At 38.1% G+C, this 144,179-nt stretch overlaps 6 protein-coding genes, 1 long non-coding RNA gene and 1 other non-coding gene across 20 annotated transcripts; 2 read left to right on the top strand and 6 right to left on the bottom strand.

Moving 5' to 3' along the window:
• Positions 1-7,241: 7,241 nt before the first annotated feature.
• LOC131328392 (classical arabinogalactan protein 5-like) lies at positions 7,242-7,631 on the bottom strand. Its single transcript, XM_058361338.1, has one exon. It carries the CDS (start codon positions 7,629-7,631, stop codon positions 7,242-7,244), a length of 390 nt encoding a protein of 129 aa, XP_058217321.1.
• A 5,492-nt stretch (positions 7,632-13,123) lies between these two features.
• On the bottom strand, positions 13,124-61,701 carry LOC131331421 (isoamylase 3, chloroplastic). Of its 6 annotated transcripts, XM_058365348.1 has the most exons (25): positions 61,435-61,499; positions 60,401-60,458; positions 60,215-60,284; positions 59,987-60,086; positions 59,077-59,234; positions 57,892-57,985; positions 55,144-55,380; positions 53,976-54,080; positions 52,452-52,556; positions 43,870-44,004; positions 43,674-43,760; positions 42,066-42,123; positions 37,170-37,233; positions 36,683-36,782; positions 31,020-31,120; positions 30,763-30,814; positions 27,428-27,490; positions 27,069-27,158; positions 26,908-26,980; positions 25,510-25,589; positions 23,350-23,454; positions 23,175-23,273; positions 21,985-22,046; positions 14,500-14,608; positions 13,124-13,690 (listed from the first exon to the last, which is right to left on the bottom strand). In XM_058365348.1, the coding sequence occupies exons 5-25, from the start codon at positions 59,217-59,219 to the stop codon at positions 13,577-13,579; spliced, it is 2,076 nt and encodes a 691-aa protein (XP_058221331.1). In that variant the 5' UTR covers positions 59,220-59,234; positions 59,987-60,086; positions 60,215-60,284; positions 60,401-60,458; positions 61,435-61,499; the 3' UTR covers positions 13,124-13,576. The 6 variants fall into 6 exon arrangements, 4 of the variants coding, with proteins under 4 accessions (XP_058221331.1, XP_058221328.1, XP_058221330.1 ...); XM_058365345.1 differs by lacking the exon at positions 59,987-60,086 and having other exon boundaries at positions 60,215-60,289; positions 61,435-61,701; XM_058365347.1 differs by lacking the exon at positions 59,987-60,086 and having other exon boundaries at positions 61,435-61,498.
• On the bottom strand, positions 54,392-54,499 carry LOC131331609 (small nucleolar RNA snoR100). Its single transcript, XR_009201421.1, has one exon. It is a non-coding gene; the product is annotated as a small nucleolar RNA snoR100 (small nucleolar RNA).
• Positions 61,702-64,059: 2,358 nt separating the features above from the next.
• On the bottom strand, positions 64,060-84,602 carry LOC131329158 (uncharacterized). Of its 5 annotated transcripts, none has more exons than XM_058362236.1 (12): positions 84,436-84,602; positions 83,998-84,174; positions 80,992-81,109; positions 80,420-80,516; positions 79,551-79,657; positions 77,489-77,611; positions 77,139-77,292; positions 75,549-75,609; positions 75,067-75,449; positions 67,994-69,584; positions 65,927-66,305; positions 64,060-64,492 (listed from the first exon to the last, which is right to left on the bottom strand). In XM_058362236.1, the coding sequence occupies exons 2-11, from the start codon at positions 84,123-84,125 to the stop codon at positions 66,065-66,067; spliced, it is 3,003 nt and encodes a 1,000-aa protein (XP_058218219.1). In that variant the 5' UTR covers positions 84,126-84,174; positions 84,436-84,602; the 3' UTR covers positions 64,060-64,492; positions 65,927-66,064. The 5 variants fall into 5 exon arrangements, with proteins under 5 accessions (XP_058218219.1, XP_058218220.1, XP_058218218.1 ...); XM_058362237.1 differs by having other exon boundaries at positions 65,934-66,305; positions 83,998-84,188; XM_058362235.1 differs by having other exon boundaries at positions 83,998-84,188.
• Positions 84,603-91,608: 7,006 nt separating this feature from the next.
• On the bottom strand, positions 91,609-93,158 carry LOC131328393 (protein FAR1-RELATED SEQUENCE 5-like). The gene is made up of 3 exons (XM_058361339.1): positions 92,176-93,158; positions 91,815-91,891; positions 91,609-91,649 (listed from the first exon to the last, which is right to left on the bottom strand). The coding sequence occupies exons 1-3, from the start codon at positions 93,156-93,158 to the stop codon at positions 91,609-91,611; spliced, it is 1,101 nt and encodes a 366-aa protein (XP_058217322.1).
• A 14,787-nt stretch (positions 93,159-107,945) lies between these two features.
• On the bottom strand, positions 107,946-108,924 carry LOC131328394 (uncharacterized). The gene is made up of 3 exons (XM_058361341.1): positions 108,551-108,924; positions 108,325-108,505; positions 107,946-108,263 (listed from the first exon to the last, which is right to left on the bottom strand). The coding sequence occupies exons 1-3, from the start codon at positions 108,922-108,924 to the stop codon at positions 107,946-107,948; spliced, it is 873 nt and encodes a 290-aa protein (XP_058217324.1).
• Positions 108,925-111,770: 2,846 nt separating this feature from the next.
• Positions 111,771-114,032, top strand: LOC131329289 (uncharacterized). Its single transcript, XR_009200703.1, has 3 exons — positions 111,771-111,919; positions 113,241-113,305; positions 113,811-114,032. It is a non-coding gene; the product is annotated as an uncharacterized LOC131329289 (long non-coding RNA).
• Positions 114,033-129,596: 15,564 nt separating this feature from the next.
• On the top strand, positions 129,597-141,048 carry LOC131329570 (uncharacterized). 4 transcript variants are annotated; one of them, XM_058362773.1, is made up of 16 exons: positions 129,597-129,726; positions 130,021-130,078; positions 131,287-131,380; positions 133,854-134,032; positions 134,660-134,710; positions 135,704-135,760; positions 136,927-137,047; positions 137,585-137,651; positions 137,753-137,794; positions 138,496-138,601; positions 138,718-138,828; positions 139,792-139,863; positions 139,942-140,043; positions 140,124-140,170; positions 140,343-140,370; positions 140,745-141,048. In XM_058362773.1, exons 2-16 carry the CDS (start codon positions 130,061-130,063, stop codon positions 140,844-140,846), a joined length of 1,197 nt encoding a protein of 398 aa, XP_058218756.1. In that variant the 5' UTR covers positions 129,597-129,726; positions 130,021-130,060; the 3' UTR covers positions 140,847-141,048. The 4 variants fall into 4 exon arrangements, with proteins under 4 accessions (XP_058218756.1, XP_058218757.1, XP_058218758.1 ...); XM_058362774.1 differs by having other exon boundaries at positions 129,623-129,726; positions 130,033-130,078; XM_058362775.1 differs by lacking the exons at positions 129,597-129,726; positions 130,021-130,078 and adding an exon at positions 130,500-131,091.
• The last annotated feature ends 3,131 nt before the right edge of the window (positions 141,049-144,179 follow it).

Raw genomic sequence — 144,179 nt, forward strand, 5'->3', positions numbered from 1 at the left:
TTTTTCGATCGAATTTCGATGATCCGAGCCGCTGAATGTGTTTAGAACGTGATTTTAAGGTTACATGTGAGAAATCGGCAAAAAAAATGACCGGAAAGGGTTTCATCCGAACAGTTCCGAACAATTTTTTATCGAACGATTCAAATAAAACTGCTCAAATCAAACCCTTAAAATCACGTTCTGATCATATTGAGAGACTCGGATCATCGAAATTCGATTGGGAAAGAAAAGAAATGGGGAGGTCCGCATTTTAACTAAAATGAGGGCGCCCTCACGGGAGACGGACTGTATATCGATCTCTATAATAAGGGAGAACAATTTTTAAATCTTATCTCTCTATAAATCTTAACCATTGGTTTGCTCCTTAAATCCTATAGCTCTCCCTTTCTCTCTCTCAAACAATATTAATTGCATAATTACCACTAATTAGATCTTATATTGTGATGTGCCTTCAGGTATGAGCAAACCCTAATATAGTAATGTTGCGGGGCGGAGGGAATATTATGTAAGGAATTCTTATAATGTTGCATGACTAGGCTCTATCATAACCTACTTTTTTCATGGGAAAAAAGAATGATCAATTATTTAATACTATCTCATGACCGAAAGTTGTTAAACATCTTAAAGAGCTAAATTAATTAACACATGCTCAAGAACAACGTACAAGCGTCCTATTCATGTTATACTATGCACGAGAACAAAAAAAAATCCTGTTCTGTTTATGTTATTTTTATTTGCGGGTATTTTTTTTTTTTTTTTACCTCTCATTATTCATTTATGATGTAAAGTTAAATGTTGACGCAGCGGAATTCACGAGAGACTAGTTAGCGTACTAGTCCAAACGAGATAAACAACTCGTCGCAACGAGCAATTCTTGCGCACAAGAAAGAAAGAAAAAATCTCTGAATATTATTGATAAAAGTTTAAAAGTTTTAAAAATTGAATAACTTACACCCCTATTTATACTAGTAGGAATCCTAATAATAAGGTAATTACTTAAAATGAAGACCAAGTAAAACAATACTTGGAAACAAAGACTAACAAAATTAAAAGACTAATAGGAATATGCCTAAACAAATGGCATTAAAAGGGGAATTCCTAAAACGAATAATTCCTAGAATAAAGTTTCCATAAAATTGAAATTTTCTGAATTTTTGTCCTACATCAGTCTCCTTTTCTTCAAAAGAACTCAACCTCGAGTTCTCGTTGGGAATCTGCCATTTTCCATGCCAAAGAAACAGATACTTAGAATACTTCAACTCCTTTCTCAACTTGAAATAAAACTTCAAGAAAAAATGTATTTGCAAAGATTGTTTCTCAGCATGCCTTAACTTGTTGACAAAATTCACTAGATGAATGTTGGGAACCCAATCAAATTGTTGCACTCCAAGAAAATCGACAACTAGAACCTTATGCTGAAGTTGCTGGTTCTCTAGACTTTGATTTATTATAGAGTTGGTTGGCACTCCTTTGTCAGAAAATCGGATTTCAGCAATAACCATATTTTCTTGTAGTGTTGTAGTCAACTCTATTATGGGTGATTCATCAAGCCCAAACGCACAATCCTCCAATGCAATATTCTTTTGTTCCTCCGCAACCGCATCAGAAACAATTTCAGTATCATTTTGCACACAAGCATCGATGTTAATTTCGTCTTGACCTTCAACTTCAATTTTGACTTCTCCCACGGCTTCTACAATAATTTGTTCTGCATGATACTGTTTTGGCCTATATTTTTCTTCCAATAATTGCTCATAATTCCTTGGTAAAAATCTCTCCATCATACATTTTTTAATTCTGTACCATGCATAAATTCGACGCTTGCCCAATCGATCTCTTAGAAATTGCATATCTAGCCACCATCGTAGCGCTGGTCCAGTAAGCTTCACTAACAAATACCTCCACATTTGTTCTGTTGGAATTTTTGCATACTCGAAGGAATCTTCGATGTTTAGAATCCAATCCAAACGATCTTCAAAAAATTCAAGACCACTAAATTTTGGCAAATTATCGTAATACCTGAAATTTGGTTGTTGCTTTATCGACTGATAAGCATCATGGTTCTCGAATAGCTCGCCTTCAAATTTATTCCTACTATCGTAATGATAATAAGAATATCCTCTAGAGATATTATGGTGAATAGGTTGGTTGCGGGCAAATCCCTCAACGCGGTTTCTATTCTGGTTAGGAGGTTGGCGATGGGCAAATCCCAACGCGCGATCCTTCTCAACCCTTTCTGGCCTTTGGCGATTTTGTAGAGTCAACCCCTGCAGCATCTCACGGATCTCAGCAAACTGAGTGTGGGTATCCTGACGGATTTCGGTCAACTGTGCTTGTTGATCTTCCACCATCCTCCTTAGGTCAGTAAGCCCACAACCAACGTCAATGGGTGTGTCTTCTTCTGTGTTAAGTGCCATCGAACCAGGTAAAGCCTTGCTCTGATACCACTTGACGCAGCGGAATTCACGAAAGACTAGTTAGCGTACTAGTCCAAACGAGATAAACGACTCGTCGCAACGAGCAATTCTTGCGCACAAGAAAGAAAGAAAAAATCTCTGAATATTATTGATAAAAGTTTTAAAGTTTTAAAAATTGAATAACTTGCACCCCTATTTATACTAGTAGGAATCCTAACAATAAGGTAATTACTTAAAATGAAGACCAAGTAAAACAATACTTGGAAACAAAGACTAACAAAATTAAAAGACTAATAGGAATATGCCTAAACAAGTGGCATTAAAAGGGGAATTCCTAAAACGAATAATTCCTAGAATAAAGTTTCCATAAAATTGAAATTTCCTGAATTTTTGTCCTACATCAAATGTAAAAGTTTTAATGAGAGAATATTTGAGCATGAAAAGAAAGTTTGGAAGTTTTATTATTTTTTTTTTCTAAATAGTTACTCCCTCCGTCCCTTTTTAAGTGTCCTGCTTCGTAACTCCAACTTATTAAAAAGACATCATCATTACACCTTTCACATCAACTTTTTCCTCCACTTTCCTTACTTACCCATCATCATTACACTTTTACTCACTAACTTTTCAAAATAAAATCTACTTTTAGGGACAAAATAGACAATACACCAACTTTTACCCCCCTAACTTTACAAAATGGACACTTATTAAGGGACAGCCCAAAATGGAATACTGGACACAAAAAAAGGGACGGAGGGAGTAATATATATACGTCTCGGAAAAATTCAAGTTGATTCACTAATGCAAACTAATTATGGTACAAAAAGACGTAGATTGTGTTTTTCCATATGTAAATATGTTGCATAACAATGATGTGATTTTTCTTGCATCCCCAGCTATATCCTCATAAAGCGATATATATATGAGTTTTATTTAAGAGTCATTTTTCATGATCCGATCCAATTGTTAATGGGAAACCCAAATTACGTACCTTGCCACCCCTTGTACCATAAAAACGCAAATATTAGATCAAATTTTGATTGAATAATCCCTTTCTATTAACATACTATATCCCGTATTAGTGTCCCGATCAAGCGGAAAAAAATATATAACTAAATTAGATGGATCTTGCAAGTGGAGTGGAGTGCAGTTTGTGTCTTCCTTATACTTTCATGCACAAAGGCAGGGTTCGATTCATGTAAGCACTCATCTCCAAGTCCCCTAAGATAGAGTAGATTAGGTTTATACGTACGAATGACCAAAAAAATAGATGTATCTTCTTTTGTCTTTCTACTTCCATATGGTCTTTGAATTAAATGGATATTATCGTTGTAAGATGCAATGGAATTTTGGAGTAATTATTCAGTAGTCTTGGGGAACCACCACACAATGCCCCAATATATATCACATATTATTGTGAAGTCCATACACTTAGTATTGAGCTCCACATAAATGTATGGTAGATTAGGGTATTGGAGCACTATGTTGCCATGCCTCAAGACTAGCAGATACTACTAATTATTCCAGCATTTTGACGTTTTCAAGATGATCCAACAGAATATAGATTAAATTATTTACACTGTCAGTGTAAATATTTGGTTCTTCCAAATCAATTATATTGCGCCACGTAGTCAAAACAGTGGTCCCAATAATTTGAACATGGTGACGTGACGCAGTGGAATTGATTTGGAGGAAACAAATATTTACACCGACGGTATAAAGAATTTAATCTCAAAGGGATACGGTGGAGCATGTCAAAGGGGAAAAGTGTAGGCATGGGTTTGTTGGAAAGCAAAAGTGAGTTGTTAACCATCTTTTTCTCAATAATTTACGTGATCTCAATTTCGTTGCCAAAGCCTTTTTAACTTCCTCAATTATGATTATCTATATAACGTATTAACGTGTACGCAATTTTTCGTTTCTTTAAATTGTTTTATGTGATAGGGCGTAGATGATTTCGAACACCAAACGAAAATGGGTCCTTTAGTTGCCAAGTTTGTGAATTGTCAAGCGATCTGTGGCCGCGTTTGCATTTCTTTTTTACTGGGAAAAAGTAAATTTTCACTCTGCTTGTGACCTTTTTATTAGTCTTTATTGATGTCGATTTATGATACGGCCACTTCGTTTGATTAATTATTCACACTAAAAAATTATTTTAATTATTTAATATGAAAAATGACCAACAAAAAAAATGTGCATGTGGTAGAACGGAAAGTTTGAAAATAGTTTCCCGCAGAAAAATAGAAAGGAAACAAAAAAGAAAGAACAATGCTGCTATAGAAAAAAATATGGGTTTGGCAAAGAGTGTTTTGCCAACTTTGAAAAAAAACACAAAATTAAGATGTGTTCCATTAACTAAAATAAGTTTCAAATAAGTAAATCTTTAAATTAAAGGTAATATATAATGTGAGAGAATGACATGTTTCGTAAAACGAAAAATAAGTACTTAAAAAATAAGAATCTTAGCGGAACGGGGCCTAGACAACACACATATTTGTGGATGGGTCCAAGAGTTGAAGTCGTTCACTAATGTAAGGGCATTGCATTTATGTAAATACGTTGTCAAAAAGTGGGGAAAATGACGGCCAATGACGAGTTTTGATAATTAATACCCGCCAATGACATTTTCAGCATTAAGAAATGTTCTTAGCTTGTTCTTGACGGGTATTAATTATCAAAACACGTCCTGGACCGTCATTTTCCCCAAAAACTGTTTTTGAAGTGAACAATATTTAGCTCCAAAGAAAGCCACTTGAAAATGGTCAATTTAACATGAATCTCACTTGGAATATTTTAACAAATCCAAATGGGTATATAAAGCTCAATTTGGCATTTGGTTTTGGGCCCAAGGGGTTTAATAAGACGGAGGACCTGTGTATGTGGGTTTTGGCCCATGTGACCGACTGACCCGAACCGGACTCGGGTTGGATAGGATATTGTTTCGTCATACAATAGAATAAAAAAATTGCTTAGAGTGCATTTCAATTTCTAGTAGCTAATTGTAGTCAAGTTATTTTCACAAAACTAAAAGTTTTAGGAAAAATTTCAAAATGACACCTGAACTTTGCACCAAATGTCACAGAGACCTGAACTTAAGTTTATTTCAATTAAACACCTGTACCAACAAAATTCTCAAATTTAGACACCTAAACTTAAGTTTATTTCAATTAAACACCTATACTAACAAAATTTCCAAATTTAGACCCCCACAGTTATACTACGTTCCAAAAATTGCTGACATGGCATCTCCAACCCGTTTAAGTTGCCTCATTGCACATGTTTTTTTGCCCAAACCCAGTTCTTCTTTCTGCTCGGCATACTTCTAATGATGGGTTTCGCTTGGGTGCATTGTCCCCTATTGGAAACATGTGCAATGGAGCAACTTAAACGGGTTGGAGATGCCATATCAGCAATTTTTGGGACGAAGTATAATGACGGAGGTCTAAATTTGGGAATTTTGTTAGTACAGGTGTTTAATTGAAATAAACTTAAGTTCAGGTGTCTAAATTTGGGAATTTTGTTAGTATAAGTGTTTAATTGAAATAAACTTAAGTCCAGGTGTTTCTGTGACATTTGATACAAAGTTCAGGTGCCATTTTGAAATTTTTTCAAAGTTCTAGTCTAAGGTAGTGCTTCATAGCTGTTCTAGTTCTCTAAACTACTTGGATGCTTTAATTTGATGAACACAACCTTAATTTTAAAAGTTTTAGTGAAAACTAGGCCTAACTCATTGATAAGATTGACAGTTATGTTCCAGATAACCCACCTACTGTGTCAAAAGCCCAACCGCATCACCCAAAGCCCAAACACAAAACTGAACAGCTTTTACTTAGACGATACTGCCCCTGCCGATGCAATGGCACATGGGGTGCAACGTGCAAAGCAAACAAAAGGAGTTCAAACAACAGCTGTGAAGCACGTGACACCTGTTAAATCAGTCAGTCGTTTCCTATCTTAGCTTTATTTTTCCAAAGCCCCTACAACACTTTCCGGCGCTTTCACGCGCAACCTGACAAAACCCACCACATGCCATGAAACAGAAAAGTCGAAAAACTCTGCACACAGTTACGTTTGGACACTCAATTACCTTTGGAACTGTTCGGTGCACAATTATGTTTGAAGTTGTTCCATGTATATTATTGTCGATGCACAATTATGTTTGAAGATGTTCGATACAATTATGTTGTGCGGTGCACAATTATGTTTGAAGTTGTTCGATGTATATTATTGACTCACACATACAACTCTTGATACAGTCGCGCCCAGTGTTTGTTATTGTGTATCGGTGTTTATTTTAAAATTATATTCCTAATATTGTCAGAGATTTTTTCTCTCTCCAAGTCGTATTCTTCTTGGGTACTTGATAAGAGTCACACTCACATGTGATCTCTGCGATCCCCAAAATCATAGTACTTCCGTCACAATCGTAACGGATCACATAGCAAAGTAGTAGATAACACAACTAATAATTAGTACTATAATACTGTCCTCCAGGACAGGCAACAACATCATCCGTTCCAAATTCAAAGACAGTTGAACAAAAAAGAAGACAAAATCACCATTAATGCAAGGAGAAACCACAGAGATCATCATCATCATCATCATATAATAAAACAGACGAAAGAATCTGTAATAATAGACCAAACTGAAATCACCAACTACAAAAAAAAAAAAACACAATAATGTGATAGTAATAATCAAATCACCCACCCAGTCTCCACAAAGTAAAAAAGAAAAAAAAGAAAATATACGCAAAACAACTAACAAATAAACCCTAACAAATCGTCGACTCCATCAAAACGAGGAAAACTCGAAATAAAATCAGATCTAGAGCAACAAACTCGCCGCGACGAACACGACAGCGGCGGATCCGGCGAAGGCGACTCTGTTGAGGGCGGGGGCGGCACTCTTGGAAGTGGACGACGGAGACTCGCTCGGCGCGGAGATCGACGACGGCGTAATGGCGGGCGTGTGGGCGGGAGCGTGAGTGGGAGCGTGCGCGGGGGCGGTGGGAGGAGCAGGCGGCGAGGCGACTGGAGAAGACTTCGGGGTTAGCGTAACGGGGGCGGGGGCGGGAGCCTTCACGGAGGGGGACGGCGCGGCCGCCTTGGGAGACGCGGCGGGGGATTTGGATGGGGAGGAGCCCGGGGCCTGGGCGAGGGCAGATCCGGCCAGCAAAGCGAGGAAAGAGACCAACACTAGGGTAGAGTAAGCCATTGTTGTGGTTTTCTCTCTCTCGCTCTTTCTCTCTCTATAACAGAATGCAGGTTGTGCAGATGGTTTTTAGAGAGAGAGAGAGAGAGAAAGGGGGAGGTGGGGATGGGAAGGGATGGGGAGAGGAGAGTATATATAGGTGGGGCGGTGGGGACAAAGTTTGAGGGTTTTGGAGTGGGGTTTGAGGAGAGGAGGAATGAATGTGTGGGGGATTAGTTTAGTTTAATGTGACTAATCATGCATTGACAACTCAGCAACAGAGGATTATTACTCACTATATCAGGTCCATTAATTTGATCATACTTCTCCGTACACCAAATTGCCCTCCCTAACGAAAAGTCGTGTAGTGTAATTTCCAGTTTGAAAAATGAGTACTAAAATTATTTCAAAAACTCTTTAATACTCCATAATGCCGAGAAATTAAAAGATGAATTTTTTATTTTTCAACATTAAAATTACACGTCTTTTCATAAAAATTCAGTAATTTAGAAATAGTACGTTGTGTTTGGTATCTGATGTTGGCTTTATTAAAGACTTGTTGGACTTCTCTTTCCGCGTTATGCAATCTCGGACGTCTCTACATGGGAGAACGATGTAATCTCGGCCGTTCGATCTTTTTTCTATTCACTGACTATTTTCCAATATGCCTTTTGACGGTCAATCGAACGGGCAGGTTAACTCGATGATAGAGAGAGAAAAATGAACGGCCAATGCTAACTCCTGGATAGTACCCTCGCACGCAGGTCATGTTCGTGTCGTGTCAGTCAGATTCGTGTCACAAATCACCCAATTCGAATCCGATCCATTTAATATTCGTGTTTCTCGAGTCATGTCATTTTCGTGTTTCGTGTCAGAAATGCTCAACTCTAACCCGTTAATTTCGTGTTCGGTTCGTGTCGTGTTATCTTTCTATTGCCCAACTCTATATAGAATTACAGATATACCATACATACATATATATATATATATATTCGTGTTAAAAGGCGACACAGATTAGTAACCGTATTGGTCGTGTCAATTTCGTGTCTCGCGTGTTCAACCCCAATCCGACCCATTTAGAATTTGTGTTCTCGAATCGTGTCATTTTCGTATTTCGTGTTAGAAATGTTCAATCCTAACCTGTTAACTTTGTGTCCGATTCGTATTATGTTATCATGTTTCGTGTCCATTGCCCAGCTCTTCTCGCACCCCACCGGCCCACCCACAACCACGAGCGTGCCTTCGCCCCGGCAAATGAATGTGCTAATTTGCCAACAGTCACTTCTTCCTCACAGGTTCGGCTCCCTCCAGTCTTCCACTGTTCAGAATGGGCCAGTGTGTTGCTGGGATGCATTATGCCAAATCCAAGGCTCCACGTTATTTCTGCTCTCAAATGGACAAAAAGCTTGATAATGGAGTAAATGGAAAACATAAACGGTCCGATAAAAAATATGATTAAAAAATTAAGTGTTCAAATTTTTAATCCGTTTGAACCGGTGCGAAAATTTTATTTGATTTTATCATTTTATCCTAAATAGTCATAATAAATTTTTGGCTCTAAGACTTTCAATAAGCACCCTAACAGAGTCTTAAAACAAAATAAGAAACGTGTACTCTCATAAGAAAGCCCTAGAGACAAAAATTCAGTATGACCATTTAGAATAAAATTATCAAAAAAATAAGATTTTCATACTGGTTCAAACGGATTGAAAATTGAAGAACTTAATTTTTTACACCGTTTATATATTTAAAAATATGATTAAAAAATTAAGTACTCTAATATTTAATCCGTTTGAACCAGTGCGAAAGTCTTATTTTTTTAATATTTTATCTTAAATTATCATAATAAATTTTTGTTCTGGGGCTTTCTTATAGGGTGCTCATTGAAAGTTTTAGAGCCAAAAATTCATTATGACCATTTAGGATAAAATAATTCAAAAATAAAATTTTTGCACCGATTCAAATGAATTGAAAATTGGAAAGCTTAAATTTTTTAATCATATTTTTTACCGCAAGAGAAATGACCATTTCTGTTTTCCGTTTTGTTTCTGTTAACACAATTATAAGTTTGTCCATTTGAGAGCAGAAATAACGTAGAGCCTTGGATTTGGCATACAGCTATGCTACTTGCACAGATAATTTTACACATATCTTGCACATATATTTTTATGGGGCCTATATCGGGATCCTACAAAATGATCTAAATCGCTCATCTTTTTTAAAATATTTTTTGGAGGGGTTTCTGTAAAAAATCAACTTCAACAGATATCGGTAAGGCTTTCTCAGAATTCCTAGGGCAAAACAGAATGATTCGCCCTACGATTTCTGAGAAAGACCTTACCGATATTCGTATGAGCTAATTTTTTACAAGAATCCTTCAAAAAATATTTTAAAAAAGATGAGTGATTCGGATTATTTTATGGGACTCCAATATGGGCCCCACAAAAATGTATGTGCAAAATATGTACAAAATTCTCTGTGAGAATCATTTCTATTTGGCATAATACATCCCAGTCACACACTGGCCCATACTGGACCAGAAATGCTACACTTACAACATTTTTCTACAACATGTTTACAACATAGTGATGTGGCCAACATGGTTTTGTTTTTTGGCTGGGTAAAGTGAGTGGGTCTCCTGGCCACGTCACCATGTTGTAGAAAAATGTTGTAAATGTAGCGACAGTGGAAGACTGGAGGGGAGCTAAGCATGAATGTCTGATATGATGATTAATTTTTTTTTTTTGGGCTTGACCCACTAATATTCCGCTCAGCGATATTCCTTCTCCATCTCCTTACGAGTAGGCCAGACAGACACTATCAAGTAACTAAAGAATTTGAGGTATCACGTGACAGTATCCACGCGCATCGAATAATCACTCTTCAAATAGCATTGAACTCCAATCTGCATAGATTATTGTCCATGGGACCATAGTTTTCGAAACCATACTTGTATAGCTAAAATTTAGGAAGAGAAAAATGCATAATTGACAAGTCATTTGTTTGTGTTACTCCTATGGTTATTGACAGGGCATAATTGACATGTTTTTTGAAATGTTTTTTCTCTAATGAAATTTTTATAATTTTTTGTCATAATTTTTTAACTTTTCAAAATTTTCATGTCAAGATCAATCAATAATTCATTAATAATTTATAGTGGGTAAAAGTTTGTGCATTTTTCATTTTGTCCCTAAAAGTATATTTCATTTTGAACAGTTAGTTAGTAAAAGTGTAATGATGATGTCTCCATATAGGGTAAGTGGACAAGTGAAAATCAAAGTTGATGTGAAATATGTAATGATGTCTCCTTAATAAGTTGGAGTTACGAAGCAGGACACTTAAAAAATGATGGAAGGAGTACAACACAATTAGCTAACCCATACATCCAAAGCAAGTTAAGGTGAGGTGCATAAACTAGACTGAACACTTGAGCTATCAAAGATAAAAATAAAAAATCATTTCATGCTCCCATGAAAGAACATGTACATCTAACTTTGTTTTCCTTTATTTAACAGCCCTAAAATCCAAAAATAAAAATAAAAAATGCACAAACCAAGAAATATTGGCCTACTCAAAAAAAGAAGCTTATTTTTAATAATCGTACTTTGGAAACAGCAAGAAAGTTGAGAAAGTTACAGGATAAACAATATATATATGAAAAGATTGTGATTTTGGCACTCTAAAAATTGATAGAGGGGCTCCATAACTGAACTGTGTTGATACACAAAACGACATCGTTTTGAAGCCCTTTCATCAATTTTTGGAGTGCTAAAATCAATTTCCTGAAATGAAATAAAGCTACACAATAAATAGAAAGTTTTCTTTCAACAATATCAATTGAGAAATTTTAAAACTGATTTGCGTTTGTGATAAAAAATACCTAGTTTTAGTCAATAGTAAAACCCCAAATTACATTCTCATTCTCTTCAAAATTCACGTCACAGACTAACATCGTGACTAATTTTTCATTTAAAATATGAACCAATGATTGTTGAGATGAACAAACCATATGACTACAGAAGCTTCTTTGCAGACCGATTGCAGAGAAGCCGAATCCCAAAAAAAAAAAAGACGACACGCAAAGCGACAGCTGCATAAAATGAACGAATTCTCAGCATCTGTTCTAGATTTGGGCAAAACCCAACAGATGAACCTCTTTTTCATTTTCATAAACTATCCTTTTGGACACAAGATTTGGTATAAATTCCAAGCGGCATAGGGCAGGGCATGTGCAGTTGTGGCACTCATCCACCAAAAGGGGGAAAAGGTGAACATGTGACAGCTATCTGCCTTTTTGTGCTAATACTTACTGGTTTCTAATTCCAACTTTGCATGTCAAAAGCAAAACTAAGAAAAATGAGAAAGAAGCTACAACAGAACATGAGACTGGGGCTCACTGGCTGTTACTCCATTTAAAAGCATATTTCGATGAGTCACGCACACCTATACATTGCATTATATATGACTTCTTTTTGCGACCTCGGGATGCTGTAGGGCACCCCGCCCTACAGAATGTGGTACGGCCGATCCGGCCATTGATTTCGACAATGGACACTCAGATTTTAATCCAAACAATGAATGATACAGATTTTAATCCAAATAATGAATGATACAGATCTTTTGCGCTCGGATTAAATCTGAGCTAGATCGAATCGACCGCACTACACGCTGTAGGGCCCAAATCCCATGTTATGTACTCCCCTCTGTTCCATTTTATTTGTTCATTTTTTAAGATCATGTCAATTTTAAATCGTTTATATCTTTAATATAGATCTTCAAAAATATGCAATATGATTTTTGCTTGATAGTTCTCAATTAGTTCTATTATATGATGTTTTCAAAAATCATAAAAGACATAATAGATTGAAAGATATAAGCATTTGAAAAACACCACAAATAATGGACAAATAAATTGGGATAGAGAAAGTATCATATGTGTCTCAACCATTTTACGCGCACCACGACTAATCTTGGTAGACTAATCCCACTGTCCACTCACATTACATATGCCTAGCCTTTCACATTGCATATGCCTAGCCCTAGCCTTTCACATTGCATATGCCTAGCCTTTCGTATCGACGAAAAGAAGTATCACCCACCCTGATTGGGGCATTCGGGGTGTATTTGAGGGCTAAGCGTATGAAGCCAATCAGGAAAGGCGCCCTTACATTCCCACTTCCAAATACTTCGGATTTCTAGTTCAAACCATTGTGAATAGAGTTTTTTTTTTTTTTAAAAAAAAAAAGAAGTAAATAGAGGGTGTTTGTTCTAACTACCGGAAGGTGACATCAAAAAGCCAATTCCAGAGGCATCGAAGATTCTCAAAAATCAGCTTCTACCAACTGCTAAAATTGTATTTGCCCATAAGCCGAGAGGATAAATTCCAAATCGATTGACATAACTTCAAAAGAGAGAACACAAATCGTAAACTGCATCACATAAGGTGCAGCAAGCACATCATAATTTGCAGAGAGCATGTCAACATGTCCAGAATCATGAACATTGCCATTGGAGTCTACTGAAATTTTATCTAATTTGAAGAGAAGTTTGAATTTGACATTACCCAATATGGTCGAATTTAAAACTCAAATTTCCAATTTCTGGTACCATTTTCATCAGTCCACTCTTCAACGAAGTAAAGAAGGAGATTTCTTGCTGATGTTTCCAAATCGAATTTTCCTTTGGAACATTCACCATTGCTGTGTTAGCCTAACGATGGTGCAGAGTTTTCAAAAGTTATTTTCCTAGTATAGACAAATTTAGTACTCCTATTACATGTGACTTTGACTATAACAAGTTTGAAAAATTCAAACTTTATTCTGCGATTTGCAGCTTAATTCGATACTACAGATCCTTCGTGTTATGGGAAAGGTGAATCCTATATCCATGTGAACGATTATTTGAAGAACCTTCAATCCCAGTAATGTTCTGAACAGATGGAAACTGACTCTAACCAGGTACCTGATATCTCATGTCTTCGCCTCAAGAAGAATTGTAGAGAAAGGAGCGACATTGTATGTTGTTCCAATGTCAGGGACACCTTGAGGTACAAAATCATCAGGAGACTTGAGATATGTGTCTACCTGCACATTTAATATTCATAGCAATCACTCAAAACAAAGAAAGAAATGAAATAGTACTAGCGAAAAACTCGAGAATCCTAACATCTGATGCAGAGTAGAATGTTATGCAACATTGGAAATGTTCAACCACTAAATGATCATGGAAAAGATTGAACCCTCTAAACCAGTAGAAGAAACAAAAAGAATGGAAGTTCATGAAGAATTACTAGTGCGATCCCAATGGAAGATCAGTGGCTGAACTATTTAACAGTCATTAATTAGAGAGGGGTGTACTTGATAATTTTGATAAAGAGGCAATTATCACATGATTTTCAAAATATGAGAACTCGTCAAGAACAATTATAGAAGTCCATGTGCATTTCTTTCTTCCGCAAATAGTCTGTGAATGTACTCATGTTTTAGTTCATTCCTGGCAAGATAAATTTTTAGGTAAACAATTGGTAGACTTGAGCTTTTTCCGTTGAGAATTTCTAGAGCTGCCATTGGCTGACTTAATTTCTTCTGTCACGTGAGAACATGACATTTATTCTAGACACAAGTACCAAGTCCCCCTAACAAGTGGCCCAGAACGCCTTTAATCAATCATATTCAACGACCAAGGTTTAGACTTCAGTGCTTTACAGCAAAATACCCAAGGAGGCACCATCTGGTATTCTCTTATAAAAGCATCAATGGAAGTGTCTCCAATTAGAAGCAAAAACAAAAAAAACTAATCGAACATATATCCTAGAGATAGATGTTACAAGGGGATTATGAGGTTAAGAAGCAGCTCTGTTGGAACCTGTACTCAATGAGGGAGGAGAACTTACCACTCGGAACCAGCGTCTATTTTGTGGTGGTGACGGCATTGCAGTTTTAACATTATAGTCATGTGCGTTGAATGCCAAATAGATATCTCCTCCATCTTTATCGTGAAGTCTACAAACAAATGTTTCAGTAGAAGTTCGTGAGAGTCTTTTAAGAAAAGATTAAATACAGACAATGTCCAATGATTCTGACAGAATGAACTATATTTGGTAGCATTACTGACCTTCTCGTTACTGCATGGCTATACGCAGAATAATTTAGACATACCATATTTAGATGCAACAAGCAAGCAATGGCTTAATTACAAAGAGAGAACATAGAAAATGGGGTGTAGCCAGTGCACGAAGCTCCCACATATGCAGAGTCCGGAGGAGGGTTGATGTACAAAATGAAAAATAGTGCATTACAAAGTAAGCTATAAGAAGTACGAATTCACTAAACCAAAATGCTACTAGCTAGGGGCGGACTAAGCCAAGGGCACAAGAGGGTCACGTGACCCTCCTGAAACTATTGGATTTTTTTTGTGTGCGCCATGGGGTCACGTGACCCTCCTGTGCCTTGGCAACAAAAGATGCAAGTAATATATATTGAATTACCCAAAACATAGCAAGTATAGTGTCTTGTACCAGCAGAAAGTGCTTGGGCCTCAAGGCAAGTTGCGCAGGTTCGAGCCCTTCTAGCGTCGTCCGACTTTCTTTTTTATTTGATGATGCTTAAATGGTAAACAAAAAATCCTTCAAAACTTTCAGCTAATGAGAGTTGACCCCCGCCCAACAAGGAAGTATGTAGTAGTAGTACCACAAAGCCACAAGTACCTTTGCACCTGTTAAAGCATCCAACTCAAAACCAATTGGTAATGAGGGGAGAAGCAGTCCAGGCTCGTATACTAGTTTTTGAGGTGATAAATAACTCATGTGGTACAAATTCTAACACTCCCTCGCACGTGCGACCCCCCGACTCGCACTTGGAGAGGTTAACAAAGGATCTAGAACGAATAGATCACAACGAAACAAAGTACAACGATGGCACAAACAAAGGGAAAAAACCTCCGAAAACCTAGCTCTAATTCCATGTAAAAGCATGCAACTCAAAACCAATTGGCAGGGGAGAGGCAACCCAGGCTCATATACGAGTTTTCGAGCCGATAAATAACTCATGTGGGACAAATTCCAACAGCACCTATTACACATCTAAATCTAATATATAATAAAGTACAAATACAGAAACACAAATATTTCATTAAATTTTTTCCTAATGCTATCCACTATCCTTCGTTTAAGTATTTTTTTAAGGTTATGCTTGAGAGGTGACCCCTCTATATGAGATTTCTGGATCCGCCGCTGCTAGTAGCTAGGAATGACCATCCTAAAAGGAGTTCAGTGAATGCATTTAGACATCTGTCCATATATCCAAAGACCGAAAGAGAAAAAGAGAAGATAATATCTTGGTCCTTGCGTATTTGTACGCAACAAGACCAACACGTAACGTAAATATACAGATATAGAAGAACAAACAAAGGAACCAAAATATTTACTCAAAAGCTGCATTCTGATTCCTACGGTTTTCGAAGTCATAATCAACCAATTATTGCTTCAAAAACCAATCAAAGCGAATTGAGGATGCTGAAGCCAATGCAGACTACCAAGATGTCATGCCCAAGTACAAAATTTGCATGTTGATTTGTTAGATTATGGGTTTATTTGTAATTAGTTTATTAGTTGTTCTATTGTGTAACTAGTTCATTCTCTAGGACAATAGTGTATTTAGTTTAGTGTATTGTATACATAATTCACGTTGTACGCTGTGCTCTGATAATTCAATGAGAAAAAACCCTATTCACGTAAAACTCTCTCTCTCTCTCTCTCTCTCGTTACTTCTTAACATGGTATCAAAGCTGTACTTTACCTGGATGATAAAGCTCTTGATTCAAGCCCTGGCTTGCTGATTCAAGGGCTGATTGAAGATCAAACAAACTCTTTCAAGGGCTGTTCGACCAGATCTGCATCTGGTTTCTCTAGTTTCTCTAGTTGTAGCAATACTACAACATATTGATACCACTGATTCGCACTGCTGCTGGTGTTTCTGACCTCCGACAGCCTTGCCTGATCCTCACCAGACCTCCGACAGTATCGCCTGACCTTCGTCGGATCTCCGGCAACTTTACCCAGCCTCGCCGGACCCTCATCGGACCTCTCTTACCTTTGTTGGGTCTTGGTTGGTCAGTTTTTGGTGAGTTTAAGGACGGTGTCAGCCTTCTTTTTTTTCCGGCAGCAATCGTTAGTTCTGGTAGAGTGTATTCAAGTTTTTTTTGGCCCAATATGTGCTAGTGTATTGTTTGATATTTTATACAACTCCGTTGAACAATTTATTCTACATCAGTTGTGTTCAGAGTTGGCTAAGTTTGGGTTTACAATCACTAGTTTGACTGTGTTGACCGGTTATCACTTTATTGAGGTTGTTATTTGTCTGTTGCAATGTCGGAGGATAAACAAAAAACTTCCTCTAGTGGAAAGGATGAGTTAAGTCGTGTAGGGACTATGGATAACTATTCTCTAGATATTTGCCACATTAAGTTGGATGGTACCAACTATTTGATTTGGTCTCGTACCTTTACTTTGGCAATTGAGGCCAAAGGGATGTCTGAGTTTATTGAGAGCCCTGTTACTCCACCTGTTGAGGCGGATGAACTCAAGAAATTTAAATCTCAGAAATCGTTAGTCATGACTTGGTTGTTTAACTCTATGAGAGCTGATATTCGCCATACTTTTCTGCTTCTTGATACTCCACATCAGATACTACTGCAGCCCAAACCTATTCTCAGCAGTGTAATGATGCACAGTGTTTTGAGTTGAGGAAGAGACTTCGTACATTGGAACAAAATCATCAATCCGTCGCTGTGTACTTTGCTAACTTGAATGGAGCATGGCAGGAATTTGATTATTATCAGGGGTTTCAGGCTGTTTGTGCTGTTGATGCTACTAATTGGTTGAAGAGGATAGAGAAAAAGCGTGTTTATGACTTTCTTGCTGGTCTTGATGTGGAATATGATCAAATTAGAGTGCAGGTGTTAGGTCGTGTTCCGTTTCCATCTTCAGGAGAGGCCTATGCCATTGTTCAGCAGGAGGAGAGTAGGAGGGGTGCTATGGTACATACTCCCGCTTCTGATCGTTCTGCCTTGGTTGCCATTCCTCAGGGTCATTTTGGTTCTAGTGGCGAGCTTGTTCCACAAAGTGGTAAGTCACAGTCTAGTGTTACTAGTGGGCTTATTGATCGTGAGTCACTCCGGTGTGATCATTGCCCCAATACCGGCCATACCAGGGATTTCTGTTGGAAGTTACATGGCCGTCCCTCTCGTGGGCGAGGGAGTGGACGCGGTGGTCGTGGTCGTGGTCGTGGTCTTATGCGTTCTCAGGCCCAGGCTCATGTTTCGGAGTCTACAATTGCTACATTGCCTGATTCTAGGTTCAGTACTGGGGTTCAGGCGTCTTCTGATCATGTTAGTGGATTTTCTCAGGGAGAGATGCAAGCTCTCAGGTGCCTAATGGCTCGGGCTGATTCTCCATCTACTGTAGCTCCTACTTCCACAGCAGGTCCCACTTCATCATATTTTGCTCACACAGGTATTCCGGCTAATGCATTTACTGCCTCTTCTGCTATTCCTTGGATTATAGATTCTAGTGCTTCAGATCATATGACAGGTTGTTCCTCTGTATTTGATTCTTACTCTACTTGTTCTGGTAAGGATAAGGTCAGAATAGCAGATGGATCATTCTCTGCTATTTCCGGGAAAGGTTCCGTTCGCTATTCTCCCTCTATTTTCCTCTCTTCAGTTCTACATATTCCAAAATTTGCCACTAACCTTCTGTCCGTTAGTGGTCTTACTCGTTCTGCAAATTGTTCAGTGACCTTTTTCCCTACTCATTGTGTTTTTCAAGAACTGGACACGGGCAAAGTGATTGGCAATGGTAAAGCACATGATGGTCTCTATTTTTTGGAGTCTGCACCTCGTTCACCTATGTCATGTGGTCTTGCTCTACAAGCAGATACGAGTTCAGCTCTTTCTATGTTACATTAGTGGCATCGTAGATTGGGTCATCCCTCTTTTGGGATTTTAGAGAAACTTTTCCCTACTTTAATTAAGCATTGTTCTAGGAATCAGTTTTTTTGTGAAGCTTGTGAGCTTGGAAAACATACACGTTCATTTTATGCACCAATTAATAAACGGAGTGCCTCTCCTTTTATGGTTATTCATTCTGATGTTTGGGGTCCTTCCCCTGTTACCTCTCTTAAAGGTTTTCGGTGGTTTGTCACTTTTATTGACTGTTATTCTCGTGTTACTTGGGTGTACTTACTTAAGTCAAAAAGTGAAGTCTTTTCTTGTTTTAAATCTTTTCATGCGATGGTGCGTACTCAATTTGACACAAATATCAAAATTCTCCGCAGTGACAATGGTACTGAGTATATTGATATGAATTTTAGGGCTTTTTTGGATGAAAATGGTATTCTTTTTCAGACAACTTGTGTTGACACTCCACAGCAAAATGGAGTTGCTGAACGCAAAAATCGTCATCTTGCTGAGGTTGCTCGCTCTCTTTTGTTCACTATGAATGTTCCCAAATATTTATGGGGAGAAGCAATTTTGACTGCAATTTATCTTATCAACTGTATGCCATCCAGTGTTCTTCACTTTAAAACTCCTATTGAGTGTCTCCCTAACAGTTCTAGTGTTTTGACTCTTCCCCCTAGAGTTTTTGGTTGTGTGTGTTTTGTTCATACTCATCATCCTTCGGGTGGCAAGTTAGGTCCTAAAGCCCATAAATGTGTGTTTGTTGGGTATTCTCCTACCCAGAAGGGCTATAAATGTTATGATCCTCACTCTAAGAAGTTTTTTGTCTCTATGGATGTCACTTTTTGGGAGACCACGTCCTTTTACTCAACCTCCCCTTCATCTCTTCAGGGGGAGCAGCATGTCAGTCAGAAAGAGATGAGGGAGGAAGAAGTGTTTCAAAATCAAGGATCATGGTCTTTATCACTTCCTTTTCATAGTGAGGGGGAGAAGGAGAAGTCTGGAGTGGAACCAGTGTCTGTTGGTAATGCAAAACAAGACATTGGTAGAGCGGATGGAAACAGGCGTAGACCTAGTGAATGGCCTGCTACCTTGGCAACATATCAAAAGAAAGGAAAAGGCAAATCTTCATGTGTACTGCCACCTTGCCAATCACCATCCCGTGCTTCAGTTCCGGACTCCTCAGCTGACTCATCTGGTAATGAATCTTCTCCCATTGAACCTCCTGTTATTAATTCTGATAATCTTCCTATTGCTCTTCGGAAAGGTGTTAGGTCATGTACTCAACATCCCATTTCCCAGTATGTCTCTTATGATCGTTTATCTCCTTCGTACCATGCCTTTGTTTCGTTTCTTTCTTCTATATCTATCCCACAGAATTGGCAGGATGCATTCATGATATCTGAGTGGAAAGAAGCTATGGTAGAAGAGATGACGGCTTTGAAAAAGAATGGCACTTGGGAGCTGGAATCACTCTCGGGGGGAAAGAAATCAGTGGGATGCAAGTGGGTTTTCACTGTCAAGCAAAATGCTGATGGCACCGTTGAGAGATACTCCCTCCGTCCCGGTTTGTTTGTCCTCTTTTTGACTTTTTAAGAGCGTTTGACCTCTCAAAAAATTGTCTATAATTTTCAATTCGTAATGTTTTTAATATGCAATATGGATCTTGTTTGATAGATCTCAATTAGTTTTATTATACAAAATCTTCAAAATCATAAAAAATATTATAAAATGTAAGATATAAGTATATTTTTGAAAGACACGAATTTCGACAATTGGACAAACAAATTGGGACGGAGAGAGTACAAGGCAAGACTTGTTGCCAAGGGTTTTACTCAAACCTATGGTATTGACTACGAGGAGACGTTTGCTCCAGTAGCAAAGATGAACAGTGTGCGAGCTCTACTTTCTTGTGCTGCCAATTTGAATTGGCCTCTTCACCAGTTTGATGTGAAAAATGCATTCCTTCATGGAGAGTTAGAGGAGGAGGTGTATATGGATGTACCACCGGGTTTTTCTTCCTCTGAGACTGTGGGAAAGGTGTGCAGATTGAAGAAGGCTCTCTATGGGTTGAAGCAATCACCTAGAGCTTGGTTTGACAGATTTTCTAAGGCTATGTTGAGGTTTGGTTACAAGCAGAGCCATGCAGATCATACTATGTTCATCAAAGGAGGTGCTGGTAAGATTGCTGTCCTTATTGTTTATGTTGATGATATAATAATGACAGGTAATGATGTGGGTGAGATTCTCAGTCTTAAGTCTAGTCTGGCTCTAGAATTTGAGATAAAGGATTTGGGACCTCTGAGATACTTTCTTGGAATGGAAGTGGCAAGGTCTGATAAAGGTATTTTTATCTCCCAACGGAAGTATATACTTGATCTTTTGGAAGAAACAGGTATGTTGGGTTGTAGACCTGCAAATTCTCCTATTGAGGCGAATCATCATCTTAGTGGAGATGTGGGGGAGCGCACTGATAAGGAGAGGTATCAGCGACTTGTAGGTTGACTGATATACTTAGCTCACACCCGACCTGATGTTACTTATGCAGTGGGTGTTGTTAGTCAGTTTATGCATGACCCTTGTGCTTCACATCTGGATGCAGTTTATCGTATCTTGAGGTATCTCAAATTAGCTCCAGGGAAAGGATTTTGTTCTCCAATCATGGCCAGTTGCGATTGGAGGCATTTACTGATGCCGACTGGGCTGGTTCTGTGGATGATAGACGCTCTACTTCTGGCTACTGTACTTTCTTTGGAGGAAATTTGGTTACTTGGCGAAGTAAGAAGCAATCCGTGGTTGACAGGTCTAGTGCAGAAGCTGAGTATAGAGCTATGGCGCATGGTGTTTGTGAGCTCTTATGGCTCCAAACCTTGTTACATGATTTGGGAATTTCTGATAATGGTCCTATGAAACTCTACTGTGACAATAAAGCTGCCATAAACATTGCTCATAATCCTGTTCAACATGATAGAACGAAGTACATAGAGATTGACAGGCATTTCATTAAGGAGAAGCTGAGCGAGGGTTTGATATGTATACCTTTTGTGAGAACTGAAAATCAATTAGCTGACATATTCACAAAAGGACTTGGTAGCAAGAGTTTCCACCCCATTGTGTTCAAGTTGGGCTCGATTGATATCTTCGCACCAACTTGAGGGGGAGTGTTAGATTATGGGTTTATTTGTAATTAGTTTATTAGTTGTTCTATTGTGTAACTAGTTCATTCTCTAGGACAATAGTGTATTTAGTTTAGTGTATTGTATACATAATTCACGTTGTACGCTGTGCTCTGATAATTCAATGAGAAAAAACCCTATTCACGTAAAACTCTCTCTCTCTCTCTCTCTCTCGTTACTTCTTAACATGATTTTTGCAACATAATATAGCAAGATAATTCTAATAGAACAGTGTTTTTCCTTACGTAAATGCAAGAAATTTGCTCTCAGGATTGTCCCATTGGTCTTCATGCCATGTCACGTCACTCTGAGGAAATGAAAAGGTTTCATGAGGAATACAAGAAGCAAAAGCAACCATGCAGATAGGAAAAATAAATGGGCTACATGGACGAAATTTTAATATAAGAAAGAACCAAAACAGGTACCATATCTGGCTAAAAGGCACGGGCGTAACAAGCATTTTATTGCGAGTTTAGATAACAAGTATGATACCAGTCACACAGGCTTTCTTATTTCTTAACAGAAGTGTTGTAATTTACAAGCACAGCAAGTCAAGTTCATCGAAGTAGAGGTATTCCAAGTTACAAAGTTAACACCTAAAGTAGCTGGCAGCAGGCTATCTGGAGCGGAAATGAAAGTGCACATATCTTACAAGAACAACAAAATTTCTGAAGTATCCAGGGAAGACTTTTGTGGGGAACCTTTTGGGTGTGGGATGCTAGAAGCCATAAGTAGGTACGATGCATCAATCTCAAGTGTCCTGTGGATGACATTCTGTGCTGTCCGATAGTACTCTTCTCCGCAAAAGTGGTCAGGATACTTTCTCCTGTCTTCCGACTTCTATTTCTAACTAATAGAAGGAAAAGAGAAGTAGAGGAGATTCTGAGCAAGCGCCTGCACATTATGGACCTTTTTTTCCTCGATAGATATCATATGGATGAGGTCGAAGACTCTTTCTATGGGTTGAATTGGATTCCGCCGGGAATCATCCTGATCAACCACTTTGAATGGGGTGTGAGCGAGATAGATTCAAATTCCTTTCATTCAAGGTGCATCATCAACTACTCTATCCCACATCTAGATGAGGCCAGACTGATAGCCTCCATGGGCCATTGTATAAATTGGCAATACGGATATGATAGGTACACGATAGGCTAGTTGTCAAAGGAAAGGGCTGCCATATACTTAATTCACAATTTTTTCCTTCAACCTCAGAGAAAATTTCTTGGGTTTCTTTTTTGTTCCATAGATATTTGAATGCAAGGTGGTTGCAACGTCATGAGAATTTGAGTTGATAGCTTAAGAAGGATAACACAAATGGAACAAATGCAGTACTTCAATGAACGCCCTAATTTGTAGCCCTCCAGAAGAGGGCCCTTAAGTGACTGGTAGTCAAAAAAACAATCTTCACAGACAGATAAGCTCGAAGATTTACCATGCCGATAAAATTTTCACGTCCAAATGCACGGCGAGATCTGCGGAACTTTATCATCTCTGAGAAAAACCTAAAGTGACCACTCTTCCATGCCTCCAACTGTCTTATTACAAACATATCTTCAGTGATAATACTTGGATAAAAGCAATCAGGAAAAATGGAAGATTTCACGAACCTGCCCCCACTGGAAATTGTTTAAAGAAGTATCATGTCCATAACTGTTGTTATTTCCATAGCGAGTATGCCCGTACTCATCTCCCATTAGCATCATTGGTGTTCCCTATTACATTCAACCACACAAATTCTTCCAAGTCAAGAGGGTTCTATGAACTTCATTAGTTCTCCTTTGTAAACAGGATAGCCGGACAATGTTAAGTTGCCAACGCAAATGCAGACAAAAACAAAAAGAAAATCTGATGAATACATTAGCAGCATAGTGCCTGAAATTTTAGTGAAGACAGATTGTTGTTGGCCACATCAAGCACCAAACTTTATCTTTTTGGAGAACTCTAAAGATGATATAGGAAGACATATTACATAGGCAAATCAAAAAACATGGAAATGCACAAAATCAAACCGCAGACCGTGTTCATAGTAGGCCTGTCAATGGAACGGATTCGATCCGAATCCGATAACATCGATCCGAATCCGGTAATCCAAATACAAATCGGATTAAATCCGTTATCAATCCAATACTTTATTTTAAAAAATCCTATTTTCTCCAAATCCAAAAGCATTACATACTAACCTCTCTCTCAAGCCTAGAAACCTTCTCCGCCATTGTGGCCAAATCCCTCCTCTCCATTTCCCCTTCATCCAAAAACCCCACCTCCCTAAACCTCTTCCAATCCTCCTACCCCCACCTTGTCCTCCTTCGCCACTACCATCATCCTGCTCTCATTCAACAAACCCAACAGCGGCGGTGGCGGAAGAAGCGGACCATCCACAAACACCACCGCCTTTCCTTTCCCTGAGTTCTTGTTGTGGGCCCCACGCTCGCTCTACGGCGTGATCTTCAGCACCAACCTCCTCTGCGGTGTAAACATCGTGCTGAATGGTGGGTTTCATACACCAAACCCTAGTATGTGAAAAGTGTCATACACCAAACCCTAGTATGTGAAAAGTGTTCGAACTGTTCAAAAAAACTCTAGTTTTGGACAGGTGAGGAATCGATGGTGTGACAAAAAATTGGACGGGTTGTTAGAGAGTATGCAAATTCCAGTGGGATTGGGTTAGGCTTAGCATTGGATGTCTCGGTGGTAAGCCTAACCCAATCCCACCGGAATTCGCATACTCTCTAACAACCCGTCCAATTTTTCGTCACACCGTCGATTCCTCACTGGTCCAAAACTAGAGATTTTGTGAACGGTTCGAACACTTAGGGTTTGGTGTATGAAACCCACCATTCAGCGCGATGTTTACGCCATAGAGGAGGTCGGCGCTGAAGATCACGCCGCAAAGCGAGCATGGGACCCACAACAAGAACTCAGGGAAAGGAAAGGCGGTGTTTGTGGACGGTCCGCTTCTTCCGCCGCCGCCGCTGCCGTTGGGTTTGTTGAATGAGAGCGGGATGATGGCGGTGGTGAAGGAGGACGAGGTGGGGGTAGGAGGATTGGAAGAGGTTTAGGGAGGCGGGGTTTTTGGATGAAGGGGAAATGGAGAGGAGGGATTTGGCCGCAGTGGCGGAGAAGGTTTCCAGGCTTGAGAGAGGTTAGTATGTAATGCTTTTGGATTTGGAGAAAATAGGATTTTTTTAAAATAAAGTAATCGGATTGATAACGGATTTAATCCGTAGAATCCAATTCGTATTTGGATTACCGGATTCGGATTATCGGATCAACGTTATCAGATTCGGATCGGATTTTTTTGGATCGGATTCAGATCAAATCTGGTCCATTGACAGGCCTAGCCATCATCATCTTCATTAGTAAACAAAACAATGTGAAAAGTCCTACACTGTTTTGATCAGTTTGAAGTAGAGAAGAATGACAACTTGGACTGCACATAACTTCAAAACAGTTCCACTCTACAACATCAGCAATGTTTACTACGTTTCAAGTAGTCCAATTCTTCTTCCAATAAGAAAAAACTAAAGCAATCAGAACCAAGCCCAACGGATGACCAATGAATGGAACATGCTTCGTAACTAGCCTCATTAAAATTTAGGGAGCATTTCCATTCAAATTGAAAAGAGACAAGGGACTCTGACTCGAAAAGATCATCCGTATCATCAGGGCACATATGAACATACATTCCTGACAACAAAAAAGAGGGACAACAAATAATAATGTTGTTAGATGGGTGACACGTCAAATTGGCTTGCAAGTATATATACCTGGGATATCATTAGCGCCATATGGAAGTTCTTCATTTGCCGGAAGCGTAGAGCTTTAACATCGGCATCAGAAGTTTCACCTGTTCACCAGATACAGAAGGAATGACCCACATAGGAATGTTGGAAAGATAAACAAAATATGGGTTCAGTAACTATACAAGCACAATAAGCACACAATTGAACATTGTTTGAGGTTCTTCACACCTCTTTACATGAAGGGCACACGTACTCTATAGCAAGTATATGCTATGCAAATCACAAAACAGGAAAACATAAAGAGACAAAAAAACCTTGTCAAGAAAATTATATAGGTTCGAACCATACAGAATTTGCCAAATGGTAAGAAATAGAAATTATTTCAATACTAAATCGAGACAAGGGAAATGGGTTCCCAATAGTGAAAGGTCCTTCCCAAGAACATTGACAAAATATTAGTCTGTAGAAAACATATGAAAGGTTCATTAAAGGTCAATGTATATTAAAAACTCTAAACCAAATGTCCAAATGGTCAATTGGGGAAGGGAACTCAACCCTAAAAGCTAGCTTTTGAAGTGAGGGTGCACTCATCTTATATACTTTATATTACTTTGGTACCCCAGCGATGTGGGACTTCGCTTCACAAAGGTAATAAGAAACAGTAGTAGTAGATATGGAGACAGAGAAACCAGTAGGGACAAAGCCATGGAACGTAAAATAATAAAGGAAAAGAACAAGTGACTTAACTATTTTCTCTTTTCCTTCTACTTCTTGGATTTTCCTACTCTCAAATCATTTTTCTCTTGCAAAAAATGAAATTGGAATACCTCTTGTAGTTCTTTCATAGCGTGTGTTTCGAGTTGTAATTGAGATGAGTTGAAACCGTATACCCTATGTTGAAACAATTCATTTTCTTCAAACGGTGAGGTAATGTCTCAGTGGGAACTGAAATATCAATTCCCATTGATGCTTTTGTCAAAACAAAGAAACTGAACTGTCTTTGCCGAATGCAATTTTATTCCTTGCTAGCAGGTGATAAGATAATGCAGCAACACATGACTGCTGTTGAAAGCAACATCAGGAAAGACTGCATTCTGTAACATAAAAACTAAGGCGAAAATGGAATATAGATGATGCAGAACTGCGCATAAATAAAGGTATAGCTAATAACAGAAGATTTGCAAGGTCAGATCAGCTAATAACAGAAATTTGTGGTCTCCTTATGTGGCCATCACACTACTTGCAAGGTGGGATCAGCTAATAACAGAAACTCTTGGTGTCCTTATGTGAACATCTCACTCAGGACTAGACGAATAGTCTTATACATTAGGATTCCAGTGCCTAGAAACAATACACAATAAACAACTTTTTATAGTTACACAGCATATTGTCACAAAAGGTTATGAAGATTCCTGATTCTACCTTCGGAACCACAATTCCAGCTAAAATTATCATTGCTTCCATCATTGCCACCTTCTCCGTTGGCACCATTATGCTACGACACCAAGAAATGAGATCATGAAAATGCTGTTCAGAGTTTAAAAATCTATCTAGAGGGCTTTTGTCTGAATTTGCTACTACACCTTAGAATTGTATGAAACAAGGTCATACAAAGTAAACCCATCGTGTGCGATAACAAAGTTGATACTGTGGTATGGCTTCCGGTTATTCACCTGCGCAGAGTAATAGGTTGACATCAAAGTGACAAAGTCAATAACAAGATATGAGTGCGTTTTCAGAAAATAAACCAATGAATATAGCAAAAAGAGAAAAATGCAATACTGCACAGTGGGGTAGTATATTATGATGGACAACCTATAAATGTTAAACAGGGAACAGTATGTTTAATTTATGCGACATGCAGTACCCAGCCATGATATGAATAATATTTCTTCCTTATTATCAAAAAAGGGTAGAAGAAGATTCAAAATGCTGAACTCACTCTATATAAATCAGCAGAACCAGCGACCCGAGTAGCGAAAGTCCCCTTCATACCAGCATCACCCTATTTTTGGAAAAACGATGTTAGTTACAGTCTATGAAGCACGGGTACTTCGGAAATGTCGCCGTACGCGTACCGGGTACGGGTACGGGGACGGCGTGGGTACGGCAAAAATCAACCGGGTACGGCAAAATTGTATCGGGTACTTTTGGTAATTTTGGGTACGGCATGGGTACGTTTTAGCCCAAAATGAATTTTTTTTCAAAATTTCTGGGATTTTTTGTAAATAATTATAAAATGTGGGCTTATTTTGTAATTTATTTGTCATTTATAAACACAATATTACACGGCAGAGATCTTGGAGATCAATCTAGGGCTCCAAATCGGAAAAAAAAAATGTAGGTTTTTTTTTTTGGTAACTAAAAAATGTAAGTTCTCTCTCTCTCTCTCTCTCTCTCTCTCTCTCTCTCTCTCTCTCTCTCTCTCCCTCTCTCTCTCTCTCTCTCTCTCTCTCTCTCTCTCTATCACTATATATATATATATATATATATATATATTTTTTATCGATTGAAATAATCTCTCTTTGTATATATGTACGAATATATGCATGTGTAATGTATATGTATATATGTATCTGAAATTTTGAATACTAATAGATATGCAGTAGATATGTATATTTGTACTGATTTTGCTTTTTGTTGGTAAAATAAGTTTCTATTTCATTTTATGCAATAAAAAATAGAAAATAATTATACACACACACACACACACACACACACATATATATATATATATGCCGTACCCCCGCCGTACCCGTACCCTACTTTTTTGGAATTTTTCCGTTTCCCGTACCATACCCGTACCACGTACCGGTACCCGTGCTCCATAGCTTACAGTATTGCCATGCAATCCATTGGAAATTATGTATTTTTCCCTTGGAAGGACCTTTGCTAGGTCCAATACGATAATTTAACAAAGGAACAATAGGGTAGTGCACCAATGAAGAGAAGCCCAGATAAAATTGAAATGCAGTAATGAGGTCTGAGACCGTGCTCATAGCTCTAGTGTCCCCAGGTTTGTTTTTGGTAAATAAATTTCCCCAGTTCTTGTAGATTTGGATAGTGATGTGCTCCCTCCTTAAACTACTAACACCTATGTATTACAGACGGGGGGGTGCGCATGGACACAGATACGGGAGACAGCAATTCTAAAAGAAAGGAGACATGGACATGATAGGGCCTGGAAATTTTTTTAAGATGAATCTTTCAGTTATGCAAATCCACTTCGTAACTACTAAACATTTAGGTCAGGACTCCTATCCAATTGCAGTATCAACCAATTGTGTATGTCTATGACACCAATACTTTTGAAATTACAAACATTTTACCCTGAAAAAGCTTTTACTATTTATAAAAACCACCCAATCGTGGCCCCGGCTTGTCCCCAACATGAAAAATAGTATAGTTTAATTGATACGAGAAGTGTCCCATACGTGCCTCCTCATGTCCCCGCCATCTCAAGTGTCCCCGGAGTGTCCGACATGGATATAACGATCTATAGGAGTGACAGTGCCTCATAGAATGATAGCTATAAACATGGTGTCCCAATTCTTAAAACCATAAATATGTTTTCAAAGCATGATCAGATTAATATGGATGAAAATAATCCAGAACAACAGATCCACCACATTCTTTGTAGCAAATCAACCATTTCTCTTTATAAAGAAGCTCAAATATCCTTCTTCTTCTTTTTAATAAAGGAGCTCACCATACCCATTTTTCTGCCAACCAACTACAGACTACCTGTCCTAGGCATTGTTGTAAGTTGGAGCCTTGTGCGCTGCAACACTGGGAACCCCCTTTTTACATATCGAATGTACTTGTGTTCAAGTTGTTTCTCACTAATTGTGGATTCAGCTAGTTCTCCCAAACTCAAATTGTTCTCTCCAATATTCTTTTCTAAAAATACTCCTTTAGATGTTTTGAGATGTTATATTTGGCCCAAAATTCATATAACCAAAAATAATTGTAGAACACCCAAAAGCTTAAGCTACTAGGTGGAGAGGTCCCAACATCATATGAAGTGATCACCCATTTCATACCCAAGCATCGTTGGATTTTTTTATTTCCTTGACAGCCCTCTATTCGAGGTATGTCACGTGTAGCCTCTTTTTATGTCTATCGTCGTGCAACATCTCGTTGGGTCTACCATTGTGGGGTGTGGATTGGAATTTTTTCTTAAATGTGGGGTGGAAAGGGCCCTGCTCTCATACCATTTCGAAACTTTATATCCAACCCAAAAGCTTAAGCTATTAGGCGGAGATGCCCCAATATTATCTTAAGTGATCACCCATTCCATACCCAAGCAATGTGGGCTCGTATTCCTTAGCAATAATCATAAGAATTTTCCATTTTTCTGCACAATGCATTCATCTTTAATGAAACCTCGAGAAGTTTTGAGAATCAGGGTCCATATAACTTTTCGATGCATTCCACCTAATGTAGGAATACAGAATCAAGAGACAATAGCATATCAGTAATAAAGTTGTACCATTATGATTTACTTAACAAGATTTCCCAGACTCGCAGAAAGGGAGAGTTTCTCATGTATGACCATATAACTGCCAAATTGTGTTTTCTACTGCATCTATGTGCATGTGCTATATCATTTAAATACCTTCATCACAAACAAGTACCCATCGTACGTAGTAATTAAAATCTGATCTTCTGAATTAATCTTCATTTTAGTTTACAATTTCCCTAACCAAGTTCGTGTACATATGGTGCAAATAAGGCCACACGTACAGAAGACTTCTTCCTGACTGCCGACCTTGATGAATAATGCAAGAACTAGGGAACATTATGCAATACCTGTTTAGATAAACTACAGAAGGCATAACCATAATGAGTATAGCCTCTTTAATCTACCAGCAAACAAACAAATTTAGAAGGCAAATTGAATGAGTAGATCACTTTAAACCAGATTTCAACAAAACATCCTTCGAGGAATAAGTATCATTGAGATCGTCTTAAGGAAATTAAGTGCAATCAAAACCGCCCAGTAAAAGGAGAAAGATGTACGGATTGGCAAAACACAGAAAGACTAAAGAGAAGTCCAGTACAGAATCAGGACTTGGGCATCAAGAAGCGCTAACAAACTTTTAAGGGATATCGTTGTGAAACTCCTGTCATGTGAATAATTGTCAACTCGTTTCTTAAAATCTCATTGTTGGTATTCCTGGCTAATTGGCTACTATAGTCCATGACTCCATCTCAACTCCCAACAATGAAGTAACGTGAATGATCTTCCAAGTGCTAATTTAAGAGGATTTTCACCTTTATAAACTTTCTTATATCATCACGATACTTGCCATTCCATTCAGCCCACCTGCAAAAGAAATAGTTAAAATAAGGTGTCCATATCTGACAATAGCTAATACGCACTTCCAATGAACAAGAATTACTCCCTTCTTTTCTTCACTTTTCTTTTTGGTGAATAGGGTGTGTTTATGAGTTTGAGAAAGGAGCAGACTCCATATAATTCAAACAATCAAAAGTACTCTAGAAAGAAAATACAGCTACGCATAAGTTACCGATCCCAGTTTGGAAATTTCCCAACAAGATAAAGGCCTCCGCAGTCCCAAGGTTCCGCAATAATTTTACACCTTGACAATACAGTATCCTTGGCAATTGCCTGCTCCACAAAACATAATGGCTCGCATGTTAGAGATGCTACAAGCTTACAACAATATTCTGTTCTCTAACTAACTCCAAAAGCTAGCATAGAGAATCCCCACATAAGCCTGTTAGAATGTGTCATTCATTAGACCAACATAGGGTTATTTCATAAATAGGAGTGTGTGTGTGTGTGTTGGGGGGGGGGGGGGTGGGCGGGCGCGGTGGTGGTGGGGGAGGGGAATTAGAAGTATTTGCATGTTTTCTACAAGTCACATAAAACATACTCTTCAGATACCCTTACTTTCCTGTTAGAATGTGTCATTCATTAGACCTACATAGGGTTATTTCATAACTAGGAGAGAGTGAGGGGGGGAAATTAGAAGTATTTGCATGTTTTCTACAAGTCACATAAAACATACTCTTCAGATACCCTTACTTTCAAAAGAATACTGTTGTTTAGAGAATGAGAAAGAAGTGTTTAGGGTGTTAATTAACCCTAACACAAGAGAGAGCTTTTATTTATATTACTTAGTGACTTGTTACATAACTCCAACTATCCGATGTGGGACAAAGACTAACTATTCTAACACTCCCCCTCAAGCTGGAGAATAAATATCACAGAATCCCAGCTTGTTACATAATAACTCTAAACGTGGTTTAAATAACGGTTTGGTGAAGATATCTGCCAATTGAGCTCCTGTAGACACAAAAGGGGTAGCCAACACGCCACTATCTATCTTCTCCCGAACAATATGACAATCTACTTCAATATGTTTGGTTCTCTCATGAAATACCGGATTCGAAGCGATATGTATTGCTGCCTGATTATCACAATACATAGGAATAGGTAACTGTACACTAAACCCCAACTCCTCGAGCAAAGCTCTCAACCATACAACCTTGCATGTAGTATGAGCCATGGCACGATATTCTGCTTCAGCACTGGACCGAGCAACAACAGTTTGTTTCTTGCTCTTCCAGGTAACTAGATTTCCACCAACAAAAGTGCAGTATCCAGTTGTTGACTGTCTATCAGATGGTGATCCTGCCCAATCAGCATCGGTAAAGGCCTCGACACGCAAATGACCATTTGAACGATAGAATAGACCACGTCCAGGATTAGCCTTGAGATATTTCACAACACGAAGACAAGCTTCCCAATGGGGAAGACGAGGGGCTGACATGAACTGACTTATCATACTGACAGCAAATGAGATATCAGGTCGTGTATTGTATTGGTGAGATAATTCAATTTGCCTACCAAGCGACGATAACGGTCTGGATGAGGAAATATCTCCCCCTGATCGACACTCAGTTTGACGTTTGGATCCATAGGAGTCTCCACGGGTTTTGCTCCCAATAAACCAGTCTCCTCTAGAATATCCAGCGTATACTTTCTTTGGGATAGACTAATCCCCTCCTTGGATCTTGCTACCTCAATACCCAAGAAATATCGCAGCTTACCCAAATCTTTGGTGTGAAACTGACGTTGTAGAAAGTGTTTTAGCTCATCAATACCTTTCTGATCATCCCCAGTAATAATGATATCATCCACATACACAATCAACACTACTTTTCCTCGATCGGACTGAATAGAAAAGACAGAATGATCAGAATGAGAGCGACGCATACCAAACTGCAACACAGCATCACTAAACCTGCCAAACCAAGCTCGAGGTGACTGCTTAAGACCATAAAGAGCTTTGCGAAGGCGACACACTTGAGAACGCTCCCCTTGAGCAACGAATCCAGGAGGTTGCTCCATATATACCTCCTCGAGCAGATCACCATGGAGAAACGCATTCTTGACATCTAACTGAAATAAGGGCCAACCAAGATTAGCGGCCATAGAAATAAGAACCCGAATAGAGGAAATTTTGGCCACCGGAGAAAAAGTCTCCGCGTAATCAACGCCATACGTTTGGGTATAGCCTTTGGCCACAAGACGGGCCTTGTACCGTTCGACTATGCCATCCGGATTATACTTGACTGTAAAGACCCATCGACATCCAACGGGAGACTTTCCTGGCGAAAGAGGAACCAGGTCCCAAATACCATTGTCATGAAGAGCAGACATCTCAGCCTCCATTGCTGTCCGCCACTCAGAAACAGATAAGGCCTCTGGAACAGTGTGAGGAACAGAAATGGACGAAACAGAAGTAGTAAAAGCACGAAGGGATGGAGACAGATGATCATAGGAAACAAACCGAGTAATAGGATGAGAAGTGCAAGACCGAATACCTTTGCGAAGAGCGATAAGAGGTGATGGTGGTGGTGGTGGTGGTGGTGAAGGAACCGGATCTTGGGACGGAGGAGGCGCAGTGGTAGGCACCGGTGGGGCTGTTAACACATGTCGCTGACGAACATATACCTGCATAGGTGGCACAGGAATAGAAGGAACATCGACAGGAATAACATACTCAGACTCAGAAAGTACATACTCAGACTCAGGCGTACCCGAGAAAAAGGGTAATGACTCATTAAAGGTGACATCAGCACACACAAAGTGACGACGAAGAGAAGGTGAGTAACACTTATACCCTTTTTGAGTGCGCGAATAACCAAGAAAGACACACCGGATCGACCGGGGGTCAAGTTTGTCCCGGTCAGGATCAAGTGCATGAACATAACATGTGCACCCAAATACCCGAGGGGGTAATGAGTGGAGAGGACTACCAGGAAATAAAACTTTGTGGGGTATCTGACCACCAAGAACAGTGGAGGGCATACAGTTAATCAAGTAACAGGCTGTAAGAACAGCATCACTCCAATAAGATTTAGGGACTTGCATCTGTATTAATATGGCACGCATAATCTCAGATATGTGTCTGATCTTACGTTCAGCAACCCCATTTTGTTGTGGAGTCCGAGCGCAAGAAGACTGGTGAAGTATCCCATGATCATCAAAAAGCGAGAAAGAGCAGTATGAAAATATTCGCGTGCATTATCTAAATGAAGTATACGGATGCAAGTATCAAACTGAGTCTTTATTTCGGTATAAAACGACTTAAAAACAGAAGACAATTCTGATCTCGTTTTCATAAGATAAAGAAATGTAACACGAGAAAAATCGTCTACAAAAATAACATAATACTGAAAACCAATGATAGTGGGAACATGAATAGGGCCCCAAATATCCGAATGTACTAACTGAAAAGAACGTGACACACGACGCTCAATCCTAGGATAAAAAGACACTCGACGGTGTTTACTAAACTCACAGACCTCACATTGCAAATCTTTAATATTGCTACATGATGGAACTAGACGCTTCAAATTGGAAAGAGAAGGATGACCTAGACGACAATGTTGTTGATATGGTGATACTGATGACCGAAGGGCAGCAGACGCAGGATAAATGTCATTGGCAAAGTAATATAATATAGGCCTCCACGTTCAATACCCCCACCAATCTTCCTCCCCGTCTTGAGATCCTGAAACACGCAACCATGAGGAAGAAATGTGATGGAGCAGTTTAAGGACTTTGTAACTTGACTAACAGACATAAGATTAAAAGGAAAACTAGGAACATGTAACACAGAGTCCAAAATAAGAGATGAAGTGACAGGAACAGAACCCAAACCAGTAAGTTCTGTGGTAGAACCATCTGCTAAGGTAACATGAGATGGTTTACCAACAGACTGACGGTGAGAAAACAGAGTAGAAGTACCAGTCATATGATTAGAAGCACCAGAATCGATAACCCAAGGAGTAGGAGTGGAGGAAGATGCAACACAAGCAGCGGATGGACCTTTCTGAGCAAGCGTAGCAGTGGAGGAAGAATCCGCAGCTGGAGACTGAAATGATATAAGGCGCTGGTACTCCTCCGCAGAGATAGTCACCACATTGTCGGCAGAAGAATGAGTAAGTTGTCCAGCATCATGAGAGATAGCAACCTGATGAGCCTGAGGGAAACCGTGAAGCTCATAACAGAACTCCACCGTATGATTGGTTCCCCGACAATGAGTACAAAACCTAGAATCACGGCCGCGACCACGGCTACCTCCCCCGGATATGCGACCCCCACGAGTACCAAAACCAGAGTCACGACCACCAGAACCACGACCACTATCCCCATTGAACCTAGAATCACGACCACGACCACTAAATCCAGAATCACGGCCGCGACCACGGCCACGGCTGAAGGAAAAGCCAGAACCACCAAATACAGCGGAAGCTAATGCTGAACGATCAGGAGGTGGCACAGGCACAGATACAGAAGACTGACGAAGTCGACTAAAAACCTCGCTGAGAGAAGGTAAATCTCGAGACCCCAAAAGCTGATTACAAACAGGACCATAAGTAGTCGATGACACACCAGATATAAATCGAGTCACCTGCATACGCTCACGCTGGCGCTTCATAACCTGAACATCAGCAGAAATAGGCTCACAGATATTGAGCTCCTCCCAGATACCGCGGAACTTGGAATAATAAGACTCTAAAGATAAATCACCCTGTGCGATAGAAAAGAAGGACCGATGAAGATCATATTCGCGACGGAGATTGTTAACACCAGAATACATCTCCTGAGCCTGTGTCCATACTTGTTTGGCTGTAGGTAAGAAGACCAATGTGCTAGAAATATGGTCTTCCATACTATTCCATAACTCAGATCGAATCCGGGCATCCTCAGACACCCATGCCCCATATGTGGCAGCAGTGGCTGCGGGAGGATCATCAGTCAAAATATGATATAGTGTCTCACCCAAATAATAAACTTCAACTGCCTTGGCCCAAACAGCATAATTTTTGCCATTCAAAAGTGTAAAGGTAATAGACAACCTCTCCCGAAATCGAGAAGAATGAGCCACACCATTAGTAGAACTAGAAACAGAATCAGACTTTTGCTCAGACATTTTACCAAACAATGAAGAGGCAACAACCAATAAGAATCAACAAAAAATAACTAATCAAGAACCCGTACTCAACCAATAGCATCAGCAACCAAGTACCAAATACGACAGATCCGTAACATCACCAACATATACGAAGTGATTACTACAACGGGTCCAAAACAACAACTCATAAACCAAAGGCTTACCGAAGTTAGAAAACCATTACCAGAGTTGCAAATCAGCGATGAACAGCGTTGATGAATAGTAACAGCAGTGAACAGGATCCGTAATGAACAGTAACCCGCGATGAACAGTAACCCGATATGAACAGTAACCGTAATGAACAGTACCCGCGATGAACAGTATCCGGAGGATGGTGATTGGTGAGCGAGAGTTAGGGTTAAGGCAAAGGTTTTTTTTTTTTTTTTTATCTGAGGCAGAGGCTATGATTTGGATTGTGATTTTATGGATTATGTACAGAGGCTAGGGTTTAGGCTAGGGTTATGGTGGATTAAGGTTAAAATCCCGCTCTGATACCATGGTGTTTAGAGAAAGAGAAAGAAGTGTTTAGGGTGTTAATTAACCCTAACACAAGAGAGAGCTTTTATTTATATTACTTAGTGACTTATTACATAACTCCAACTATCCGATGTGGGACAAAGACTAACTATTCTAACAAATACAAATGCATTACTACATGTAGGTAAATATACAGCTAAACCCGCACAAAGATGACCAACCCGAATAAGAGGAGGAGCATTAAGTGGAGAGCCATCTGTGCCTCGACAAAGAACACTGGCAAGGTCAAAGCGGAAACCATCCACATGATAGTCAACAACCCTTCAATAAGTTCAAAGAAAAGAGTTAAAATCTAGGTAAAAACCATAGGTAAAATGGAAGCAAAAGACCAAGATAAAGACACAATATTTGCAACGCTTGCATAAAGAAATGGATACGTTTACAAGATCGCTAAATTGGTAGGCTGTCATAATGGAGAATATCAATTGCATAAGTGTTTTCTATTAATGGAAACATGTCTTCGCTCAAACAGCTCCACCAGAGTATACAAATATTAAAGCAAAACTTGTTAATGACAATTATCTAGACACATATGGCATGCTCTCGTCATTTATGAGACCTTAAATAAGTGTCAAGGTTAATGTTTGAATCACACAACAAAAACACAATCAAAAGTTGTTCAATGAATTCGATGACTTCTTTGCATACCAGTGTCTTAAGCTGTCAAGTATAAGTTCCATGACCACAGGGTGGTTGCAGTTCAATGTATTTCCTGCATATCAACAGAAAACTGTACCTGAGCTTTTTCTTATCTCAAAAGAATAATAAATGTTGTTCACTGCATTCAAAAGGTAGGCTAATGTTATTGCGTTACCTTTAGCACAAATTAAAAGATTCTATTGTAAGTCATAACGATATTACTTAATCAAGAATATTGATGACTAAATCAGTTGTCCAAATTAATGATGGAAGTACTAAATCAGTTTTGTTCCACATCCTGAGGTGGAGGATTCAGTTTATTGATTGCCTCACCCGAGTGGTATTTTCTTTTTCTTTTGTTTTTGATAACCGAGGAACAGCCCTACAGCCGAGCCACAATTGGACCCGACTGCGCAACCCAAACCTCAGGGGAACTAGCGCGTCCACACCAGCGGCCCCCCATTTACTATAAGGGTACTCACCCGATAGAGAATCGAACCCCTGACCAAGGGGAATACTCCCAAAGTCAATCATTCGCCCTTACCACTGGGGCAACCCCTGGGTGTGTTCACCCAAGTGGTATTTTCACTACTAAATCTGCTTAGGAAGCTATTCGGGAGAAATATCCTATTCAGCCTAGGTTCAAGATTATATGGGAAAGTCATAATGTCCTTAGCATGGACATAGATACAGACTTGGACACAGATACGGACACAGGGTTTCTTAAAAAATAGGGACACGGACACGGCAGGGGATACGGAAAAAATAAAAAATATTTATTGTATACCAGTGAAAAAATAGTTAGGTGTAATATTTATTACAAAATATTTGAAGCAATTACACATTTACCCCCCAAAGTTTTAAAAAAATTGCATATTTAACTTCCCTCATGTGTCCCTGTCGTGTCCCCTTAAAAAAATTAATAAAATTTATTGGACACGCCATGTGCCGTGTCCAATACGTAGTTTGCCGTGTCCCCCATGTGTTCTCGTGTCGGACACGGGGACACGCCGGCCTCTGGGAGTGTCAGTGCAACATAGCCTAGATGGTCATTTATTCTATGGTTGGCAGCTCTTCACAGACTGAGTACTAAGGACAGATTGAGAAACTAGGGTATGGCTGTGGATGCACTTTGTTGCCTCTGTCAGAATGAAGAGGAATCACACCATCATTTGTACTTTGATGGTTCATATTCCACAAGTGTTTTGGTAGCACCTGGTCTCAAAAAACAGAGTGGTTGAAATTCCTAACAATTTAGGAGATGTCCTTGAATGGTTCCATGGCAATGTATCTGGGGAAAGTTTTTATTAGCTTGAAGTGTGCATTGGCAGCTATAGTTTATGGTCTTTGGCAAGAAAGGAATTGTTGTATTTTCCAGGGGTTAGCAAAGGGACATTATCTCGCAAGGATTGCAGCCGGAATTAGAGATTTTCTCAGCTCATGGAGAAATGTAAAGGCATCTCTCAATAATAAAGCGTTTACAATGGGGCTTATCCGAGAGAATTTTTTCAAATTGTACAGCAGAATACATTCTGGTTGTTAGATAGGTGTAGCATTTCTTTTGATGTTGTTAGTTGTTTGTTGTAAGGGATTATATCCTTAACGTTGTTTCTGTGGTTGCGCTTAATAATACTTGCACTTATCAAAAAAAAAAAATTGCTTTTTAAAAATCAAAAAGCAGAAAGATAAACAAGATCATTAGCTAAAGCAATGATTCATGTAGTAATTGAACCCTGTAAATCATTCATGAACAAGCAACAAGTTAATTTCACAATTTTAGTAGTCTTACTTTAGTGAGTGTTGTTTGGGATGGAGAAAATGTGTTTAAGAGTGTTAATTAACCCTAACACACATAATCTTTATTTATATTAAATGATAACTTCTTACAAGGCTTAGCTAACCAATGTGGGACAATGACGACTAAGACTAACAATATTCTAACAGTGAGGAATAACTGGTTCTCTTTCTCGGAACGTGGAAAACTTTGTTTATTCAGTAGACCTAACACTGTAACCACACTTTAGGATTTTAACAAAGAGGTACATCCTCAAGTCTATGCCAATGTACCAAACAATTCAAACTTTGCAAGCAGCTTCCCAAATTTATTGATAGATTATACTATGAGAATTTTGCATTCCCTTCAATTGGCGCAGCAATACACGGATAGTTCCTCCTTTCTGGAGTTTTACCCAGCTTTTAAACGCCACTAAAATAGTAGTGCAACTTTTGTGATATTTCCACAATTAGGAACACCGGCATAAACACAATCGCATGTTGAAGAAAGAGAACTTTTTGCCCTGTGTATTTACTACTACTGTAATCGAATAGGCCTTGCATGCTTTGATAGTGGAAGTTTTCTATATATCGAATGGATCCATGCGGAGAGTTTTAATATTGTTTGGTGTACTTGAAGGACAACATGTTTGAATAACCATTAGGGAAGTTCAGTGTCCAATTGTAAGTTGAATTTGGTTTGCTTTTAAATCTCTCCCATTCAGAATAAATGCTTTCAAATCACGGGTTAAGCTGAATCTGCATTTTTGGTCTTCGATGTTTGATGATTTTGACCTAGTTCTCTATCTTATTATTTTCTTGTAATTTCTATGAGGTACCCATATGTGTCTATTAGTTTGTGTCCAAAAATTGGAGTAAAATTCCACGAGAATAATTTTAAACAATTAGATTACTAATCTGCGTTATGTTACTCAAGATGTTGAATTCTGCATACTTGGTCTGTGTTCTTCTAAATTGTAAGCATAGTTCTTGACCTCATAAATTCATGAATAATTTTGATAACATTTGTATATGAGTCATCTTTACGTGATAAAATTCTCAAGACCTAAAACGTTATGGTTTGTTGACATAAATTCATAAAGTGAGTGTTGGTTAAATGGGTCATTTAAGGAATCATTCATCTACATCATTCTCATGAGTTTTATGCGTAAATGATGTATGTGCAATATAATATGTAGGATTTGGTGACCAAGAGAATTATATAAAGGACACAAGTTAAGTTAACTTGAAGAGCAAAGGAATGTGAGTAAAATTTTGTGAACTCTCTTTTCTATGAAATGTAATTTGGCTTTTCTATGTTAGGAAGTGATATATGTCTACGTGTTTTGCGTGATATGTAGTGGAAGTTTCTTTTAATGTTTGTGAAGTATGTATGCCATGCTCTTGCTTTAATGTATGTGCCCGCTGGTGGGTTCCACAATAGCCATCATTATGTGCCTTCCTGGAGGGTTCCATAATATCCAAGTATGTGCCTTTGCCAATGGGTACCAATTATCGGCCGGGATCCCGATGAATGTCATGTATGTATGTGGTAAGCATGGTGATATTGGCAATGTAAATATGTCCAAGTACTTTATGTTTTCATGTGAAATGTCTTATGAATTCTATTTAATTGTTCACAATCAACGTGTTATATGAAGAGTTTATCCAAAACCCAAATTAGAGTATGAGCTTTACTCACTGAACTTTCAGTTGACAGATTATTTACCATTTTCAGGCAATGAAATGTGGTAGCTATGAATGTTTTAAAGTGCAATGTTTTGTGCAAGTTCGGACTTCATGAAGTGTATTGCATATAGAATGAGTAAAAAGAAGACTTATATTTTGGGCATGTTTTGTAATAGTTCCCTTATGGCTAATGATGTATATACTTTGACAAAGTGAACAAGTTGGGGACATGTTAAGGATGCTCATGCCAATGTAATTATGGTTTCATGTAGTTTATCGATGTATGGATGCTCTGGACCAAATGGGTTGTGCTTATTTGAGTTATTTCACTTATTTATTTATGTTTATATTCACTTTTACTATGAGACCCCATTTTTTTTTTTTTTTATACACACTCCCGCAAATGTTAGGTACTTTTTTTTATTTATTTAGAGCACTTGCCCATTTGGTTATGTACGAAGGCCTTGTTGGCCAGTCACGGGCCGTAATTCCCTTTTAAGGGGACTAGGGATAGCAGGACGTAACATCAAGCCCTCGCAAGCAGTTGAGCACTAGAGTCACCACGGTAATTCACAGGTCTTTTTCCTGATGACCAAAGTCACCACTATATTACAGGGGTCTTTTCTCTAATGGCCATACAAAACCCTGATCCCATATGAACAAGTACACGGACAAACAGAAGCTCTATACCATTTGTAATGCCCCATGTATACCACTGGACCAGTAACTTGTTGGAGCCTAATAACATAGCGTGAAATGCTTACACATAAGTTACTAGTAGTAGCTCACATGATTTACTATATTACCAAGATCCCACATATAGATTTCCGATGTGGGACGAGACGTTACAAACACCCCACTTTTAAAACCTCACGTCCCTACAAGTTTTAGCACTAGAGTAACCATGGCGTTACCCATAGACCGCAGTCTTTTTCCTAGCGGCCAGAGTCACCTCAGCCCAACCTGAGTCTTTCTTTTGGGCTTCACCTCAGGTTCGCTGCAGCGTTGGGCTACTAAACTTCCTCGAACCCATACAAATGTGTATATGGGTTTCTCTAATACCATCAGTAATGCACTATGTAGACCACTAGCCCAGTAACTTGTTAGTGCCTAACAACACAACCAAAAATAATTAAGCTCAAGTTACTAGTGGTAAGCCCACATTATATATCATACTACACAATATCACCCATGTAAACTTCCGATGGTGGGACGGAGAGTTACATAAGTAGGGAAACGAATCCTTCTATTAAAGTATAATATATGCGTCTTAGAGTCATTCTTCTATCAACCACTCAAGCAGAGTCATCCTAGCAATTACAATGACGAGATCTTGATCCTCCTTGAATCTCTCTTTTGCTTGCAGGTCTCATTAAATATCTCTCAAGGAAGATATAAAGCAATGATAGTTGACATAAGTAGAGAAAGAAGCGTCGAAATTACCGCATCCAGAGAAATTAAGCAAACGGCCATTGTTGTTTGGATCCACCATGTAATAAACCTAAAGACCAGATTAGAAGCATTATAATTTGAGAAAAAGCAAAAAAGAGTAGTCAAAATCATTAAAGAATCCAGGTAAACAAAGCATGCGTACACCAACGCCCTATAGGGCAGTGGGCTTCCTACATGTAATAAAAGACTAGCCATTGATAGGTAGTGTTGTGACATATGGACTAAAGAAGAAGGTCCAAACTTAGTTACTTGAATTGAAACCAGGTTAAGCATTGGAAGTTTGCCACTACCATAAGAGAAACAAAGATAAGTTCAACCAAGAGTTTTAAATTACAAGAAATGTTTGCAAGAGTTTTCACTTAGGACATAAGAAACTTGGCAGAGTCAGATACTCATAATGTCCCGGAAAAGCCACAAAAAATAAAAGAGAGAGAGAGAGAGTTCCTCCATAGGTTTATCTAGGAAACTTACATTTATGCCTGAAATCATATTGGGCATGGTAGGTTATACGCATGGAAAATTATGTCCTCAAATACAGCAAAATAAATGAAAGAAAGTTTCTAATTTGTCCCAAAATACTGTTCTTCAATTGTAGCGCATGCCATCATGCAAACAAGGAATATGATGAACATTTTTTACTCCCATAAACAAATGTTAGAAAAGCTCAGCCCATAAAGTCTCCTTAAAACCCAGGTATTAAGGAGAGGGAAGCTAGGGCCTTATAACCAGCATAGAAGGGGCTTGTCCAGGCAATGTGGGACACAATCCAACACACCCCCTGGCCCACAAAGCGTGGCAACCAGACAAAGGTTTACCAACGAAAGGCCCAACCAAAGCTCTGATACCATGTTAGAAAAGCACAGCCCATAAAGTCTCCTAAGTCTCCTTAAAACCCAGGTATTAAGGAGAAGGAGGCTAAGGCCTTAAAACCAGCATAGAGGGGGCTTGTCCAGGCGATGTGGGACACAATCCAACAAAAAAAAATTAAAGCTCTGTTATGGTTCTTTTTACAAGATATGTTACAAACAAAACTGGAGAAGAACATGGAACAAACTACCTTTTTAAATGGTAAAAGCAATCAAGCCGAATTTATGCACTATAAATTTTTGTTTCAGGCTGGGTAAAATAGGTAAACCATGCAGCAAATAAATGAGTCCATATCCAAGCAAATGGTTGTGAATGCAACACATGGCCAAGGCTTGTAAGATCAAAGACCCTCCTGTTAAATGCCAATCGTATAGCTTAACAAGGTGAAGGTGGGCAAGAAAATCCTTACCAATTATTTCAAAAATTACCTACGATGACATCATCCATAAGATACTACCTTTGAAACTTAATCAATATTTGATCTTCAGCAAATTTCCAAATTATTCCGAAAAGGCATCTCTAAAGAATTATTCAATTTTAGCAATTCTTAACCGTCATATTTGGGTGACAGCAGTTTGTCAACTAACAAGAAACTTAATACAATTAACTTATACCAATAATCACATCTCATCAAATGATAAAGATCATCCAACAAACTCCACAGAGTTTTCTGGTACTCTGGACTACCATAAACTGCCTTGCATTTAACTTGAAAAAATTGAACGAAATTACCTTGTTATCTATGCCACGAAATGAAATTGTGCAAGGGTTGTCATCATCAGCCTCATTAGTATGGTTATAGACCACATCCAAAATGACCTGTTAAACAAAGTGGCATCACAATAGTGAAATATCAACCGCTTCTACCTTGTGGCATACCAAGCAACAAAATAAAAATCATATCATGTGCATGAAGTACAGAGCATACCTCTATTCCAGCACCATGCAATGCTTTGACCATCTCTTTAAACTCCCTGGAAGCATTAGCTGGTCCTCCGCCAGCACTTGCATAGCGACTCATAGGAGCAAAGAAATTAATTGTTGAATAGCCCCATGTGTTCATCTTGGTGGATTAGATATCCAAAACAATATATGGCACGTGTTAGTTTCCAATAAGAACCATGTCAAGAATTAAAGCATGAAAGACTGCTAAACTTCTAATGGCAAATTATGTTCCAACAGGGTAAAAGGGATTGCAAACAACACACGATATGGGTTTTTGTAAAATAATGATGTAATAGCACAGGAGTGATGGGTGTCGCACTGTACTCCTTAATAGAATCAACCAATCAGATTGTCTAGTATGTTCTTGTTCACAGTTAGCATGAAGACACTTCATCAGCTGGATTTTCATGAGTAAAAGGTGCGCAGGAAATGAGGCATTCCAACCTTAGTGACTGCTCATAATTATCTTCCATAAAGGCAGAGTCATAACAAGTCACGTGAACTAGAACGAGAGAAAGTTTCACTAATAGGAGGGAGGATGCAGTGAAATGAGTCCTTCCAAAATGTGGATTTGCATACAGAATCAGGTATGACCACCAGTTGATCAAAATGACGTAGGATCTTGTCAACGCCCATAAACGATTAATCAAGGGTGGAGAAATTGGGTCCAATCATTTAGCTTTGTATTCCCTTAATTAACTAGTTAAAGCCTGAGATACCAGTCCATCCCCAAGTAATAAGAAATTCCTTCATCACAACTCCAAGACTAGTAGAAAACATTTTCCACTACCTTCAATATTACATTTATCTACATTTTCTACTTAAAGAGGTTCAGGGTGTTACAACATAAAACAGTACCGATCAGCAACAAAAATGCTAAATCTACTGGAGTTCTTCGAAAACAACTTATCGTTAAACAAGCTCAGGGTCAGCCCTGGGGTGAGCCCAGCAAGCCCTCGGTCTTGGGCAACCCCTTGGGCTAGGGCAACCCAAAAAAAAAAAAAAAACTTTAAGTTAGGTATAAATATAAAATAGTCACCCATACTAACGCAAACCATCTGCTGGCTGTTGTGGTCACCACAAGCTGGCAAAGTTTCAGGGCTGTTGAGTTCGATTCCCGTTATCCCCACCTTGCCTCTTTTTCTTTATTTCTCCTTTTTTTTTTCTTTTGATCTTCTTTACTTCTCCATTTTTGTTCCACCTTTTTTTGTTTTCCTCCCAATCCATTTCTCTATTTTTGTTCTACCTTTTTTTGTTTTTCTCCAACTAATTCACAATATTACGAAATTCAAATTACTTTGTTGAAAATTTGTGATTTAACAAATACAACAGTAATGTATATGTGATATGTTCTTACATTTAATTTAAAAAAGTCATAGTTAAAATAAATCGAGCGAGCTAACATGGTTTTTATTTTTACCTTCGAACTACCATTTTGCAAGAGAGATTAAAGAGATTGCCTATGATCTCAATTGGAAATGAGGCTCCGTTCCACTAAGAGCATTTTGGGGCATTTGGGTATTTTTTTAACTTTTTACGCTTTTCGAGACAGACTATTCTCCTCACATATATCAACTAAAAATCCCAAAAAATCAAAAGTTCGCGGAACGGGCCCCGAATTCTTGGATAAATAAAGTACGATGACTCAATTGAAAATTTTGCTTCAAAAAATGCAAGAAGTTGTTTTCTTCGAATTGGATCATGCTAATAATATGCACTATAACCAAGGTTTACATTTTGATGTTCAAGCTAACAGAAAAATGTAATTTTGATTTTTTTTTGGTACTTGTATGTTTTTTTATGTTGTATAATTTATTAGCAAGTGGGCAGCAAAGCATGAGGTTGGGCTAGGGCAACTCAAATGTCGGGGCCGGCACTGAACAAGCTTACGCATCCTAGTTTGGCATTTTGGACAACAATGCCTTAAGGACACATTGTGGCTAAATGAGGAGCTTCCACATGAACATTACTTAGATCACGTTATCCTCCTTGAAGCAGGATGTATAGGTTAGTAGGGACCTTGTATCTTCACTCGATTATTTATTTTGGTTCTTGTAGTTTCTTGTGAGTTACCAAGCAGATAATATCCCATGTTTACCCTTATCCGATACTTCGAACACGATTTAACCCAATGCTCGACTCTGGGGTAGATTACAGGTTAAAATCATTTTCTTGTTCTGTGTTCAGATATCTGTTACGGAGTAATGATTAATTGAATTTGACCCTTTAACAGAGTCTATGTAGAGAACACCATATATGTCAGTGTAACATCATATTGGCTTAATACTGTATTTCGCTAATAGCAAATGTTGTATTTGCCCTAGTTCTAGTATTCTTCAGATGAAATGTACAATTATCAGAGTTATAAAAATAAGACAGAACTCCCTAAGCGGTGTTAAGATGATGAACTTCTGAGTAGCACCAAATTCGTCCCATAACCAACAAAAGTATAGATTGCTTAATCTTAACACCAGGAGTTTCTCATTCAGCAACTAACTGATTTGAATCTCATTGGTGCATCCATGCATCTGCAGGGGAAAAAGGCCCTACAGAATTCATGTCTGGTGGGACCCTCCAGGAATCTGGAATGCACATAGATTACTTTTGATACTAGCTTACTAAAGGGTTCTTGGGCACGAGTGATGGTTAGGTCAATGGGTGTCCATGAGGATTCAAATCTGTTAAGCCTATACTTTCTCATCAATATGTTTAGCTTAAAGCTCTCACCTCATCCAAAACAGTGTTTAGTCTGACCAAAGTCCAGACTTTGGTATACTCAAGGAAGACAAGCCTTCAAGATAATTGCACCTCAAAGCTACAAAAAAAAAAAAAACCATATACAGTTAGTTAACCCTTTGTAACAAACTTCACCCATCAGATACAGAAAAACTCCCTCTCAAACTTCAAAACCTGGAGTTTTAAATCCAATTCATCCTTTTCACTCATTCTTTCAATTTGAAACTGTGTGTTAATAGACCCTTCTCACATCATGGCAGGGAGCATAATCCTTCAAGGATTTAAACTTCGTCATAAAAATCTACCTGCAAGAAAATAGACTTGAAGTACGAGGAAATTGGTACCACTGGGAGGATTGCAACTGACTATGTACTCTGGCCACTATCCTTACGTTGCCATTCAGAGTGAAACTGTCAGATCTATCGTTTCCAACGGAGATCTACTTGCATTCCATTTGCATGAGCTATTTACCCAAAAACACATGAACTTGTGGTTAAGGGAAGTGCAACAGCACACGATAGTTGATAACTAGTTACCATCCTGTTGGGTCAATCATTAGCTTACCCTCTTAAAGTTAGTTTTTCCTCTACTTTCATGAACCTTCCTCGTTTTGTCATACGTTATTATTCTCAAAGTCATAAAGCTTCATGCCAAATCAACAAACCGAACACATGCAAGAGAGGTGGGAAAAGAGGGAAGCTTTCAAGTAATGTGTTAGATGATAGATCTATTTGTATCTAGTGCAATTATGTGTCTTATCATGTAATTAGTTTAAGTATCTAGGACCGTAGTGTAATTATTATACAGCTTGTACATATATATTTTACGTTGAATGAAATTAACCCTAATGGGTTTTCTCCCTATTACAATTACCCTAAAATTGAACATGGTATCAGAGCGATAGAACCTGGGCGACCTACGACGTTCTTCTTGTTGCGCGTGAACAGTCGCGTGAACAGTGCTCGCGAACAGTACTCGTGTGAATAGTGCGCTTCAATCAGATCTGCTGCTGTCGCCGTCTTTTTTTCTCGCCGATCGGATCTATTTTTTCTTCTCTCACAAAGTTTCAACATTGTTTCAGTCAGATTCGAAGATGTCAGAAGAGAAAAAACAGGCTTCCGCTAGTGGCAAGGATGAGTTGAGTCGTGTAGGGACTCTGGATAACTCTTCATTGGATATTTGTCCCATCAAACTGGATGGCACAAATTATTTACTTTGGTCTCGTACTTTTACATTAGCTATTGAAGCTAAAGGGATGTCTGAGTTCATTGAAGGCCCTGTTACTGAGCCTACTACTGATGTTGAACTCAAGACGTTTAAGTCTCGTCGATCTTTAGCCATGACCTGGTTGTTTAATTCTATGAAGGCTGATATTCGTAGTCCTTTCTTGCTTCTTAACACTCCATATCAGATTTGGACTATTGCCAAACAGACTTATTCTCAGCAGGGCAATGATGCTCAGTGTTTTGAGTTGCGAAAGCGACTTCGTACTATGGATCAACACAATCGATCTGTTGCTGTTTACTTTGCTGATCTCAGTGGGGCTTGGCAAGAATTTGATTATTATCAGGGGTTTCAGGCAGTCTGTTCCGTTGATGCTGGCGCTTGGTTAAAAAGAATAGAGAAAGAACGTGTGTATGACTTTCTTGCTGGTCTTGATGTGGAGTATGATCCAATTAGAGTGCAGGTGTTGGGTTGTGTTCCGTTTCCATCTTTAGGAGAGGCCTATGCCATTGTTCAACAGGAGGAGAGCAGAAGGGATGCTATGTTACAAGCTCCCTCTTCTGATCGTTCTGCATTGGTTGCTATTCCGCAGGGACAGTTTGGGTCTGGCAGTGGAAAGTCTCAGTATGGTACTACTAGTGGGACCATAGACCGTATGTCACTCCAGTGTGATTATCGCCACAACACTGGACATACCAAGGATTTCTGTTGGAAGTTACATGGTCGTCCTTCTCGTGGGCGAGGCAGTGGACGTGGAGGTCGAGGTCGAGGTCGTGGTCCCGGGCGTTCTCAGGCTCAGGCACATGTTTCAGAGTTTACTACCTTGTCTGATTTTGGGTTCAGTACAGGAGTTCAGTCACCTTCTGAATCTGTTAGCGGTTTCTCTCAGGGGGAGATGCAAGCTCTCAGGCGTCTTATGACTCGGGCTGATTCTTCCTCTACTATAGCTCCTACTTCCACAGCAGCTCCTACTGCATCCTATTTTGCTCATTCAGGTATTCCAGCTAGTGCATTTACTACCTCCTCCGGTATTCCTTGGATTATCGATTCTGGTGCTTCAGATCATATGACAGGTTGTTCCTCTGTTTTTGATTCCTATTCTACTTGTTCTGGTAAGGATAAGATTCGAATTGCCGATGGGTCGTTCTCTGCTATTTCAGGGAAAGGTTCCGTTCGCTATGTCATATTCCAAACTTTGCCACTAACCTTCTTTCAGTTAGTAGTTTTACCTATTCTGCAAACTGTTCCGTGACATTTTTTCCTACTCACTATATCTTTCAGGAACTAGAAATGGGGAAGGTGATTGGCAATGGTAAAGCACATGGTGGTATCTATTATCTAGAGCATGGACCTCATCCATCTCAGCCGTCTTTATCATGTGGACAAGCTCTACGGGCAGATATGAGTTCCACTATTTCTTTGTTACATCGGTGGCACCGTAGATTAGGTCATCCCTCGTTTGGGATATTAGAGAAACTCTTTCCTATTTTAGTTAAACATTGTCCTCGGGATCAGTTTTTTTGTGAAGCCTGTGAGTTTGGGAAACATAAACGCTCTTTTTATGCACCTATTAATAAACGAAGTGATTCTCCATTTATGGTTATCCACTCTGATGTTTGGGGTCCTTCTCCTGTTACTTCTTTAAAGTGCCATCGATGGTTTGTTACTTTTATTGATTGTTATTCTCGTGCCACATGGGTGTACTTACTCCATTCAAAAAATGAAGTATTTTCCTGTTTCAAATCTTTTCATAAGATGGTGTGCACTCAGTTTGATACAAATATTAAAATTCTTCGGAGTGATAATGGGACTGAGTGTATTGATAAGATTTTTCGGACATATCTAGATGATAATGGTATTATTTTTCAGACGACTTGCGTTGGCACTCCACAACAAAATGCAGTCGCTGAGCGTAAAAATCGTCATCTTGCTGAGGTGGCTCGATCCCTTTTGTTCACTATGAATGTTCCCAAATACTTATGGGGAGAAGCTATTTTAACTGCCACATATCTTATCAACCGTATGCCATCCAGTGTCCTTAATTTTAAAACACCCATTGAGTGCCTGCCAAGCAGTTGTCGAGTCACGACTCTTCCACCTAGGGTGTTTGGTTGTGTGTGTTTTGTTCATGCCCCCAAAACCTTCTGGGGGCAAGCTAGGACATAAAGCCCATAAGTGTATTTTTGTTGGGTACTCTCCTACCCAAAAAGGCTATAAGTGTTACGATCCTTATTCGAGAAAGATGTTTGTCTCTATGGATGTTACTTTTTGGGAAACAGAGGTTTTTTATTCTCCCTCCAAACCATCTCTTCAGGGGGAGCATCAGCAGGAGGAAGAGATGTTTACCTTTTATAATCATAGTGAGGGGGAGAAATTTTTCTATGATCATAGTGAGGGGGAAAAGGAAAACACTGGAGAGGAACTAGTATCTGTTGAAAGGGAAACACATGATATTGGTGGTGACATTGAGGAACAATTACCTGCACGACGACGACTGCAGGGAGCTGGCTTATAGAGGTATGCTAGACGGAAAAATGGAAAGTCTTCATGTACGTTACCACCTTGTCAATCACAATCACCCACTCCAGTTCCAGATTCCTCAGCTGACTCTTCTGGTAATGATTCTTCTCTTATTGAACCTCCTCCTATGGATCCTGAGAATGTTCCTATTGCTATTCGAAAAGGTGTTAGATCTTGTACTCAACATCCTATCTCACAGTTTGTTTCTTATGACCGTTTGTCTCCTTCGTACCATGCCTTTGTCTCTTCTCTTTCCTCTATATCTATTCCACAGAATTGGCAAGATGCATTCAAGATACCTAAGTGGAAAGAAGCTATCGTAGAAGAGATGACAGCCTTGAAAAAGAATGGCACCTGGGATCTAGTGTCACTTCCAGGAGGGAAGAAACCAGTGGGCTGCAAGTGGGTGTTCACTATTAAACAAAAGGCTGATGGTACAGTTGAGAGATACAAGGCAAGGCTGGTTGCCAGAGGTTTTACTCAAACTTATGGTATTGACTATGAGGAGACGTTTGCTCCGGTAGCGAAGATGAATTCTGTGCGAGCTCTCCTCTCGTGTGCTGCCCACTTGAATTGGCCTCTTCAACAGTTTGATGTGAAAAATGCATTCCTCCATGGTGATTTAGAGGAGGAAGTTTATATGGATATTCCACCAGGTTTCTCTTCTCCTGCAAGTGAAGGAAAGGTGTGTAGATTGAATAAGGCACTTTATGGGCTGAAACAGTCACCTAGAGCTTGGTTTGGCAGGTTTTCTAGGGCTATGTTAAGTTTTGGTTACAAGCAAAGCCATGCAGATCATACGATGTTCATCCGGCGAAGTAATGGTAAGATTGCTGTCCTTATTGTTTATGTTGATGACATAATAATGACAGGCAATGATGTGAATGAGATTCATAACCTTAAGTCTCGTCTAGCTCAAGAGTTCGAGATTAAGGACTTGGGATCATTGAGATACTTGCTTGGAATGGAAGTAGCGAGGTCTGATAGAGGTATTTTTATTTCCCAAAGCAAGTATATACTTGATTTTTTGGAAGAAACAGGTATGTTGGGCTGTAGACCTGCAGATTCTCCTACTGAGGCGAATCATCATCTTAGTGGAGATGTGGGGGAGCGTACTGATAAGGAAAGGTATCAGCGACTTGTGGGTCGACTAATATATTTGGCCCACACTCGACCAGATATTACTTACGCAGTAGGTGTTGTTAGTCAGTTTATGCATGATCCTCGTACATCACATCTAGATGCAGTTTATCGTATTTTGAGGTATCTGAAATCAGCTCCAAGAAAAGGAATTCTATTCTCTAATCATGGCCATTTGCGATTGGAGGCATTCACTGATGCTGACTGGGCTAGTTCTGTGGATGATAGGCGCTCTACTTCTGGCTATTGCACTTTCCTTGGGGGTAATCTGATTACCTGGCGAAGTAAGAAGCAATCGGTAGTCGCTAGGTCTAGCGCAGAAGCTGAATATAGAGCTATGGCTCATGGTGTTTGCGAGCTCTTGTGGCTCCAAACTTTATTACTTGATTTGGGATTTGCTTACAGTGTTCCAATGAAACTCTACTGCGACAATAAAGCTGCCATTAACATTGCTCATAATCCCGTTCAACATGACAGAACAAAGCACATAGAGATTGATCGACACTTTATCAAGGAAAAGTTGAATGAGGGTTTGATATGTATGCCGTTTGTGAGATCTGGAGATCAGTTAGCTGATATATTCACAAAAGGGCTGGGTAGCAAGAGTTTTCATCCTATTGTGTTCAAGTTGGGGTTGATTGATATCTTCGCACCAACTTGAGGGGGAGTGTTAGATGATAGATCTATTTGTATCTAGTGCAATTATGTGTCTTATCATGTAATTAGTTTAAGTATCTAGGACCGTAGTGTAATTATTATACAGCTTGTACATATATATTTTACGTTGAATGAAATTAACCCTAATGGGTTTTCTCCCTGTTACGATTACCCTAAAATTGAACATAATGCAAACTGGGTACCAAAAAATATCACAAGTATAACATAAGTAGAAACACATAATGATACTTAAATTTACCAAGTCACACTATTAGTAGAAACAATTACCATGTGATCTCTAGGGTTTGGACGCCTCTGGAATTCAAACTCATCAAACTCAAAGACAGGAAGCAACTCCACCGCATTGATACCAAGCTCAAGAAGATGTGGTATCTTCAAATAGTCAAAAAATAAATGTCAAGAAAAGACCTTGATAATCAGAAAGAATTTAAGTCACCATGGCCCCATCCCATGTGATTGCTATTCGATAGCACGCACAAATATAATCAGAAAAGCCTGATAGAAAAGGGACATTAATTCAAACAGGAAAGCAATATACAATTTATTAAACAAAAAAGTTCCTTGCTAGCATGATTCTTGTTTCCCGAGGACAATCGCACAATAAAGAGAGAAAGTGTTCAATTACAGAAACAATCAATCACTGAATAAACCAGACATTGTTGGGGGATAAAAGATTTGAATGGAAGATCAAGAGGTAATGCACCAGATTAGTTTCATTACTGAATCTACCCATTGACCCAAAAGAAAAATGAAACAAAGCCGTTCCTTGATTACCCTGCTAATTGCCACGTGACAGGTAAATATTGCACACCTTTAGACAATTTTCAGCTTATCCGCATGCAAGGTTCAAAAAAATTATCTTCGCAGGACTTTTTATGCCCGTAGGACAAAAACTCAAGTGGAAAATCAAGATTCCAGAAGTCTGCAATCAAGTTTGTTCCATCAGTTAATTGAAGAGAAACAATCAATACCAAAAGAATAAGTGGCAAAGCACATCAGGCATCCAGACAATTGACCTGATATCCTCGGCACTGAAACAGGATGGGTATCCTGATCAGATGTTACATAACGTAAAGTGGTTGATGTTTTCTGGAACCAAGTAGTGTATGAGCCAGTTTAAGTAAATAAAAATAAAAAATTAGAAACTTAAATCAAATGTCTACAATCAGATCTATACAACCTAGGCAACAGCTCTATTTGTTAAATCTACAAAGAAACATAACAAGAATTAACCAAAAGAAATCAAGGTGTCCCAATGCAACTATTATTAAGCTTGATCATCATTACTATCCGTTTCCAATCTCCAATCACATTTGTGCTTCTACATATACAGTGATTCAGTATTGTGGTCAACAAAAAACATGGCTGAACTTTGAAAAAAACAAGCATAAACATGTCCAAGAAATCCTATGGCGATCCAACATAAATACATTTTAGCACTCGTTCGCCAAACTCAAAATGAATAGATCTGAATGTTTTCCCGGCCACTCACCAAGAATTGGACAAATCTAGATACGTGAGATTTGAGTTTCAAGAACAGATAACTTGTTTACACAAACAAATCATCTCACAAAAGTAAGCCCTAGTGATTAAAGCATCAACTTGCCATTGAATAATCAGTTACCACTTGTCCAGAAACAGTGGAGAGAGACCCCTCATCCGAAAAAATAAGCAGTCTGCTGAAAGAAGGGCAAGGAACAGTAGAACCATTCTGAAGGTAATATCTTGTGTATGTGGAGATTACTTGTTTAGCAATATTAGAATGTTTTGATATCATAAACAAGAGTTAACCTTCTCAATAATGCCAAGGTAGCTGCCACGTATACTTGGATCCATCCCACTGGATTCATCAGCAGTAAAAGCACGAACATTCATTTCATATATGAGAAGATCTTTCTGCAAATAAAAAAGGGAAATAAGTAGCAAGCCAAAGATTACAAAGAGGCACCTAGGCAGTAGGTAAAAGTAACTGGGACACCTGACATTGAAATGCTTAATCAGGCAAGCGTTACCAACAACAAAACAACAACAACAACAACAACAACAACATAACATAACCCATCTAGTCCCCAATCATTGGGGGTATGGCTGGGGGATGATTGGAGACAGACCTAACCTTTGGCAATATATGCACAAAGTGGCTGCTCTCAGAATACCACTAAAACAGTGGCCCCCCTAAACCTCCAAGAACCGAGGAGCTACAAGGGCGTTTTGTTGTAAAACCATGCCCCCAAATCAAAGCCAAATGGCATCAGAGAGGGTAGGCCAAGAGACCCAAATCAATTTATGTGCACATTACCATGCTTCCTTCATTGATAGTCCAGAGCATTGGTATGCACAATAGCAACAACAAAAGAGAAAATAACAAAATACCAACAACAAAATAAATGAGAGCATATGGAGAAGCGGCCAACCAATTGTAAGATGAGACAACCGCTCAAAAAACTAATCTCTCACTTTTATAAGTTAAGATCTATGATAATTGGAACGCGAACTGTTCCAGTACAAGGTATGGCAAGGGAAAGGTGTTGTGTGACCTGCCCTAAAATGTGGTATGATAGAGGTAGTGTATTGTAACTACGAGAGGCAAAGGAACGAGTGATGTGATATGTTCATAATTGTGATATGATAAGATGTGAGTTATGCAATTACAAATATCTGAATGTGATTCTTTCAAGGCATAAACATCGTATAAAAAAAAGTATAATTTTATACAATTTGTGAAACCCCATTTCTAGGAGTTTGATGACCTATTTTTACTCAGTCTTGTCAAAGGTCCACTCCTCCTTTTTTCAGAGTTTTTTAATCTATGAAAATTGATAACTAAATAAATAGCAAAACTTTGGCGATCACCAAATTTGCCATTTCGGAATAAAGATGTATCATGATTCAGAGCGTGCTCCAAAAACTTAAATTGCTATGGTTTTAGCATTCTGGTAACCCAGGTCACAAGATTTACCTCTGGGATATTGGGAAGCTTGTAATTGTCTCCCCAATTGAACGGCAAACTACTGAAATCATAAGTTCCAAAGAATTTAGCCATCTTATTGCTTGAATCACCAAAAACTCGACGGCCTTCAATTAATTTGGCATAAGGATCTATAAGAATAATGCTTCTGTCAAATCGATGCCCTTGATGCCATCCTCGAGGACCATCTACCCGGTAACCATACAAGACATCATCCCGAGGCAGATCCTGGATTTTTCAGTTGCATGAAACAGTTAAACAATCAACACATAATTACAGATATTGATATTCCATGAAATGGAAAAGAAGTAGCATTTTTTGCAGCAGGAAAGTTAGAAGATAAACAACAACAAAAAGTAATGCAAGAAAGAAGATAGGACTCCTTGAATGTTGCAGGGGAAGAAACCCAGAATTTATAATACCATATGCTAACTGTAAGGAAGACCAAAAAAATATGGCAATTGGTTAAAATGAAAAGGGAATTTATGTATGTTCACTGGTGATGACAGCACCCTTCCAGAAGTATGTTACTATGTTTATATAAATAATTTGTATGGAATGTATGTAACGATCCGCACCAACTGACCTGCTAACCCTTAGCCTAACCACATGACTCAAAAGGTTAACCTCAGGCTATACAGTAGCTCAACGCATTCCCTTATATACGAGATTAAAGTTTACTCACCCACCGATGTGGGATCTTGGAGCCTCACAGTCTCACCACCTTATGATGCAACGTCCACGTTACATTGGCCCAACAACCTTTCCCCTGGTGGTCATGGTGTGGCACTTAGCTGTGTACAACAAATCATCATGCTCATACCACACACACTAGAGGGAGCCCCCACCATGTAGACCGAGGTTGTGCTCTGATACCAACTGTAACGACCTGCGCCACCTACTAACCCTTAGCCTAACCACATGACTCAAAAGGTTAACCTAAGGCTATACAGTAGTTCGAAGTGTTTCCTTATACAAGATTAAAGTTTCCTCACCCACCGATGTGGGATCTTGGAGCCTCACAATGTTCCTCATCCTTCAAGAGGAAATATAAAATCAAGACTAGCGGATTTCTTGGCTCCAACTCCTCAATGGGAAGAAATTATAGACTAAAGTACCTGACGGCAAGGGCAGACCGTGTAAGGACATGTCCCAAATCCACATAAAAAAATTCTACTAGCATTCCAAATGTTTTCAATAATCACGTTAGTTCCCACTAAATTGCAACATCCCACCCTCATATATAACTCGAAAATAGAGCAATATTGATCAATCTATGACACAACTCTCTCCCTAATTTTGGTTGAGTTGTACTTTTTGGTTTAGGATTGTTAGTCTAGTTAGGGAATTCTGATATTATTTTTTTACTATTCATTGGGAAATAGTTTAAAAGAAAGTCATAGATCTGACCATCTTATTCTGAATACCCTTCCAAGTCAATTGCAGAAATATACTTTTAGAAACTTTATGATGAAAGTCTAAGATTTTGGGCTTACTCAAAGACACCTTTGGAAAAAGCACCCATTATACACTTTTGAGGTTAGTAATGAAAATTTAAGTTAAATATTATCTCATGGGGTTGATTATGCAAACTAGTTTTCATGACTAACATTAACAGAGTTCCCCCACTACATTAAAAAACTGGGTCTGCGACAGCCCGTGGGAGTGCAGCGTGCAAAGGCAATAAAACCTATGAATGAGGAAGAGGAGACAGTAGACCATCAAATCTTCACCTTTACACTTGAAGTCTCTTGTTTAGACTTCAGAGTAAATGCGCTTCACCTCAGTCACTAAAACCTAGTTCTACTCGTGATACTACAGGCAAAATGGTTATTCAAAAATGATTAATCAGACATTGCTTGACCATGAACTAACCAAGGAGTTGCTGCACAATTTAAGGTATTAACTTCTAGCACATTTGAAGGCACATGAATTACTTTCAATCGTCTAGATCCGGTGGGATGACATCGAGCATCTTTGGCGATTCAAGAATTTTATCTGCTGATGCTTAGAATCATTACGACGATGATATCTTGCTTTGTCTGTTTGCAGAGATGCTTTAGGTTCTACTGCTTTTACTTTCTTTTCTTTTTTTTCCCTATCCACAGTGCTTCAGTTATTAGGGCAAGCTTTTGCAGGTTATATCACTCAATCAATCCCAACTTCTGTGTATGTTCAAGGTTTTCCAATCCATGGTCGACTAGGCAGGCTAAGGCTGCTGATCACTATTTGGTGTGTGGCCAATCGTCTTTGGTCTAGAGGAGATAGAAAAATGCTCCTACCACTTGGAAAACGAAGTCAAGGTTTGATGGCTTTCAAGCCCGAATGTTCCAGTAAATGTCTACATGTTTCTAGTAGAGGGAACAAGCTTGCTCATAGTGCAGCACAGGCAACTCTTCTTTCTCTGGAAATTATTAGAGCTTAGTCTTACGCTCTCAGGTTTGACCAACTTTCAACTGGAGCATGGCTTGTCTATTGTAGTCCTTCTCCCATACCACAATTACCTCAGTATATATATTACAGAAATCAAAACCATTCATTAGAAAAAATCAACTCATGGTAATGCTATGCATATGGAAACTCTATTAGCAAAGATTTTAACAATGATAATAAAGATGCAACAGTAGGTTGAAAATTGATAACGTGAACGAAGCCGGTATCCTACTAATATACAATCTACTTTTGAGCAAATTTATCACAAACTAGGTGGCTTTGACAGAATCTAAAATCGAAGACTACCTCAATACATATGTGCCATATATCCCCAGTTTTATTCACACGAGGATCCAATGTCAGCTCTACCATTCCACCATCTAGCTTGTCATGCTCTTCCCTAGAGAATGGACCATTTATGTCATACACAAATAGTAGACTGGGAAAAGGTGAAAAATATTTGCAGGGCAAAAAATGATTGATAAGTCCAAAACTAAAAAAATGTGATGCACACGATTTTTAATTTTGTAGCTACTCGTATGGGATACTTATTAAAACAACAATAGCTTTACCGCAGAAACCTAAAAATTACTGTTATGGCAACTGGAGCAAACGTTTCACAGTGACACTATCATACAAGTAGGCAGTTGTGGGTTTTTGTTCATCTTGGGTCTCTCTTAACTTCAATCTATTAATTAAGGGCGATCACTGTTGGGATTTTAGGTCCAAATCTGGCAATTACTCTTAAGCTACCAATTATCCAAAAAGCTTAAGTAGTTAGGAAATAGGCCCAACAATGTATTTTTCAAGCTATTTAACCCCTTCCCTCACGTGCAACCCCCTCTTACACATGGAGATGCAAATATAGATAAATACACAAGGGAGAAGCAGAATGTAAACGGGGACCAAGTGCAAGTAAAGAGACTAGAACCCAAGACCTTTCCTAGTCTGAGCTCTGATACTATGTTAAGTTACCAATTATCCTTGTTGTAACGAAACGGACCCACCAATTTTATCAAGCTATTCAACATTTTTAAATCCAGGGTCATGATTGGACCCTTCATCTCTACCAATTTTATCAAGCTATTCAACATTTTTAAATCCAGGGTCATGATTGGACCCTTCATCTCTAGCACTTGGAACAACAATTAGATTGATAAACAAATGGGTGAGATTGACAACAACGAGGCTTAATTCACCTTCCTTCTCTGCTATGTCTTTGCATTAGTTTCTGCATAGCTAAATACATTTATGCTGCTTTGGGGCACCCTTTATTCATCACTATTCTTAACTTCTTGATTCACAAATACAAAATAAGGATTGATGAGAAAATTCATGCAAGAAGAAGTTGTAATATCCAAATCTTTGAAAGGAAATTACAATATATAATTGCTTAACAAATGGAACACAAGCTTCTCTAACATATAGGACATAATACATATGTCATGACTACACATTAACTTAATTGCATATAAGGAAGTTTTTTCTAACCTCTCTGGAAGTGACAAGCAAAGCGTAACGCCAGTTGCATGCTGTGAGAAAATAGCAAAATTGACTCCATTTTCAAGTTCTGAAACTCCCAGTGGATATGCCTGACCAGGAAAGGTTCTGAATGACGGCCGGCTCTCTACCATTTGAGGAACCTCTTCCTAAGTCAATTGACACTAAGCATAAAAATAGGAAATACCAACTCCTTTGAAATGGAAGCTAAAACTCAGCTGATAATGACATATCACACTACGAGCAATATACAAAGCTATAAAGAATCGGATTCATCATATAGACAAATAGCAATAGGCCATGGGTACTCCAAAAAACATTGCAAATAAAGCAGAACCAACTTCTTTTGATATCAATCAAAATCTTGAATCAATGGTATTACATTCCCTACTTTGTTTTGGGTACTATTGCTTTTTATTTGCTCGGCTTTTGGCCTTTTAGGTACTATTGTTGGTACCACTTTTTGTCAACAGCGATGCCGACTTAGATATAAATCTGCATTAGTAAGCCATGTAGTACATGGACGGATGTAGGAAGAGACTAGGGTTAATTCAAGTGAAAGTCAAACGAACTACTTCCTCTCAACAAGTAATGTAATAAAAAGTACACACTTAAAAAGGGACAGCACTCAATTTCAAAAACTCAAAATATACCTATTTCAAGAGAGTACCAAAAAAAAAAAAAACACACTTTCCCGAACAAAAATGTTACTTGCCAGATACTTTGCATACTGTTTGGGTCACTTTAAGTAGTTTTAACCTTTGTAAAAATACACAAAACTTGGCTTTTCTTATACCAACAAAGTAACAAACCATGGCTATTAAAGAACGGAAGCCAAACGACTATATCAACGAATAACCAAGAGGGTAAGATGGCATATACTTATCGGGCCCCTCCTCACCTACAACTACAAGACCTTAAGCAGCCATTAGAAAAGATTTGACGCCATGTTGCCGGTCAGCAAACGCCCGCTCAGCGCTAGTTGGCAATGAGTTATTCAACTGGATGGCAGTTACCAAAATATAATTCAATCCAACACACCCCATTTGTAAATTTCCATCTGTTAATAGTACGAGCCAGGAAAACAAAAAACAAATGGCAGGTAAACATAAAGGAAATTAATTAGTACCTCAAGCACACGTTCTTCTGCACGGCGACCATATGCACTCACACTCTTAAATCTGCCGCGACCTCTTTGTCTACCCTAAGCAACGTAAGTGTAAAGTTAACTATTGAAGATGCAAAGTGGCGAAAAAATAAGTGCTAGACAAGTTGATTCTCAAAACATTTTTAGTGTTCCAGAAATATAGCTCACCTTGTAAATAACTCTTGGGTCTATGTTGTCACTTGACCCTTCCTTACTCCACTTCAGCCTAATGGAACAATAACATTTCAGTCATCAAATTGGCCAAACCCTTCCTTCAGTGAAGTCTCAGTCACTAAAACAAGAAACCTCACTCAAATATTAATAAAACAGTTTGAAATTTTTGATTTTCCTTCTTTAGATGTAATAAAATAACCACTATCTCTGTCCCAAAGATCATCTAGTCCACAAAACGAGAACTTAAAAATAATGTGTTTTCGTCAACAAAAATTTTAAATTATCATTCGCAAGTTAGGACTAGATATCAATGAGTTCTTTCAATTTATGTAACAAAGTTAGCATTATCTTTTACAATTGTACATTATTGTTAAGTTTTCACCCTACGGACCGGACAAACTCTTTGGGCGGAGGGAGTATGTCACAGCTCACCAAATATATCAACTTCTGGATCAGATCCTCTCCAGACCAAATTTTGGACTTGGACTAGAGGAAACAGTCCAAATCTGGAACATGCATTTATGGTTCACGCAAAGAGTGTCAGAGCAAATCCGAACTATTGATCACAGCAATGGACGGTTCAAAATTGGATTGTCTCCTCCAGTCCAAAACGTGGACGGGAGAGGATCCAATTGCATCAACGCCTAATAGTATAATACCCTAAGGACTCAAATTGTCTAGTTTTTTCAATTTGCAGATAGTTTCGTCATTCTTATCGACTGGCTTAATCTTGAAATTCCCAGTAAATTCCGTATAATTTGCCTCTATAAATTCCTTGTTACTCATTTCGAGCTACTTTTCCGGGATATTGAGAAAGATTACTAATCCGCAAAGGTTTCAGAAAGAGGAAGAAGTTATTTCCAAATTGCTAATGCACAAATTTAGACTAGCAAAACGGAAGTGTGATACAGCACTGCGTGATTGCATCTAATCCGAGTGATATAAATTCACAGTGGGAGATATTGAAATACTTTTTTTTTCTTTTCCAGAGGAACGAACCATTAAAGGCGGAGGTGTGGAATTGTTACCCAGTGATGGAGGGACGATGTGCTGCAATGAAAGAACGATTCGCAGTGGAAGCAGTAGAAAGAGCAAAAGCGAAGGAAGTAGACTTTGTTATTGTAGAAGAATCGAGGAGGGGTGAGGCGAGCATGTTTATTCCCTGCTGATGTGATGAAACCAGAGCATCTGTGGGCATGTAGTAAATTTTTGTGTGTGTGTGAGAGAGAGAGAGAGAGAGAGTGTGTGTGTGTGTGTGTGTGTGTGTGGAGGGGAGAGTGAACGGAAAAGGCGCCTTTTTGGTGAGACTTGTGAATAAACTTTTTGGCTATGTGATGATTCAGACTCTTTTTCCTTCTTTTTTTTTTTATTTGACGGTTACAAGTTGACTCATGCGTGGATCAATAAATTTTTAATTATTCTAAGAACACATCTAAATACACACCAATACACACAAGTATGTGAACAGATATGTATTTGAGTGTGTATTTTGGATGTGGAGGCAGAATTACTCGTAAATTTTTACGAGAATCAGGTTAAAGGCAAAGCAATTATATATCGAGACTAAAGAATTTATAAAAAATAATAATTTTCTTATGACTTGAGCCTAAAAATTCAATCATCATCAATTGTGATGGAAGCAAATTCAACGGACCAATAACAATTAGGGCTATAATTCGACTCTTCCCCACGGGTCTCCAGAGGTGTGTATCGAAGCAGGTGGATTTCTTTCGTTTTCGTTTTGTGTGTGCCACGTGAACGGGGTAGGCGAGACGAGCCTCCATGTCTGGACACCTGTTGTTTCATTATTGGGTAAACTATAGTTAACCCCCTCTAACTAAGCCTCACGTGCACTTTGCCCCCTATAACTTTTTTTTTGGCACTCAACACCCTCTAACTAACTGAAAATCAAACGGTCATAACTTCAAATGGTCATAACTTCTTCGTCCGAAATCGAAAACATGCAAATTATATATCGATTTTGAGGTCTTGAAGTCAGCTTTTCAATGACACTAAAATCACATCACGATTCAAAGTACACAGAAAGTTATGATCAAAATGGTCTTTTTGTCTACCAGCCCTTACTCTTTTGATCATAACTTTCTGTGTGCTTTGAATCGTGATGTGATTTTGGGGTTATTAGAAAGCTGACTTCAAGACCTCAAAATCGATATATAATTTGCATGTTTTCGATTTCGGACGAAGAAGTTATGACCGTTTAAAGTTATGACCGTTTGATTTTCAGTTAGTTAGAGGGGGTTGAGTGCCAAAAAAAAAAGTTAGAGGGGGCAAAGTGCACGAGAGGCTTAGTTAGAGGGGGTTAACTATAGTTTACCCTTCATTATTTTGGAGCGTTTTGGATCCATTCCCCTGGGATTATTAACAGAAATATCAGTGCACTGCAGAATCTTATGTGATCCAGCAAATTTTAGCGATGGATCTAAGAACACAATTTCCAAACAACTCCGGACACAATTATGATATGTAGGTGGGACCATGTGCATAGCAATTTTGTCCGGAGTCGGTGGCGTCTCCAAGAATTTTAACAAGGTGTTCAAGAATTACATTAAATTTTACCTCGCAGTAAAATATACACAAAAATTTATATGGAATCACCTCTATGAACGAGTGTAATAGATACAAAATTTTATATAGTAGTACGAATATTGTGATTAGAAAACAAAATTTGGATTTTTTTCCAAAAGAATAAATTTATATTAATAAAAAATACGATAAAAATAATAAATATATATATCGAAAAAATTCACAAAATTTTAAACATGCTACACATTAATTATGTAAGTATATTAGGTTGATAAATGAGGCAAGTATAATACACAATGTATGAATTAAAATTTAATAACATGTAAAAATAAAAATTAAAAAAGATAAATAAAAAAACTCACATTGTGGAATCCCACAATGTGAGTAAAATCGTCAGAATACTTCATTGTGTAAAATTGTCAGAATACTAGATTATTTAGGCCATAAGTGGTACTAACCCTTGGTTCGAACCTTCCGTTTAATACTTGGAATCCGTAGTTTAAGCTTGAGTTAGGAAATCATAGATGATAATCACCAAAATCAAACCACCAAATGGTTTGCTACCTATAGCTAAAATCCCTTATAGCCCGATAAAGCAATACATACGTGAGTTAGGATTTTCTGTTAGCATGATATAATAACTTCGGTATCGGAGAACCATTGCCGACAAGAGGCAAAGGTGCTTCTAACTTGGGTTTGTGCTACTGGTCTAGGGTTCCGGCGAGGTGACATAGCAATTCTCAAAGGGCATTGAACAACACCATGCGGATTTTCTCCCTGTACACGTCCACCATTGAACGCAGCTACAAAGCTATCCCGAAGTGCTATGGTGTACTAAAATGGAAAGAAAAAGAATCTTTCAAAGCATTCAAAGATCTTGTTTCACTATCATAGAGAAAGTTCTCTTCTATCAAACAAACACCCTCAATTATGATTCGCAACCTTCGGAAAATCCCATCTGGGATTTATTAGTTTCAGTTCCTTAACTGACCTTGCTTGTTCGGAAGGTATGCCTTGGTACTTTTTAAGATGGTTTCTTTCAAATGGAATTCTTAGAACCAACCAAAAAAGGAAAAGAGGAACTATGAAGACCACTATTGGAAACTCAATTGACTCTGCATGAAAATTTGCAGGGGAAAACATCAATAAACTAAATTGAGGAGACAAAAATTCTTTCACCAGATTCTCTCTCTTAACATTTTGGAGTTGCAAAGACTGCCGGATGCTCATTGTCGTAAGAAGTGAAATGGAGCCCCTCCAAGAGGACCATTTTCTTAGCACACAGTCTTCATTTGCCTAAATATATTTTTTGCAAAGACAAAGTGAGTCACTTCAAATAAACTTGATTCACTTTCATCATACATATGTGCAATCGTTGAACAAACTTTTCCCTGGTGGGGTTACCATTGGATCACGGGGGCAATGTCACCAAATCATTAGCGGACTTATTACTACGAATAACGACATTCCCTTTGTTTTTCCACTGGTGCCCTTTTTTGTGGTTGGTCTTCCACATAGCTTGACAGACTCGAAGCGCCACACCTGCATGGACAAAGTAACCAGCTTATAAGTGAATTAACCAGTTAAAAAAAATCGCGGGGGGGGGGGGGGGGGGGGGGGGGGGGCGGGGTGGGGGGACTATATCCCATAACGCATTTAGTTTGAAAAGATTCACTTCGCATACAAATTTCAAAAATAGGCTGAAACGATTCACTAGGCATGTGAAATATCACAGTAGGCATTCAGAAGACTTTTGTGGGACGGAAATGGTGGTGAACAGAACATTTGCTGCAATTTAAATTATTTCCCTCTCAAGTTCAAGAGCAAGTGCCTTGCAAAATGTACACAACTGTCACCTTCAGGAAACACTATAGGAATATAACAGTTTTCCTGCCTGAATTATTGACCACAAAAACTGTTTCTGCTTCGCTAAAAACGAGTTATTCAATCCTTTCCTAGTGCAGAATGCATACTGATGGTTACCTCGATGACAAGAAGTTAATCTTGTAGCATAGCAACTGATACGTACTCCATGGTACCTACTCCACTAATCACAGACTTTAAGCTTAAGACCTCCTACATTACTGAAGGAAAACCTATATGTTTTAACGGCCTAGTGTTCAATAAAGGCCACAAATCCAATCACATCCGGCTACTTAATAACGAAATAGAAAAATAGCCAATATGACCATCCTACCATCTGTGACGAAAAGGCAGCAACATAAAACATAGGATTTGCAAAAACAACGCATGTTACTGTACAAGAAGACTGAATGTCGGATATTCTTCTCCTACCAATATCCTAACGGGTTTTGGGGAGAGACTTTGAAGGTGATTTTAGATTCTCCATTACAATCTCAAGTACAAGTAAGATGAATATGCATAAGAGGGAAAATGACATTATATTAATGGTAATTTCTAAGCAGAGGTGTGAGCTGTGCGGGAGATGGAGTTTGATTTGGTGAAGGGGAAACAGTCATAGGCAGAGTCATAAGCAGGTGTAAATGCTTTGGTAAGAACATAATTTGCTGAAAGGTGAGGCGCAAAATAGTCATCAACCATTGAGAATCCAAAAACACCTATGGACCTCTATTCTTCATATCGTAGCACCTTACGGTTGTTTTGGGAAGGCAGTCTCAAAATCTCTCACAAACGCCAACTCAGAATTTGACAATGGTCACTATCTAAAAAAGTTTGGGGAGATGTGCAAAGAATTATGCAACAAAGTAGTACGTGGAAGTATATTCATAGAATTTTCTGGATCTTGCTTCTAGAAAAGAACTTGAGAATGAGTTCTGGATAATCATTTCAAAAAAATTGGGAACAGCTCAGATTGCATTATGAGAAATCCACAATCCACAAGCCACCCAAACATGTGTCAAGAACAAGTTACCTTGAACAGAGAAGGTCCATCGGGAAGCTGATAATTATGACTAAAACTTTTAACAGATCAATAAAAAGGATGCTTCTACTTACCAATTACCATGAACATCACCCTCAGCTTGTGCAAGATGTCAGACCTCACAGTTGAAGCAGAATCATCAAATCAGCAACAATGAAGACTATACGGGGTAAACTCCCAATATACTAGTATTTTAACTGTATCTCACAAACCTATTGAATTGCAGAAGATAGAGCAGAAGCCTCTGCTATTAAAGAAACTGGTTGGCGAGCCTGTAGACATGCACCTATGTCGAACGGGCGCAACTCAGACCCATCAAAGAGTAGATTAAGACCAGGAAGGATTACTTCTTGGCTGTCTGCATCATCTAATTCAACTTTTCCAGTACTGACTGGAGCAGATTCATCAATGGGCCTTGTAGCAGCCTCATACACAGGAGTAAGAGCATATGATCTGCAGATGGGATACAACATTGTGGTGGTTTAAAAGTTTGGCGCTAGCACAATATCTTTTCTTTTCTTTTCATTCATGTGTTATACAACTCGTGTATTATATAAATGACTGCAAAAAGTTAATCGAACATAAAATGAAAGACAGCCATCCATGTACATCTTCTTTCTTATTAATTTAATGCAAATGAAATCATCTTCTTTCTTCTTTCCATAAACAAGTTTTGGCCTTTTAGGGAATTGATTTTCACACTCCCCTTTTAGCCATCCACACTCCTTTTTTTGTCTTTATCCACTTGAATTTACTATCTTGCCCTATATTCAATACAATTTTTCACACATGTAAGGACAATATTGTAAATTCATGTGGATAAAAACAAAAGAGGGAGTGTGGAAATCATTTTCCATATATAATTACGTAAAAAATTCAAATCATATCATTCTTGGTCTATTTTTCATAAATCATTTTTGTCATTTCACCGATGTAAACATAATACAGTACAGCTTTGTGAGCACAAAAATATTATGGAATCGACGAAACCATAAAGGTGAAATTTGTTGCCAACATAGGATCGTCTCTGGTTCGATACATCATAGCTAAAAAGGAACTAGTCAATTGAAGCTGGAAAGTTGTTCAGACCAGTTGTAAGGAACAACAGATCAGAACTCCACATTTGCTATGTGTAATGAGGTGTCTTACAAAGAAATGAAGCTCGGAAACATCACCAAGGACCACCCACCCAACGAATGCCAAGGGTCCAATTATAAACACTGTTTAGGTCTGAGAATTTAGTTAACATAGAGAATTTAGTTAACATAGGGCACGGTGGTTCATATTCCGAGTCAGATTAAGTACCCCAGCAGCCCATGTCCTTAATTGAAAATATCCGAAACTATCCTTGAAAGTTTTTTTCTCAAAATAAAAATTAAAAAAATCAACACCCTGTGAAATTATATGGATAATCAAAGAAAATTAAGCACTGAGTTCAGCAGCATCCTATGGATAATCAAAGAAAGAAACAAATCAATATGACTTAAATAAACCCCAAAGACAATTATAGACTGTCTGAGGCATGCACCATGTGAAATTCCAAACTTTCCCTTTTTCATCTTTTTCTTGCTTCGTACCAATAAAGCTACTAGAAAATCAATGCTCACATCTGCTAACAGGATACCACTTAAAACACCAAAAGGTGCACCTCAGGTCCTCAATAATCACACTCCTGAAATATTATGCACCATACAGAATCATATGCGCCCTACAAGCAGCTGTGGGTAAGTGGAGTCATCGGAGTTAAAAAGCTTTGCCAGATTTAACCTCCCTTGGTGTACGCATGCTATGCTTGGGCTTCAATTGTCTGGTACTACCAACATAAAATGAGCCATCAATAAGCCTCATTTCCCAGGCTGAAATAACATTCTACCGGCATAAGATCTGGCTACTGTCACCAAGGGCTAGCCAGGGAAAATTGGTTTGACAAGCAGTGGTGTTTGAAAATCAAAAAATAAATCATGGAAAAGAAAGCACGAATTATAAAAGAAAAATAAGCATAGAAAAATCTTCATCCACTAAAAAATGGTTTAGAACAGTGATGTATGAACATGATATGCATACTAGCCATAATTCCTATAACATACCAGCACAGCATCAGGCAGATGCCCACGCATATAATGACAGATTTCTAGACGCACCTTAGAATGTTCCCATCGAAGCTCAAAACTTCGGTGCGGCAACGTTGTCGATTAGCTAGTTTCAATCTCTGATGCTCACTCAAGGCTCCAGAAATGGGAGAAGAAGGGTCCACAAGAGGATTCCACCTTCCACTTGCATAGTTCATAAGTTGACGAGATGAATCCTTTGGTTGCTCCCTTTGGTAAAGAAATCTTGCAGCTGGACCGGTTGCTTGATACTCGGCACAAATGTCCCGCAATCTTTTCCTCAAGTCTTGCATTGAATCACGATGTCCAATGAGCAAATCACTTTGGAGTAATTGTGAGGAAACTACTCTTTTACATATGCTGTTGCATAACTTTGGACTAAATAGTGGAATCCCGAATTCCACACTTAATGGGACCCATTCATACTTCTCATCATCTGGTGAAAATTGATCCGACTCTCTTTCCTTGAATAGTTTTAATAAGCGAATATAGCCAATTGTCCATAAATTTATCTTATTCGCCAGCACAGTTAACAGAGAGTTTAAATTTGAACTCTCCTCTGTGCATAGACCCAATTCCTCACTGATGCAAACAATTGAACCATCTGAATTCTTCAAAGGCAATGGAATATCTATAGTTACTGTTCTTCCACGCTCATCAAGGTCATACCTGCTAAGGGGCTGCACAAGAACAGCTGAATGTTTGAGAAGTGAATTTAAACAATGCAGAAGTATACTTCCTTTAACTAAATTGCCTTCGAACTTTCCTCCCAACCCTCCAATCGTAGACCCATCCCAAGACCAAATAAACGCTTTCTCGCAACCAGCCAACGGTGCAGGAAGCAAGCGTAAACACTGGCCTTTCATCAGAACAACCGATAATGGTCCGCTATCTACAGCTGAATACAGTACCAACTTCATCCAAGGTGCCATAGACGAATGACAAGGCGGACCAAAATGAATGGGACCTTTTGGTCCAGGTAGAACTGAAGAATGAGGAAGTGGGACCATGGATACAACAATATCATAGTCGCGAAGAAACAGCCGGTCTAGTGTTGCCGGCGAAAGAGCCGCCAAGCTTTCACATCGGAGAATATCAACACGATATTTTATTTTCCTTTTTGAAAGACCTTTCTCAACATCCAAAACTTCAGCAGATTCTAAAATCTCATCATTTTGGAGACTAGGATCTGATTTAGAATCCTGCTCAAGGAAATTTTCTTCGCTGGACATAGTTACAGAAACCATCTGATTATCAATACTTCCGGTCATAGGCTCAGTGTGAACAGAACCTTCTTCACCATTTCCTGAATGTACAGAATCGTCACTACATAGAGTAGCTTCGTTCGAAGCACCATCAGCTGTCAAAGCAGTGGGATCCTCATTGCTTGATGATATCATGATTTTCGTTTCACAACCATCTTCGACTCTTTCATCAGTAGCAATTCCACCGGCTGTCAAGCACTCTAGAACACAACGGAGACTAAATGCATGATTGGCAAATTCCTGCAGTTCCCCCTCGAATTTTGTTCCCTCTAAAGAACTCAAATCCTTGCAAAGATCTGAAATGCTTGTGTGACCTAATTTTCCTGCCTCATACAATGTTACTGCATGAGATTTCAAGCCTGTGAAGGACATAAAAGAGCAATATGAAGTCAGAAACAGAGATAATGACAACCACTAAGGCAGCAGTAATAGATGCCTTTTGAAAAAATCCGAAGTACAAAAAAATGGAAATACCCACCAAGACCTACTGCATATTCAAGGCACAGAATAAGATGGACCTTAGTTGCAGGATCCTTCTACGAGTATCTCGAACAGAGGTCCGATCCCTAAGAAGCACGGACACGTCTACCTGCCTCACGTACCTGTGTCAGGCACATGTCTGTCACGGACACGACACTCTCCGGACATGTATTGAACATGTCTAAATACTTGTCCAATGTTTTTATTATATTTCTTTTACTTGGACACATTGTGGATACTCTAGGACATGTTGGCAACACTCTTGGAACATGCTAAGGGCTCATTAAAATGTATCTGACAACTGGTGTTTATATGAAATCATAACATACCTATAAAATTCTAATACACTTCACATTTGACGTGTCCCCGACGTGTCTGTGTCCTAATTTTCCGAGAAATGACATGTCCGCTTTTGGGTGTTGTGTCCATATCCCATATCCGTGTCCATGCTTCTTAGTCCGATCCCATCAAGAGAGAATCGCACTCCTAATTGGGATGGTACCACAGAAAAAAGAAAAGCTACCAAGCAAGAGAAGATCTAATATTGTTCCGCTCCCATCAAGAGAAAATCTCACTCCTAATTAGGATGGATACCGCAAAAAAAAAAAAAAAAAAACTACCAAGCAAGAGTTTATATTAAGCCAACATAATCTCAAATGTGGCCTTTTACACAGGAAACACATCCCTACTTTGTCGGTTCACGTACAACTGCTGCAGTTACTGCAGCCAGTAGCTATAATTGCAGACACGTAGGGATTAAAGATTTGGAGATAACGTTCAGTTCTGATAAGGAGGCTGAGACTAAGAGCCAGTGGCAACTCTAGGAATTTTGACTAGTGGTGTCATACAATATTTTTGCTGCAAAGTCACAATTAACATATCTACCCAATAGACAAATGAATCTCCACTTCTTAAATCGTAAGCAAAAAGAATAATTTCATTAATAACTGTGCAAGCAAGTACATGAAAACTACAAATAATTACTAAGAATTACTTGATCATTACATACTTCTCCATCCTTAAGGACTATAACCTTTCAGATAAAATGTGTTTGATTTGCTTAAACTAATGGATTAGAGAAAAAGGAAAGGAGACAAACGTTCTCGGTGTTGTCCTCTTTGGTTTTGATTTGGCCAAGTGTGAGAGAGGGAGAAAAAGGTTTAGACCATTGTAGGTAAATGTAAACAGCAGTACTTCATAGTTTGGTACATACAAGTAAACATACAAATACAGAAAAGTCAAAAAGCTTTTCAGAAGTAGCTGTATAGAATCCGTAAGTTACCGGTACTTTTTAGCTATTGATTTGTCACCTAGCACATGCAATATACACTTTGTAGATGTATCATGTATGTATGGGTTCAATAACTTTCCGTAGTGGTGTCATGTAGGGAGAGGTCCAAAAAATAGAAAAGAAATATACTGAGTACTTGTCTGGATTTTTTGGTTAGTGGCTTCAGTTGACACCATAGTGTCCTACACAGTGAACATATAGCTGATTCGGGATTTCTGTAGACGCATATATGAGGTTCTACTAAGTAAGAGCTCCCCGAAGATTGGAGGACGCTCCAGGCCTTCAATGCCTTCAAGGAGAAACAGGCTTTACATCTCTCTACCCTGAACAACTTAGCTTTTGTCTCCCATCTCCATCAGAAGACCCAACGCCAAAAAACTGGAAGAAAATTGAAGATAATTCTTTACCTATAAAGAACTCCAGAAAGGGTAGAGCAAAGAGAGTCCTCTGAGGAATGCCTCAACAATCAACCAAAAATATGATGGTGAGGGTTGCATGTAACAACTCACAGACCCCATAGGATAGGAACTATACGGTACAACTGATGCAGGACAGTTTTAGGACATTACGAATATTGTGGCCTACAATAAGAATCGTAGTTGGTTTTTTTTTTTTTTTTGGTGGGGGGGGGGGGGGGGGGGGGGAGACCTTAGCCCCAAGCACGATGACCGCAGCCTCAATATTCAACTTCATTAATCAACTCTATAAAATGAAAGATTTCATTCCAATTTATAATCCATGGCAAAGACTCTTCAAATTCCTAGAAGTCGAAATGAAATAAACCTAATCCATGAATACATCAAATCCGATTTGAATGAAGCTAAATATAAATGTATACATTGCATAAGTTCATACATTGAACCTACTAACAATTAGATTCAATGAACTAAAAATGTGTGCAATGCATACATTGAACCTTCTAAAAAGTATTTAATGCATCTAAAAGCATTATGAATATAACTTCTAATTCATGATGACCTTTGAACTACCATCTACCATGGACACTTATTTTTGGACCAAAAATACTTTTCGACGCTCATGCTACCCATAGCCTTTGGTTTAGGCTTTCCAAAACCTATGAGACCTATCTAACCACTCCATGGCTATGTCATCAACAACAGCCAGCTCCAATGTTAGGTAGTTGATACCCAAGCCAAAATATCTTGTTATCACCCAATAAATAAACCCCTTCAAAGAGGAAGTTAACTATAACTACTCACCACAAGAATTAGTTTCTCTTTCCAATTTCCAGCACTGCTGACAATTGAATAGCACAATTACAAAAGGGCCTTGTCATGGCCAACACCGGGGAAGAATTCAAAATCCATGAAGTGGATGTCCTTGATATACGTAGTTGCACCTATTTCCAGTCAACTTAACTTTGGGACAATTGGTGATCTGCCATCATATATCTTTTGGGACTTCTTGGGTTCAAGTCTCTCGCTCATTTGGTCCCTGCTTGCATGGAAGTTTGACGTTTAATCTTTTGGGTATGAAAGTGAAGTGCAGTGTAGGGTGTGTGTGCTCTAACTTTCTTGTTGAATTCTCTCATGAAATTGTCGTCCTACATGAACTTTTGTTCGTCAAACTCTTTTGGATTATTTGCTCATCTCAACGAGAGGAATCGGAAAAGGGAAAAAAATCAAATTCACTTTTCAAAATGTTAATGGAACACAAATAATCCAAAAAAATCTCTCTTGGGATTAGTGAACTCTTAGTTTTTTGTCATGATTTTTTACTTTTCCGATTCCTTTTGTCAAGGCAAATAAACAGGTGAATATTCTTGTACTACCCCTTGTTGGCCCTACCGTACTCCAGCTTGGTATTTTCCACCGCCTGTCTAAAAAAATCTGACGCAAAAGAAGACTAAAATTGTATGAAAAAATAGTTCAAGAATAAAGTTAGGCCAAACCCAACTACATAGACCCTCACTTCAACCACTCGCTTTTGGGGTGGAGTTCTACCAAAGACCATGTGAAAAATATATACGAGTACAAGGGATGGGTTGGGTGTATGTCCCTAGCCTGTGTGCTGCAACCAACCACAGTTGCCAATCCTAACTCTAACCTGAAGTCTAAACTAAACTGCCCCTTTATCCTCATCTCCCCTCTTTCTTTCTCATCTCTCTTGCAACACTCTCTAATGCACAAGTCCGATCATCTACCTAAAAGACAACCATGTCACGTACTCTCTCCTGTCTAACTTGTTGCCTCTCTCCAATTTGTAACGCTAACCTGCAGTCTAAACTAAGCTATCCATTCACCCTCATTTCCTCTATCTTTCTTTCTCATCTCTATTGCAACCCTCAGTCCAACACCCAAGCCCAGTGTCGTTTTCCACCTAAAAGACCACTATGTCAGCAACATACTCTCTCCTTTCTAATTTGTAGTGTTACACGCCTGTTTTCCTAAAATCATTTTGTATTTATTTTAATAAGGTAGTGAGATAAGTAAGTGTTCCAAGTTTGTAGGGTAGTGGGTTAGTGGGATGTTGTCCTTCATTATTATATATAAATATATCATTTGTGTATCATTTAAGGGAGTTGAATATTGATAAAAAGTCTTCCATTGTGAAGTACAGAGGTCAGACTCTCCTCTATCAGAGCCAATTGGAGGTCTTCCCCCCTCAAAGTGGGACTCTTCTCTCCACTCGTCTATTTTTAACTTATCTAACGAAAAACTTTGTAACAAGTGGTATCAGAGCTTAGGCACGGAGCAGTGGGTAGATCACCTAGAGAAATCTATGGAGTCACTGTCCACGACTCCACGGGGCAGCGAGATATCATGAATCAAATGAAGGAGATGTTTGGTCAACTCACTGCTCGAGTAGATCAACTAGTAAATCAATCCCCTCGGCAGGGCGGAGGCTCTTGGCAAGCTAGTGCTCGAGTTCTCGGAGGGCGAAATAACGGCAGTGGCTGACATCAACCAACAAGCTCGGGGAGTTCCTACGCACCTAAGCTTTTGAAGTTGGAGTACACATACGTACATACACCCACACGGACTATTAACGCCCACATATGCACACACACGAGATTCCCTCAATTTAATGGGGAAGAAGACCTAACTAGTTGGTTATAAAGAGCCGACAATTTAGGGGCAATGGGTTTATTGCGAGAAGTCTTGGATTTACTGCGCAAAGATTTAGAAAAAACAATGGTGATTGTCACGAAGATGATCGAGACCACCACACAGTTTCACAAAGCTTCCGATGGATTTATGGTGCCAATCAAAGGAACTGATATTGATGAGAAGCCAATCAATTCCAAGGCAAAATCCAATTTGGAAAAAAGTTGATTTTGTTGTTTATGAAGAACATGGGTTGAAGCTACTGACCATAGTTTACTTGATCAACTTATTTAATCATTTATCAACACAAAGAGGCAAGTGGCATTAAAGTTCAAGATTAGTGCTTCCGAAGAGTTGGTTGTTGTGATCCCAAAAAAAGACCTCATTCACATGCTTGCAGGGTTCTTCTTTATTAAAATGTGGGATCCAGGTGGATTTCCAATGTGTTTCGTAATTCAACCTTGAAGACAAGGTTGATCTTTAAGGGGATAGGATTGTTACATATCTGTTTCCCTAAAATCATTTTGTATTTATTTTAATTAAGGTAGTGGTAGAAGATACGGTTAGTGGGATAAGTAACAGTTCCTAGTTTGTAGGGTAGTGGGTTAGTGGGGTGTTGTCCTTCATTGTATAAAAATAACCTTTGTGTATCATTTAAGGGAGTTGAATATTGATAAAAAGTCTTCCATTGCGAAGTACAGAGGTCAGGCTCTCCTCTATCAGAGCCAATTGGAGGTCTTCCCACCTCGAAGTGGGACTCTTCTCTCCTCTCATTCTCTTTTTATTTTGTGTTATGAGAAACTTCGTAACATGTAGCTTCTCTCTGATTCGTAACTCCCACCCTCAGGATCTGTAACTCTCCCTCCATCTCTGCTAAATCACATAATGTCATCAGAGGAAACAATAAAATAAGCTCGAAGTACAGTAGGGACAAGAGGACTTGTCAACTGACTCGGCAGCTGGGAAGAAAGACCAAAAAAAAGAAAGAACCAGCGGACAAACCTGGTGAAACAGATCCCATCATAAGATAAGATGTTATATTAGCATCAACGACAAAAGCAACACGCGTGTAGGCAGAAGTTGGCCCATAATTTTCTGCTCCAAAAAGATCTCCTTGCTGAAGAGAACTCCCATCAATAGACGTGTTCAATGAGCTCACATTAGCATGAGAACCATCTTCTTCATCACTGAGGTTAATGTTGGGAATGCCAGGTGCGGTTGACTCATGAAGAGCCGATGCTGGATCAATTAGTTTTACTGCCCAACCTAATCGACAAGCAAATGATGCAGCGGCCTGCAGCTGAGAAAGATCAGTCTGTAAGGTGGCTGCCAACTCAGCCACAGTTGAATTCTCACTTGAAACTACAAACACAGCATACAGCAACCTGGACAATGCACTCAATCTCGTTAACATCTTAGTTCCTCAACTTGGAAGATAAATTCAATTGAAACAAGGCAACAGTGGATTAAAACAACTGCCTTACTCTTCAATAGGATCTTCATATGACTGCTCCCTGTTGGATACAAATCCTTCAAGCCTGGAAACTGCAACACCGTGTACATTAGCAATGCAAGTTAAAAATGCGGAGGAAAAGAAACAAAAAGCAGGAGAAATGGAGCAAGGACATATAAAAAGTTCAAATCCCTATATTTCATCAACACACCTTTTAGCGTTTGCTATTTTCATAACAATCAAAACAAGTCAGAAGAATTTATCATTTCCCTTGTTTTTCAAGCTCATAAACAAATAGTAAAGGACCAAAATGTATCTAACTTCTCAAATGAAACAGATATCTTTGCAAATTAAGGTTGGCTTGAATAACAACATGCAAGTTTCAAAATCAAAACAAACCATCAGTCTAGTTGAAAATAGAATATTGATATGTGGCAGGGATAGGCATCCTAAATAAACATGTATATCAGATGAAAATGTCTAGATGACAACTCAAAGTCAACGGGCCCGAATAATGACTTATGTATCCTCCACAACCAAGGTTCTCGCTTCCAGAAGGAAACCACAAGTTCTTATACTAACTGAAAAGGAAGAATGTTAATGCAATGTCATAACCTATGGTTCCACACTTATTTCCAACATTGAACTCAAAACAAAAACAATCAGCCTCTTCTTTATTCTCCAAAACCAGACCAGTGACCCTCTATCTACCTTTCCTCCACTCCACTATCTCAACAAACCGAGATCAGAAAGCCACCAGCACCAATGGTTGGTGAACACATCCCCAACCGATTAAAAAGTTCCCAATCAGCACCCTTTTGGGGTGTGGGACACATTAGAGTATTGATTAGTGTCCAATGAGCTCTGCTTTGAGTCATCCTTGTTGGGAGTTGTTTAGTTCGTGTCTAAAACAGTTGCAATTTGGCACTATTTGGCTCGTATGTGCTTTTCATAATTTAAGTAGTAAACAATATCAGTCTGATTTTAGTATTGAGCTTCATTTGTGTAACACTTTTGGACCAATTTTATGGTTTCTAATTCCTTATATATGTGAGATTTTGGATTTCTCACTGAATTCACGACACTGGAACAAAATTTAATGACAGCAATTTCTGTTGGGGGAAGGAGATCTGGGTTTGTATAGAGAAGGAGAGGGGTTGAGTACTATAAATTTAGACAGAGAGGCAAAGAGCTGGGGCAATTGTTGATGGAGAAAGGGAAAGGCAATGGGTTTGCACTTTGCACGACAAAGAGAAAGTGAACATTGTGCATTGGAATTGGGATAGTTTGGTGACAAAAATGTCAATTTGGCTTGGTTATGTGTGGAAGCATAAGTATGGCTGTGGCATAAGGGCCTTCCATTGCAAAATAAGACTCAAAGTATTGTTCCAACAAATGATCCTCCATTCTCCCAGTACTCTTCCAAGTTTATCTCCCTTAAGCCCTGACTTAATTGCAGGAAGCTCTTCTACTGAGAGAAGCTCTCTCACTCCCAGACAAGGAAGAGAAATACCCATGGACAGAAAAAGTAAAAAATATTTACTCCTTAAAACGAGGTTAAACTTAAGAAGAAGAAAAAAGAACCTAATTGGCACAAAAAATTTGAATGCGCTGAAACTACCTTTAAAACGATCTTCAGGATAAACAGGGACATCAAAGTATATTAACCCCCTTCTAAAAAGACCCTTTACAATTTCAGGATCAAAAAGGATGAACGCGTTTGCTTCCTCCTTACAAACTTTATCAATTGTTGCCATTTCTTCTTCTGAGAGTTTCTGAAGGTGGGGGGAGAAAAACAACACAAAAAAAAAAATTAATCACATAAAGCTTGAAGTGGAGCATACACTACCAAAACAAGTACATAATAGAGGGCTATGTGACTGCAATTCACTGCTGATGAATTTAAAGAAGCACAGACGGAGCATGCCAAACTGCTAATTCAAAAACAAGGACCAGGACCAGACAGCTTACCTTGAATTCTTCCAATGTGAAGTTGACAAGACAAACTCCCCACCATGGCTCGATCACAAAGTCCACAGGTTGTGTAGGTAATAAATCTTTTGCAATTGACTTGTTAAGCTTCCACATAATTTTCTGGATGGCTCCAAAACAGTAGGAAGCAAGAAACAATGAGTAACCCATCTATGGATAAACTTGCCATGAAGCACCAAAACAGGCTTTTTAAAGCTAATTAATCTCCAGTTTCAAGAAATTTGAAAGAACCCAAAATATTATCGCAGGATTAGAGAATCATGAAGCCTGCTACAGGTGACCAGAAACAAATAAGCTCGTAAGGATTAAACCGATGTATCTCAATATAATCACTATGCCGTGAACCTGTCACAAAGGAAATACAATGTCATCCAAAGATGGAACTAACATCAGGCTAAAAGCACCGACACAGGACACACCAATTCCAAAGCAACGGGGACACTAACACAGCACAAAATATATATCCCTATTGTTCCAGTTTATTAAGTTCTTTTTCATCTGAATACACCAGAATTTGTATTATAATTTGCAATTTTTAACTTTTACTATGTAGATATTACAATGAAAAAGAGGGTCTTCCTGGTTGAAGTTTTTTATTTGTAAATTTTGCCTCTCATTATCTAACCCTTGAAATAAGTTTTAAACATACAAATTCACCCATGCCGTGTCCCCTTTGTGTCTAACTGAAACCATGCGTGTCTCCAAGCGTGTCCCGACATGTCCTGTGTGTCCCCGCTTAAAGATTAACAAAGAACTGATTATTCACGCCATGTGGCATGTCTTGAACCTGTCCCTGGCGCATCTGACACTCAAGTAGTGACCGGCTGGGGGTGTCGGTGCTTCATCTACGTCTGGAAATGATTTTATGTCTGTTTCTTTCTTATTAATACAAGGTAGTGAAGGCAGCTCTAAGATGTATGCGACGGCCAAATGAGATAACTAATCAGCTTAGACGACTAACTTGGGCTTTCAGCATTGATCATATGATCACACTGGTTCCATTCCTTAAACACATCTTTCCATCCAAGTTCCATTATTGTCTTCCTCTTGCAATCGACGAAGGCAAATGGGTAGAATCGGGATTTAGTATGGGCTATGCGAGGAGCAAGACCGTACGCATTCACTGCCAAATTTTCTTTTCACCTTATGGCAAAGAGGATTCTTCAAAATATTCGAAGCAGTGAGTCTGCAACAAGAATGGAGTATTCTAAAGCATTCACTTCTAAATACATTTGAGCTAATTGTGCCACAGACAGTTGAGTGTTTCTGTCCAATTACCCAATTACTTTAGAACGGAGACAATGTTAGGACATTAGTATTTCCAGGCAGAGGATTCTCCACATTACCGAAAGTTTCTACTAAAAAATTGGTCCGGATTAACAACACCACCACCCCCCCCCCCCCCCCCTCTCTTCCATTTTTCTTTTTCCCTCCCTGCCTTAATCATTGTCTGAGGCGTAGTCTTAATTGTACTGCTCATGCACCACCTCTTACATATTCTTTCCAGTAACCAAATTCTTTCCCGTCGTAAAGAAAGAGAAGAAAATAAAAGGGAACATTATGGGTATTGGCATCATAAATCCTGTACGGTGCCAATTGGAATGCTATATGATGAGACCCACAGTAAGCATATGTTGAATAATAAATAAAAGCAATATGCATTACACTAGTAATACCATCAAGACTTCAAATCCCCACAACCACTGACTAATCGGATTCCAAGATATGAGAATTCTACCAGCATAGCACAAAAAGAATCATGACTAGATCACAGACTAAAAAACATTAGCAGTAAAGGTGCATTCGGCTCCATTTGAATGGGGAGAAAAACAGTAGGAATTGGTCTAAAAAGATAGAGGGACAGCTTTAAGACAGAACTCTCAAAGCTTCTTAAACAAGTATCTGGTTGTAGATATACGAAGATGTGGTAATCATGGTAATGAATCAAGAGAAGTACCTCATATGTTTGGAAATCATAGACATGCAGGCATACATAGGTACTCATAAGACACATAAATGTGCAAAAGTTCTTGAAAAGTACCTTAGACCTGCACTTGTTCATGATATCAATAAATTCATTTCTTCCTATTCCTGTAAGACGCAAGGCATCTGCAGCACTAAAGTTTGGTATGCTATCATAAGGTTGCTCTGCAGATAACAGGAAATCATGGGACTGGTAAGACACCTGTGAAAGCTGACTTGTATTAATGCATCTAACTGGCTACGCATTTAAACAAACCTATGCGCACTACTAGGAGCAGGAAACAAGAAAGGTCAAGTAACCACACGAACATAGGACTCAGTGATAACAATAGTTTAAAGAGAAAATAATGTATTGAAGACAATAAAAAAGTCTAACTTCAACCAGGTATTGAATCAATTAGTTGTTTCTGTAACAAATCCTAGTAAGTGAAAAACAACAAGGCACATTCTGCTAGCTAGTTAAAAATCATGTGTGCCATAGGAGAATAAATAACTTTCCTCCATCTCCTCTGACTTGACTAACCAAGAACTAACTGAAATGTGGTTCATCATAACATCAAAGATTCGGCTTCAAGCCCGCCAAGCAATATGTTTGCAATAGTGCAAACAAACAAGCTACTAATCAGTTTACTTATTAAATCCAACATTCCAAAGCATTAAACACAGCTCCACTTGGCGAATTTTGCATGGAAATCATACAGCAGATCATATGCAGAAATTTAGTTTCCATCAGGGAAGGTCAAGGACATTTTGACCTAACATACTAGTTACAAAAAAAAAATTACTTGATTGAAGGACAGCACATAAAGAAATGGCACCTAAATTGATCTACTACATCTTCTGCGTATATAACCAACCAACATAACTAATGAAATGGAAGAACCTTTAGCAGAATCATATGACATGTTGAAAAGAATAACCAAGTACCATTTTTCATGACTTCAAAAATCATATCGCAATAATATCTGAAAGGTGATACCCTCATTACCCGGCAAACATACTCCGCAAGGTGATAGGGAAACAGCTGCAAATTAAAAACAGCAAACTGCATAAATCCAAAGACAGAAAATCAAGGCATCATTTATAACTGGACAATTTTCTGTGGGCATCAACCTTAGTTTTGGGTATAGAAACATCAAGGTGTCACCAATAACTAGACAAGTTTCTAAGGGCATCAGACCCTTTTAGGTTCTAAAAAACATTGATTTCTCTCGACCAAAGGATGCACCTAAAAGTTATAGCATGCCAAGGTCTTAATAATTGACAGTGTTGACCAAATTGGTGGAACATTTCCAGTGTCAGCAACTTACTGGTGCTGCATTCCCTATACACTAACTTTTTCTCCAAGAAGTAAAAGACAGCATGTTGGAAAGACTAAGACCCGTACTATAAATCATGTATACAACTAGCAATTTAGCACTAAGCTCATATAATTTCCTGAGCAGCATGAACAACTTCTCAAGATACTAGAAAAGAATGAAGTTCCCTAGATTACGCACTGCTAAATTCTTTCGCAAGTAACGCATCATCTCCTCATAATATTCGCCTTCTTTGATAACTTTGCGAGCAAAACAAGTGTTCCATTGGATTCTCTTCTTTATACAATGCTCAATTATCCTGCACAAAGAGTATTAACAGACACATAAGTATGGGTCAACCTAACCTATTCCACAAGCGTTTAGTTATTAAACCATCAGAAAATTCTACATGTGTCCTTAAAACAAAAGAAATATCTCAAAAAAGCTTATGTTAATATTATTGCATCAAAAGATTCAGAACCAAGGACAGTCAACCATCAAGCTTATATCAACGCAATACATTCATAATGTGATCATTTTCCCACGTCTAAGAACCACGGACAAGTTTGCCAGCCTCACGTATCCTTGTCCAACACGTATCAGTCACAGACACGACACAGTCCTGACACGTGGTGGACATGCCCAAATACGTGTCTGACTTTTTTGTTATATTTCTTTAACTCGAACACATTGTGGTTCTCTAGGACACATTGAGGATACAATTGGGACATGCTAAGGACACACATTAGGTGGTTAAAATGAAATTTTTATAACTTTCTTTTTTGATAGGCAATTTTTATAGCTTCACCCAAGTAAAATTTCCATCGACGTATAGTTCATGTATCCATATAGGGATATTTGATGTGTATCTTCATAGTGTTGCTCTTAATTTGATAGAGATGTTTTTCAGCTTCTGTATGAATTCATTAGATGGGTCTGTACCATCAACATAATTCATATTCGACATGTCGCCAACATGTCTGTGTCCTCATTATTTGAGAAATGATGTGTCCATGCCATGTAATGCCAGTATCCCATGCCCATGCTTCTTAGTCCCACATAATCAAATGTCCATGCATGCTTAGGCATCTACGCCCTAATGATTGGCAGGTGCACAGGTAGGCAAAAATTAGGCTAGGCAGTGTTTAAGTATTCCATTTTAACAGTTAAGTCCCTTTCCAATAATGATTTGCTAGCATTGGTACATACTATATAACCTGCAATGATTGCGACGGATGTGCAATTTCCACAGGATGTAAGATTACAGATCACAAAGGCAAGGCGTATGTTTGAACCAACAAACAACTCAGCTAAATACTCTTAATACTGCTCTTACTTCTGACTTGATGTTATTTATGGATATATATGTTACTACTAAGGATGTTTCAGTAACTCACAAACAAATTTCTCCCCACACAGATTGAATGAGGTCATCAGATCATACATTTTGGCCTGCATTATTTGCATGGCCATACCCTCTGTGTGTGTGTCTGGTTGAGTAGGTTCCCACTTCCTTATCCAATGAGGTATTGCTTCATTTCATTGTCATGCGGGTGCAAGGAACTTCATGTCTCTTTAAAAAAATTCATTATTCGCTTTAAGATATGAAATTGATCCAAAAGAAGAAAAGGAGGGAGCAAACAAAAAATGAATAGGAAGGAGAAAAAAGGTGTGTTATGGCTTTCAATGGATTCCTCTTCAAGTGGACATTTACAAATTCTTTACAACAAAGGGAGGGGTTTAAACACAATTATTTGCTTAGTGACTGCTCTGTAGTATTGCAAAATACTTACTTGCACAGTTCCATTCTCTCTAAAGTAGGTTTTCATACTGCGTCAGGTCCAGCCAAGTTGGGGATAGCCCAACAAGAACATTTGTAAATATAAAGTATCAATTGAAATGTCAAAATAATCCACAAATGAAGCTACTTTAAGTTTGGGAGACTTGGCCAAAAATCCCTCATATTTACATTTTTTGAGCTCAAGGACAAGGACCTTTTGCAATCAAACATAAGGACAAATGTGCCTATGAAAGTGCCTAAAACCCTAGGATATCCTATGAAAGTACCTAAAACCCTAGGGTAGCCTATGAAAGTGCCTAAAACCCTAGAGTACTGAAATTTCTAAAACCCCAGGGTGGCCTATGAAAATACCTAAACCACTAAAACCCTATAATAGGAAAGTGCACCCTAAAACCCTATGAAAGTGCCTAAACATATTTTGGCCTTATAGTTATAGCTAAAAAACTCAAAAATTTGAAGGACCTCCACTAAAAACTATTTTGTTGGCGTCCTTCCCCTAAATGAAAACTATTTTACCATCCTTATGGCTAATTTTCCCTTTTAAGGTTTTATAGGAATCAATGTAACTATATGTCCCAGGTGCATGTCGGTGAACAAGCTCTCTTGAACCAAAAGTCCTTCGAGATGAACAGGAGTGCTTTTGCTTTTACAGAGTTTATTAGAAAATGGGAAAATTACAAACCGATACAGAATAAACAGAAAAAAAAAACCTACGCAGTGCCCACCAAGTCCGACCAAAATAAGAAGGGTCCACCCAAGGAGAATGGGCAACTCCATTTTAAATTCCCTTACTGAAAAAAGCACGATGGAGCCGATTAACCTTATCTTTCCCGTCATTGAACTTTGGTCACTTCACTTAACAGTTTGATACGTTTAGCACTCTGAATTCACAGATTGACTATGTGTCTGCTTCCTTGATCCAAAACTGAATTGAAGCTAATCTCAATCGCTCTACCACACTGTCAATTGTTCGAACAATATCACGTATTCCATTTACCAGGTAAGCTGCCTCATTTCACAGGTAGCGTATATTGCCATTCTATTTATAGAGGTTCGTCTTGTTTTTTGTTCATTAAGTTTCCAATTTGTCGTCAAGCATTTGGAATGCGAGTGAGAGAATCGATACTAGTTCAATAGCGACTTTCCGTGAATTGGCAAACTTGACTCTGCAATCAGTTTGGAGTTGTGATTACTGATTACAGAGGCAGTTGTATGGAAAATGTCCTTGGATATCAACACTAACCAAATTCTTACCGTTCTTTCCACGAGAAAAAAGGAACAGCCTTATAGGGGGAAAAGTAATCATACGAAAACTTGATACAGACATCAATAAACAAATTTCGCAACTAAACTTGGGGGGGGGGGGGGGGGGGGGGGGGGGGGGGAGGGAAAGTCCGCACACTAACCTTCTGTGCCACTCTTCCTTAGAATTCAAAGTGGATTGCACCCGCTTAGGAAGATTCTCCCAGGGGCATTCCTCCTTGATTGCTTTCAGTACCAACTGGTCCTCAATCGTCGCCGAAGCGTGCTGCATATTACCTTCTCGAGAAAAAAATAAACACCGCTACTCTCTCCAAATCAACCTACCATAACCAACCTTCAGAAATGTGATCCAAATTAATCGACAAAATTCGAGTCCAAGCATATAACACGTAAACCAAATGATCGAGATAATTCGAGAACCATTTCAGCTAATCCTTTCAATGGTCAACTGTATAACACAATGTACATCAAATTTGAGGAGTTTTTTGTAAAATGATCGGGCCAATTGGCGATGGAGTTCTGTGAATCCACGAATCAGATACAATTGCAGCATTTAAGACGGTGGAAAGGGAAATTGGTACCTTAATTTGGAGGCAATGGCCGTGGAAACTCTGGAGGGATTAAGCTAGGGCTTGGAATTTGGAGATTTGTGGGGGGAGATCTAGACGCAGGAGGAGAGCTGGAGGAGTTGAATTTTACGCGCAGACTTGGATTATAAAAGTGGGGGCCACGTTCTACCTTGGCTCTGTCGGCGTGTTTGGAAATGGGGGAAAAGAAAACTTTGACTGTGTTCGAAAATTTGGAATTATTAGAAAATAAAAAGTATTTTCCAGGTAAGATTAAATTAATTACTATTAAGTTTATTTTTTACAAAATATATTTATTATTAATGGAAGTGTCACCTAAAACACCTTAGGTTTTAGAGATTATTATCCGGGCTATAGAAAATAAAAAGTATTTCTCATTAAGGTGAGATAGAATACTTAATTACTGTTAGGTCTATTTTTTACAAAATACATTTACCATTAATGAAAGTGCACCCTAGGACACCTTAGGATTTTAGGGTTTATGATATCCTAGGGTTTAAGTTTAGGCGCTTTCATAGAACCTTAGGGTTTAGGTTTGGGCACTTTTATAGGATACCCTAGGTTTTAGGCATTTTCATAGGATACCCTATGGTTTAGGCACTTTTGTAAGGTATTCTAGGGTTTGGGTACTTTCATAGAGTACCCTATGGTTTAGGCACTTTCAGGGTTTAGGGTTTTAGGTACTTTTATAGAATTTTGGTGTTTTATTAATTGGAGATGACCTGGCTTGCACAGTTACAGCGAATCATCCACGAAAGTTTCACAATCTCATTGCTACTCAGCGTCACTTTGGGGTTTGGTTTGGTGCTTGACCCCAGGATTGACGTAAAAATTATTGATAACTTGGGCGGCGTTGACATTGACATTAGTGTTCACACGGAGTTAGGATAGGGTTCCTAATTACGGAAACGTGACAAAGATTTTGAAGTTGCAAGAGTAAAATCGATTTTGAATATTCGTGTACAACGACATGTAATTTTTTTATAAAAAGGCAATTGAGAGTATCTATGCAAAAAATGCCACATAAGCCAAACAAGCGTGCTTACTATAATTAGCCCTAAGTGTTAGTCTTACATGCAAAACTTAAGTTTTCTCACGATACGTTCTCACAATAGCCCTACCCTTTCCAACCTATCTATGATCGCAATCTAGCTCCTCTTCCAGCAGGTACTCCATCTCCTAGGTAGTCTCTTCATCAGCCTTAGTCTCTTCTTCACGATTGTCAAAGTCTATTTCCTCGTCTTCGAACTAGAACCCTTTTTTTTTTTTTGACAACATTGATCGACTCTACATATACAATAGGAGTAAATTTTTTTATCTCTTTCTTAGAGTCGTTGACTTCGGTACTTTGATGGAGTTGCTTCAGGTGACAAGACATATTTATATGCTACTCTTATAATAAAATAAAATATTGTATAGTAGCTAAGACAATAGATAGATTAAACGCATAATTACCCCGGATAACACTCTTGAAAAATGATCTACCCAATCTACCTAAGGCCAAGGGTTTGAACCTAGAGCTCTGATACCATTTGTAACGCTCAGAAAATTCGAAGACATTAAAAAAATTAAAAAGAGATTTCCAATAATATTTTTCTTTTTTCAGGCTTTAATTTTTCTTTTTCCAAGCTTTAAAATTTCTAAAGACAATTTTCCAAAGAGAAATTCATAGATTTACCACGTCATTGTTCCAAAAGCCCGTGTCACCATATTACAATCATATCAAATGTAATTTAAGTTTTTTTAAATTGTCAAAATATTACATTTCTCAATAAACCAGAAAGCTCTCAAAATAAGGTCGATTTAAATTAGTCAGAGCAACTAAATGACGGAATTCAGAGTCGACAATTTCTACATTGGTCGTCGTTAAATAATTCTTTGCCTACGGCCCTTTTGTTTCGTCTTCAATACTTGGTGTTCGAGTTACCAGGGCAACATAGTACCATGAGCGATGACGCTCAATAGCCAAAACCCACCCGAAACCCATAACTTACAAGCAACAAGATAGATATTTTGAAATGCAATAATATAACATAAGAAGAGAACAAACAATTATTTTTATTTCTATTCTTCAACCTTCATGAAATCTCAAATCTTATCCACAGATCCGCTCCTACCCTTAACCACTAAGCTATGGCCATGGCATGATTCAACTCCCTCCTTGTGCCCCAATGAAAGACCCCAAGTTATCTACTTAGGAGAATTCATCGCGGTAAATTCCACCCCTTGCTCTAACACAAGAGGAACGAACATCGTAAATTCCATCCCTTGCTTTATACCACCCCTTGAGCTTCAATTTCGTTTCTCAAAAGTTAATCATAGCCAAGTCATACTTAGGGTTCCATAACCTCGGTAATCAAATTCAAATCCATCATCGTGACCACCCATCTAGATGTCTACCGAGGCTCGACTCTAGAGCCCGGACTCAACCTGGCTATGGGGCATCACACACACGTCTTACCATCATCTCACCCATTTTATTTTTCTATTTATCCTATTATCACATCTTATATGTTAGATCCGCATGTCGTAACCAAGCCCGAGAACTTATTTGTCCAACTATCATGAGTACAACATATTACGCAATCCAACATTTTTACGAAACATGCTAACAGGCTAACCATAATTAATTTTACGATAGTAACAAATCATGCGATAAAACCACTCATGCAATAAAATTTATTATGCCATAGAATTAATCATGCGAGTAAACTAATATCGAAACGAAACCATTTAACTTAGGGTCTTGTAATATATTTTTCTTATTCGCTAGGGGTTATTTATAAGTTATTCAAACATGGAAGGCTAAACCGTAGTTAAACTAAACAAGATTTCAAATTTCCAGTGTCCATCATTTTTCTGGGAAAAACAGTGGGCTTCGGCCAAAATTACGATGTCGGGTTCGAATACAAACACACCGAACTTTAAAACCAACATATATACACGATAAATATATGTAGGGAGGTAAGTTTCGGACTACTTCTCGTCCAGCAAAACTGGTTTCGGAGTGATTCGGTGATGGGTTGGAGCAGTGGCGAGCTCGGTCGGATGGTGATGGTGAGCACGGCAGGAGGTGATGGTGTCCGGCAGTAATGTAAGAGGTTTGGGGAATGGAGCTACGGTGGTGAGGTGAGCTTCGGGTGGCGTCCGGTTACCGCGGAGAGGAGGAGATGGTGGTGCACGGCTGGGGTTGGAGAATGGAGGAGGTGGTGATAGCTCCGGCAATGGTGATTTCGGTGGTGGTGATGAGTAGCTCGGTGGTGGTTATGGCCGATCGGTGGTGGGTTGGCTCCGGCCCCTTTCTCTCTCTCTATCGTGTGTGCTTGCTGGGAACAAGAAGGATATAAACTTGAGGGGAATTATTTTAATGGGTTTTGGATTAGAGTTGTGCTACCTCCACACCCACTTGCACACCCATATATACACCCACACACACAAGTGTGGAGCCCACACTTGTGTGTGTGGGTGTGTATATGGGTGTGCAAGTGGGTGTGGTCCTAGAATTTCTTCACATTTGTATGTGTAGGTGTGTATATGGGTGTGCAAATGGGTGTGGTCCTAGAATTTCCGTTTGGATTGGATTAGAGTTTATATATGAAGGATATAAACTCTAGGACAACACTGAGCTGTCTCATTGGGAGGGAATTAAGGAGGAAATGTGGGATTTTGGTACTCCGGCCGTCAGCCGAAACAAATGAAGGATGGGAAAGGGTTTGGTCCGATCCGGTGCAACACGCACTCACTAAACACACACTAAAAAATCACTCGCTCGATACACCCGTATACAAACGATTACGGAATAAAATTTTGTGTGACAACATAAATATATATTTTTTTTTGCATTAAATGAACTTAACAAAACAAAAATTATATTTGCAAATAAAAATTTGTTACTTAAAAATTCGGACAGTTACAACAAGTGCATCTTTGCGGAGGCTTAGCTCATTGTAACCAGTAATTTTAACTTGGTTCCGTTGCATTATATCTTGTGTTTAGATGGTTGCATATTTGTAATACTTGTTTGTTTGGGAAACCCATTTTGGGTTTCATTACATTTTGAAAAAAAAAAAAATAGTAGGATTAATTCATAACGTTAATCTTGGAGTTCATAACTTTTGTACAAAAAATTCAGAACACAAATCCAAAATGCTATGAATTCAACAGTCCATTGCATATCATACGCACCCAAATAGTTAGATGGCTGCATTAGCATATTTGTAATATACTCGTTTGTTTCTGAGAAACCCATTTAGGTGTGTACGATATGCATCCTTGATTCACAATATTTTGAATAAAATTCAAATTGAATTCCTAACTTTTGTACAAAAAATTCAATTCAGAACACAAATCCAAAATGTTATGAATTCCACGGTGCATTGCATATCGTCTATGTTGCTCAGACTCAGGTACGGAAATCGGGTGCGGGTTTGAATCTATGTGTCGAACACCTCAAGTTGAAAAATACAGAATACGTGGATATGGATCTAGATTTGAACATGGGTACGGATACGTGGCATGTTTGTCCTACCTGGCACATCCGGCAGCCGGCTCATGCACCCACCCACGCACACGTGCACACATGCGTAAACTTTTTAACATATTATTAAAAAAATATAGTTAAAAAATTAAGTGTTTCAATTTTCAATCCGTTTAAATCGGTACGAAGATCTTAGTTTTCTGATCATTTTATCCTACTTGGTCATAATGAATTTTTGTTTCTAAGGTCTTTCAACGAGCATCCTAACATTCTTCAGTTAGTTGCATGATTCTCTTAGGGTGCCCATTGAAAGCCCTTAGAGTCAAAAATTCATTATGACCATTTAGGATAAAATGATCAGAAAAATTAGATCTTCATACCGGCTCAAATGAATTGAAAATTGGAACACTTAATTTTTTTAACTATATTTTTTAGTAATATAAAAACAGTAAACCCCGTCACTATTTAAATGATTAAAAAATTAAGTGTTTCAATTTTCAATCTGGTTGAACCGGTGCAAAGATCTTATTTTTCTGATAATTTTATCCTACTTGGTCATAATAGATCCGACTGAACGACGGCCCTTATCTCACTCTCGTCGTCTCCTGCTTACTCTCTCTAGCTCTTTGAAACTGGTCTTTCCTAGGGTTTTGTTTGGAACGACGAAGACCCACACCACGACGAACAAGGACGACAAAGACTTGACCTTCGTTGAGGTATCTCTCTCTTTCTCTCTTTCTTGGTCAATCTGTTCAACCCCCAATTTTTAAGGTTTTTTTGTTTTAGAAAATCTGGTTTTGTGTTTAGAGTTTTTGTTTTTTTGAAAATTTGATTCTGCTCAAATGTTTCTCTCTCTCTCTCTCTCTCTCTCTCTCTCTCTCTCTCTCTCTCTCTCTCTCTCTCTCTCTCTCTCTCTCGGTTTATTTACTGCTAATTGTGTATTCAATTGGATAATCAACGGAGTTCGTTTTAGTTCATCTGTTTTGAGCAAAGAATTTTCCAAGCTGCATGCCTAAATGTGACAAAATAAAAAAAACCCAAATGTTGCTCTTCTAAACTAATTAGGCTATGTTCTGGGATTTTTTGTTTTTTTTTTCTGTGTATGTGTTGTATTTTATTGTGTTGAATAAGTTTTGAGCCAAAGAATTTTCTGATTTATGTTATTTTTTGAAATTAGGGTTAATAGGGAAATCAGATTGAAAATCAATTTGTGGATTTTGTCATGGAGCGAGAGTTGCACAAAGAGGTCGCGGTCGATGCTTGTTTTTATTCTTTCTTTAATTGACATTGCTGGTTTTTTTTTCTTTTTATAGTACTAATTTCTCACTGATTGTGCTAGTTAGCCAAGTCTGTAGTTTTTGTAGTGTCAATTGCATAATTATCTATGTAGCTGGCTTGCCATGGTTGCCTAGTTTGTTCTTTGATTTTGATCTCGTAGGATTTAGTCTATTTAGTTTTCTCCTTTGTAGTGATTTTATTCAAAACGAGTTGAAGAGGATTTTACTGGATTTTAGAGTTTGTAGATGAATCGAGGAAATTTTGTTCATTTTTTGCATGCATGTTAAGTACTAAAATCCTGTTTTCTATTTATTTGCATACCAAGTTGATTTTTTTCTAGGAATGATAGAAAAGAGGTTCTATTATGTTGTTTTTGTTGGGAAAATCCCCGGAATCTATGATAGTTGGATAGCTTGTAGCGAACAAGTAACTCGCTTCTCTGGGGCCGTGTTTAAAAGTATCCCTCATTGGAAGAGGCAAATAATGCTTAGACTGTGTATGTTGAAGCTCATTCCAATGTGCAATTGTTGTCTCCTTAACTTGCTCAACTGCCGACCGATTATCCACCTTTGCTCTTACCCATGCAAGCAAACATGGATGACCAAACTTCTTACAAGCTGACATAACATTGCGTGTACATTGCAGTGCTCTTAGTTAGAGCTGTAATAGGAATTTTAATTTTGTTGGTCATCGTGTATATTTTCTTTTAGTTGGTTTATGTAATAGTTATGTTTAACAAAATTTCTAGCTTGGAGCGAGATACGTTTGGCAGTTAGTTTAGTAATTGATATAATGTAATACTAGTAGGTTGTGGGAGGTGTTGGTTTAAGACTAATTACTGGTGTTTTGGGTTGTTTTGACTCCCGAAATGGCATGGTGAATGCCGCTTTTGTGTATGAAAGGGATGTCACAACTTTGCCTCGGCTTCTATAGAACAAAATGTGATATTTATGTGTATGGTTAGCGTATGTTTTAGCACTTCTTATCCAGTTTTTGGTCGGCTATGTTCCATAGGTGGATACTCATAGAAATGTTTTGTTTAATCCAATCCTGCAATTTTTATACATTCTTCTAAACATGGTGTTGTTTTGTTTAATTTTAGAGGCACAACCTTAACCAGAAAATGAAGCTAACAAGAACTTCAAATCATTAAGTTACATCATCAATCTGGAGTAACCTTTTGTCCATATTCACAGTGAACTCAATTCGAAAGCAAAAAAAAAGAAAAGGAAATTGAATATACCCATTTGCTTTTTGAACACCTGCATTACAGAATTCAGATAGCCATGCATTACTCCTAGTCCAAGAAATCAAAACATTTCTCTTCTCATTATGTGCCCAATACTAACTAGGACACAACAAGGATACACAGAATGCAGTTTTACAAATCCATATCAATGCACTAATTTCACTTAGAGTTGGGCTCCATTTGAAACATCAGTAGTCGTCCCAACTGTGACAACAACAGTTCCAAATAGCAATTTCAAACTGTTACACCAATCCATTATGCAAGCCGAATAGACAATATTACCAATCCGTCCTGCAAGCCGAATAGATAATATTATCAATAGAAGAACGGTGCAAGTTATATTAGAATCTTTTTATAATAAACACTTACAATCATCGGCATCGGCATAGTCAATGCCATCGTCGTTGTCTTCGTCTTCGTCATTCAACCTAGCATTTTGTGAAGAGCTAACAAAAAAGAGAGAGAATTAAAATGCAAACAATGAAATAATTATATTTACATTACAAATATTAAACACATATGTGTTGAGAAGTTTTGGACAATTCCTTTTGTCCTGCGATTGCCCTGTTAATCCACAATCGTGACAATGCCTAGCCTTCTTGGCAGCCTTCTCTTTCCCTCCCTTGAGTCGTTTACCACAACCTTTTGCTCTCACTTGAAGCGGTTCTTTCAAACCATGGTCACGAATATTCGGCACTTGGATAGCACTCCCTTCACCATCTTGGCTTACTTTTTCATGTCACACAGCTGCTTATGACCCGAACTCAAAAGTTCTTCCACAAATTCTATTCCGTCCTCAGTTATCATGGCCTCATCAATTAAAATAGAAGCAAGTTGGAAGAGTCTATTTCGCCGCTCTAACAAAGGCGTGTCACATATTTCTTTCATGCCCGAACCCAAGTCATCTTTAACTCGCATCGCCTTCGTTGATTTTGTCCACTTCCGCAAGATGTATTCATTAGGCAAATCTTCCATTTGCATTCTACAAAAGTAAGCCAACATGTGCCAACAAGGAATTCCGGCACAATCAAACATCTTGCAACTACAACTGACATGGTTTGACAACTTATCTACCACAACCTCACGAACCCTCGAACCACTCCCCTTTATCCTATGAACGGCGTACACAACCCAATGTTCGTCCTCATTTGTTGCCATCTCCTTATAAGCAGTATTTTGAAACAGCTCTTCTTGAAACATGTAAAATATCTCAATTGTATACAATTCACTCATCGTCGACTCCATGGGGTACATAGTTTTCAAGTTTGGCCTCTCATTGACATCTTTATGATCCTTATCCAACTCATTATGCCGTAGATGTGCAAGTGCCCTTTCAAACTGTGTCACAAAGTCCAACAATGAATTTTCTTTACACACATACCTTTTGAAGAATGAATGAGTAATTTTGGCTCTTTGACTACTAGTCATGTGAGCAGAAAAAATGTGTTTCACGTATGTGGGAATCCATCTCTCACGAATTTCGTATAAGTTTTGTAACCAATCATTGCCAGATAAGTTAAATTTCTTTACAACCTCTACCCATCCAGCCTCGAACTGTTCAGGAGTCTCGGAATTCCATATACAATTCTTGAATTCGTCATAATGTTCTTTGTAGGCTAATGCACTTAATCTTTTGGAAAACTTATTTGTGATGTGCCACATGCAATACCTGTGAAGCGTATTCGGAAGAGCACTAGCAATTGCTTTTGCCATTGCAAGATCCTGATCGGTTATGATCATTTTGGGAGGGCCTGCATGTCACACCCCATCCCGGAAAACACCACGCTAAATTATTTTCCAAATGGGATGGACCCACACCTTGGCCCTGCTCAAACAGTAAATAAAAACACTAGCCAAGTGTCCAACTCATAAAAAAAAAAAACTTAACTTGCATATATACAAAAATAACTGTCATACAAGACGTGCCCATAGGTATTTATAACATATACAAGCTCCAAAAATAGGCACATAACTAAAAGAGTAAAAAAAACTAGACTACTATATCAATAACTCTTGTCTAGACTCTGCAGTGGACCCGCATGCCATCACGCACCTGAAAAGAAAACATTGTGGGGGTGTGAGCTATCAACTTGCTCAGTGAATGTTCTTATCCGTAATAAGAGAAGCAATAAAGACAAGTGCTATCAAACAATTTAAACAAGAATATTCAGCCCCACAATAATGTTCCATTACGTAATATTCATAATGCCACTAAGGCAATACTCTTTACGTCACTAAGGCAAGAGTCATCAAGCCACTAAGGCAATATTTATCCACGCCCCTAAAGCAATATTCAATAACGCCACTAAGGCTTCGACCATATTCTTGCTTAGGAGCTCAAGCCAAATATTAATCATTTCAATACGGAAAAAAAATAGCTCTACACCGTGTCTCATCTTCCACTATTAAAATTAAGAACATCCACCTCGAGGCACAGCCAAAAAGGTACCAACATGAGCTCACTCCCTACGTGGAGTCACGGTGCTCATTGCCGCTTCCGAACCTGACGAGTAACACATAAATCCATACATGTGAGTACGATAACAGAGACACCCATAAATTGAAAGGATTGCAACCATTACTCTAGCATCAAATTCCTTTTAGACTAACCACGTAATAAAATCTAGCACATCGGACGACATAAGAGAGTGTCATTTTCATAATCAAAAAGTTACCCGATTAGACGAATAGCAATTAGTGTGTAACATCCTTCCATAAGCTCGACCACACATGATAAAAAAATATTTATTTGACAGCCATGGAGGAGCTACTGTTCCATGTTGCAAACCAAACCCAGTTTCAGCACCAGACAAATTATTTATAGCATTTCGGCTCGCATCCTAGCGGATTACAATGAAGTTCAACACTTAACGTTCATTTACAGCAGCTATGGAGGTTATTTTCAGCATTCAAGCACACCATTCTTGCACCTAAATAACTGGTTTCAGCAACCTAAAAATCCATTTTTCAGCACAGGATTCAAATTTCCAGCAACTAATTTAAAATTTCAGCACCCATTACTCACAGTTTTAGCACCCAAAAACTATTCCCAACACCTAATAGCGTGATTGGTACAATTCCAACAAGAAAATTCATACACGTAATCAACTTATAGCAACTTAGACACCAAAATCAACTCTTAACATGCAATTCTTTTGCTTCTAGTCACGAATAACAATTTCAACAGGGGAAAAATAGCATAGAGTAGCCCTAATTAGGGTATTTGAATCCAACTGAAATCAAAACCCCAAAATTACCCATTTCAATTGCAAGATATATGTTAACCAATCAATATGAAAAAAAGGCTAAGAATTACCTACCGAAATTAAGGCTTCCGCTAACACTAATCCTCTCTTCCCCGTTCCCTCTCTCATGCGCCTTCTTTCTTCTCCTGAACGTTTCTTTCTTTCTTTTTTTCTTCCGTTTAGATCTTCTTCTTTTTTTCTATTTAGCTATGTCTAGCCACATGCACACTAGCACTTCCCTAATCATCCACGTGCAAACTAGCACACACATTTTGTGTTTTTTTTTACAACTACATCCCTATAGTTTTAGGAATCTACATTGGAAACCCACATAAAGAAAATCAAACTCACTTTTAATAAGCCTACTTCTTTTCTTTTCTTTTCTTTTAAAAAAATAAGAGTTGGGTCTCACAATTATCCTCCCGTTAAAAGAATTTCGCCCCGAAATTCACTTACCTTTAGAAAATAGATGTGGGTATTGAGTTCTCATACTTTCTTCAATCTCCCATGTTGCCTCCTCGATCGTTTGACTCCTCCACAAGACTTTCACCAATGGAATAGTCTTATTGCGCAAAACTTGATCTCTGCGATCTAAAATTTCCACCGACTACTCTACATAAGTTAGATCCTTTTTTAGCTCTATAGGCTCGGAAGTCAACACATGAGATGGATCCACAACACACTTTCGTAACATGGATACATGAAACACATCATGAAGTTGGGTCAACTCCAGTGGCAATGCCAAGCGATACGCCGTAGACCCAATCCGCTCAATGATCTCATACGGCCCAATATATCGTGGACTCAACCTGCCTTTCTTTTTTAACTTCATAACCCTTTTCCATGGTGATACTCGAAGAAACACCCAATCACCCACTGCGAGTTCTAAGTCTCTCCTCTGCTTATCTGCATAACTTTTTTGGCGACTTTGTGCAATTTTCAAACGATCACAAATAACTTTAATTTTATCGATAGTGACTTGAACCAACTCTGGTTTCGACAACCACCTTTCCCCAACTTCACTCCAACATACAGGAGTTCTACACCTCCGGCCATATAAAGCCTCGTAGGGTGCCATGCCAATGCTAGTCTGATAGCTATTATTATAAGCAAATTCCATCAACGATATATAAGCATCCCAGCTGCCTTTGAAGTCCAATACACAAGCACGCAACATATCCTCCAGAGTTTGAATAGTCTGCTCAGATTGCCCGTCGATTTGAGGGTGAAAAGTTGTACTAAACTTCAAAGTAATACCCATAGCTTGTTGCAAACTTGGCCAAAATTTGGAAGTAAATCTAGGATCCCGGTCAGCAACAATTGACACTGGAGCCCCGTGCAAATGAATAATCTCATCAACATACAATTTAGCATACATATCAATCGTATCGGTAGTATTAACAGGTAGAAAATGCGCGGACTTCGTCAATCGATCCACAATCACCCAAATAGAATCATAGGTTTTTTGAGAACGAGGAAATCTAGTCACAAAATCCATTGTGATATGCTCCCACTTCCACACAGGAATAGGAAAAGGTTGCAATAAACCTGCGGGTCGTTGATGCTCGGCCTTTACTTGTTGACAAACCAAACATCGAGCCACAAACTGAGCTATCGCTCTCTTCATCCCAATCCACCAATAGTGCTTCCTAAGATTGTAATACATTTTTGTACTACCCGGATGCATAGTATAAGCTGAACTATGTGCCTCCTCCAAAATCTCTCTCTTCAAAGCTTGGTCTCTAGGTACACATGCACAATCGATTTTCAAATAACAATAACCCGTCCCGTATAACAAAGTCAGTCCGTGTCCCATCTCTCATTCCATCGATAAATTTCTTCAACTTTCGATCTCGATATTGAGTCTCCCGAATCCAATCAATCAATAGAGGTCTCACTCTAAAATGAGCTATCAAAGCATTAGTATTTGTCAAGGCTAACTGCACACCCATCAAAGTCAACTTTGTAAAAATATCAACACGAGTACATTGAACACATGCCAATCTACTTGAAAATTTTCTGCTCAGAGCATCTGCTACAACATTAGCTTTCCCCGAATTGGAGTGAATACTACAATCATAATCGTTAATTAACTCCATCCATCGCCTTTGTCTTAAGTTCAAGTCCTTTTGTGTAAATAAATACTTCAAACTCTGATGGTCGGTAAAAATCTCACAAGCTTCGCCATATAAGCAATGCCTCCACAGCTTGAGAGCAAACACAACTGCTGCTAACTCCAAATCATGAGTTGGATAATTGTGTTCATGGTTCTTTAATTGTCTTGAAGCATAAGCAATTACCTTTCCGCGTTGCATCAACACTCATCCCAATCCTTGGTGTGAAGCATCACAATAGATTACAAAGTCTCCCGTACCAGAAGGAATAGTCAAAACTGGAGTTGTCACCAATCTAGCCTTCAACTCCTAAAAGCTCTGCTCATAAGCACTAGTCCATTCAAACTTACACTACTTTCTGAGTCAATCTAGTCAATGGTCTAGCAATTGCTGAGAAACCTTTAATAATTCGACGATAATAGCTCGCCAAACCCAAGAAACTTCAGATTTCTGAGACATTCGTTGGGCATTCCCATTTAACTACAGCTTCAACCTTCACACAAATTCCATCTCCAGATATCACATGCCCCAAGAAAACCACTCTATCCAACCAGAACTCACATTTGCTCAACTTTGCAAACAGTCGTTTCTCTCATAGAGTCTGTAATCCAATGCGTAGGTGATTCATATGTTCCTCCCTGCTTCGTGAGTATATCAAGATATCATCAATAAAGACAATAATAAATGAGTCAAGATAAGGCTAAAATACCCGATTCATTAAGTCCATGAACACAGCTGGAGCATTAGTCAACCTGAAAGGCATAATTAGGAATTCATAGTGCCCGTATCTCATACGAAAAGCAGTCTGTGGAACATCACTATCTTTCACTTTTATTTGATGATACCTCGATCGGAGATCAATTTTTGAAAACACCGTAGCTCCTTATAACTGATCAAATAAATCATCAATCTGAGGTAAGGGATACTTGTTGCGCACTGTTACCTTATTGAGCTGACGGTAATCAACACACAATCTCAATGTGCCATCCTTCTTTTTAACAAACAACACTGGCGCTCCCCAGGGCGACACACTAGGTTGGATAAAACCTCGATCAAGCAAATCTTGCAGCTGAATTTTTAATTCTTTCAACTCGGTAGGAGCCATTTGGTACGGTGCTATAGATATAGAAGCAGTCTCTGGAAGTAACTCAACAGAAAACTCTACCTCTCTGTCCGATACAATCCCTGACAACTCCTTTGGAAACACATCTATAAATTCCCGCACAACTGGAATATCCTCCAATTTAATCTCTAATTTTGTTATATCTAAATGCGCCAAATAACATTCACAACCCTTCCTGAGTAATTTTCTTGCTTCAATTGCTGATATAAGACAAGTACGGCCCGTTTGGATGAAGGATTTATTTTGGGTGGATATAGAATGAGGGTGGATTTGAAGGTGGATATGTAATGAGGGGTGATATGTTAAGAAGGGTGCCCCCACCTCCTAAGAATGGTGGATTTGTAGTGAAGTGTTTGGATGAATTTTTGAGAAAGGGGATTTGAAAGGTGGATATGATGGGATAAGGTGTTAAATGACTTATTTGCCCCCACTTTAGTATTTTAATGGACAAATTACGTTATTTCATTATAATTACATTAAATACATATATACAAATAATTATTACATAAATTTGAATCAAATTATCTTTAAAATATTTTAACCTTTTCTGATTTATTATTTTTTAAAATCTGAATTATTTATTTTCAATTTAGTAATTGAAAAGTACATTTCGTAATTACAATAAATACATACCGACTAATTATTGCATAAATTAAAATGTAATTATATTGAAAAAAATTTAACCTTATTTGAATTTTTTTAAGAAATCTGAATTATATATTTTCAATTTAGTAATTTAAAAAGTACATTTAGCGGTAGTTGAAAAAGAAAAGTAGGTGCACCAAATTTTGTTGGGTAAAAACGTTTTTACCAAAATTGTTTGGTAAAGTGGTCTATAAATACCACTACCTATCTCATATCATTACACACACACACACACACATCTATCTCCCTTTAAAAAAAAATTATTTTGTAATTTTGATTTTTCACTCCTTCAAATGGCACGCCGGGCTTGGAGTAAGGTGGAGGAGGAAATATTACTTACAAATCTTACGAGCCTTGTAGATCAAGGGGTTTGGCAAGCTGAGAACGGGTTTCATTCCTGCTACTTAGGAGTTCTTGTGAATCAAATGCGAGTTTCTTTCCCCGAAGCAGGTATTAAACAAAATCATATCGAAGGAAAGATAAAAAAAATGGAAGCGTAATTTTTTTGATCTAGACGCTATTCTTCAAAGTCTGGGTTTGGGTGGAATCCAAATGAAAATAAACTGGTGGTGGAAAATAATGTTTGGAATGAATTTGTTTCCAATTTCATATTAAATCTTGTTTAGTAAATTTATTAATTGTTGGCCTTAATTTTATGTAGGATCGGCCACAACTGAGACATTTCCGGGACATGGAATTTCCCAAATTTAATTGTTGGGGCCATTGCTTTGTTTGACAAGAAAACTAGAAGTTTGAAGTTGTAAGAGGGTGGTCGAAGAATAAGTTCATACTTTTGATTATAAATTTTTGAGGAATAAATTGGTACCATTCCGGTTTGTATCTCAAGTAATTATATTTATTTGAGATTACTAATGTTTGTCTACATAATGTAGTCTTCATTTCCGAATTGGAGAAATTAAACTTACAACTTTATTCCGAATCGAATAGAAGTGCAAACAAAATACAAGCTACGAAACCTAAAAAAAAACTAAAACAAAGTACGTTGATAGACTTTGTTGATGTTGAACTTGCAAAGAACTTGTTGATGTGGAAGCATCGTCACTTGATTGATCTTTGGTTCTGACCGATTCCATTTGAATGAGCCGGTATCTTTCCTCATGAAATTGTAACAATGCTCCTTTTGCTTCATCGAACGTATTGTATCTTTTCTTCAAGTTCCCCGAGTATCCATTAACCTGCAGTTCCGCGGTCTCCCAACTTGTATAGATTCCCGGATTATGGCCAACGAAAACCACACAATAGTATTGTCTATCTTCACTTGTCATTGTAAAATCTATGAGAATAGAGGAATGGACACATTTATAACATAACGAATACTAATATTATGTTTATATATACTTGGCTCTGATATTTTTATGACTAACACATAGTGCACCACTTGGCTACAACTTATGTTGCCAAATGGTGATTCAACCATTGACCCTCATAAGTTGTCTCGCCAAGACAAGTGCCTCGCCTTCGAATTTGTCTGTCATATCATCATAGCCTATGGAACATGTAGCAAGAAACAGATTGTAAGGCAGCCAAGAAACAGAATACCACCATGTAGCAAGCAATAGTAGCCATACCACAAAGTAAACAGCAGAACTGAACTACTCTGATAGCCGCCAAGAAACAGATTGTAAGGCGGCCAAGAAACAGGCAACAAATAGCAAAAACCTGCCCAACAAACAGCACCAACATTGCCCAATAAACAGCACCAAAATTGGCCAATAGTTGCCTTTAAAAATGGCCAAAAACCAGCAACAAAACAGGCCAAAAAACCAGCCACAAACCTTGCCAAACTTGCCATAACAATAACCCCAAGAAAGTGCTTCAAATCTGTCCAAGAAATAGCCAAAAAACTGCCAAAGAGACAAGAAAAAAACTGCCATAAAGTACCAGAAAGGTGTCCAAAAAAACTGGACAAAATCTGTCCAAGAAACAGCCTAAAAGCAGCAATAAAACAGCCCACAAAATAGTCACATAACATACCTAAAACCTTCATGTTGACAGCAAATACAATGTCAAAATTTAGGCTCAAATATAATTAGCATATAATCAAAGCAGCACTACCATGCAACTAAGTTGTCATTAAGGCCCTCATAGTTGTCAAAGGCAATACCAACTTATAAATATTATTACAATTGCATCGTCATTGCCCAAAATAGCACCAGATTTCCCATTAAAACAACAACAAAACAGCCATAGAATGCAACACCCAAGCTGTCCAAAAAACAGGTAATAAACTGCCCAGAATGCAGAACCAAAACTGTAAAAAAAACAGCCACAAAACTGTCACATAATGCAGCACCCAAACTGTCGACAAAACAGCCAATTAACTGCCACATAATGGAGCACTAAAACTGTCCACAAATAGCACCAAAACTGTCCAACAAATAGCAAAAAATAGGAAGTTACCATTAAGTAACATATCAACACTTGGGCTTAGACAAGAAGACACAATAATCAAAATAACACTACCATTTGCAACTAAGATGCCTTGAAGGCCATCAAAATTGGCAAAAGCAATACCAACTAATACATGCAATTATCATTGCATCATTGCCCAATAAAACAACACAGAAAACAAAGATGATTCTGGCAGAATATAGCACAAAAAAGGCCTTCATTGTTGCCAATATCAGTACCAACTAATACAATTTCAGGCTATTAACATTGCATCATCATTGTTGCCCTACAACATTCCATAAAAAGGGCCCTGTACCCCTCATTGTATCACATGGATCATCATCGTTGCCCTAACAACTTTAAAGTAGTGCTTAATTATAACACCAAAAAAACGGCATATTCCCTAAAATGAACATGTTTTAGGCAAATTTAGTTAGTACGATGTAATTCTTTACAAAAAGGAGTAAACACATCCTCCACCATTCCAACAAAAAGGGCCATAATTAGTAAGACATCTTTACGTAGTCTTCAATTTGATTTGGCCCGATAATATGGCCTCGACCCAAGCTTGTTTGTAGTTCTCTGGTATGCCGTAGAATGTGTCCACATTTTCTTCGGCGAACACAATCATGGTGTTTAAAGCAAACCTATCAATCATCTCAAGGTCAAGCATCATTAGCTCAGTAAACACCTTCTCTCTTTTGGCAGAAAGTCGGTCCTCATATCCAACCGCATCGGCAATCTTGTTGAACGCCGTATTGCTTTGAGCCAATGAATTCTCCATTGCCACATGAATGAACGCCTCATTTGCGTCCACCTTTGCCTTTGGCCTTCACGGCACGACATTGCTTGTGGGAGCATTGGCATTGCTTGTTGGAGCATTGGCATTGCTTCTTGGAGTATTGGCATTGGTTCGTGTTGCGGCGGCAATGACATTGCTTGTTGGAGTTCTGGAAGAAGTTGATATGTCAACAAATGGTGTCTCACGTGGAAACACCGTGTCACCATTTACAAACGTTGGAATATAGCATTCATTCAACATGTCATCGAGCTCTATATTGGCTTCATCTTGGGGGGTCTCAACAACTTCTTCCACTTCCGCCGCATCCTCGGCTAAATCACCAGTGGCTCTATCCCTCCTAAATAAGAATTGCCAACTCTCATACATGGGGAAAGACTTCCCATTCAACCCTTTCGCTTTGGAATTGGACTGTACATGTACAATGGCATACATTAAGTGGGAGGCAACAACGATAAAAGTAAGTTTAAATGTATGCGGGGAGAAGTTACCTTCTCATATTCTTGCCACATGTTTTCATCATCCACTACAATGGAATTAGTGGTATGGTTCCAACCGAACCACTAAGACGTGTGATGTCGAGAATTAGAGCATACTTTTCCTTCCAATTTTTCACCTTTGACTCAATGTTCGGTTGCACTTTAAGCGTCGTCCCAAGCAATCTCTTCTTCAACTCATTTTCAACTTCATTAAAGTAGCCCGGCTTGAAACCATTACGAGCTTTATATTTATCACAGATACACTCCATCATGGCAGCAAGTAGGGCCTCCTCTTCCACAAAGGTCCATAGCCTACGATCTTGTTTTTTCCTACGACTCATTGGTTCAGATTGTGAAGTTCCTTCACTTTCCATAGGTATGCTAGCCTGATTTAAATGATGATGATAATTTGACATAGGTATTGCACTCATGAAAAGCAATATTATTACATTCAAATAGTTCACACGACCAATGTTCAACAAGTTTAACACGTCCAACAGATACATATAATTAACAGAAATAAATAACACGTCCAAATTATTACATTCAAATTCAGTTACACGTTTCTTAATGGTCACCCCATGGAATAGCTAACTAATCATTGTACATTTGGGTTGCCAAGTTATCCCGAAATTGGGTCCATTCGTTTGTAGCATCGACATTTACAATGTACACTTCATGTAGTACATTATGTAGGTTCGCCTGCTCCCATGCCGTGTATTCAGCCTCAACGGGATCCACCGCCATTGTACGCTTAATGAGATTATAGAGAAGGATACAGGCAATGACGATGCGACATTAAGTCCTAATGGGATAGAAAGAGTAAGATCTCAAAATTTCCCATCTCATCTTCAGCACCCCAAAGCATCTCTCGATAACATTTCGTGCCTTAGAGTGCTTCATGTTGAAGTACTCCTCCCGGCTCTGGGGCATGTGTCCTTGCCTCCAAATGTTAATGTGGTATCGTTGACCTTTGTAAGGTGTTAATAATCCTGGCCCATTAGTGTAACCAGCATCGATGAGGTAGTAACGACCTACAAATAAGATTAGTTGCCCTACATGAGTATGCTTACAATAATGTTGAGGTATGTTCACTAATGGAAAGGTTTTCAAGTCACATACCCTATGGAATTCTCAACCCATGAGGCCTTAGCAAGGCATTTCGGAGCACTCTTGAGTCTGTGGCAGAGCCTTCCCAACCAGACAACGCATAAACAAATTGTAGGTTACGACTACAAACTCCTACCACATTTGTCGCGTAGTCACCCTTCCTTGACCTATATCGTGCCTTGTGTTCTGTTCGGGGGAGGACATGTGCGAAGGTATCGTCTAAAGCCCCTAGACAATTCTTTGAGACAGAAGGGTATTTTTATTACAATAGTAACGACCTACAAATAAGATTAGTAATGAATAAGTGCATTACTAGAACTTAAGATATAACAATTATGTACCTCAAACCACTTCCACCTAGCATCCGGCTCATTGGCAGGAATAGGCTGAGTATGATACCACAAGACATTATGAAGGCGAATCACCGCAATCAAAATTGCATTAAAATGCCTACTAATTGTTTCCCCCGATCTCCAAAATTGTAAAATGGTACGCCTATTCTTCGTATGGTGTGAGAGAATCCACAAAAAGATCGCCACCTTCTCTACAACGATAACATTTCTAGATGGCTCTAGCCCATTTTGAATAAGTAATTGGCACAACGTCATGAATGTATGCTTGTTTACCCTCAAATTGTCATGACAAGTTTTGTCATTCTCGCGTACCAACCTATTAAGTGCGTCCAATTGGCTTTGGTAAGCATTAGGATTGGCACAAAGATGGGGCTTTTGTCGATGCCTCTCAGCAATCAACTTCGTAATTAACAAGTAAAGTTGAATAACGCTATTGAGTACTCTCATCATACATGACGCTGCTAACAATGCCTTAAGGTTTGTCTTCTTCCTTCGTTCACAGTTCGTTAGTATTGCCATCTGTTTTAAGGCAAAAGTTAATTTATTGCAACTAATACTTTAGGGCAATTCCAATTCTGTTAGGGCAACTCAATGCATTTTAATCATTATACATACAATATTGCAAAATCAATATGTGGCAATCAGTAGGGTGTCCAACATTAGGGCCAAATCAGTAGGCTGCTTGCGATCTTAAAGTGTGTTGCAATAAGAATGCCCCAAGCATAGGGCTAGGTCGGTTGAAAGCATAATAATACCCGGAAGTCCGGGGTCGAATCCACAGGGAGCGCATCCATAACTCGGTTCGGAGATTAGTTTGTGTAGAGATTTTAGCGTTAGGACCGCCAACCAAACTTCGGCGTTGAGACGGCCAACTGAGAGATTTAGGTAAAATGGCTACTTAACCTAACTACGGCTTTTTAACTGGAGATTAATCTAAAGGGTAGACTTAGGGATAGTCAACACCCATAACACAAAGGTAAACTTGATTCCTCTTTTTTTAGCAAGGATGTTAAGCAAGTCTAGGGTTCTATTGAGACATTTAGACAAACACAAAGAGGGACATAGCTTCTAGTATCAAATGTGGCAAGTAGCCTAACCCTTGCCTACATTTGATCAAGAAGATTAACACCTCTACGTTTTGATACATAAAATCAACCCTAACACATGCTTAAGCTAGAAAATGAAGTTTTACAAGAGAAGAGCGAGCAACACCCATGGTTACGGGATGCTAACCATCCCACAACCTAGCCTTATTACACTACTCACACATATCGAAAGAAGACATGAAATGAGCAAGGGTAAAAAGAAGGAGAAAACTAAACATTGATTAAATTTGAAATAAATACAAGATCCTCGAAGAGGAGAAGATTCCCTATAACTTTAATGAAGGCGAAAAGCTTTGAAAGTAATTAGATCGTACCTAAAATTCTTGTTCAAGACATGAATGAGGAGAGAGGTTGGAGCTCCATTAATGGAGGTAGAGAGAGAAAGTGCAAAAATGAAAGATAACATATCCCAATCAGGTCTGGGGGTATTTATAGCCCCTTAAAAATGAGTTACAAAAGTCCTAAATGCCCCTAGAAAGCTACAAAAGTCGGGCACAAAAAGCAGATTTTTTCCAGGTTGTACCGGTACCATGAAATCTCGGTACCGGTACAGGTCTTGTTTCTCAGCATTTTGGATCAAATCTGTCCGAGGTGTACAGGTACCACAGATCCGCGGTACTGGTACATTGCCGGCAGAAAACTTTCAAATTGTTTTCTTCTTTCCAACGACCCCTTTGACGCCCCGAATAGCCTTCGACCCTTCTTAACATGCTCCTTGGGATTCGGTGGCGGGATGCCACATGGTCTTGGTTCTTTGGATGATCCCGGGTTGTTTTCCTTGGCGAACAAAATGTCTTATTTTCCACCTTTAACCTGTAATGGCCAAAAAACACCAACTCCGCGCAATATCATCTAATTAAAGTAAAATATGCACGAAAGAGGGACAAAATTGGTATCGATAAGCCCATCTATATACACTATCAAGGGCTTATCATAGGCCGTACCAAATTAGTACGCGTACCAAATTAGTACGCCATACCATCCGTATTGGAGTAATTTTAATGCAACCAGAGAAGATATCAAACAGTTGCTACATAGCTCTATGTTTAATCTTCTTAACCATAACTTTCAACATTCCACCAAAGGCCTTGTCCTCAAGGCCAAGTGTATATTTGGACAAGCTCTAAAACAATCTTGAAAGTTGAAAAATGTATATTTGGTCCGTACAAGTTCTATTCCAAGTTGAAAAAACATAGGTAATGTCCAAAAATCATCCAAGTTCTATTCCAACAATATGTACAATTACATTCCAATTATTTACCACAGCTCCTAGGAAGTGCATTTTTAGACCATGCCAAGGAAGCTTTAATTTATCTACATTTTCCTTTCGTACTCGGCATCGGATAAAAAATAAAGCTTTCACATGTGGAGAAATCCACCCTCATTTTGAAGAATTCCAACTAAACTAAAAACAGAAATGGAAGGAAGTGGAAGTGTTTAATGAAATCCAGGCGGTTCAATGGACAACTATTTAGACACCTAAAAAAACACCCCAAATCTCAATCACATAGTTTCCGATCAAATTTTTATGATCCAAACCATTCAATGTGTGCAGAATATGATTTTAAGGGTGCCCGCAAGAAATTAAGAAAAAAAATGACCGGGAAGTGCTTGTTTTAAGCAATTTTTAATTGAACCGTTCATTAAATCTAAGCTAAAAACTGCTCAGATCAAGCACTTTTCAGTCATTTTTTTTGCTGATTTCTAAAGGGTACCCTTAAAATCACATTCTGATCACATTGAGCGACTCGGATCATTAAAATTTGATTGGGAACTACGAGGTATTTTTTTAGGTGTTTAAATAGTTGTCCATTGAACCGCCCCGTATATACATATATATATATATATATATATATATATATATATATATATATATGTATTTATGCATATTCGTACTTAAACACTATTTTATCAACCATAAACTTAACACCATGCAACGTAGAGGCAAGAATCATCTCAGACATCCAGATCTCAAATCATCTAGATCCTCAGGTTTGAAGTATAGTGACTATTCAGTCACTGAATAGTAGTTCGAACCCATATCGCAACTCAAATCGTGGTTCAAAATGCACAGAATGAGATAAAAAAAATACTATTTCGAGTTAGGGCAACTCAGATCTACAAACCATACAACAAAATTAAGGCAAAATCAACATATATGGCGTTTCAAGATTTATTGGGCAACTCGGATAAGCTATGGAGTACCGTGGGTGAAAAATCACACCCAACATCAAAAACCCCTAAATCAATCAAAAACTCAACCCAACGGACCACAGATAGTCTTCAAAAACCACAAAAACGATCGCAAATGGAGTGAACAACCATACTTCAATCTGTGTAAAGAGGAAGACGAGGGAGAGTTGTAACCGTCGGTAAGGCGGTGGAGTCACCAGAGTTCTTCGGTGACCTCCTCTCTTCTCTCTCTTCGTTGGTCTGGGTTTCAGAACACGATCAAAGTAAATGGAATGAGAAAAGATAAACCAAAGGGGGATTTGGAGGGATAAAACCGTCTCAAAACCCCTTGGATTTGCCAACGACGGGGTTTGAGCTCCTCTTCACAAATCCACCTTCAGCCAGAGATGGAGCCATAACAGTGTTTATCTCCCCCTTCCAAAAAGTTGAACCAAACACCGGATATGAGGGACACCTGGAGTACAAATCAGGGGGGGCTCACATATCCCCTTCATCTCCTACATCCAAACAGCCCGGTAAGAGTAACATTTCGCTCGCCACAAAATTTAACCTCAAATTCATTAGAAACCCGAAATATTACCTCTTTCTTGAAACAATCTATAAAAGCATGATATGATGCCAACCAATCTATGCCCAATATTATATCAAAATCATGTATGTTAAGAGGCACTAAATTCACAAGTAATTCTTTTTCACCCACACGTTCCACACAACCCCTATATGTCACATCTACTAACACCACTTCTCAATAGGAGTAGACATAGATAAGCAATGATCGAATAATGTAAGGGGCTGATTTAAATGCATGCCAAATGATAGGGACACATACGAATGAGTAGAGCCAGGATCAATTAAAATATGTGCATCCCTACTAGAAACATTAAGTGTACCTGTAACAACATCAGGTGTTGCCTGAGCATCTTACCGAGTCATAGCAAATACTCTGGCCTGAGTACGAGGTCCACTAGAAGATCCCCCACCTCTCTGAGGAGTCTTAGATGAAGTTGTATTACCACCAGCCACACTACCCACCGACGGAGAAAAAACAGATGTCACAGGACAATCGCGAATCTTGTGCTCAGGTTGGTTGCAACGATAACATTTCTCTTGTTGTTTTCCCTTACAGTCTCGTGCCACATGCCCCCTCGCTCCACAACTAAAACAAGTAATATCTCGTGTACCACTACCTAAGGAAACACTGGTTTGCTGTCTAGGTTGTTGCTTCTGAGAACTCTGATCCTGGTGACCACCAAATGGAACATTCTGTTGTAGCCTACTCTGTACTCTTCTTAATTGAGACCCTGAAACCTCTGTCTATATGATCCAGCCTCAAATCGACCCTCTTATATTGTGCTTGCCTTTCTTTCTTCTCATTAACACTCTTTTCTGGAATCTTTGATTTGTGTACCAAGTCAGAATATCTCTTTGCTTCATGAGTAGCAACTCCAGCTCGAATGTCGGGATCCAAACCAAACTGAAATCTTCAACACTTAGCATCCTCTGTACGGATTAAGTCTGGTGCAAACCGAGATAATTTGATGAACTTAGCATTATATTCAGCAACTGACATATTACCTTGCCTCAAACTAGAAAACTCATGCTCCATATCATATCGATACAATAGAGGGAAATATTGCTCATTGAAGCCTGCAATAAATTCTTTCCAAGTAACTTTTTTCGGCACTGGAGGCTCCAGTTCCCTAATTGCTAGTGTAGTCAGCAACCCTTTAGTAGCTTCCCACCAAAATCGAGCTTTATCTTTTAACATGAAAGGGGCAAGAACAACTTTTTGATCGTCAAGAACACTCATGACATCAAAAATAGACTCCATCCTCTTTAGCCACTCTTCCGCTTCAAATGGTTCCATACCACCAGAGAATGTTGGAGGTTGAAGTTTCATAAACTGTTCATGGATTGAACTACGCGGCTGATTTGATGAACTTGCTCGTGCCCCGTTTGAAACTCAATAATTCGTGCAAGAGTCTGCATGATATCTGCTTGACTTTGAGCACTAGGTTCACCTTGATCCGCTTGATCCCCTGAATCTTTCTCCTCACCGTCCATAACTTTGTCTGCCATTGAACTCAAGATAAGCAACAAATATCATTGCAGTTCAATATTTATCACGCATGCAAAGGTAAGCTAACCACCAACTCAACTGACTCCCTATGGTCCACTGCAAGTTCTAGACTCCAAAATGTCTATAGAACCTAATAACCATTGGCTCTGATGCCAAAAATTGTCACACCCCATCCCGGAAAACACCACGCTAAATTATTTTCCAAATGGGATAGACCCACACCTTGGCCCTGCTCAAACAGTAAATAAAAACACTAGCCAAGTGTCCAACTCATAAAAAAAAAAAAAACTTAACTTGCATATGTACAGAAATAACTGTCATACAAGATGTGCCCATAGGTATTTATAACATATACAAGCTCCAAAAATAGGCACATAACCAAAAGAGTAAAAAAAACTAGACTACTATATCAACAACTCTTGTTTAGACTCTGCAGTGGACCCGCGTGCCGTCACGCACCTGAAAAGAAAACACTATGGGGGTGTGAGCTATCAACTTGCTCAGTGAATGTTCTTATTAGTAATAAGAGAAGCAATAAAGACAAGTGCTATCAAACAATTTAAACAAGAATATTCAGGCCCACAATAATGTTTCATTACATAATACTCATAACGCCACTAAGGCAATACTCTTAATGCCGCTAAAGCAAGAGTCGTCAAGCCACTAAGGTAATATTTATCCACGCCACTAAGGCAATATTCAATAATGCCATTAAGGCCATATTATAACGCCACTAAGGCTTTGACCATATTCTCGCTTAGGAGCTCAAGCCAAATATTAATCATTTCAATACGAAAAAAAATAACTCTACACCGTGTCTCATCTTCCGCTATTAAAAATAAGAACACCCACCTCGAGGCATAGCCAAAAAGGTACCAATACGAGCTCACTCCCTACGTGGAGTCGCGGTGCTCGTTGCCGCTACATAAATCCATACATGTGAGTATAATTACAGAGATACCCATAAATTGAAAGGATTGCAACCATTACTCTAGCATCAAATTCATTTTAGACTAACCACGTAATAAAATCCAGCACATCAGACCACATAAGAGAGTGTCATTTTCATAATCAAAAAGTTACCCGATTAGACGAATAGCAATTAGTGTGTAACATCCTTCCATAAGCTCGACCACACATGATAAAAAAAATATTTATTTGACAGCCATGGAGGAGCTACTGTTCCAGGTTGCAAACCAAACCCAGTCTCAGCACCGGACAAATTATTTATAGCGTTTCAGCTGGCATCCTAGCGGATTACAATGAAGTTCAACACTTAACATTCATTTACAGTAGTTATGAAGGTTATTTTCAGCATTTAAGCACACAATTCTTGCACCTAAATAACCGGTTTCAGCATTCCAACATAGTTTCAGCAACCTAAAAATCCATTTTTCAGCACAGGATTCAAATTTCCAGCAAATAAAATTCTAGCACCCATTACTCATAGTTTTTGTACCCAAAAACTATTCCCAGCACCTAATAGCATGATTGGTACAATTCCAACAAGAAAATTCATACACGTAATCAACTTATAGCAACTTAGACACTAAAATCAACTCTTAACATGCAATTCTTTTGCTTCTAGTCACGAATAACAATTTCAACAAGGGAAAAATAGCATAGAGTAGCCCTAATTAGGGTAATTGAACCCAACTGAAATCAAAACCCCAAAATTACCCATTTCAATTGCAAGATATATGTTAACCAATCAATATGGAAAAAAGACTAAGAATTACCTACCGAAATTAGGCCTTCCGCTAACACTAATCCTCTCTTCCCCGTTCCCTCTCGCCTGTGCCTTCTTTCTTCTCCTGAACGTTTCTTTCTTTCTTTTTTTTCTTCCATTTAGATCTTTCTTCTTTTTTTCTCTTTAGCTATGTCTAGCCACATGCACACTAGCACTTCCCTAATCATCCACGTGCACACCAACACACACATTTTGTGTTTTTTTTTACAACTACATCTCTATAGTTTTAGGAATCTACATTGGAAACCCACATAAAGAAAATAAAACTTACTTTTAATAAGCATACTTCTTTTCTTTTCTTTTAAAAAAATAAGAGTCAGGTCTCACAATTATCCTCCCGTTAAAAGAATTTTGACCCGAAATTCACTTACCTTTAGAAAATAGATGTGGGTATTGAGCTCTCATATTTTCTTCAGTCTCCCAAGTTGCCTTCTCGATCGCGTGACTCCTCCACAAGACTTTCACCAATGGAATAGTCTTATTGTGCAAAACTTGATCTCTGTGATCTAAAATTTCCATCGGCTGCTCTACATAAGTTAGATCATTTTTTAGCTCTATCGGCTTGGAAGTCAACACACGAGACGGATCCTCAACGTACTTTCGTAACATGGAAACATGAAATATAGTCATTTGTTGACAAGTTGGCACATTTGCTATTGACAATTGTTCTACTAAAGCTTTTTTGGCAGTTGACACCTTACGATGGGATCAAAGCCAATGCGCCCTCCTCGGAGATGTAAGTTGTAACACCCGTCCCGGGATATTTAGAGTTTCAATTTAATTTTGAGGTTTGGGGTTTAATTTGTATTTGTTGGATTCTATGAGGGGCCTTGGTGTGATTTACATGGAGAATTGTTATTGGTTTGGAGTATAAGTTGAGAGGAGAGGTGACCGCATGGGATTTCTTCCTAAGTGACTAAATAGTCATCAGGAGGATATTTCCTCATTCTCCCCAATTCTGCCGACATAGCGAGAGAGAGAGGGGGAGAGAAAGGGAGGAGGAGGTCACGGCTAAGGGGAGGGAGGAAGGAGAGGTCTGTTTTCGTCGATCCAACTCGGTGACAAGTAAGTTCTTGTACTCTAGAAGTGTAATCCATGTTTAATTTTATATTTGTGTGGTTAGATTCTCTATGGATTGAGTTTTGAAAGGAAATTGACAAAGTTCATGTTTTGGGTCAAATTCGTGGGTTTTGGTAATCTGTCTTTTGGGGGCCCTTCTGTTGGGAATCAATTTTTGGTGTCTTCAGAACTGTAAAAGTACGTTTCAATACGAAGATTTCGGTACCAAGATCATGCAAAACCGATAATCACACAATTAGTTATGAATTTTTGTATACTGGCTGTTTGCTGGATGTGCGATTCTGTGCGTGGCTGTCTTCTTTTAACTTTCTGGGCATGATGAACATTTTGGGTGGCTTTGGGTCTTTTACAGGAGCTGCATATTTAAGTTAAGAAGAGATTGGCATTGGAATCAAGTAATTTGGTTAAGCATACAATTTTTGGTGAATTTCTAAAGCAGGGTTGGTTGACTGGGGCGAAAATGGTTGCGAATCGGTTTTTCTTTTGATTGTTGGGTTAACCTCCTCTCGTTTCTGAACCTGGGATTTTAACTGAGTGTAGGGCTTGTAGTGGTGCAACTTTTGGTGTTGGTTTCAATATTTTTGGGTTTAAGATGAAAGAGTTATGATTTTTCAATCAATTTTACTTATTCCCGCGTAGAATCTGACAGCACCGACGGACTTTGGTATAATGGCCATAACTCCTAGCTCAGGACTCGAAATGACACACCGTTTGTTTTGTTAGAAACTAGACACATAGAGCTTTCCAACAATACATCCCATGCAGCATGGGTATGTCCGAGCGATAACAGATTTGCATCTAAAATTGACCTAAATTCTGCCTTTGCACCAGTTTTTACTGTTATGTTGAAGCTATAATCGTAAGGCCGTAGTTAGGTTACCCGAACTCTGTTTTTGATGTATGACCTATGGATTCAAAGAAGAAGAAGTCTACTTTTCAATGGTTTAAGTGTCGCCCTGGAATTCATGTTGTTTAATTAGATATGGCCAAAATAAGACAGGCTGGTGGTGGTTGTCATTCCTGTTTTGGGAGTTTTGTTGCGTTGGTCTGTTTGGTTGAGATTGTACACTTGTGGGTCTTTATATTTGATAATTTTTGGGTGTGTTGGAGTACCTTGGAGTATGGAAGAGGTGTGTGAGGTCTCCCGGGTATGTGGGTACTCCCAGACACCTCTAGAGATTTTGGTGACTTTGTGTAATGTTTGCCCCATTAGCTAGTGTAGAAGGCATGTTATGATTTGTTAGTCTAGCATTTGGTTTAACATTCCTAGATGTTCATATGCTAATATGGGTTAACTTGTGGCTAGGTAACGAGCCGGTCTTTTAGGAGGTGCCGAAACCGTAAATTTGGCATACTCCAGTCGAATGAAAGGTGAGTGTGTTTGATATGATTATGTTCAATAAAGTATTACATGGTGGTGATTGTATATCATGCTAATTGGGATTTAGTTAATGATATGTGTTTGTTGGGTGTTGATTGTACTCGCTAAAGGATTGTGGAGTGAGTCACACCATATCGTCGGCCATGCCGTCTAATTAACGGTGAATGGGAGTGTGGTGTGCGGGACACAATACCTTGGGTACATAGGATGTGGCAGACGTGCCACTGTATGTTGGTGTTTACACATGTGGTTATACGATTGAGTACTTATGTTGAGTTTCGTGTGATTTACATTCATGCCGTTATTGTTATGTGGTTGTTTATTGGATAATATTGCTATGTTTTGAGAATGTGGTGGTTATGACTATTGTATTCATATGGGTATTTCAGTTATGTTGCTAGTGAGTATTCTTATTGATATTCTTTTGGATATTGTGATATTTTACCGAGCATTTCTATATCTCACACACTCTGGCTTTCCTTTTTGGATTGCCAGGTAGCAGGTGGCTTAGAGTGGGTCCACTACTGGTCAACGCTTTGGAAAGTGCTGTGACTAGCGTCGGGTGATGTCTTTGGTTAGATTGTTGCGTAGCTGATTCGTCTAGAAGCTAACCTAAATGTTTTGTAATTAATTGGAGAGAGGGATATTTATTATAACTTGTGAGTTGAGATTTTGGCATTGACTTGGTTGTATTTTAAGTGAGAAGTCTTCCGCTAAGTTGTATTTTGATTGGTTGTAGAGTGTGGCATGGTCTTTTGTGTGGAATGCCACGTGGCCGCGCTGACTCGGGCCCATTCTGGGTGCCGTTTGCGGGGCGGGGCGTGACATAAGTGGATGATTATGACCCTCGAAAAATTGGAAAACAACATACACCCTTCCTCACAACAACCAATCTTGCACGACAATTCTCTCTAGTTATCCTCCGACGCCGTTTGTTTGGTTGAGTACTTTTTTGGACCGTCAACCCTTGTTTGAAACAACAAAACTCCTTCCTACGATTACATTTACCTCGGCTGTACTCTTTTTGCTAGAATATGATCGGGTACCAAATCCACATTCTTTAGCTTAACGGTTGTAAAATTCCTTAACTTTCTGTAGACTATCAAACTCTTGATTAATTTTGGGTATGAGGTTATTCTTAACCTTAACTTGGGGAGTGTAAAATGCTTGTGAAGAATTCACAAATGATTCACACAGCATATTACAATCCAAAAGAAAAAACAATATGGACACCGTTACCATACTACAATCCTAATTTCTTAACCCGAGGAGGGATGGAGAGAGACAGACTTTGGTTGTTGGATGGTCAGTGGTGGCATAACACTTTCTTCTTATAGATCGGTCTCCATATCTGGTCGGGAAAAAAATAGACATGAATAGATTTTCAAATCAGTTCAAAAATTCTAATTTTCTTAAACAAACCAGTGAACAGACTCTGTGACCCTATTGTTACCACTTAAACGTTTCTTTCTCACTAATCAAGGTGCACTAAAACCACCCCTGTATGTATTCATGATTCACTCGAGAAGAAAAAAGAAAAAAAAAACAGAAAACTGGAAAAAAAAAAATTCCGGTGTGCACAAACATATTCCTCCAGATGTGAGTCACTCTCATCATCATCACCCTAACTCAAAATTTAAAAAAAAAAAAAAACTAAACAGTTAACGAAAACCCTAATTTTTTAGTCAGAGAGAGAGAGAGAGAGAGAAATCGACCTCGGTGCGCCGTCGTTGTTGTCACGTTGTACCCACGTTCGATTTGTTCTTCGTTCTTCAGAAAAATAACATAAATTCAAAAAATAGCATAAATCAGGAAAAATAACATAAATAAAAAAAAAAGATTTTCAAACAAAATAAGATTTTCGAAACAAAAATCAAATTTGCAAGGGGAAAGGGTTGTTCTTGTCGAAAAGAAAATAGATTTTCGAAAGAAAAAAAAACCCTAAAAATTGGGGGTTGAACAGATTGACCGAGAAAGAGAGAGATACCTTGATGAAGGTCGAGCCTTCGTCGTCCTTGATCGTCATGGTCGTCGTTCCAAACAAAACCCTAGGAAAAACCGGCTTCAAAAAGATAGAGAGAGAGAGCTCGCGAGACGGCGAGAGCAAGATATACTTGGAGATGAGGTCTTGAAAGGATCTGAAGAAGAAAAAATGAGGCGTCTTCATTCGTCGTTCGTCTTCTCTCTCCCTCTCTTCTCTATCTTCGATCGTCTGTTCAAATGAGGCATGAAAGGGGATTTTGGGGGGTTCTAACCCATGTGTGGGAACCCGAGAAGGATATTACCTGACCCAAATCACTTTAAACCTGCAAATTACCCTTTTAAAATCTGAGCTGTTGGATGAGATCCAACGGCAAAAGACAGGCGTCCGCATTTTGTAAAAGTGAGGACGTCTGCATTTGAAGCTTATTGTGTGTGTGTGTGTATATATATATATGTATCATAAGTTTGTAACAGCTCAATAAATAGAAACTGACAATTCAATTAGAGAAATGGAGTTGTGTCTTAAATAACCTAACTTACATCCAATTCATAGTTCAAACATAATACTCTTACTTTTTTTTGATCAGCAACATAATAATCTTACTTAGCTAGTCCAACACCAAAAACAAAGATGTGTTCCTTGGTCCAACATACTAATACGACCTACTACTTAGTACTTGCAACAAAACAAATCATAAAATGCATCTTCTAAAACTCATCTCCATCCAGCCGCTCTTCACCCGCCTCAACATCCTGAAAAGTCATCTTCTCAAACTGTGGTTCATCAACGGAAAGTTGTGCAAGCTCTGCCACCTCTTGTCCTTCTATATCAAACTGATCTCCACCTGAAAATCCATACAAAAATAACTTTTAAAATGCAATAAACATGAAATGCTTGTTAAATATTAGGAGAAAAGTGTACTACTTATGTCCCAATATTTCGAAGGTCCTTCTGTGTACTCCTTGCTTTTCCTTGAGAGAAGGCATGTTGCAATGCACAAAGACTAGGTCTTTAGCTCGACTTGTTGCTAGCCGGTTTCTCTTCACACTTTGAATCACAAAATATGTGCTCCAATCCTCTCACAGCAAGAGGAAGATGCTAGCTGCGAAAGCAATTTGAAGGCCAAGGCTTGTAGCAATGGGGTTGAAGCCCCATGATTGGACCACCATTAAATAGGTTTCTCAAACATTCGGGCATTGATAACATGAGCTTGGCTAAAATAATCAGACCCACTCGAAAAATGCTCCATATTCCGAATAAGCCTTTTGCAAGTCAGATTCATTGGGAAAAAGCCGTTTGAAACATTTACTTCTATTTAGGGAGACCTCGTGATCCTCATGTGGAGAGATCCGTGCAACACCAATATTTCCACTATTCAGCCAAGCATCACAATAATTCTTTGGGACCAATGAATGAGCCATACAATGTAGAGGGGTATTACTTTTGTTCCACATACTTTCCAAAATTTGGTGCACAACATCGAAAAAGTCAAATTTACCAAACTCCAATTCTTCTTCATGTTCAAATATCCTCTTTTTCACATTCTCAATCATTGTATCACACATATCATATATGAGATGCAAAATTGGAGAGTCTGTGTCAGCTATCCTCAACATGTCAATGATTGGTTCGATGAAACTTAAAAGATAATCTAACTGATCCCAAAATGTGTCATCAATAATGTATTTTTTCACCTCACGAGCTTTAGTTCCAGCTAAAGTGTTTCCATCTACCCTATAGGTTTTCCAGCTTGCATCCATCACCACTTTTTCTAGAGATGTCTTAACTTCCCTTGAGTGTTTAGCCATGATAAAACAAGAGGCAAATCTAGTTTCTGCTACACTTAGCAATTTCAGATTAGAGTAGTGATTGAAGATGTAATTTGCCTTGCCATGGTTGAGAATAGGGCTGTAAATGAACTGAGCCGTTCGTGAACTGTTCGAGGCTCGACTCGGTAAAGGCTCGTTCGAGTTCGATTCGTCTACTAAATGAACCGAACCTGAACCTCAATTTTAGGCTCGTTTCATAAATGAGCTGAACATGAACGCAGCAGCATTCGGCTCGATTAGGCTCGTGAACTTGAAGTATATGTGTATCATGGGGATTTTATATAGTTATATAGTAAAAATTTTAAAACTTGTACAAGTCTAAACGTTTACAATTACTAAAAATTTACTTATGTATATGTTTTTATCTTTTTATATGTATATGAACATATTTATGTACATAATGAAAATTTTATTTGCAGTTTTAGACCTGTATAAGAACATAAAAATATGATATTATTGAATCGTTAAGGCTCGTAAACAAGCTCGAGTTCGACCCAAACCTGGGCAAGCTCGGTTCAAGTTTGGCTCGTCATAATTTTTATTGAGTTCGGCTCGAGCTCGAGTTCGCTAAAAAACTTAACGAACGAATCTGAGTATTCTAATATTCGGCTCGATTCGGCTCGTTTACAGCCCTAGTTGAGAACAAAGTTATGAATATCTTGCATTTGCTTTATCAAATCTGAAATCCACTTACATTGGGCATACTAAGGTGTTTTTTCTCTTGGCTCGTAGATGCTCTTTGAGGCCAAGTTGAGACTGTGCACAACGCATGGAGTCCAAAATACATAGGGGTATTTGGCTTCAATAGTTAACCCAGCAGCCTTGTAGTTCAAGGCATTGTCGATAACAATTTGGACCACATTTGCTTATTCTAAATCCTTGATCACCTGTAAGAACAAGTTTGCAACATACTCTGCATCCTTGGTTTTCCACTCGCATCAATGACTTTTATTAACATAGCTCCTCCAGTAGATGCTACCATTATGTTAATCAGAGACCTATCAAACCACCCATCGGAGACCAATGAAACACCTCTCTTTTTCCATGTATCTTTCACTGGCTACAACAACCTATTGATATGCTCTTTTTTCTGGGAAAACAAAGTGGTACGCAACCTATTGTATGAAGGAGGAATGTATCCAGCTAACCTGTTAATTGAAAGGATTAATGAGTACTTTCAAAAACAGAGAGAACTTGTAAAAAAAATATTGTAAAATGAAGGAGTAAGATAACCACAAAACCTGCTATTTGCAAGGGTCAGTGAGTATTTCTGAAAATAAGGGGATCTTGCAAGATTAAATGCCAAACCACTAGCGTAGAACATTCGTGCACAATCTTTGTCAGCAACATCTCTCTGCGCAACATTGAACGCATCAGTTAAAGCATCTCCAGTGGCCATTCCCTTGCATTTTTTCTGCTAGAGAAGGTTAGAACCTTCTGGGATGGCGACGTACTCTGCTTTTTTCCTTGCATTTAAGGCTAGTTGAGCCTTTTTAACTTCAGCTGCTTCATGCTTCTTCCTTATAGCTTCAAGCACCTCATTACTTATGGATAAGCAACCTTCAACATTATGGTGAGGAAGCCTCAATAGGTGGCCTTTCACCTTTGTTTAATATCTCTTGTTGCAGTAATTACAAACCCAGGTTTGATTTCCCCCTCTTCCATTAGCCACGATCAAAACCTGGACATGATTCCATAGATGCTTATCATCAAATCTAGCTCCTTGAGCTATTGATGGACGCAAAGATTGGGATGAAGACATTTGTAGATAGTTGAGGAACAACCGAAGAATTGTGGATTGGATTTGGATGGTTGATCATTATAACTAGTCTCGATTTATAGGCTACTGACCGAAATTGGTTTGTCAATTGGGTTCCTTCGACCCTCTGAGAATTGAGGTTTTCAGCTTTCGAATACAGTGAAGAATAATGAAGGGGTGGGTGGGTGTTGGGGTTTATTGTGAGAGCATTAGTAGAATATATGTGACTATCAAAAAAGAGTTTACTGATGTGTTTTCTTTTTCTTTTTTCTTTTTGCTAAGTGACTTGTATTTGTTTTCATATGGCAAAACATTATATATTTATATATTATATATATAGGGCGGTTCCAAGGAAATCCCAAAGTTCCCGATCGAACTAAAAAAAAACACTCCAAACTTTTCGATCGAGAACTTTGGGGTGTTTTTTTATATTTTTTTTAGGTGTCCCTGAAACCGTCCTGATATATGTATACATTTACATAATAATTAAAATAAGTTTGGGTAATAGTGACACGTTCAATTCTTTGCTTCTTCTTCTTCTTTAATCAAATTAGATAGCAATTAATGTAATTCAATTATCTATTTGTAAGATTGAGAAACAAATAGTTCCCTAGTAGCCACGTGATCAATGCAACCCTAATAAAGATTAGTGAATCGTGATTAGTTAGTTGTATTATGTTTCGTTAGATGATAGGTGTAACGACCCGGATTTTTGACCCAATTTTTTTTAATACAAATTTATACTGTTAAATTCCTAATTCAATAATTAATTAGATTTAATAATTAAAATATATTATTATGTGTACAATTAATATTATTTTGCACTATTGTATAAGATATGTATTAAAACTTTAGATATACGAATCAGTGATTCATATTTATCTCTTATCTTTCCTATCTAAACCCTAAGTAGAACTCTATTCAAACTAACTCTCCACTTCTCTATCTCTCATCCTATACATAAAAGCGTCCAGATACATTCTCACCATGTACATACATGCGTCCACATACATTAGAATTGAAACACTCTCCCCAAATGTGGCACTTGTCCCTTATCTTTTTATCATTATCAGTATCACTCTCCTTCCTTATTCCACCACTTCTACACTTATCCTCTCACATTCTCATTACCTTATTCTCTCTCATTATACATACCCACATAATCCGAAAATTGAACACCAGTATATTATTTCACTCCCAATTTTATTGTTGAGTCTAGAAGAGAGAAAGAGAGAGAGAGAGAGAGAGAGAGAGAGAGAGAGAGAGTTGTGGTCGTAGGTGTGTGCACACCGTGAGTTTTGTGGGCACACCGCTGCTGCGGGCCCTGTCAGAGTGCCGCCGGACGCTGCCTGGAGATTTCAGAACTATCACGACGATCTACGGACACCGTACAACACTTATCCGAACTTAGAATCGCGTTTGAGGTAGTTTTCCGGAAACCCGAAACCTTTATCTGCATTTTAATGGAGTTTCTTAGATTTAAAGTTTATTGAAGATGATAACCTGCTATTAAATTGTTAATTTATTTTTTAGTCCTGTTTATATTAAAATTCAGTCCGGTTGTGCTAGAATAATTAGTGTTATACCCTGTGAAAATTTATGATCGTTTAACAAGTGTTTGATTGTGAAATTATTATGGATGATGCATTATTGATTTGTATTGAGTGAACGTTTACGTGTTTAATAAATTATTGGGGTAGATAAATGTTTATGAAATATTCACAAGAATGTTTTACTAGTAAAAATTTATTTAGATTGTAAACAAGAAATATTTTAGATTATATATTAGTTAATCTTTAACTTTAATAAATATTAACTAGAATAGCCTCTCATAATTTTGTTGTTATAAAAATCTCATATTAATATTTAATATAGTTAGTAAATACTAAATTTTGCAATAAGTATTTTTCAATAAAAAAAATAGTTTGTAAAATCTATAAATAGTATGAGAGTTAAAGAAAATGTTTAAATAGTAGAAATGTTTTATAAAATTTCTAAATGAGAGAAGTAGACTTGATTTTAAGTGTAGTAATTAATTGTTTGACTGAATATTATTTTGTTACTCGAATGATTAATTCTATGACAGGATTAATTTTATCGCATAGTTATGTGTTGTTAGCATGTTAGTACTTTTAGTTGAAATGTTGAACCGTATGATATTTTGTTGTGGTTGTAGATTGGACAAATAGGTTTCCTGGGTGGTTACGAGTAGTGACTCACGTAGACGATGTTAAGTAAATGGAAACTGGTAAAGTGTTGAAAGTGTAATTGTATGGATTGTGATTTGAGCCATGGTGATGGCAAGGGTAACCTATGGGGCCCTGTGTTGAAATGGGTTACCTGAGGGACCCGGTATTGTGACGCTAACGTATGATACGTCATGGGAAGTTTCTCTTCGAGGAAGAGAATGGGTCCCATGAGACGGTTATAGTTAGTGAGACGTTAATGTATGATACGTCATGGAAAGTTTCTCTTTGAGGAAGAGAATGGGTCCCATGAGACGGTTATAGTTAGTGAGACGTTAATGTATGGTACGTCATGGGAAGTTTCTCTTGGAGAAAGAAAATGGGTCCCATGAGACGGTTATAGTTAGCGTGGGGTAGTGGATGTCCGACTCTAATGTACGATACGTCATGGGATGACCCGATCCTCCTGTTATGGTCTTAAGTGAGAACATACTCGGTACATAACTTAGATGCACTCACATAGGACCCTGGTGCAGGACAAGTAAGAGGAAGGGTCGACCCATGAGACGATTGTAGTTAATGGATGTGGGAGGAAAGGATCTCGCGGAGAGAATCCTTAGATTACATGTAAGATGATGAATAGTAAAGAAAAAGACGATGTGTTATTATTTTGTACCTTCGGTGTATTATGAATTATTATATTGTTAATCTGCATATTGTGGTATTGGGTTTTAGGATTTCTACTTAGTGAATTATCACTCAGGATATGTTTGTATCCTGGCAAATCGTTTGCTTCGGCGTTCAATTTGCCAAAGTGTGCAGGATTCCACAATGGAGCAGTTGATACAGGTGGGACCCCTGAAACGGAGTCTGGGCCAACATTGCTTGGAATTTCATGTCAAAACTAGAGTCGCTCTGGAGTTGCTTTTGTTACATAGATTTTTGTATTATTTTGAAATTGTAATTTTTGTATAAGGATAAATAGGGGCCTAATAGTTTGTAAAATTCAGTGTATTTTAGGGTTAATGCTTCCGAAATTTCTTGAAAAATCGGGGCGTTACAATAGGCACGTAAATGTTCACATTAGTGCCTCCTAATTTATCATTGCTAAGTCTTTTTATTTTATTACTTGATGTTTTAATGCTTAATTTTTGTAATTGTAGGTATTTGGACAATTTGATAAAAAAACGCGAAGTTGGAAGTACTCGAAGTTTAGCTCTTGCCACGAGCATGAATATAAAGGAAAAGGAGTAATATTTGCTAGTCAATTGGCCAAAGAATTAGACTATCTCAGGAAGTAAAAGTAAGAATTGGACTTGGACTTCTATTAGGTGGGCCCAAAAGTTTACAATTAGTTTGACTATTTGATGGGCCATTAGAGTGTGACAAAGGATGATCATTTTCTGCGATCATGATTAGTATAGACATTATATCTTGAATTTAGCTTGGTTAGAGTATGAAAAATGAAGATTATTATTACATGTGATCGTGAATAGTTAGTTGTACTATGTTTCATTAGAGTGTGACAAAGGATGATCATTATTTGTGATCATGATTAGTATAGATATTATATCTTGAACTTAGCTTGGTTAGAGTATGAAAAATGAAGATTATTACAAGTGATTGTGAATTGTGATTAGTTAGTTGTACTATGTTTTGTTAGAGTGTGACAAAGGGATCATTCTGTGATCGTGATTAATATAGACATTATATCTTGAACTTGGCTTGGTTAGAGTATGAAAAATGAATATTATTATTACATTGGATCGTGAATAGTTAGTTGTACTATGTTTTCATTAAAGTGTGAGAAATGATGATCATTATTTGTGATCGTGATTAGTATAGATGTAACAACTTCGATTTTTAGTAAATAATAATCTCGTTGTTTATTCAAATTCTTTAATTCCTCTTGGATGGCTTTATAATTTTCTCGTTGTTTTGTATTTGGATTTTAGCCCTTTAAAATTCGTTTCTTGATTAAAATCCCTACTTGGCAACTATAGTTAGCTTCTAACCAATTAGTTGGAGAAACCTAACTACCAAATCATTTAGTTACCTTTTAACCATTACCCATTGGACAATAAATGTTAGGAAATTCTTTATCCATTGGACAATAGAAAAAATCTAGATTTTCTACCAAAAGTACTTAATAGATTTTGTTAAAGTACCCATATATAGTTATATACCCATATATACATACCTAAAGAACATATGGTATTATTCTAGTGTATATAATACCTCACCTTTTTATCTATTGGTCATTAACCGCTAGGGAAATTATTACCCATTGGATGATAGTATTAGTCTTGCCATAAAGTACTAAGGTTATTTAATTTAATCATTACCTAGATTTTCCATGGGATGATATACTCATATATATATATATATATATATGTGTGTGTGTGTGTGTGTGTGTGTATGTATTATATAATATATTACTCTAAGATATCCTAAGTACAAAATCTAATATTTTAATGGAGCATGTACCTAATAGGATTATTTTAATAGGAAATTTGATCTTATAATTTTTTTTATTGGATTTGGAAATCTACCTAGATTGCATGGTACTTATTTATACATATACACACACACACACACACACACACACACTTGGACTTATATATTTATTTGTATACTTATAATATTACAAAGTACACATGTGTTTATTTGTATAGTTTAATAGAAAATCTTGACTTGAAAATCTAGTAAGATTACATAGTACTTATGTACTTATATTTATATATACTTGGTCATACTCATATATATATATATATATATATATATATATATATTGTACAAGAGAGAGAGAGAGAGAGAGAGAGAGAGAGAGGGGGGGGGAGGGGCGAGAGAGGGGGGGGGGAGAGAGAGAGAGAGAGAGCGATGACCGAGAGAGAAAGAAGGAGAGAAGAAAAGAGGGAGATTTGGATTGTACCTTGGCTTGATCTTCCATTGTACTTTGATTTAATTTCAATCCATGGTTATTTACTTCTTCAAGCAAAATCTATCTCTCATTGTCCTTATTTATACAAATACCAATATAAAACCTTGTACCATCCTCCTTTCTTCCACTAATCTTTCCATAATCCAATCCAAAGTACCAAATCTAGCCTTGCATGCCTAAGAACTAGGTAGAAGATGTACAAGCAACCCATAACCTAACCTATCAAGCTTTCAATCAAGCTTGACAAGTGAAAGAAATCAAAGATATGAGAGAGAGAAAGATTCGGATGGGAGAGAGAGAGGGAGGAGCCTTGGCCTATAAATAGCAAGTCATTCCAAGCTTAAACTCATACCTTCACTCCTTGCTCCAACTTCTCTCTAGAATTTCTAAGCTTCTTTTGTTCTAAAGTTCAAGTTTCTTAAGTTTTTTGAAGTTCTTGAGAGCTACCACCAAACCACCTCTAGATCTTTAAAGTAGTCTAGTTTAGTTAGCAAAGTTATTTCTAGGAAGAGAAAATCCATCTCTCTTCCTTTCGAAGCAAACCAGAGCCGTTACGCTGCCGATTCGCAAAATCGACGACCTATTCTCAAAATCGACCAACCGCCAAGAAGTAAAGTGGAGTCCCTTGTCCACTAAACCCAAGTATAGTGTAGAATCATGTGTTGAGAAATAGGATTTCCTTACTCTTTAGTTCAAAGTATAACTTGAAGTATATTTAAGAATATAAGGTTATCTATTGCTTGTAATTTTTGGAATGAATGATAGGTAGTAAACTCGTTTTGCTAATGGTGGTATGAACATGTTGAATAATTGACTTTTACTTCAATAAACATATGTTGTTTAAAACTTTCCACAAAAGAAGAAAGAACGGTTTTCGAAAGATAGAAACTATTGCTTGTTTAGCAGTATTCATATTTTGATCTTTAGGATGGTTATGAGCATGCATACATGAATTGCTTGCATTACTTGTGGTATAATATTGAGTTGGATGATCTTGTTAGTTTAAAGATTTCAATGAATGATTCATGGTTACATATAAAGTCCTACTGCGGGAGTCGATGCATGAAAACGAGATACGAAAATCGAGAAAGTAGAAACATGACACCTAGGGTGTGGTTAATGAAAAGACATATTTTGAAAAGGTGAAATATTTTGGAAACCGCAATGTGACCGAACGTGGTAGCCCATTGTGTGGTGTGTGTTTTGTGTGCCAATGGAAACCCAGGATGGCAGAACCATTGTGAGGATACTCGGGAGACCGGAACGGCGGAACCAAGGTTGGGTGTGTGGCTTGGTTATCCGCGGAGAAGAGCCAATGTAATGTGTGCCAATGGGAACCCAAGACGGCGAAACCATTGTGAGGATACTCGGGAGACCGAAACGGCGGAACTGAGGTTGGGTGTGTTAAAAATGATTTTGAAAATGTGATATGGTTGTGGAATGTAGAAAATGTTGACACGGTCTACGAGGAGTCGCGTAGAAGAAACTCGAAAAATTATGGACACCAACGTTAGTTTGGATAATGAATGTGGATGTGTCATTGTTTGTCGCATATGTTGAACTATGTGGAAATCGTTGATTTTATGGTTTAATGTTTGTAAGTTAAGGGTTAGAGGGTACGGGTTATTTTATTGAGCCTTTGTAGCTCACGGTGTTACCTTTTGGTGATCCTGACATATTATATTGATAACGACGCCAGTATAATGTGTAAGACCTCATAGATGAATATAATGAGCTGTATACATTGGAGGCCTTCGGAGCCGAGGAGCTTGCTAAGATGGAAGAGCAGGCGGAACAGTAGTTAGTAACCCTAGTTTTCTCCCTTGTTGAATAAATGTACTCTTGTGAGAATTATGATGTAATGAGCCAAAACTCTCTTTATTTATATAATAAAATGTCTTATTAACGTACCCAGAATTTGGGATGTTACAATAGACATTATATCTTGAACTTAGCTTGGTTAGAGTGTGAAAAACGAAGATTGAGAAACAAATAGTTCACTAGGAGTCACATGATTAATGTAACCCTGACTAGTTAGTTGTATTGTGTTTCATTATAGTGTGACAAATGATGATCATCATCTTTGATTTTGATTAGTTAATTCCCATTTTCTAATGTTTGTTTACCCTTATTTTGAGTATAGGTCACTCCAAATCATATTACTAGACTCTTAAGTATTTTGATTTCGAATATAATATCAAGGTTTTAATTTTGAACATATATGACACATAGAATGAGATTCGATGTAAAAACGACTAGTTAAGGGTGTTTTGGCAAAAGATATATAAACCAAATTATTATTTTTGTCCTTATTCAGAATAATAAGATGAATTATTGATTCGTTTCATTGAGAGGAATTATTGTTGTCTTTATTCACAAATTTTTAAATTTAGTTGATTGTTTCTTACTCTTACTTTTTAAATAATGACAAAAAAAAATCTAGAATAACTATTTAACCAAAACACCCCTATTGTGTAATTTTACTGTTACCATAAATTAGAACCTCCCCCAATATTAAAATTGCAAATGATAAATGATAATTTGCAAGTATACCAAGTGTATCCAAATTACAAAAAATGCTGAGAATAGCTTAACCTAAAAAAATTTAAATAGATTATGTTTTGTTGAATTAAAATAGATAATTGGTACATATAAAATTAAATCTTGATTAATAAAAGACATACAATAATCAGTGGAGTCAACATCACATTTTTTTTATTATTTTGGTACTTTATTTTCCACAATTCAAATGGAAGGAGAAGTTAACATAGATACTTGTGACCTCCCAACTACACCAAAATATATTCATTTTGTGTTTTTCCTTTGTCTCTCTTTCTTATTCATTTTAAGCAAATAGAAAAATATTCTCAAAACCACCCAAAGAAATAAAAAGCATAATTGGGCTCATTTTTCAACATTGAGGCTCTGTTTCACAACACCTCTTCTTAAAAAATAAGTACTTATTTTATATTTTCAAACTCAAAATTTTTTTATTGCCAAAATGATTTTTCGATATTTTTTGCACCGTATTAAAGGTTTCAATGGGATCTATCAAGATCCATATTGCTATAAAAATTATTTGCTTAAACACATTATTCTTGAGTTTAATATATTTTTTTAAAATAAGTATTTATTTTGAAATTTGAAACAGTCATTGAGTGCTACACATAGCTATACATTGGGGGAAGATAAACACTCTCATTTGAATTTCTTCGGTTGAGAAAATGAAAAGCCTTTACTCTCTTTTTTTTTTTTTTATAATTTTGAACAGAGCAACATGCCTTTACTTTTATTAAAAGCCAGACGTGCTATTCATACAAATGAATAGCGTACAGATCATTCATTGATCAAGTTGTGGGGCCCACTAAGGGTCCCACACATAGAATCTGATCCGTTCATTAAATTTAAAACATTTTTTCAAGGGCTCTAGAGTAAAATCAGCTCAATCCAATATCAAGAAGTACTCGATCCAATCATCTAACTTTTTGTGCAGATTCAAAACTAAACAAAACGTTAGATGATTGGATCAAGTATTTATAGGTATCGGATTGAGCTGATTTTTCACGGGGGCCTTTGAAAAAATATTTTAAATTTAATGAACGGCTCGAATCCTTTGTGTGAGACCCGTAGGAGGCCCCATATCTCTATCAGTGCAAGATCTGTGCATTATTCATCTGTGTAGGTATCATTTCTGATTAAAACCTATGTACTGAAATTTTCTATACAGATTTGTTGTGGAGGCCCACTACGGGTCCCACACAAATAATCCAAGCCGTTCATTAAATGTAAAACAGTTTTTCAAGGGCTTTCGCGAAAAATCAATTCAATTTGATATTTATAGATGCTCGATCCAATCATTTAACTTTTGATTTAGATTCCTGGATAATAAAACATTATATGATTGGATCGAGCATCTATAAGTATCGGATTGAACTAATTTTTCGCGAGGGCTCTTGAAAAACTGTTTTACATTTAATGAACGGCTTGGATTATTTGTATGGAACCCATAATAGGCCCCACAACAAATCTGTATAGAAAATCTGTACTGATTTTTTTTATCAGTAGACTTACTGTTCTGTAAACAGAAAAGCTACGTGAACAGCAGCTGTGCCTAAATTCTGAAGTGATTTTGGATGTTTTGTTAACGCCTCTAACGATATCGAACGAAGCTCATTTTTTACAGAGACCTTACGCGACATATTTAGAACAACATGAGCGGCTCCGATCATGTTTGTGCGACCCGAGCCGGAAGAAAATGAGATCTGTGCACAGTTGCTGTGTATAAGCTGCTGTGCACGTAGCACAGCTCTTCTGCAAAACCCTTAACAAATCAATACACACATCGTCATTGTCGTCGGTTTTTCAATTTTCAAACCAGAAAATATGTCCACACAGACATTATATGTACAGATTGTGCACAGATTTTTTTGGGGCCCACCACGGGTCTCACACAAATTATCCAAGCCGTTCATTGAATTTAAAACACCTTTTCAATGGTCCCCGTGAAAAATCATCTTAATACGATATTTATAGGTATTCGATCCAATTATTTAACTTTTTATTTTCTTGAAATCTTAATGAAAAGTTAGATGATTGAGTCGAGAACTTATAGACATCGGATTGAGCTGATTTTTCATATGGACTCTTGAAAAGTGTTTTACATTTAATGAACGGCTCGGATCATTTGTGTGGGACATGTGGTTGGCCGCATAAAAAAATCTGTGCACAATTTGTGCACTTTTGTCTGTGTGGGTAGACTGGTTCTTTTCAAACCAAATAACGATACTCACAGCAAAAATGCACAGATTCTGTGCACAAATTTTTGTGTGGGGTTATTACGGGTCTCATATAAATAATCTGAGTTGTACATTAAATGTAAATTATTTTTTCAAGGGCCTTTGCGAAAAATCTACTCAATCCAATACCTTTAGTTGCTCGATCCAATCATATAACTTTTCATTATCCTAGAATCTGAATGAAAACTTATATTATTGGATCGAGTATCTATATATATATGAGAATGAGTTGATTATTTTTTACAGAGACTTGAAAAAATATTTTACATTTAATAAACGATTTGTATCATTTTTGTGGAACGCGGATCTGTGTACAAAATCTGTGCATAGCAGCCTTGTTCAAAGTTCAAACCCAACCCTAAATAGCCCAACTTCAGTTTAGACTTAAGAACTGTGCTACACACAGCAATCTGTGCACAGATTGTGCACAGATTTCGTTGTGGGCCCTACCACGGGTCTCACACAAATCATCCAAGCCGTTCATTAAGTGTAAAACATTTTTTCAAGGGTCTCCGTAGAAAATAAGCTCAATCAAATACCTATAAATGCTTCATCCAACCATCTAACTTTTCATTTAAATTTTCGGATAATGAAAAGTTATACGATTGGATCGAGCATCTATAGGTATCGGATTGAGATTATTTTTTACGGGGACCCTTGAAAAAATATTTTACATTTAATGAACGGCTCGAATGATTTGTATGAGATCCGTAGTAGGCGCCACAATAAAATATGTGCACAATCTGTGCACAAATTGTATGTGTGTAGACTTTCTGTAGACTTAATGTATAACTTATAATAACCAGCAGCCATGCCTGTTTGTCTTCCACGATGAGGCTGCTTAGTCTTCCGCGAGAAAGAGTTCACAGTCTGGCGACCATCTCCGATCTGCCTCGCCCTTATTCTCAAAACCCAGGTAATCTTCCATTCTCTCCTCCTTCTCTCTTCATCTTCTTCTTTCTTCCGAGATTTTGAACTGCAAAGCAAGCGTACTGAGATTTGGAACTGCATATCCGGATTTAGACCGCCGAACCCCGTACGAATCGCACCCGTACCGGTGTCGCGTCGCGTCGCGTCGACACGGGTACTCCACCAAAAATGGCGAGTTGGCGTAACACAGCATATCGTACACGGCCAAATAGGGGTGTGTATTGTAGCATTTTTTAGTTCTTGGCTGTTATTATTGTGCTGTTCTTTAAATTGATGGCAGTGTCACACATAGGCTGGCAGCAACGACTTGCAGTAATTCGATGGCTCTTCGATTTGAGGTGAGGCTCTTAATTTGCTCCTTATAAACATAAATTTGGTCTTATTTGCACTAAGGCTCCATTTGTTATAATGTAAAATGTTTTTAATTGTATTTTTTTTTTGTGTAAAATGATTCTACAAAAAATATTTTTGTCACTTTGGTTATATGGTGTTTGGTTGACACTTGAAAAATATTTTTCAAAAAGCTCAAACGGAAGTAATACACACACACACACACATTTATATGGGCGTTTGTGTGAGCATATATGAATGGATATTGTGCAGAGAAAACGTCATAGGATGATGATGATCAGAAAACGCAATTGAAAAGCGTGGAGAGAAAAATTTGGAATGCATTGAAGGATCTCATAGAGGAAATAGAGTGTAGAGAGAGGCGGGGGTGGGGGGGGGGGGGGGGGGGGGGGGGGGCTGGGGGGGAGGGAGAGAGAGAGAATGAATTTGACGATTTTGAATTCTAGCTGTGAATCCATGAGACCATTCAACTTTGTTGAAACTGGAAGCAATAAATGAGGTGCAGAGCTGCAACACTCTCTTACAAAATTGATTTAGCAAGTTTTTTTTTAGTGTAAGTCATTTTCAGCCTTTGAGGGTAAATTATTCTACCTTGCAAATGTTTTACTTACTTCATATCAAACCAAACACCGGAAAATAGAGAAATATTTTACCTCAAAACAATGGAGCCTGAGTGCACGCTTGGCAACTTCTGTGTCTACCATGTACCAAGCAATAGCCGTTTTGGTTTGATGCATGGTCGAAAGAAAGGTCATGCATAATGAACTGTGGACAGATTCTGTGAAAATTCGTTGAAAATCTCATAAATGTAACAAAAGTTTTATTGTGTAACTGAAAGAGATTAGAAAAAAAAAAAAAGCCTTAGGAAGCAACATGGTCTTTTCAAGTGGGTATGCCTTCATTTATTGGTACACATAAGGTGAAGTCGTGCTTCATGTGATCAACAACTTAACCAGCAATCAGAAACAAGAAAATGATTGTCAACGCCTACTTGGCATAGGTTCGATTTCTCTTGTACTATAAAGTGTACAATTATGTGTCTCATGGAGTCTGGGAAAAACTTTTTCATGCACTCACTGGCTGTTAGATCTTGATGGCCCACCCTATTGGACAAGCCACAACCACAAACACCCCAGTTGGAATCTCTTTGGTTATTTACTAAATTTCAAACTATGTTGTCCGTTTCCTATGTCAGATTCTTGGGAGGTTCAATCGCGCTCGTGCAGCTCAACTGACACTCCCACACTTCATTTCCCAGACACCTTTGTTTATGCCCGTGGGCACAAAAGGTTAAGAGCTTTTGATTTTTCATTAAGTATCACTTATTTATAGAGCATGCACAACTACTTACTAGAAAATAAGTAACAAAAACTTGTGTGTGATTATATTTCGATGTCTTAAGGTACCCGTATTATGGCCATAGCCTGATTTTATTTGTCATATTCTTCAATTGTAACCTAAGAAGATACGGATACGGATACGGATACGGATACGATATGATACGGATACGTGGATACATGATTTTTCCAAAAAATAGGATACCATACATTGGGGATACATTGAATATAAAAATAAATAAAAATAAAATATATACCCAAAAAAATATAAAATTCCATTAATTAGATTGTGAGGATGAGGAGAGGATGAGGAAATAGAACTACTGGTACCCGCACTAGCACTAGCACTAGCACTAGCAGAATCCATCAGATTTTACTGTAAAAAAAAAAACCCTAAATTAGACCAGAGAGAGAGAGACGAGAGATGATAGGTATAGGTATAAAAAAAAACCCTAACTCAGATTTTATTGTATAGGTATATATATATATATATATATATATATTATATATATATACACGCACACACACTGATACATGATCGAGAGAAAGAGATGAGAGTTGAGAGTGAAGAAGACGAGAGAGAGACTTACAGATTGACGTCTCTTGTTGAGAGATGAGAGACGAGTGAGAGACTTCCAGATCGACTTCTGCCTTTTCCTTCTCTGTAATCGACTTGAATATGTACGTTCAGTGCAGATCAAAAAATATATGTACACCTAATTGCAGTTTTGACCCTTTAATTTTAAGTTATAACAATTTTAACCCCGTGCATATCAAAACGTATCCCAAACGTATCGGGATACCAAAAATTAATGTTAAAAACTGGATACTCTAAAAAACGTATCGGACACGTATTTGGAGTGTATCCGTATCCGATATGCGTACGGTACGTGATACGTAGGCTAAAATAGAGTATCCGTGCTTCATAGATTGTGACAATAAATCTGTTTATTGAACCAGAGAATGTGCACTATATTATGATTTAATTGATCCAGTAAATGTTTTCGCGGGCATTAGGTTTCTCTTTTGTGGGCATTTGCAATGAGTGTCTCTGGACTAGTCCATGCTGGTAGTTTTGAATGTGAGTTAGTTGCTTATCAACCATGGGAATTGGTGGATATAATTTGCACTTGACATGTTTCACTGAAGCAACTTCTTGTAAAAAGTAGGGGCGATAGACTCAAACAGACGACGAGCAACGGGCAATTTCAGCTGGAGATTCTTTATTTTGAATTTCTTGCTTGAAATTCCTTGGCGAATTCTCCCTTCTTCCTCTTGGGTACTGAGATCGTGCACTTGTATTCTTTTTGCTGGAGGATGAATATAGGTCGAGATTTTTCCTGTTTTAAACCCTATTTGTAGTAGTAGACACTCACCTATTTGGCTATTCCAACTACAAATATTGATGTGATCCCTAAGTTGACTCCACCGACCTTGCCTGTTGCTTCGATGCTGAATAATATGGAATCTACTAGTATCCTCGATTGATTAGAGAACAATAGTGATTACTGTTGAATCCAGAGCACATTTGAACACTAATGATATGGATGGCCTTATTGCTTATCCAGATTAAGGAATATGAATATTGAATTTGAACACAAAGAATTGGATGATAAGAACAAGGTGTTACGAGTGGTTAGTAATATAACAGAACTAATGCTGATAAGGTTGATTGAATCTCATGCCCACCTATTCTTTGAATTACCTTTCTCTACTCGACCCTGTTCGGTTTGGGTTGAGGGAGATTTTTGAGATTAATGAGAGGAGAGAGATAGAGAAAATATATTGGAGACCGTGCGCATTGGTTTTGAGACCCAAAATGAACAAGCCCGAGTGTTTGGGATCATTTACCAAGGAAATATGGAGTTCAGAAAATGTTAGCTCGGGAAGAAGATTGCTACGATGTATGGAAGGTGGGACAGGTTGGTGGGTGGGGGGTTGGAATAACCTAGGAAATCTAGTTTTTAAATTTCCTCTTGTTGCAGTTCCAGCATAAACACAATTCAGATGTAGTTATACCCACGAATGACAGGCATTAGATCCTATATCCATTTTTCTGGAGAAATGTGAAGAGAACTATGCAAACAGACTAGTTTGCATGGAATAGCAGATTACTCCTAGGGTGTCTGCTGTAGTTTGATGTTTCCTGGTTTTGGTTTGTTGCGTTCTGTTCCTTGGTTTGTGGATACGTGTAGGCTGATGGGATGATCCTATGGATCTTTGTTTTGTTTAGTTTGTATTGTTGATCTGGGTATGCACCTTTGCACCTGTTGTTGGTTTTGTTTCAATGAATTAACTCACTGGATAATCTTGTTGCAGAAAGTGAAATTCTTTACTTTCTCTCACATGGATGTGCATGCACTATTTTGGTTTGCAAAGCATTCTAAATCACTGACTGAAAGATGTTGGGTTCTTGTGGTCACAGGGACAATAAAAGGCTTGACAACCAGCCAGCTTGAGGAAATTGGTTGCCAAATAATACTGGGGAATACATATCACTTGGAACTCCAACCTACATCTGAACTGATTGATGAGTTAGGGGGTCTCCACAAATTTATGAACTGGCCGAGGGCTTTGCTTACAGATTCTGGTGGCTTTCAAATGGTTAATTGACTTTGGTGTTCTTGTTCTTATCAGTATCGTGATTCCTTTCTAGTTTTCCCTTTCCTAGCTTCCTTACAATACTTAATGAATTTAGGCACACAATTTTTTATTACTATTATTTTGTATTAAGGATTTTACACATTGCATCATCTTCCTGCTATGACACTTAAATGCATTGGGAGCCACTTGAATGTTGCATTCTTTCATGCGTAGCATATGGTCCTGCTTTGTTCCCTGACAGGTGTTAATTGGTGTATGGGAGAGTGCTATGGTATCATTCATTGTGGACCATATCTGTTCTGTATTTCTTCAGTATGTATAATTGTAAATGCAAATTAAATTACTTTTGCAAGTTGTCACTGTATATTAGTCAAGGAGATCTTACATTGGAGTATTAGTTGTACTTATATCACTGCCAAGATTTGCAGCAAGTGTTCCATGGTTATTGGCCAAGATGACTAGTTTGTTTGTTTTTTGGTAAAGTGAAAATGTTTGAACGTTGCTAGTGATACTTGATGCCATAAAGGTTTTTTTCATTACTAAATATTCATGGATCTCATTCTGCGAATACTTTGAGCAGCGAAATTTTGACAACTAAAATGCAGCTAAGCTTGCTATTTTTTCCAGGTCTCATTACTGCATTTAGCTGACATTACAGAAAATGGTGTCACGTTTCAGGTAAATATTTGTGTGATTTACTCATTTAGCCAAACCCTATTGTGAGATATTAATCATGATATGCTTGTATCCTATTAAACAAGTTTTTGTGGAGTATTATTTATCTCAAACAGTCATCTACCTTAATCAGCGTATATTTAGTTATTTACTCATACTCATACACACGCACAAGTACATTACCAAGCGTCAATATTTGCGCATATGGGGCATAACGTTGATCCAAACTTCTTATGTTGTGGACAATTGGAATAGCTATGCTAAAGCATCATAACCATTCATTTCGTAGTCTTGATCTTCGGAACAAGTAGATCTCTTTGGTTTATTTAGAGGATTCAAAGTTTTATCTTCGTTTAACCCAACTGATTTTGAGTTTTGCTGCAAGGCGAAAATGCTCAAGCTGTCAACTGTGTGGTTTCTCTTGAGTTTTGTAGTGTGAGTGAAGTTTTATGTTAGGACTGATCCTTGCTCACCCCTTCCAACTTCCAAGACCATGGAATGATGGTCCCTACATTGGGTCATAGACTTTTTTTAAGTCAATTTGTGCCATGCCCTTTTTCCAATAGTTATATTATGGCACTAGAACTGTGCACATGTGTTTTCATATATGTGTATTGTGTATTTCCTCTACATGAGATTCTGAGTGAACTAGGAACCTGGCCATTGAGTTAAGGAAAATCTTGCATTAGGATTAATGAACATTGCAATGCTTTCTTCTGTCCAGATACTGCTGGTAATTTCAGGATGCAGGTCTTGTGGTTGTTTTTTCTAAGTCTTTTTTGGTGTGTTTTATGTGGTGCTAGCAAATTTATTCTTCTCTATAGTTTCAAGCATTCTCGTCATTGCCCAATTACTTTCCTATTGTTGTAATATGTACGAGTTTTGTGTATCTTCGACTCCTATATGTTTGGTTTTCACCCTTCAACTAACCAAATAGGGGAATGCACCGCTGTTTTTTATGGTGCTGGTATCTGAGGGGTCATTATCTTATTGCAGTCGCCAGTTGATGGAAAGCGAATGCTATTAACGCCCGAAGAATCAATTCAGATCCAAGTGGGTACTTCTCTTTGTGGTATTGACTGCAGGCATTTTTTTGATTTTCCAATCCGAGAGTTTTTGTATTTGCTGTGTAAACAAGGATAAGATCTTAAGGGGCGACGTGACGTGCATACATGTTAGTTTTCTCGTAGTCCAGAAACCCCTCTTTTTTATTTTTGCATTCGTTTTAAATTGGAAAAAGTTTTGCACTTTTTGAACCTACCAAGTGGCAATTATTGGTTTGATGGTAAAATTTCAGGCATGGCAGTCATATGAGTATACAAGTTTGATTTTGACTGCAACCACTTTGTGCACTTAATGCCACGTGTTTGCTGAATCTATTCCACTCATCATAACATAACATACCAAATTCGGTTAGTATCTTTCTAGTTTTTTGAACCAGCTTCTTATTAATTGAAACATTATTCAAATTGTTGGACCACACATTGAACAATCAGCAAGCAATGCTTTGTTATCTGCAATCTTCCCATTTTTTTAACAAAGGTGATGACATTCATATTCATCACTAAGGTAACCCTCAGGGAGGTGTAACCGTGTAAGAGCTTATTTACTCATCACCTAGAGGGTTCAAAGTTCAAACCGACGTGGGACGAATTCAAAGTTATTTTATTGGTTTAATTTTTTTCCTTTTGAGCACAGGAAAAGGTATCGTACTCTACATAACAGAGGAACTCTTAAGGGTCAAAGTCAAACCCACCACACACTACAAAAGCACTAGACTATACTTAATTTGTTGGGACAGGGGATGGGATGCCCGTGCAATCCATTGATCAACATAAAGGGTGGATTTGCTCTAAATCAGTTAGTTTGGTTTTTCATCTCAGATTTTTCTGCAGATACAATATGTAACTAAGATTAACCTTTCCAAATGGTAAGAGTATTCCAAATCTTTGTGAAGTAATGACCTTAAAACCACATACATTTCTTAAATATTTTTGCAATTTCTTATGTACCAATGTTTTCACAAAATCGTCTGCAGTTCTAATCAATTGTGCTATCTTTAGATTTTGCGTCAAGCAGAGAGGTTACCACAAATATGTTGTGAGAACTTTACGAGTCCATTGTTATTTTGATACGTGATCTAGCTTTTGTTTTTTTAGTACTTTCCGTTCCGTCTCTAACATTCATCTTGTCTTTGTCCCCGCCTAAAACTTCTTCAGAATAGAATTGGAGCAGATATTATCATGGCTCTTGATGATGTTGTGAAAACCACCATTACTGGGCCACGAATTGAAGAAGCTATGTATCGAACTCTTCGTTGGATTGACAGGTGTATAGCAGGTAAATGCATTTAATCATAATTTGTTAGACACTTGGACAAGTCCATCTCACATTATGCATTCACACTCCAAGCCAAAAGTACTGTCAGTTGTTAATAGACAAAGTAATTGAAACAAGTCCTGTCCAACCACATCCAAGCTAGGCTCCCAAGCTAGAAGTATTTTTCGATAGATTCAAGATTTCTGATTGCAGCACCAGAAACCATTTTGTTTTATTGGAAGCTTCCGCTTGAAGGTACAAGTTATCTCTAGGTTGGAAGATTTGTTTTTAGTGTACTAGATTTAGGTGGAGTGGATTGTGGAAATATCACATGCTAATTTAGACAGATGAATGAGGGTATGTTTTTCTTGTTCCTGAACCTTGTCTTTCTGTCTAATGTCACAGGTTTATTTGTGGCTGCTGGGCATTTTGCCTTTTTGTGGACCATTGAATATTCCTTGGCTACTTTCAAAAGCAATTTTCTAGTGATGTCTTCGTTCTTCTCCTTTGGTTCTCTTTCTTCTGAAACATTTTTTCCTGTTTACTTGCTATTAACAGCTCACAAGAGACCAAATGAGCAGAATTTATTTGGTATTGTACAAGGTGGTTTAGATCCTGTATTAAGGTGAATTTCTGTTTGTTCTGTAGTCTTTCTGCAGTTTAACCTTCAAGCATCTCTTTTTTCGGTGGAATTTAAGTCCTTGTGTTATAAATCAATGTTTTCAGGGATATATGTGTCAAAGGTTTGGTGGAGCGGAATTTACCTGGGTATGTTTATTGACCTCTTGTAGCCAATGCTCTCCAGTTTCATGCCCACTTGAAATTGCGCTTGAATTGGCCAGCAGACATATGGCTAGGATTAGAAAGAAACATACATTCTTCTTGTTTGTTTATGTTGGTTGGTGAAAAAGTTGGGGGGGGGGGGGGGGAGGGGGGGGGGAATTTTCTATGTTCAAACGGAGTCTCTTAGTTGCTCGGCCTGTCATATTTTCAGATCTTGACTTATCAGTTCAGTAGCTGTTCTACATTCTTTTTTAAATGATCTTGGTGTCATCCAGTCTGGTAAAGCAAGTAATTAATAGCTTTAAGTTCTTAGCCATATTATCATATGCCTAGTTTAGTCTCTGTTTGAGCGGTCCATAGGATTATTTTCTCCATTTTAAGTGTTTTAAACGGTTTAAACGGTAACTAGATCACCTTTGATGGTAATCTTACAAGTTGTGTTTAGTATAAGTGTGAATGACACACATATGTAAGGTTTAGGTGCAAATGTCTAGTTATAAATATATTTGCTCAAGGGGCATCGAAACTTGATAATTTTCTGGAGAAACATGAAAAACTTAACCTATATATTAATATATGATGGTTGTGTTCTGTTTAACTATCCCTTCTGTTATTTCATAACTATATTGGCAATTCTGTGGTCAGTGATCAACTGATTGAAATGATTGAGTTTACTTCTGTGACAGCTATGCTATTGGTGGTCTTTCAGGCGGTGAAGATAAAGATTCATTTTGGCGTGTTGTTGCTCAGTGCACTGCTGCGCTGCCTGAAGATAAACCACGATATGTTATGGTATAAAACTGTTGTATATGCTCTCTCAGCTCTGACTCTTGCTTTCATGTTTGGTAGAAATTGTTGTTTCTCCTCTCTAGCATGTAGAAATTATGTTTTACTGTTTATTTTCTCAGGGAGTTGGCTATCCACTGGATATTGTTGTTTGCAGCGCTTTAGGTGCTGACATGTATGATTGTGTCTATCCTACCCGTACTGCTCGCTTTGGAACTGCTCTTGTACCTGAGGTAGTTGCTACTTCTTGAACTCATTCAGTTTTGCTCCAACAGAGATTTAGTCACATCTAGGATTATATGCATGTTTGCTTAATGAGATTTATAACTATGTAAGTTTTTGGTGACTCGTCTACATACCACTTAAAGGAGTTACATATTTTTATATAGTGATGCTAAGTCATTCACTCAATAGGACCTCCCTGTTTTTTTCTCTCGTTATTTCAAATTCTTCATTTTGAGGGTGAGCAAAACAGATAAGAAACTGGCATTAATTGAGAAGGGTATTTCGAATACTACAGAATTATTACTTGCTTTAAAGAATCTGAAATTGTCTCTGTTACAATTCTTTGTATGGAGGGTGGCCTGGGGCAATGAGGAGGTTGCCCAAATGTGACTTGGTGATCACAGGTTCAAGTAGCATAAACACCCTGTCCGCTTTAGCGGGTAAGGCTACGTACATCAAACCCTTTGCCGGTCCAGATCTGCAGTAATGGGGGCCTCGTGCACAGGGTAGCCCTTTCACGACTCTTTGTATGTGCTTCACCGTCAAAAGAACTTTTTTTTTTTGATCCGCACCATCAAAGGAACGTCATATCTTTCTTTTACAGCAACATATTGCTATCTCAAGTACTCAAGTTTAGATCTATCCATCTTCATGTTTGGGTTTGAGAATTTTATGCGAAGAACGTATTTGAAGCTTACAGTAAGTTATTTGGGGGGTAAATCTTACCCCAGAGAAATTCACAAGGAATGGGTGGAGAAATACTTGGGAATACTGCTGTCAGAGGAGAAAAGTGAAGATGAGGACTTCTCCATGGTTAATTTTCTGAGTACCAATTCAAAATGCACAAAAAAGCTCCTGAATAGTGTTCATGTTACGTTTAAATGGCAATATATTGTATTAACAATGAAATGGGTGTGTGTGAGCGCATTAATGCACATCCCCAGTACTCTAATACCCAGTTCTTCATGCAGGGAATTCTAAAGCTGACACACAGAGCAATGGCTGATGATACTCGCCCCGTTGATCCTACCTGCACGTGCATGGTAAGCCAATATTTGGAAGGCATTATGCTTCAGAATTGATATTGTTACTCTGTAATCCGTTTTTTTACTTTTTCACAGGTCTGCAAAACATATACGAGGGCTTACATTCATTGCCTTGTTACGAAAGATGCCATGGGATCTCAGCTTCTGTCGTATCACAACTTGTATTACATGCTGAAGGTATTGAGCTTTATATGGAATAGAATTTTGAGTGATTGTTCATATTATTATCTAAATGCAAAATTACTTTGAAAATGCAGCTTAGCAGAGATCTACACTCGTCAATTATTAAAGGACAGTTGCCTGAGTATGTCTGCCTTTTCCTTTGCTTAGATTTCGCCTTCTATTTATTATCTGTTTTATTTCAGTGGTATTTTAGGTTACAGTTGACAACTTTATGCTGATGAAAGTCTCTCAGAAATCGATTTAAAGAGTTATGTTTATTTTGACATTCTAACACACCATTTTTCCTCCTACAGGTTTGTATGTGGCTTCCTGCAGAAAATGGTACGCCAAGTATCCCACATTTTCATCTGTTCATGTGTTAGTTTAGTGTAGAACACTAACAATGGTTTTACCGGCACTTTGGCCCGTTTGTTTGACCGAACTAATTGATAAGTTATATCTATAATCACATAGGATAATACGACTTCCCCATGGTTTTGTACATCCCATATTTTGGTGGAATTTCTTGTCAGACGGGTGATCCCCTCAAATTATTGCCCAATCAGATGCTTTAATCTTAGACAACACACGGGGCCGTAAAAGTTTTTCAATACTGCAGTCGTATGAATCATTCTATTGTGTGCAGAGGCTTCTGAACTTCTTGTCGTATTCACGACGACTAATTAAAATATTCCGGTTTCAATATTATTTTGCAGTTCCCTAAAGGCGATGTCCCTGAGTGGGTCTGCAATGCCATGGAGGTTGCCGGAATTGATATCTCATCCTGCTGTGCTCCATTCTCATCATCGCAAGATTAGATAGTTCTCGGAACTTAAATTAGGAGTTTTAGTGCATTCACTTGAAATGGAATTTTGACAAAGAAGTAGGTTGATTTATTGCAGCATAAATTTTGTAGTTACATATGCTGCTGCGCGGGGATGTCTCCCAAATTTGGGGGATACTTCGTTCCAATCGATTTGTAAAATTTGGTTGCCAATCGGAAGATTCTCCTTGGTGATTTTTTTCCTCGTTGCCACCAAATCATTTCAGTGGTATACTGATGTATCAAGCGAATTCAGAACGAATGTTACTGTACAAGGCATACAGTGAAGATAGTTAGGAACAAGTTGAACAATGACTCGGACAATCGCTAAAAAAGTTGGAAAATGACTCGTTATATAAACTAATGGGGAGCTTTTATTTTGCGTGGGCCATCTTCACTTGAAGGTCAATTGAGAAAGAGTTTACAGATTGCTAGTTTCAAGGGTTAGTTCGGTTGGCATGTTTATTCTTTACACAATTAATCAGGGTTCAATTTTTGCGGTGAGTCTACAAGAAAGTAATTGCTGTGAATTCTCCAATCTTGGCATGGAGGGGGTCTGTCTTAGATCGGACAGGGAAGAAAGTTAATTGAGGTGTGCGTAAGATAGTCCGGATATCTTTGATTGTCGAACCAAAAGGAAAAAATAGTTTTCATAATTATGCTACGATTGTCTACATTCCGTTCGGCTAAATAAGTCAATTGACATATTTTTTTGTCCTTATTCAATTTTTTTTCATATTTGTTAGTTTTTCGTTAATATTTTTGGAGATTATTGCATCGTCATAACAAGAGGAATCTAAAAAGTAAAAAAATACGATTGAAACCTAATTTTTTTGAATAAAGACAAAAATAAGTCAATAAGTTAATTTTTTCGTCTTTATTCAAAAAAACGATCATAATTTTTTACTTTTTAGATTTCTCTTGTCATAACGATGTAATAATTTCCAAAAAAAATTGACGAGAAACTAACAAATACGAAAAAAAATTTGAAGAATGACAAAAAAAATAAGCTAATTGACTTATTTAGCGGAACGGGAACCGACATATCTTTATTTACATGGGCCTACGTGTGTGGTTTATGCTTGGGACCCTTTATAGTTGTTTATACTTTCAAAGGACTGTATATCAATATGAAAGCTCAGATCTTTAGGTATAGGTAGGGTATTTTTTGGCCAAACTAAGAACTTTCTTGATTAAAAGGAAAAAGCTGAGACCTTTGTATAGGTAGTAGGTCTTTTTTTGTTTTTTATGCTTTGCCATGCGACGAATTTTGTCATGACTCATGAAGCATACTCACAAGTGATAAGTCCATAAATGTACCCATTTAAGCTTCATAAATTGTATTTATTTAGGTTTTATTTCGCTAAAATTCTTATTTATTAAGTACTTATTTTTTTTACTTTACGAAACAGATCATTCTTTCACAATACATTACCTTTTATTCAAAAAAATAAGTGCATTTATCAAATTGACACGGATCAAAAAAAAAAAAAAAATCAAATTGACAGGGCCTTAGTCCATTTATCTTATCATGTTTTGGGGTGTTGTCATATCTTGACAATAATACAGGCCCATAGGTTGTCCCGATGGTGGTCAACTCTGTTTGAAAGATTGTCGCTTTTTTTTTTTTTTGTGTGGAAAATGACGATCCAGGACGTGTTTTGATAATTAATACTCACCAAGGACAAACTAAGAACATTTGTTAATACTGAAAATGTCTTTGGCGGGTATTAATTATCAAAACACGTCTTGGCCGTCATTTTCCCTTTTTTTTTAATTTATAAAAGTTATATATTTTTTACGCGTTTTGAAGGGAAATAGCTATGAAAGGGCAACCCTAATTTGTTTCCGAGGTTCTAAACATTTTGAAGGGTTGGAGAAGAGGCAAGAGGGATATCCAAGATTTTCATGGCTTCTCTAGTTGTAATTGAAGATTCAAGTCTCCATGAGCGGCCAAACCATTCTCAAGGGTGTGGATGAAGCTATCATCTGAGTAACCAGCTTTTGCATTTGATTTTAGGTTTTTGTTTAAATATTAATGGGCAAATTTTTGTAGTCGTTCCTCTAGTTTTATGGTTGTCTCAATTTCGTCCCTTTAGTTTCAATTATCTCAATTTCATCCCTGTAGTTTGTTTTACGTTCCAAATTAGTAAAATCGTTAACACCGTTAATGAAACTAATGGAAAAATATAATTAAAAATTTAAGTGCTCCAATTTTCAATCTGGTTGAACCGGTGCAAAGATCTTATTTTTTTGATCATTTTATCCTAGATGATCGTAATGAATTTTTGGTTCTAAGTTCTTTCAATGAGCACTCGAAGACTCCTTATTTAGTTTTAGGGCTCTCTTAAGGTGTTCATTGAAAGATCTTAGAAACAAAAATCCATTATAACCATTTAAAATAAAATTATCAGAATAATAATAAGATCTTCACATCAGTTCAAACAAATTAAAAATTGGTATCATATCGGATGCTCGTGCATACCATGAATCAGAAAACAAGGGCTTTCCCCTCCCTTTGCCTAGGATCTCCCAATTCTCTCTTCCAAGCAGGCAATAAACGACAAAACACCCTATCTTGTGTTTCTCCATCATTTCTCATTGACCCTTTAGGAATAATTATAGAAAGAGCCTTCTTATTTTTATTATTGGCCTAGCTACCTTCACAACTGGTGGTCCAAGTGACAACAGCGCATGATCATTTTTTAACTATACTTTTTAATATATAAGCGGTGTAAAAAAATAATTGTTTCAATTTTTAATCCGTTTAAATCGGTGCGAATATATTATTTTTCTGATCATTTTATCTTAAATGGTCATAATAGATTTTTGGCTCTAAGACTTTTCAATGAGCACCCTAAGAGAGCCTTAGAACTAAATAAGGAGTTTTCGAGTGCTCGTTGAAAGGCCTTAGAGCCAAAAATTCATTACGACCATCTAGGATAAAATGATCAAAAAAATAAGATCTTCGCACCGGTTCAGCCTGATTGAAAATTGGAGCACTTAATTTTTTTATCATATTTTTTCGTTAGTTTCATTAACGATGTTAACGATTTTACCAATTTGAAACGTAAAACAAACTACAATGACGAAATTGAAACAATTGAAACTAAAGGGACGAAATTGAGACAACCGCAAAACTAGAGGGACCTACTACAAAAATTTGCCCAATATTAATTGTATGGCAATGATTTTTATTGTTTTGGGATTAGGGAGATTGAGATAGATTATTCCAAGAAAGATGAGTCGTGTTGTCAGATGCTTTGTGCATAGATGTGGATCGCGCTATGCAATAGGGCAATTCGTGCTAAGAAAAGATAGTCTTCGT

This window comes from Rhododendron vialii, chromosome 6a (assembly GCF_030253575.1).
Source record: "Rhododendron vialii isolate Sample 1 chromosome 6a, ASM3025357v1".
In the NCBI taxonomy this organism is placed as follows: Eukaryota; Viridiplantae; Streptophyta; class Magnoliopsida; order Ericales; family Ericaceae; genus Rhododendron; species Rhododendron vialii.

Bases quoted from the DNA above. Each gene is read 5' to 3' on its own strand.
- LOC131328392 (XM_058361338.1), bottom strand. From the start codon at position 7,631: ATGGCTTACTCTACCCTAGTGTTGGTCTCTTTCCTCGCTTTGCTGGCC.
- LOC131328394 (XM_058361341.1), bottom strand. From the start codon at position 108,924: ATGAAACTTCAACCTCCAACATTCTCTGGTGGTATGGAACCATTTGAA. The intron at 108,506-108,550 runs GTTTGCACCAGA...TAAGTGTTGAAG, and splicing joins AAGTTCATCAAATTATCTCG to ATTTCAGTTTGGTTTGGATC. The intron at 108,264-108,324 runs GTCTCAATTAAG...GGTGGTCACCAG, and splicing joins ATATAGACAGAGGTTTCAGG to GATCAGAGTTCTCAGAAGCA.
- LOC131329158 (XM_058362236.1), bottom strand. From the start codon at position 84,125: ATGCAGCACGCTTCGGCGACGATTGAGGACCAGTTGGTACTGAAAGCA. The intron at 77,612-79,550 runs GTACTTTTCAAG...GGAGCCATCCAG, and splicing joins TGAACAAGTGCAGGTCTAAG to AAAATTATGTGGAAGCTTAA. The intron at 77,293-77,488 runs GTAAGCTGTCTG...CCCCACCTTCAG, and splicing joins TCACATTGGAAGAATTCAAG to AAACTCTCAGAAGAAGAAAT.
- LOC131328393 (XM_058361339.1), bottom strand. From the start codon at position 93,158: ATGGCAAAAGCAATTGCTAGTGCTCTTCCGAATACGCTTCACAGGTAT. The intron at 91,892-92,175 runs GTAAGCCAAGAT...CTTTTTTGTTAG, and splicing joins CAGCTGTGTGACATGAAAAA to CTCTTCACAAAATGCTAGGT. The intron at 91,650-91,814 runs GTAAGTGTTTAT...TTGTTGTCACAG, and splicing joins CTATGCCGATGCCGATGATT to TTGGGACGACTACTGATGTT.
- LOC131331421 (XM_058365345.1), bottom strand. From the start codon at position 61,604: ATGCCCACAGATGCTCTGGTTTCATCACATCAGCAGGGAATAAACATG. The intron at 60,459-61,434 runs GTAACAATTCCA...TTGTTCCATTAG, and splicing joins CATCGTCCCTCCATCACTGG to GCTGAAGTGGAGTAAGGAAG. The intron at 22,047-23,174 runs GTAAATCTTCGA...TCATTTCCTCAG, and splicing joins GTGAAAATTTTATCGGCATG to AGTGACGTGACATGGCATGA.
- LOC131329570 (XM_058362773.1), top strand. The intron at 137,048-137,584 runs GTAAATGCATTT...TGCTATTAACAG, and splicing joins GATTGACAGGTGTATAGCAG to CTCACAAGAGACCAAATGAG. The intron at 138,829-139,791 runs GTAGTTGCTACT...TTCTTCATGCAG, and splicing joins GAACTGCTCTTGTACCTGAG to GGAATTCTAAAGCTGACACA.